Source organism: Lineus longissimus, chromosome 1 (genome assembly GCF_910592395.1).
Source record: "Lineus longissimus chromosome 1, tnLinLong1.2, whole genome shotgun sequence".
In the NCBI taxonomy this organism is placed as follows: Eukaryota; Metazoa; Nemertea; class Pilidiophora; order Heteronemertea; family Lineidae; genus Lineus; species Lineus longissimus.
Genome location: NC_088308.1, coordinates 10,188,883 through 10,333,061, shown reverse-complemented (window position 1 = coordinate 10,333,061; position 144,179 = coordinate 10,188,883). Strand labels below are relative to the sequence as shown.

At 40.4% G+C, this 144,179-nt stretch overlaps 3 protein-coding genes across 7 annotated transcripts in view; 2 read left to right on the top strand and 1 right to left on the bottom strand.

Moving 5' to 3' along the window:
- Positions 1–45,146: 45,146 nt before the first annotated feature.
- Positions 45,147–112,342, bottom strand: LOC135488106 (disks large homolog 5-like). Of its 5 annotated transcripts, XM_064772549.1 has the most exons (25): positions 111,745–112,342; positions 104,325–104,435; positions 78,056–78,136; positions 73,821–75,245; positions 71,667–71,883; positions 69,274–69,412; positions 65,928–66,055; positions 65,430–65,532; positions 63,965–64,141; positions 61,888–63,173; positions 61,120–61,402; positions 60,500–60,728; positions 59,782–59,887; positions 59,274–59,436; positions 58,638–58,740; positions 58,075–58,291; positions 57,288–57,474; positions 56,964–57,066; positions 56,157–56,373; positions 55,404–55,612; positions 54,655–54,696; positions 53,960–54,061; positions 52,968–53,205; positions 52,240–52,349; positions 45,147–50,721 (listed from the first exon to the last, which is right to left on the bottom strand). In XM_064772549.1, exons 1-25 carry the CDS (start codon positions 112,028–112,030, stop codon positions 50,618–50,620), a joined length of 6,366 nt encoding a protein of 2,121 aa, XP_064628619.1. In that variant the 5' UTR covers positions 112,031–112,342; the 3' UTR covers positions 45,147–50,617. The 5 variants fall into 5 exon arrangements, with proteins under 5 accessions (XP_064628619.1, XP_064628626.1, XP_064628637.1 ...); XM_064772556.1 differs by lacking the exon at positions 78,056–78,136; XM_064772567.1 differs by lacking the exons at positions 104,325–104,435; positions 111,745–112,342 and adding an exon at positions 95,553–96,327.
- A 753-nt stretch (positions 112,343–113,095) lies between these two features.
- Positions 113,096–126,294, top strand: LOC135488096 (alpha-L-fucosidase-like). Its single transcript, XM_064772537.1, has 9 exons — positions 113,096–113,144; positions 113,671–114,087; positions 114,669–114,775; positions 117,461–117,591; positions 118,659–118,792; positions 119,465–119,562; positions 119,939–120,071; positions 120,694–120,864; positions 122,866–126,294. The coding sequence occupies exons 2-9, from the start codon at positions 113,726–113,728 to the stop codon at positions 123,152–123,154; spliced, it is 1,425 nt and encodes a 474-aa protein (XP_064628607.1). The 5' UTR covers positions 113,096–113,144; positions 113,671–113,725; the 3' UTR covers positions 123,155–126,294.
- Positions 126,295–144,002: 17,708 nt separating this feature from the next.
- LOC135497049 (uncharacterized) overlaps positions 144,003–144,179 on the top strand; it is a 3,144-nt gene continuing 2,967 nt past the window's right edge. Inside the window, exon 1 of the mRNA XM_064786716.1 lies at positions 144,003–144,179. This exon is cut by the window's right edge and continues 121 nt beyond it. Within this exon, the coding sequence (XP_064642786.1) occupies positions 144,003–144,179 (177 nt within the window).

Genomic DNA, 144,179 nt, shown 5'->3' with positions numbered 1-144,179 from the left:
TCTGGATGAATTCCAAAGCACCAAATATCTATACGGTGAGCACAATGGCCCCTGGCCGTTTCATTTGCTGAACTTAAAATAAAGAAATTGTTAAAAATGGTGTACTTATATCTTGTTTAAAAAGAAGCATTTGTGCTAATGTCACCGAATGGTATGAACTACATGTTCATGTAGATTTAAGAGAAACAAGTCTTGATTCTAGATGTTTTGGTGCATTTTGGTATGAACATAGAAAGGAAGCAACAAAGTTGGATCTACAGGCATGAGAGTTTTCCGGTAATTTCCGGAAATCCGGTTATGAAGTATCCAAAAAGTTGGGTCCCGAGATTCGCGCAGATCTGCAATAAAAATTAGGGGGGGTGGGGGGTGGGGGGGGGGGGGGGGGGTAGAGGTGTTGACCTGAACTGAAGAGCCAGCCACAAAACTTTCCGCCCGGCATCAAAATTGTCCGCATTATTCCCGCCAAAGCCAGAGCTAAACCCATCGAATCACCACGCGCCTTGGCATTCCCAAAGGCAGGCCGCATAATGTATATCGCACGGTAGCCGTCAGTCTCTGAATCAACCGTGTGACTCGGCCTAGACAGTGCTGTACCGCCAATGGAACGCATGTGCAAGAGACTAAAATATTGATCGATGCCGTGTGCTGTCTAAAAGTAGCGCTGACCTCATCTTCACCGTACAAACAGCCAACGAACTGACGAAACTTGGGGAATCCCCTCACAGCGCAAGGCACTGTGGGATAGCCTCGCCTCATGATCGAAATGGCGCCATGAACACTTACAGCTAGTTGGGTGAATAATGGTGAATTTTAAAAAGAAACCACGCATGAAATCTTTCTGGGGAGGACCCCCACACAATAAACAGAGCAGAATAACTCTGTAATTTGCCAGAAATTACTTCCAATGCATTTGAAATTTGAACTTCTTCAGCAAGTAAGGCACCCCCTTGAACCCTCCCCATCAGAAAGATTTTCAGGTTGTGACCTCTCAGCTCACTCTCATGCCTGATCTAAGTGTTCATTTATACATGCTTCACTTTTTAAGATGAACTGACATTTTTTACGTTTGCAATTTGATACACATGTAATAAGTCACTGTGAAAATCGCTGATTTCGTAACACTTGCAAGCAGTCAGGCGTAATGTTGTCACCCAGAAAAATGACGTCATAGCTAGTATATCGAAGCAACTGTGGTCATTATTAGTCAATTGTTAAACACTGACATATCGCTCTTGTCGAAGAAATTCAAATTGTTCTTTCATTAAAGGCTCCTCTGTAATGTACTTCAAATATATTAAGGACAAGTGCGGCCAAAATCAAATGACATAAAATCATGGGGTGAGAGGAAGTATGTTTCCTTCACTAGCAGGCGCAGCATTCGGCTCGATACCACAATGTAGCCATGCTGTCATTTTTTCCCGGTGATGTCGTCATGCTTGGCGGCTTGCATGAATTACGAATTCTGCAATTTTGACAAAGACATTTAAAATATTGTTTATTATTAGCTCCGAAAGTCAGCAGAACTGGTAAAATAACTATTCAGAATGGTGTCTGTCACTCGATCCGTCAACATGGGGGCACGTTTTGTAAGTTTAGGAAGTCTGCATGCAAGTAGGTTTTGATATGAAATTGGAATAGTTTTGATTGATACTACCAGTTGGCGTTACCGAGCAAAAATCTGCGTTGACCTAGTTTGAACCTGATTTGAATTTCACGCTCTTGTATAACTCCGAAGGTATTGGGTTCTATCCCAATTTAAGGGCAAAAATTTATTTTTTTTCACTTTTATAATACATTTTCTTTTTCTTTTTTTAAATTTTAGCAGGTGGCCATCCCTTTGGCTATAGCTAGAGCAACTAAATGGTTGGTGTATCTAATAAGTCTCTGGACATTACATATCACCCAGGATTTCGATTCGACCTACTCTTCAAGGTCATAGCCCTGGCTCAATCTCATAAATTTCACCAGTTGTCTTTCGTTCACCACGTTTTAGACAGTCAGTCTGGATTTTATCATAACGTCGGTGGTCCTGCGTAGCTGCTGGAGATCTCCATATAACTGGTCATGGATTCGTGCTCCCTCTGGCCAGGTCTCCTTCCTCAGGTCTGCAAAATTTGAGCATCTTCCCAGTATGTGCTCAGCAGTCATGGGCTCTTGGTCGCATATGCAGCATATACACCAATTTCACCAGTGAGTGGCATGTTTTATCATTCTTTGGTATGCTTGATATAGGCATATCAATATGTTAACAAATTTGAGGTTGAAAGAGACCTGCCAGGTATTTTCCATGTTTTGTACATTGTACCTATGTATTTCAGCTGAGCGCCAGGCCCTTGGGCCTCTTGTTATTATCATATCAAATCACAAAACATTGTCATTGAAGATCTCAGTTCATCTTCAACCCTTCAGCCAACCGGCAGCTCAAGTTCTATTCTAAAAAAAGTTGATTGAATGACGGTTTTGGCTGGTTCAAAATGTGGAAACAGTCAAAATCGCATTTCAACCTTTACTTTTAAGTAGGTGTAGGTGTTTTAGAACAGAAATCAATATAGTGTTCCCACCAGACTATCTCTAAGAACGTTGTTAGGTGGTGTCGGCATGCACAGTTTGCTGTGTGGAAAGGGCGAATTTTTCATACCTTCAAAATCCAATCAAAAATTGCTGAATATTCATTATCATTATCAAACCACATGATGTTATGTTCATCTGATAAAAAACAAACTAGCTTCCAAAATGTATGCATGCATCTCACCACAAAGTTTATCAACTTTGTCAACTACAAACGCCCTCTCCGATATTTGTACTTTTTTGTCATTTTGAAAAGTTGGGTCATTGCTGGATCATTTCATTTCGACATTTTGGTTCATTACGTTACGTTCTGGGTTTCAGCTTAGTAACTAAATCTGTCCAATCTTTTTATATGCCCGCTCCGGAGCGTATTATGGTATGGCGCTCGGTGTCCGTCTGTCCGTCTGTCGGGCCGTCCGTCGGGCCGTTAACTTTTCATTGTCCACACGATTACTGAAATTCTACATCATGTATATTCACCAAACCTGGTTTGCAGGGCACTAGTATAGGCCCCAAGAAGCCTATTGATTTGGAGGTCAAAAGGTCAAAGGTCAAGGTCACGAAGACCTGTTTCCATTTTCCGCTTACCTTTCATTGTCCGCGCGATTACTGAAATTCTACATCATGTATAGTCACCAAACCTGGTTTGCAGGGCACTAGTATAAGCCCGAAAAGGCCTATTCATTTGGAGGTCCAAAGGTCAAGGTCACGAAGACCTGTTTCCATTTTCCGCTTACCTTTCATTGTCCGCGCAATTACTGAAATTCTATATCATGTATAGTCACTAAACCTGGTTTGCAGGGCACTAGTATAGGCCTGAAGAAGCCTATTGATTTGGAGGTCAAAAGGTCAAAGGTCAAGGTCACAAAGACATGTTTCCATTTTCCGCTTACCTGCTACTTCACACACTTTTCACCCTGACCAATCACCCTTTACTCTTATGGCGGGCGTATAATGTGCTCGCTCTGCGTAGCTCTTGTTAGGATGTTATTTCATTTCATTTCGTCCATTTCACGTTTCTTCAGTAATCCGACTCGCCATCTAAATCATTTGTAATTTGTAATTTCCATTGCACAAGGCTCTTCAGAAACCGCCGTTACCACTTGGATTGATGCACCATTGATAGTACCATTTATTTACATTTCCAGAAAAAGGCAACTCCAGTGCTTGTGAGTATGATCTCCTTTGGTTTGATTGAGATGTGTCAATTAGTCTGTTGATGTTAAACCAGCATATTGTCTCTCATTGCAGAACACACTAAAATGGATGTACCACAGCGTTTTGCTGTAAAAGTCAAGAAAACAGCCCGAAAGTCGGGTCCAAGATGCCGTGACATACCTGGGAAGCAACTCGCATGGAAGAAGCAGTGGGAAGCAAATCTGAGAGAAGTGGATGCTGAAGAGTCGGACCTCTCAAGTTTGGAGCAATCTGAGACTGCCATCCCGATACCACACCAAACATCAGATTTTCCGAATGGACTTGAAGCTGTGCGAGATCCAAACCCAGTATCAACTCCATCAGATAAGATTCTATTGTCACCCTCTAGTACGGTATCAACCTTTGAAACTGTGAAGTCAATTTCTGGTGCATACAGTAGTATTGTTGAAAAACGGTCATCACTGTCAGCATTGAACACTGTGCCTTTCATAACGAAAATGACAGCTGATTTATTAAGTGACGCAGAACAGATAGATGTTTCACCTTGCCATATCTCCCAAACTGCTTATAAATCCGTGCCTCTGCCCTTTCAAACAAGTGATAAAGGAGGTGAGGTCACACCTCTTCACACCTCAGAGATTTACAATGTTGGCAAATCGAACACACCACCTGTTTTGACACCTATTCATTCCTCCAAGATATACCCCGTGGCCAAAAGAGATACTCCGCCTGTTTTGACGCCGAACTCTACCTCGGGTAGTTGCATTGTGACCAAAGAGAACTCTCCGTCTTTTTGTGCAACAGTTGTCTCAACATCCAACTCTCTCCAAGTAGAAAGAGACCTGTTCTCCCATTTGAATGCTGACTGCCCTTCATCGCCACCCCCTGTTGAACGAAAACTAGTTTCTCACTTGAACACTGACTCGCCCTCATCGCCTATCACAGTTGAAACAAGTGTGTTTTCTCATATAAATTCTGATTCACCTGCAACTCCAGCCCCCTTTGAGAGAACTTCATCTTCTAGTTCTCAACTGCAGTATCTTCCGCCGGAAAGAAAACTTTTTTCCCATTTGAAAGATGATTCATCATTTCCACCAGAAAGAAAGCTTTTTTCTCGTTTGAAAGATGACTTGCAGTCACAACAAGTACCACTTTCTCCGGAAAGAAAACTTTTTGCACATTTGAATGTAGATTCGTCTGCATCGCCTGAAGAAAGTGACGGTGACAGGAGAGGTTTTCTATATTCATACACCCATGACTTGGCTGAATTAAAAAGGGTTCGGGTGGTCAGGGCGGAAAGTCCAGACATTCCAGATTCACCAGAAGTCAACAACACTCTCAGTGGATCTCTGGTATCAGTTGGTTCTTGTGAAGAAACTGAGGATGCCCCATTGGATAGTGACTTTCAAGCTCGGTTCAGTGAAGAGGAAAACTGCGAATCTCAGGTCTGTGGAAAGGAAATTTCTCAACGTGACAAGGGAGCGTCTGCACAGCTGGTCATGTGTGCAACTGGTGCTGGAAAAACACAAATTCATGACTCTTGTGATACTGCAGTAGTCAATTCAGGTATTGGGGCTACAAAAGAAACTCTCGAGGATTTGACTTTTAATCCCCGTTCTGATCAGACAGCACCTGTTTCAAAGGAAATTCCCTTGCTTGAGTCAAACAATCCGGTTGCCCCTGCTGCTTTGCACGAGAACATTGTCCCAAATACTTCCAGTACTTCTTCAGTTGCATCTGCACCTACCAGTAGTGTGAAGTCTCATCTTGTTTCGGTATCACATAAGGAAACAAACTCGTCACATTCCAGGGAATTTGAATCTACATCTGGTGGCATTGAGAATGTCTCCACTGGATCCACTGTGAGTCAAGCCAGAGATCCTAGGAAGAAAATACCTTCAAGAGCCCCTGTGTTGTTTTTCCATAATGGTCAAGTGAATGGAAGTCATCCTTCGCCACGCATGCCTCTAGGGAAAGAAACACCGGGAATGGATTCACAGCTGAGAAACCAAAGGGAACACAGTTTATACCCATCACACAATGGTTATTTTGATATCAACTCTGGGTACAATTCACATGGAACTACTTCAGGGCAATACAATGACTACTTTTCTAGTCTGCATAGTCAGTATTCAGGGATTCCTTCTTATTTCAATATGTGTGATGCCCAGGGCAATGTGTATGGATTCTACACTGGTTATGATGTTCAGGGTCACTTGACAGCCTATCCTGACCCTGCATACTATCACCCTCAAGTTGATCCTGCTAAAATGTTCTATTGTGACAGTTTAGGAAATATCTTGCAGGATCAGAGTGGTCCACCTCCAAAATCTTCTCAGTGGGAAGAATTGTCACTGGAAAAAGTTAACAACTGTCACACAGGAAAACCTCTGGACAGACACATATCGGTTAAAACTGTCAGGCCACCTCCCACACGTCCTACACAGTCTGCAAGTGCAGGAATCTCGGCAACTATCAGAAACATTGTTTCGTCGATTAGGTCGGCGTCTGAAAAAAACTTTGGTGTAGCCTGCGGCACTCAGTCTAACTCATCAACTAGTTCGAGTACTTGTGAATTAGATAATACTGCAAGGAAACCTGAAACAGTAACAGTGTCAAAAACAAGTTCTGGCGTCGCCAAGCATGCCAAGAGCAATGCAGTGGACAGACAGACTATGTATTGTCGAAGTTATACTCAGTCTAGTGATCAAGCAACACCTACCTGGCCTGCCAATTCGTCTAGGCCCAGACCTGATCCTTGCATAAAAAAATCTGGGTTGAAGCCACAGCAGAAGAGTCAAGTCATTGACTCCAATTCAAAATGCTTTGCTCAGAATGTATGTGAAGAGAAACAGGTTGCTGGAAACAAACACTCTGGAAGTGTTTCATCAGGGTCTGAACTTTTTGACAGTTTGAATAAAGAGACAGAGTTGCTCAGTGCTTTAGCAAATGTGCAGAACAAGATTCTGAATCAGATTGATCGTACTGCTAAAACTATGGCGAAGGCCAGTGTTGATCAACGTAAGAAAGCTGACTCTGAGTATGGCATAAGACAATCGCAGTATAAAATACCAAAGCGTTCTTCTGCTGATGCCCCGAAGCATAAAATTGGTGGGAATGAGGCTGCAAAACCTCTTAGTCAGAAATTAGAACACAACCTTGTTGAAAAGAAGTTGTTGGAGGAACTGCGTCAGAAGAAAAAGAAATTGGCTGAGGTTATGCAAGAAAAGGCAAAGCTTCAGGCAGGAGTAATTAAAATGGACAAGGGGAAGTACGCCCCTAAACTTCACGCAGGGAAGAAGTTCAGCGTGGGGCAGAAGTCCGATGCTGGAAAGTCTAAAATAGCTGGTGCCAAAATGAAGATGCCCTTGTCCTTTCAGCAGCTATTTGGTGATTCGTTAAATTACCAGGGTGGTACTGATCAGAAAGAGAAAAAGCCTGCTTCGATAACTAATCGACGTTCTAAATCAACTGACTCTATCGATAATGGAAAAGCGTCGTCTATTGGTAAACGCAGGAACACTACTGATTCTAGTAAAAGTGCAGACGTTCTGAGAGGAGGTGACACAAAGACATCGCCAATAATAATTAATGAAAGTTCGAACATATCGGGGAAGTCACAGGGAGAAAAAAAAGCTGGAGCTATAGTGGAACGACATAAAAGTTCTAATTCCACTAGTTCTGTTTCTACAGTGAGGTCATCGCATAGTCATAGTTCTAGTAAGAGCCATCGAGGTTCATCAAGTGATGTTAGTCTTCCTAATTCTAGCCACAAAGACAGTGATTGTGGTGTAAATTCTCAGTCGGATAAAACAAAACATAGACATCGGTCTTGGAATGGGAATCGTGGCCATGGAGTGAAGATCCATGGTCACAGCTCAAAACACAAACCAAAAGAGTCAATTCGGCCCGAACTTGCCAGTCAGGGCCAAAGCCATAGCCCCAAACCTGAACGTGCCAGTGAGGGAGCAAGCCATCCAACTCGAACTGATAGCATGCTAGAGAAGGTGAAACCACCTGGCTGTAAAGGCAAGAAGGATGAGAAGGTGCCAAAGAGTGCTGTTTCCCTCGATTCTTCCATGGGTATGTCCTTCGTTATCATACAGTTCGTTTTGCACCATTGAACATGTCCACGTATTTGTTTATTTTTCAAGTTTGTCTATGAACTATATACATTCTCGGGTAACGCCGAAGCCGAGCTCTCAGGAATATTTGTGATGTGCATTTGGATCTTCTACTGAATACACCCAATGCCCCAAGTACACGAATCAAAATCGAGGCATTCCCTGCGGACACTGTAGGGTACACTTGAGGTGAAAGTGTCCAGAGACCAGAGATCAGTATAACTCATCTTGATTCAATCACTGGCCTTCGCACTGTAACAGCAAGGCTCTCATTCTTTCCCGAGTGCTCGGCTCTGGCCTAACTCGGGAATGTATATTTTACTAGTCAGCTTAAAGGGAGAGTATAGGGAGGAGCTAATGAAGCTGAATGTGACCCACCATGGCAAGATGAATTGCATGTCGCTCCGAGCTTGACAGGTTAAGACGGACTGGTTGTTCATTTCGCTATTGTCTGCCTTTTGTGAAATCTGAGTATATCAGTTTCTTCTATTATGTCCTGGTGTCATTTTAGGCTCATCTTCTGTTCAACATGCGACTCATTTTGCCGTGGTGGGTCACAAATGATGGTCTTCAGGTGATGAATATGCACAATAAAAGGAATTGGGTCAAGTTTGATTTAGCACTCAAGCGTGAATTTTATCCCACGAGATATGAAATAGGAGAGACCCCAAGGGATTCATATATATAAAGGGGTGTGATCACACGCAAATCCCAATCCCTTTAATCATCCCTTCAAGAGCTTTTTTAGCACAACCTTTAAAAAAAGATTGTGCCCTAAATACTTTAAAAAGATGTGTGGAGTTTGATTCAGCTCTCCAAAGCCTACTGTTACCCTGCAATTTTCTTATGGGAAATCCTGGATCCTTGTGCTCAACTTCGAGCGAGTTAATCTGACCTACTGGGCTCCTGCATATAGACTCCCTTTAACATCTCTCTATCACATTACAGTTTTATCATATACCCTATGTGCACTGATCCGGCAGACAAGGCATCTGAAAAACAAAAAAATACACATTTAAACTTCACCAAAATCAAGGACAGTGTACACAAGACCGAATTTTATAAGATAACACTGAACTCGTCTCACCTGATATCATTGCGGAGTGTATTTTGAGAAAGATTTGTGAAAGATGCTCAAAAGAAATATCGCATGGCTGAGAGTGCAGTCAGTAGTTTGGTCAATTTATCTTTGCTTTACCAATACAATAAGGCCTTGTGAAAGCCAGTAATTGAGTCACGTTTGGACGTCTTTGTCCGGATATTTTATATTCTGGTACTGGTCTCTGGATTTCACTGGATTTTTTGGTCATTTTGAAGCTAATTGTTGTAGCTAGAGTAGACCAGCACTGGCCTGCTCCACTACAAGTGGGACAAGAATTGGCCTCGAATTGTGGCATTTCATTCTCAAGGCCAAAAGTAAACACTTTCATCACATCAAGAGTTTCCACGTGACGCCTTACATCACAAATCCCCAAACTCACAGTATTTGGTCGATTCGAAAATAACATATGACGTGCACGTCGTGAACACTGAACATTCCTCGAAATAGCGCTGTGATAGTCTTGCAATCCTCCAGAAAAAAACCGCTATCCAGAAAAAAACAGCTCCTCACAAGGTCATTATGGAGTAATTACATTACAGAGCTGGGGCCCTCGTGTGCGCAGAAGTTGCGCAGTTGGCTAAATTGCGTATAAGCATATTTTCATGGGTTATAGCTAGAGCAACAAAAAATTTATATTAAGTGCATGTAAGATACATCACATATCACACAGGTTTTTGATCTGACCTACTTTTCAACGTCACAGAGGTCAAACTCTTAAATTTCTCATAAAGGTGGCACATTCCTTTTCTGTTTTACGTAGGCTGTTGAAATTTTAGATGTCGTCACTTATAAGGCATCTCTACGTTTTGACAAAGTTTTAGGTCAATGTGACCTCTTTTTCTTGTATTTGAATTTAATTTTCAGATTCACTCTCCCAGAACCAGTTTCATTTTTCTTCCTGTTCATATCTTTTCAGAACCTAAAAAGGGGAAGACATTTAGCACCAACAAGAGAAGTGAAGACCATGTCAGTGAGACTGCTTGCAGTAAAAAGTTGGCAGACCAGTTAGATGGGCTTCAATCAGGACAGTCTAAAGCGAAAAAAATTGCTGCTCAAATCTCAAAACAGTCGGTTAAGCAGAAAGCGGCTAAGATGCGTGGTTTTGAATATCCTTCTGATCCTGTCAAGTATGGCAGTAATTTGGCAGAACATTTGTCTAGATTTATTGCTGAGGAAGTTTCTGCTGAAGAGCGTTATGCATGCGAACTTCACAAGACCATGACTGACTGTACTGTGCGTTTATGTAAGATGCCAACTCTAAAGACTCCAGTCAATCTAACACCTGAAGTTGTCAAATGTTGCTCTCCATGTGATTACAGCAGTTTGTTGATCTCTAAGCTTGATAAAATGTCCAAGGCCTCGTCGGATATCAAGGTTGAAGTATCGAGGAAACTGCTGAAGTCTGAACGTCTCAAAGATGGATTGAAGTCGCAGCAGGTTGGGCTTACTTCTATTGATGACGATGTTCCGCTTAATACTCTCCTGGAGAAAATCAGAACACCAAAGAAGAAGAAGAGGAGGAAGTTGTCTGTGGAATGCTTAGTGAAACCGACAGTGAAAGACTTAGCAAAGCAGGTCAAGGACCCATCACCAACAGATTGGAAGATTTCTGATGACAAGCTCAAGGAAAGCATCAGGAAACAGAAAGGTTCTCACATTTTGGATGAAACTGATACTGCTGTGAATGTGAATAGGGGACTGGTATTATCAAATGATGAGAAAGTATCAGCTGCTGTGGAGCTTAGGAAACCTAATGCTGACAAGGGGAGAGGCAGACCCGATTCTGACAAGACTTCCAAGAAGAGAAAAAAGCCTGATTCTGAAAGGACTTGCGAGAAGGGCAACAAACTTGTTTCTTACGGGACTTGCAAGGAAAGTGAAAAGCCTGCTTCTGATGGAACTTGCAATGAGAGTGAGAGCCATGACTCAGACATTACTTGTGAGGAGAGCAGAAAGCCTGATTCTGGCAGCACTTGCAAGAAGCGCAAAAAGCCTGATTCTGACATCATTTGCAAGGAGAGCAAGAAGCCTGATCCTCACAGCACTTGCGAGGAGACAGAAATGCCCGATTGTGACATTTGCAAGGAGAGTGAAAAGCCTGAATCTGGTAGATTTGAAGCTGGACTGATTGTTTTGAACGAGAGGTCAGAAATCAATGCTAAACAAGGGGTTTTGGCAACTAATAAGGATAGATCTACCAATGATGCAATTCTTGATGGAAATGGCAACGTAATTGGTCTCGAAGCATGTGGTATGTTAATGTGCAATATTAGGGAGGGCATTAAAGACATTGGTGTGGTCATCACAGATACTTGCTTGGACACAACAGGATCTTCTGATGTGTCTTTAGAAGCTTCTGGCTGCATGGAGATTATTTCGAGTGAAGATAATGCCAAGAAAAGAGATATCACAACGGCTGCTTGTGATAAAATGGTACCACTGACAATTTCACCCCACCGTTTGGTCACTCAGCCTGCTGTTGCAAATGGGTTAGACAGAGACCCTGGTGAGAAACCATCAGTTGAAGTGTTTGGAACACTGGGATTAGTGCCTCATGCTTGTGAAGAGAGTGGTGCTGGGAAGTGTGAAGGTCTGCTGCCTGATGATGTTCAAGTACCAGTGCCTGAGAAAGAACTTCTTAGAGACGTAGATGAGCCAAAAGCTAGAGCTATACGCACTGAATCTGAAATTTTTGTGGGACCCAAATCATGCTCTGTTTATAAAGGAGAAGCAGCCTCAAGTATGAAAGACTTAATTGGCAAGATGGTGTGTGAAATAGTCGGGGCTGCCAAAGAAAATCGCCGGGGAAAAAATAATCTCAGTCCTGTTATCAAGGAATCGATCAAACCAGAGTTTCAGACACCATCAGTTTCAAATGATTCCAGTGATGTAATGAATCATACCTCAAACACAGTGAACTCTTCCTCATCGGAAGATAGAACTATTCTTTATGGGGACAGCAGCTATGATTTTGAAAACTACTACGTGTGTGGGAGCCAGGGCATGTCTTCCGCGTTCCCTGAGGATGAGGATGAAGAAATCATCAAATTGCTTTCTCTAAAGAAAGCAGGTGGCTACTGTCAGCCAGAATCAGGATCAGAGATCATCGCTGATGATTTCACTCTTCAACCGACCCCGTCCACCAACCCAGCAAGCCCAAAGGACAGAGACACTGCTGAATTGCCTCTTGATAAAGAAGGCAGTTACTTGCCCGACTTTAAGAATGTCTCGTCTGTGCAATTTGATGGTGACTGTTTAGAGGGTTTTCCTGAACCAGAAGCAGTAATGACCCCCAACAGTTTTAAAGATGCTGTTGCAAACATTGTAGGATCTGCGAGAAAGAGGAGTGTTTCTTTTGCTCTGACGCAGGCACCTAGGAATTTAGCTGCATGGAAGATGGATAGGTTTCATTGGACCAGTTCTCCTGCTGACAAAACTACTCTTATGTCAAAGTTGGCCTTCCCTGCTCGCAAGAGTGATGAGCAGAAAAATGGTGAGGAAGCCATGAAATTTGGTGGTGCAAATGGAGCTGCAAGTGAATGTGATGGACACATCAAAGGCGATTCACTTGAATGCTCAGAATACAGAACAGTGAGTATGGCAGTTCGAACATCAGATTGTGGTATAGCAGATCATAGATCTGTAGTTGGTACGTTGAAGAAGGCTGTAGAAAGCTTTGAAGGTTGTGCCTGGAAGAAGTCATTTGAAAGCTTGGGAGATGATACTAGAAGTGCAACAGTTGAGATACTTGGAGTTGGTGTTACAGTAGATAAAAGCTTGGAGGTTGGTACCATGAGGAAGGCAGATGAAGCTTCAGGAGGTTGTGCTGGGACCACTGCCAAGATAATGATATCTGAAGACACTGCCATTCAAAGGAAATATTCTGTCGGGGTGACAAATGAAAACAGTGGGACACTTGTCACTGAGCCACTGACAACCTTACCAGAGGCAGTGGATGGGACTCGAGGTCCAGATTCCAACTTGGATGATATGCAATCAACTGCCAGTATCACTGCTCAGACTGATCCTGGAGATGTCATAGCTGCTGACCCTCCTCAACATAAAACTACTTCTGATGCTGCAACAAATTTACATACGTTGAAAATCCATGCGAGGTCTGTTGCACGCAATTCGCGGATTATGTTTGATACTGAGGCTGTGCAAAGGAATTTGCCTGCTGTAGTGGTTCCGTTCCTGAGCAGTCTCGAAAGTTACCAAGCCACACAAGAGGAGTTGAAGAAGTTGCAGTCCCTTGAGTTGCATAAGTCCACTTCAGATGAGAGTAAAGGGATTAACCTCGTTTATTATGATGACCTCATGAAAATCCTTGATGAATGTATGAAGGCACAAAATCCAAGAGGAAATAGAGATGTCTTGAAGGAGACGGACGAGTCAAAGGATTTGTGTAAAAAAGCTGCCTCCATGTCTGGAAATATTCATGGGTTTAGGCCTGAGACACTCTGTCCAGCTACGCAGAACAATCTATTGATAGAGACAGGGATGAACTCTGTTGCTGGTACTCAACCTGGTTCCCTGAAATGGGGATCCTCGTTGAATAGCACTAAACAGTCCACCAATACAAACAAGCCAATTGTGATTACCTCTGAGAGGAATCTTCAGTTGCCTTCTCCAGCGTCATTCTTATTGATATCTCAGCCTTCTGGAAGTTCGCTTTGTCCAGTTAATACTTGTCGAACAGCAGCTGTTTCTTGTGTTGGAGTCGAGTTATTAGGGAGAAAGACAAACAATTCAGCCAAGCAACTTGGCCCTGGAAAATTGAGGTTTGCACCTCACAAACACCAGTTACTTCAAACCAAGACCTCCCAGAAGCAGTCTGATGAGCAGCTTGCAGCTGAGCAACAGCTACATCCAGCTAAGACATCCCGGAAACAGTCAGTTGAGCAGCCTGCTGCTGAAGACCAGAGACATCCAGCAAAAACATCCCGGAAACAACCAGTTGAGCAGCCTGCTGCTGTGCAACAGATACATCCAGCTAAGACATCCCGGAAACAGTTAGTTGAGCAGCCTGCAGCTGAACAACAGCTACATCCAGCTTTTAAGACATCCCAGAAACAGTCATTTGAGCAACATGATGCTCATAGGAAAGCTTCTGTCCGTTCGAAATCTTGTTCAGTTGTCATACCAAAACCTGACTCACGAAAAACAGATTTTAGAAAGTGTGGTGGCCCCTTAAAAGAAAGAAAGGTTTCTGGTGTTCAAAGAATTGGAAAGCAGTATTTTACAGATGATGATGTGACACTTTTTAGAGAGAGGCTGAGTGAAACTTTAGGTGAGGTTGTCCACAATCTTCAAAAGAGGTTGTCTGCAACGGATTCTTCAAGTGCCCAGGATGTGTTCACTAACTCTGATCTTTCGATGCATCAAATTCAGAATGTTTGTAATCCCCCAGCGACTGTGATTGGTCAGAAAAGAAAGTGCAGAAAGACCCAAACATCTTGTGCTAGGACTCATATACCCCAGACGGAAACAATTGATAATTCACAAAAGCCAAACTCTGCTTGTTATCGGGAAGACCACCTGTATCAAGTCCGAGGAAGAATTGAGGAGGCCATGGACACTGCTTCAGATGTGACTATGGATGATGCACTTGAAAATGAAGAGTCAGTGAAGATAAAATCCAAAATTATGGGCATCCCCGTCTCTAGTCAGTCGGCCAAAGAAAAATTTCCCCATGCAGCAGGTTCTCCTGAAGCACTGACACCAGATGGGAATGTAGAGTTAGAACGACAGGATGTCCAAGTGAATGAGGTTCCAACACTTGGATCTTTGGCATCAAAGTTTTTGAATTCAGCTGGTGAGTTGTCGGGCTTCACCCAGTTTCATACATCTGTCGTTTCTGCCCCTACAAAAGAATCTGTGCCGGCATCTATATTGAGGGCAATCAATGCAGAGTCCGCCAAGATATTGGGACGCAGAAAAAGTGACACTGATGTAGCTCCACCAATGTCTGTTGCCAACCCTTGCATGTCTGCCCCACCACTCGATACTGTTGACTTCACAGCTGATGAAACTGACGGGAGGGTGTCCAGAAGGAGCGTAGAGAGACATTTCATGCAAGCATTCTTTCCTTTAGCCAAGGTTGACGAAATTGAACGAAGTGCTGAGGAAATTGTCAGAATCAAACAGGAGGGGGAAGACAAGCCTAAGGATAGGGAATACACAGAGATCAGAGCAGCAGAAGCTGTTCAACCAATTTCAGTTCTCCGATTGCAGGATTTGGTTCGAGAGCAGTTGATAGCAAGGAGGATTAGCTTTGATTCTGCTATGTTTGATCGAGTCAATGGAGGGAGAGGCATGCTTTCAAAGACAGTTAATAAACCAGAGACGAGGGTTGATGCCACTTCTAGTGAGCAGAACCTAACTACTTCTTTGGCTGTGGATCCTGCAGATGACTCGAAGAGGAAGGAAGTGTTTAATGACACTGTTGCAGAATTGGATATGAGCCATGGATTGGAATTTTCATTCCAGACAGATAAAGTAGCATTCATTATGCCAACACCAGTTGATCTGACACCTATCAAAGACACCTCTAGGGACAAACACCTGAGTGAAATGTATGCCTCATTTCCTCTTGTCTCAACTAGTACTGGAGAAGTGTTTCCTTCAGATTCTTCACACCAAGTCTCTGGCATTGAGATTTCCAGTAATGAGGAACACAGGCCCATGCCAGGTGAAGTTTCCTCATCGATTGATGGGGATGAACCTTCTAAAGAGACTGTTTTTGCTGAGGCTAATGAAACCTGTCCAACTCAACTTGAGAAAGATTCTTATGGTTCGATGGAAGCAGGCCTAATCACAAATCAGCAGCTTGAGATTGATGAAGGATATGAAGAGTCAGAGAAAAAAGAGAAAGAACTACCAAATAAGTTTGAAGATAGCTTGCATGTAAATACCACTATATCTTCAGAAGGGTGTTCATCTTCAACCCACTCTGGGCTGTTCATCGATACTGATTTGGATTCTTCCATCAGCACCACTGACAAGGCCCACTTTCCCAGCGAATGTGTCAGTCCCGTCAAAGATGCTTCAGAAACTGTTCCCCCAGAATGTGATAATAAGTTACAAGAAGCCCAACACAGTATCGATGGAGATGATCAGGAAGACAGTGTCAATGGAAATGTTGAGAATGACATTTTGAGTTGTGCCTGTCACCAAGTTGGGCTATCTGCTGAGGACTATGAATCTTGCAGTGAGGAAACACAAACTGCTGCAGATGTGCTTGAAGCTTGGGACGTATTTGAACAAGGTCAGGCTGTGGGAGTAACGGATACACACAAGGAGTCAAGTCAAGTTGGGGCAATAGTTTTGGAGGAACGGATCACTGAACATTGTCCAATCAGCATTACAGGGTTTGTAAACTCTAATGATTCCATTGGTCCAATGCTGCATCTTCCTGACACTGGTTTTCAGGCAACAGTGGAGAAGGTAAAAACGAAGCTGACAACTCAGCATCAAATACCAATGGTCAGTAATGTGGAAGAGAACTCAACTTTATCGGCTCTACAGCCCTCCCATGGAAACAAAAATGAGATGTCACCTTTGTCATCAGGGCAATCATTGGTTTCCACTATGGAAGAAAATTCAGCCTTTTTGACTCAAATGCAACCGAAAAGTCACAGGGATGATCATTTATCCAATCAACAGGCATTTATGAGCAAGGGGGAGGATTCATCTCTATCCAATCAGCAGCCACTTGTTAGAGATAAGGAGATGTGCTTGGCCTACACAAGTCAAGAGCTATTGGTAAGGGATTGTGACAATATTTCAACCAAAGACCAATCTCAAAAACAAGAGACACCTATCACAGACATCATGACATTCAGAGTCAAAGTCATAAATAGGGAACCTGACAAAATAGAGACAGGCCCTTCTGCTAAAGAGAATATTCTTCAGGAGGCTTCACCCTTGCTGCATGGAGTTGATGTATTTGTGCCATCTGTTGATGATATGCCACTCGACTTGAGCAAGAAAAGAGACCCAGTCGTTCCTAGATCTACATCCCATTTTATATTTCACCAGTCTGCAGTTGATCTTACAGTCAAGAAACCAGAACCATCAAAGAGGAAATGGCCTGTTTTAAGGGGTCTGTTAGATAATCCCAGTTTGCCTGATGAGCCTCTTGCTGCTGATAATCAACAAGCTGGAAGTCAAAATGCTTGTCAAGTCAACCGGGCTGATCTTGAAGTTATTGACATACCAGATTGTAGCCCTGCCAAGAAGTGTCGCACCATTTCCCGGGAACGTTCAACAGGTCCCTCACCTATTGACGATCATCTGAATCAAGTAATCTCACCTCGGCTGCCATTACCCTTGGAAACTTCTCACCTGAACACGAATAAACTGACCGAGATGTCTCCACAAGGGGAAAACACCTTGCCACCGCCGTCGGTACTTAGTATTCCAAGGGCGCCCTATGGCCAATGGAGGATCCAGTCTTCTGGGGAAGGATTGCTGTCTAAACAGGCGGGTTCGTATAGTGGACCACGAAGCTTGATCAGAGGAACATTTGGTGCTGCCCAGCTGTTTCGAAACATTGCCACACCTTCGCTAGGATTGTATTCGAATCCAAGTGATACAAGTCCAGAGTACATATCTGGTCACCTTAGGAATCAAGTCAGTCCACTACAGAATGCTACCTCTCAGGCGTTCCAAAACAGATTTTTGACCCAGAACTACATAGATGTTGTGAATCAGCAGTTCCTTGCCATGAAAGCTCAGAACGAGAAAGGAGTTGCCCCAGGACCCACAAGACATCAGAACTTGCGAAGTGATGTTATGCTGAACACCATGCCCCAAGGTGGTTCAAGTGATCAGATGAATAATCCGATGGTTGCAGCTCAGCTTAAATCGTCCAATCCTAGTCATGTTTTCTGTGGTCGTGTTGGCATGACAGCCAATGAGACAGGAGTAGATGTCAAGGCAAAACTTAGTTGCATGCTGCAAGCAAGAACTGCTGGGCCAGATCTTTACCTGAGGAATGCACAAAGTGGTGTTGGACTTGCAAGTGTAGGATTGAATCCGCACACAGGACCAACCCAACCTGGAGTATACATGCAGCCAAATCCCAGCGTGCCCTCCTCTGGCATTCATCGTAGTCCTAATTTTCAAGGAGTACGTCCAGAACTGAGGCAACAAGTGCCGTATGCTAGTCCAGATGGGCCAATTTTTCCTCATCAACAAGGTCCAATGCTAGGAATGGGATGGAATTCACCATTTCTATCAAATGCTGCTGGTTTTCCACAAGCATATCCTTATCTGTATGACACCAGACATCCAAGTAATGAGAGCATGCAGCAGAGATTCCAGAGTCCAAATTTGAATACAGCTATTCCAGGGGAAAGTCCCATTCTGCCAGGATCTGGTCAGAAAAAAAGTCCAGGACTTTCACCTGAAATTGGTATGCCAACGAATCTCACAATACAGGCCTGGGGAGCTCAGACTCGAAATATGCAAGGAATGAATCACCAACTTAGTCCGAATCAGATGACGCGGTTGGTAAGGTTTGGCAACCAGAGTGCTGGTTTTCCACAGTACGCATGTAGTCCTCAGCAATCAAGGATGCTCACACCACCTGCAACTTGGACACCTCCTGAAAGGACTCAACCGCTTGGAATACCAGCTGCTTCCATACGACACCATCTTGTGGCTGCACAGAACTACGACCTTCTGCACAAAGATCCCTCAGAATCTCTTGTACGAGGAGCCCTCACCATTCACCCGTCAGCACCAGCAGTCGAGTCACTCCAAGAGCAAAGAACTACAAGATTGGTTTCGCAGGTAATTATAAATCAACCATCTGTCTCATTAGTCCTTACTGAGGAAAAATTGCCCATTTGCTACGCCGTTCGTAATTACTGGTGGTCCAGGAAAATAGAAATGCTGTTGTACACAATGACACAGTGCAGTTATTCTGCTTACAAATTTGCTGAAACTTGGTATTTACAGTATTTGTATATATGTCTAGACGGCAGCATTGCTGAAATTTATATTTAAGACTTATTTACCTATTGGAAATTTTCAAATTTCAAGTTAACCAACGGCGTAGGCCTTCAATCATGGGGCATTTCATTTTTAAAATTTGTTCATGTGAATGCAATCATTTTTTTAACTGAATCACCTCATCTGGCAATCATAAAACATGGCGGCAATTCTTGACAGAGCTATGGACATTGGGACAAGAATAATCACTTTTAATATAAGAAAAATACAATTCATGAAGAACAATAGCGCAAGAAATCATGCCTCCTTAGCGGTGTTGTTGGATTGAGTGGTGTGTTTAAATTGACATATGTAAATGACATGGTTCTTTTTAGAGAAAGTATAAGCTAGGGAGTACATGTATCCTTTCAAAATGTGATCTGATGAATAGAAGAGCATTGACTGAAGTTGAGGAGTTCTTTTTATCCACAATGTCTTATGATAACTGATGTGCAAAAATTTATTTGATCACCAGGGCCCGATTGTTCCAAACACTAGCCTTAACTTCACTTAGTGTTGTCTCCTTTAGTAAGCCCATTAGATTTAAAGGGGTACGTCGTTCATAATTACTTGTGGTCCAGTTAAATAGAAATCCACCAATACACAATGCCGAGGTGCAGTTATTGTAAATACAAATTTGTTTAAATTTGGTATTCAAAGTATTTGTATATATATGTCTACACAACAGAAATGTTGAAATTTACATTTAGTAGCGTATTTCCTCAATTGGACAAATTTAAATTCGATTGAAAATTTTAAATGTTTAACGAACGGCGTAGGCCTTTAATGCCAAGTTCAGTTAATGCCAGCGTTTTATAAACAAAACTTGTTTTGAACAACAGAGTGAGGACCCGGTTTGTTTTGTCACTAATGCTGGCGTTAAACTTAACTTAAGTCTAAGGGCCTTAACTGAAGGATTTGAGGCCAAGTTTATGCCAGTGTTGGTGACTAAACCAGGCCCTGATCTTTGTTGAGATAGGTTCACTTAGCAGGTTATTGTTGAGGGAGTGGAGGTCAACCCCTTGGATGATTGACACGATGCTCAAGGCAATGTTCTCTATGTTTCAGATTCCTGGCAGTGATCAACATAAAAGGGATGTGACCTCAACTACGTTTGCTTCTCATTCTCCCTCTAAAGGTAAGATAGAAATGATTGATTTCATTCTTAGTTTAATTACAGGCGTTTCACTACCGGCCACCGGAAAATTTGGTAAAGTTGCATGAAGTGCACTTTGAGCAGGCCGATCCACCGTCATTGTGTTTATATCCTTCCTTCAACGCTGATAAAGTCCCCCCCTGATCAGTCGTCAGAAGGGCTGTGACTTTATCCGTAGTTTCCCTGCATTTCCTTCCTTTCCCACGCGTCCGTGTCGTGACAACTCTAACATTACACTCACTCGTGGTTGTCACACGAGACACGCGCTGAAAGCCATCATAATGGAAGACCAGGTGTTCAATGAGTAACGAGTTCCAGGGATGCTGACCTGACCCCAATGCACAGTGCATGGTGTATAGAAGAAGGGTAACCTGATCCTGAGGTTGGCACTATCAATTCAGGCCGTCATTCAATTACTTTGTGTCAAGCAATTTGATTGGCCACCCATTTCTGATGGTGCGTCCTGGCCCTTCGTGTCAGCAGTGAAAGGAGGAAACTTTAGGGCTGATATTCACCGCCGATAAGTCGGCATGGCTTTCAGGTGTTCTGAACAAAAGACACAGTTACAATGTGTAAATTTCATATGAATGTTGTTGATTGGTGTTTTCTCATTGTTTTTCAGCCGCTGTCTCTAAGCCTCCATCTCCCATGGCTACTTCAGGGTGTTCCACTGGACATCCAGTCTTCTCAGTGCCGTCACCATTAAAAGATGCACCCGTATCAGCTTCCTCGATGAAGGTTAACCAATCACCAGGGAAGCGTGGTGCTGTTGTACTTGTAGCACCAAGCCCAGATAAGCAACGCTTAGCTCAGATCAGGCCCGACTCAACAGCATCTTTGACTCCCGTTGGTGGATTAGAACATGGTGTTCATGGTAGGTATTCATGAAAATACAATATGGTTGTCACATTCGGTGAGGCCATCCTCAGCGACATTTCATGACCAATGTTATGTGAAAATCAGTAAGAGACAAAACATGGGAATTAACTGGCCCTGGGTACAATAGGGACAACTTTTCATAATGACAATTTGTGACCCGCTCTACCAAAACTAGGCGCTTGTCGCATCTGAACTTGACAGGTTGATACGAACTTGTTGTTCATTTCCCTATTGTAGACCTTTTGTGAAATGTGACCAAATCAGTTTGTAATAGATTTCACAAAAGGTCTACAATAGGGAAATGAACAACAAGTCCGTATCAACCTGTCGAGTTCTGATGCGACAAGCGCCTAGTTTTGGTAGAGCGAGTCACATTTGAAAGCATATTGGCAAAAGGAGTCATTCTTACCGCCAACATTAATAGTGCTTTCTATCAGAAAACTGTAATGTTTGTGTGCTACAAGTAGTGCTGTTGAACTCCAATGACTAGTCAACCCAGTAAGACCAACCTAGGGCATCTTGTTACCAGCAGGTCGCACCATTGAAATTAAAAATCCAGAGATATGCAATATTACACATTTCCAAAAAACTGCAATGCAAGATCTTAAAGCCACTTGACATGACAAGAACAGCTTTATTTTGTAAATCTAACTATTGCATTTTAAATTTTGAGTGTGATATTCTTTATCTTAAAGCTGACCTTGACCATCATCGGCAGTGGATCGATGATAAGGTATGAAGTAGGAGTTTTTATATTTGTTTGTATCTAAAATAGTAATGCGTTTGGATTTTTTTCTCATTCAGATGAGCTGCTAGCTTTGAAAAGACAACTAGAAGCAGAACGACAATCGAGAGAGAAGGTGCAGTTGGAACTTGAACAATACAAGAAACGTCGTCACAAGAAACGCAAACACCACACGGGAGAAGATGGGGTGGAGGCTGGCCAACGGAAACGTCACCGAAGCCAGGAGACTGATGTGGAGCCGAGGTAGGATAGCATAAACTGACCTTTATCTCATAGACTTTAGATTGGAACTTGAACTTTACAAGAAAAAAATGTCATCATAAGGCTCACAAGAAAGGCACCACATGGGAGATGAAAGGAGGGGGGAGTGAGCCAACAGAATTGACACTGCAACCAGGAGACTGATGTTGCAGGATATCATCAATTGAACCATTAGATTATGTAACAATTGCGAGGTTCTTTGAGAAACTATTAACTGCCAAATGTTTGCGAGTGCTTTTATAGTTGCTAAAATGGCAAATACAAAAATGACGAAAAGATAATTTTGATTTGAAAAGTTGAAAAGGAATTTCACAATAATTTTTCATTTTTCATTCTGAAATTTTCCCAAATCACAAAAATTGGGAGGCAACACAATTTGGAGATCGATAGTATGTTGTGTTGCTCTATTTGCGGCGAGTGCTGAAACAGGGTTTCTCTAGTTGAGGCCAATTGAGAATGTAGTTGTAATCTGGGAACAGAAAAAAACGACTCTTTGCCACATTAGTTTTCAATGAAAATCCTCTAAAAGAATTTTTTTGCTGTTGCTCAAAGGATTGTATGCTAGAGAGGAAACCCTTAAAAGGAAGACACCTATCAAGGTGAGTTTTTTAGCGCAGGTGGGACCAGAACACAGGGGGAGTGAGGCCGAGACATATGTAAAAAATGTAGAGCATCCTTTTACCAAAAAATGAGTGATCGGGGTAATTGGTTGGTTAACCGTGTGGGGCAAATAGTCACCCATTTTTCAGTCCAGCCTTGCAATAACCTTGGGGTATTTGCAAAAGATAAAATTCACCTGCCATAGGCCTCTGTATTTTCAATTCCATGTCTTTGCGATACTAAACTGAAGTCCTACTTCCTTAAGTTGCCAGAGGTACATTCATATGAGACACAATCGTCATCCCGTAAATTGCGTCAGAGGTGAGTAGGTCGCGCGTAATTTACACGAGATAAGCGCATCACTGGAGCATCATTGGTGCGTAACTCCCGCGTATGTTGCACCTCACTGACGTGAAGCAGGACAGATGTCATTTGTGATTTGGACTGTAGGGTATAATACCAGCTGCAGGGGGTCAGAATTGAAACGAATTGCTGACAAGAGGGAGAAGAGATTAGAGATCTTTGCACCAGCTGGAGAAAATTTGAGGTACAAAAATGCTCAAGGGCGCTATACACATGTGATTGATAGTGATGAGGATTAGAAAAAAACCATGATAGTATTTGTTAATCTCGTATGAAAAGTTGCATTTGGTAATTTTAAGTGGCACGATTATTTACATGTAGGCTGGTTTGATATATTTAAAGAGAAACGGATTATTTTGAAATACATGAAAATCCAGTTGTATGGAGTATGTGTCCATGTCATTGTGTTTTGGTTGTATTTTGATGAGAAAGCTTACAATCATTGAGCTCTCTTATGGTCTAATTATAGCCCGCTCTACAGAATTGGTATGTGCTACAAGTGACATGTTACAAGTATCCTGACCTATTGATAGTATTGATTAGATTGATAAGATTAGAACTGTATTCTCTACTTAAATTTTGTGATGCCATACATGTAGTTTAGATTAATGTGATTTGCATAATTCTGCCTACCGATACTGCTGTCAGTTGTCCAAAATAATGAGTCAAACAACACTATAACTTTCCACTGCCATACGAATTTTAATCAGCATTTTCTTAGTATTTCTGGGAATAAGTGTGGTATATAGTTGGTGTAAAGTAAGATTAGATCTGTGTATTCTCTACTAGAATTTTGTGATGCCATTTTTAGTTTCGATTAACTCTTTCATCCAGCAAGCCGTATATACACGGTCCGCCATGTTTGATTTCACAGCCGCAAACCGTATACTCACGGCTTTTCAAATTCAAATTTCCCGCACTGTCACATGATGCCTTCGCCTAAAGTACACTGTAATTGGATTGGTAGTTATCAGATGGCGCTGCAGTCTGTGCTATCGTCTGCTGATTTTGAAGATCTGATTTTCTGAAATTTACCTCGGTTATCAGATGGCGCTGCAATCTGTGCTATCGTCTGCCGATTTTGAAGATCTGATTTTCTGAAATTTACCTCGGTTATCAGATGGCGCTGCAATCTGTGCTATCATCTGCTGATTTTGAAGATCTGATTTTCTGAAATTTACCTCGGTTTTCAAAACAAACTGCTCGAAACGAGTTACTGGCTGAAAGAATTAATGCGATCAACTGATGCTGCTGCCCGTTGTTCCCAAAAAATTAGTCAATGAACAACATGATAACTGTCCACTGCCACATAAAAGAGTAAGATATCAACATTGGTGACCTATAGATAATATTGTGGATAAAGATTAGAAAAGTAAACGTATATTCTCTACTTAAATTTTGTGATGCCATTTTTAGTGAAGATTAATGTGATTTGCATAATCCTGCCCAACTGATACTGCTGCCAGTTGTCATAAATAATGAGTCAAACATCGCTATAACTTTCCACTGCCATATATTGGAGTACATATTTTGAGTGAGACATCAATGTTTATAGCATATGTGGGTTTCTGCTGGTATCTGATCCCATCAAAGTGAATATTTGCTCAGAGTCATGGGTTTTCCTGATTTGGATCAAGAGGGGTAAGATTTGTAATTGTTTTCAGACACAGAAGCCAAAACTATGATGCATAATAAACACCCCCCCCCCCCAAAGTTTTGTCAGACAATCTATTTTGTTATTTTGTACTTTTGTAATTATCCAAGCCAACTGATTAAATTCAGTTGATTTAAGAGCAGGGTGTTTGTCAAAAATTGGAATGACTGGACTTTATACGGTGCAGAATCTTTGTTAATTTTTCATAGATTTATTCAAAAATGTGCAGTGTACATGTAAACCGCCTTATTTTTGGGGCATTTCATTTTTGCCGAAAAAAGCATATAATTTTGATTCATAAAATTTTTTATAGTCTTTTTATTGGAAAGTGAAATTCTGTAATCCAGCAAAAAAATCATGAAATTATCGCTAAAATAAAGAGTCTTGAAAATTGGTGGTTTACAGTTAATGATAATGTAAAGTGGTCTGTTATCAGCCTTTTGTTGTTCGCGATAATTGGCTATTTTTCACACAGCAAAAACTAATTGCTCTGATTGGGTCAGTTCATTTCACCATTGGTATTTGGGTAGCAGATCTCTTAAATTGCTCATCTTGATTGTAGTTTAAAACTTTTTGTTTTGTTTCTTTTCCATATATCTTTTTCATGTTAACAAACAATCATTGAGCATTTCAAATTCTTTTTCTTGTTCTTGTATTATTGCCATTGCTATATTGCCATGAAATCATGTTATTTGTGTTTCCTTTTTAGCTCACCTCTTAGCAGAGGTGAGCTTATCCCATACCGTGGCGTCCGTCGTCCGTCGTCGTCGTCGTCGTCGTCGTCGTCGTCGTCGTCGTCGTCGTCGTCGTCGTCGTCGTCCGTCGTCCGTTAGCAGGGCACGTTTCGTAACTGTTAGAGCTATTGAGTTGAAACTTGGTACACATGTACCCTTATGTAATGACACCTTGGAGACCAAGTTTCGGTCCGATTCGTTTCATGGTTTGGCCACCAGGGGGCCAAACGTTAAAAGTGAAAATATGCAATATCTCCCTTAATAGTAGTCGGGAAATTTTGAAAAAAATATGGTAGGTACTTCTAGCAAAGGTGCATCATATATCCTCCGGGTTTTTGATTTGACCTCCTTTTCAAGGTCACAGAGGTCAAATGGTGGAAATTGGCCGTTAGGATGTAACGATGGCACGTTTCTAAACTGCAATGACTATTGATACCAAATTTGGTACACATTTACCCCTTAGTCAGGTGATCTCAGGGACCGAAGTTTGGTCCAATATGATTCATCACTTGACCACCAGGGGGCAAAATCCAAAAACCTTAAAAATGTGATTATTCCTTAACTTCTTCCGCGATTGCCACCAATTTGATATCATGGGTACATCTAACCACCATACAGTATATGTCACACAGGTTTTTAATTTGACCTTCTTGTCAAGGTCACAGAGGTCAAATGGCGTAAATTCGCCGTCAGGCCGTAACTATGGCACGTTTCTTAACTGCAATGACTATTGATCACAAATTAAGTACACATGTACCCCTTGGTCAGGTGATCTCAGGTACCGAAGTTTGGTGCGATCTGATTTGCCGTTTGGCCTCCAGGGAGGGGGCCAAATCCTAAATTCTTCAAAATGCCATTATTCCTAGTAATGACTTGCCCGATTGGCACCAATTTTATATCATAGGTACATCTAATTCTAACAACCATTCAATGTGTCACCCGGGTCTTCTTTGATTTGACCTACTTTTCAAGGTCACAGAGGTTGAATGTACTGTAAATTGGCCATTTTGGGGAAATTGTAATTGCTTGGACCTACATCAAACCTAACACTACATGACACAATACCATGCTCTTTATCCATCTTTCCTCCACATGAGGTGAGCACAATGGCCCTGGCCATTTCATTATTCAGAGCCTGGTTGTTCAAGACGAATTTGTCTTTAATGCTGGGATATCAGTGTCAGTTTACCCCTTAGGCCTAATGCCAAGTTTAAGTTAATGTCAGCACTATTAGTGACCAAACTTGTTTCGAACAATCGAGCTCAGGTGTGTCGAAATAATGGAGTGTGTACAAAAATTGTGTTAGTGCCACTGAAATTTGGGTATCAACTATTGAGAGACTACAGTCCAAATATGCATCCCTAAAATTGCATCAGTGGCTCGTCACTGTTAATTCCATGTAACATTGTATTAATGTATAAACAGAAAGGTCAAATCGGAAGTATGAATGTGTATATGGTTTTGTGATGTTCCGACTGCATTTATTTTCTTGTGATTTTGCTGATGCTTCAACAGTTTTGTTTCGCTGTGAACGCCAAAGTGTTGGAACTCGTGCTTCTAGATGGTAATTGAGTTAGGCCAAACAGAGAGAAGTAGTTGGTTTACTATTTTTGACCAATTTCAGTCTTAAAGTGAGCTGTTCATACTCGTCCTTCTTTAATATCTTACAGTGAATTGTATTTTGATTGTTGATCAATGTGCTGGTGTTCATGGGCTAATACTGTGCAGAGATAACAATTTTTGATCTCGTCTTTAACTTTTACATTGCTATTGTAACTTGTAACTTGTATGATGCTCCTATAATTGTTTGTGTCAGTACAACTGTTAACCCTTTTGCTGCGGCAGCCATTTTTTGCCTGCCGCCACCATGTGCTGGCAGCTGATATCATTAATAAACAGTGGAGCTTACTTTTATCGGAACGGTCGAAACTATTAAAAGTGTTGCCATCTATACTATTAGGATAAACTAATTATCCCAAGTGCATTTGGCGTATTTAGAGAGGGTGCGACCATGTCCTGGTCATTTTGTATTTTAGATGGGCATGACGTGCTATGCACTTATCCGCACGTTATGGGACCATGTACATGACGTGCTATGCATGTCACCCGCAGCGAAAGTGTTAATGAATGAGTTATTTGCAATAAGCATTTTGCAATTTCTCAAATCTAACTTACTTAGTTATGCCATCATTCTTGGTTACGCGGTATGTCTTTGGTTGTGGATCATTCCATCGTTAAGACCTTCCAGTAAAAGTCTGCCCAATACAGAGTCAAAGGACTTTTTCTTCAGAACTCATTTATTGAGTAGTCAAGGACCAACAATACATCAAATGTAATTTGTAATGTTGTCGCCAGGGCGTGGCATTTAGTATATTTGTATGTTCAGTATTTGGTTTCAATACTGAAATATATTAGAAAAAAAACATCATGGACCAAGACTATACTGCAATGGACAAAAAGTTATATCATGCTTTGGCTCATCAATCTTTTTAATCGTGTAATGACCCTTATGGCTCATGTAAGATAGAATCCCTTTCGATTTGTGTAGCCGTGAATCTTAATCATGGAATTGCCATTACAGTATTAAGATGAATAGATTTCAACTTTACTGCAGTTACCATTACATTTTGGCAGCACAGGCAATATTTAGACTGCACCCTGGAAAATCAATTCCCCTCCTTGCCTGTCCTGGGAAGGGAAATTTTATTTAATAAATTTAGAAAAACTTTGTTGTTATAGGTCTTTCAGCGAAATATTGTTGTGCTTATCAGGTAATAAGGTTCTTCTAGCATGATTGGCATCAAGAGAAAAATGCACTGCTGGTTTGTCCAATGGAAAGCGAACGCACTGTGTATTATGCATGGATTGATTTTGTGCGTGCACCACAGAGTAATGCACTGGTTAATTTACCTCGAAATTTAGTGCATATGATGACATATTGTCCATGTTACCAGATGGACACAGTTTATTTTAGAAAATTTACCAGCGAACGCATTTTTTTGGACGTTTTTCTTGTGAGGCAGCCATTCTCCCAGGCCTCAAGGAGCACTATCCAGGGCAGTCTGCTTGGTAAGTTGGAAGGGCTGATAGGATGCTCGGCAATTTGGAGCACTCATTCTCCAGGGTGGTCTATGGCAAATCAAAAATAAGCTAATTCGCCAACTTTGCTATGTGAACATTGCACGGTTTAAAAATGGGATATTTTGTGTACATGTATCTTTATCATCAAATTTGTCCAACTTTAGTGTCACAAACCAAAGTTGAATTGTTTGCAGTATTGCATTTTGAGGGCATGATAGAGCCTGCGTAATTTGCTATCTGGACAGTTTTTAGCTCCTAAATGCTACTACATTGTATATTCATTTGTTCTTGTTTGTGTGTCTTGCCGGTTTGGCCAGCCTGAAGGAAAAATGTCTTGTTTGTTAGTACGTGTTTATTGATATCATACTTCACTTGTGGTACTTGGTAAATAAGAGAAATTGGCTTTTTCTTTCCATTTTCTGCACATGATGATGTCAATTTCAAAATTTCATTTTTGTAGAAATACAAAATTGGCCTATTTTTTTAACATTTTGTTTGTTTATTTCTTTATCTGATGTCACTAAGGATGTGAGACTGAAACTATTATCTTCAACTGACTGGAGACTGAAAATCCACCCACTTCAGTACCTCTGTATGTTGAGGACACCCTTGGGACTGACATTTACTGTCCTTTAGAGGGATGTCCTGATTACATAGGTTAGAATTGAATGATAAGGGCAAATTTAAGAATGATGGAAGTGTCCCTTGATAGAGAGGGTGTCCTCCTGAGAAAGGTGTCCGCAAAAGGGGGTTCCACTGTACTTTCAAAATGGCCATATCTTGCCCCCTGGACACATATCTGCTGTAATAATCTACATTTGGCAATCATTACGTTTGCATCAATTTTTCAACTTGACGAAACACTTCTTATCTGTGGCAAACAAATTGAGAAAATTGAGCACCCTCCTTGGGGTATATATTATGATAAAGTGTGCAGCAGCTAAGGTAGTCGAATATCGTCCCATTGCCCCAAATCAGTCCTTTGCGTTTGTTTTCGGCCACCTGACCTTAAGAGTGTGTTGCCGCTGGAAATGGAAATGTTTCGGAGTCCGGTCTGTTCTATGTCTCCATGTATTTTGCTCATTAGATTTCTGCAGTACCGTCCTTGTCTGGGTTTGTACATGTCGGCTTGCGAGCCGATCAGGAAGGTGTGGGTTCAAAGCCCGGCTAGTGCCTATCTGCAGCTCTCAATGAGCATGAAATGGCTCAGTGTAGTGCAGTATTATGCGCTCCTCGGCTTCCAGAGAAAGGTTTCCGCAATAGGCTTGGGAATAAAATAATTTAGGAATGATGGGGTTAATCATGCAGGTTTGCAAATTGTTTATCAACCTTCCTCAGCGAGATGCATTTCCCTCAGGTTAAGGTTTTTCTCTATTAAGGTTTGGTATTCACGTAACCGAAGAATCAACCAAGGTTTATAGCGTTGACTTGCACAGTAACATGAGATGACCATTCCTTGATCGAAAACGATGCCGTTGAAATGTAATTGAGCTTCCTCAATTATCGTGGTTCCGGAATGAAATGACTGACCACTTTTATTTCGTAATTATTTCTGCAATTGTTGCAGTTCTTCCTCAATTTATCTGCCAGCGGTGGGATAACGCACTAAGTAATTCCAATGAGAACAATTTTTAGAACTGATTTTTCTTAATATATTCATGCATTTGTTTTCTCTTTCTATCTATCGCATTGGTTACGAAGTTTCCGAAAGCGAAAGTGACCGGAACACTACCACAAAATGGCGTCTTTTTATATTCACATAATCTTTTTTACTGCCTGATTTAAGACCGGTAAGACAGTACTTTACTATGAATTTATGAGCACTGTCTTTCGATCGGATATGTCTGTAGATAAAGACACATCCGTAGATATTGATTTGTGACAACTCTCTAGACGAATAAACGGACGGGATATCCTGAGAATACCATTGGGCATGAAACGCAAAGAGATACGTCATGTGTTAAATCGCGCTAGAATTAACCAGCCGTATAAAGAAGGACGTGAGACACGACTGATTTATCACAGACGTCCGTCGGTCCTAAAGTCTTTTCAGGGACGTCAGCACAAAAGTCTCATTGACGTTAGTATTGAAGTACCTTCAGAGATAAAGAACTGAAACTACCTGAGGACTGTTAAATTAGTGTGCGTTGACATTAGTGTGGGGGCAGGCTTGGTACGATTTGTATACGTAAGGACGCTAGTATCTGCTGACATACGTTGTTGAACACAGACGCCGAAATAAAAAAATTTATCCGGGACGATCCGGGAAACTCATCGTCTCGTTGCGATGATTGCTTACCCGCCCTTGTATCATCTGTCATAAAGCTTGGAAACAGTGAAACCTTGGAACCAGTGATAAACCTTGGAATCAGTCTTAAAAATGCATAAAAACATGAAATAATGCCATTGGGACCTAAGGTGGTTACGAATCAATATTTGGAGCTTATTTTTACATGATCAGATCGGAATTTGACGGTAGTTTAGAAATCAGTCGCATATCCGATTCAATGATCTATATTTTAGAACAACCCAGTCATACCTCGCCTCCAGTGTACATTACTGATTTCCCAAATATGGGCATGCACGTCACGACACGCCCACCACACACCCATAATATGGACCAATCAGCGCTCCGCTTACTACGCCACCACGCGGGGCCTATTTAGACTACGGAGCGGTGTGATCATGCAGGGTGATACAGAGAAGATTGACTACATCATGCAGTACCGGCTGGCACTTATCCGTACATCATCTTAAACATGACAAGAAACGTAAGAAGATTTTTTACCGAAGGTTTTAACCGGGTTTGGAGATGAAAAATGTGAACAAATTCCTTCACGGTGAGCGATTTCGTACATTTTCATGTACACATCGAGGAATGTAGAGATATTTTCGTGATGTCACCCTAAGTGGACACATTTTTTAGTGATTCCCGTGTGCATGTTTGTCCTATCTACCAAGCTTAATCAGAGCATTATATATACAAAATGATTCTTCTAATAAAAACGATTTATTTTAACTCACACAACGTAGTGAGTGTAATGGTTACGTGTATGTATAAAGTGTAAACAAAATTCATATATCCATCATGTCCATCGAATCTGAAAAAATTTGTGCAGACCCATGACAGTTCCGGTTCCGGTACAGTTTGTTGCATTCCATACGGGCCGCGCTTGGCGATCCTGCTTTCACGACGCACCGCAACCACAGTTACCATGATTCCCGTTGTTGACGCAATTATTTCATGACGTCATGAGCCATTGACCAATCACGAAGTAGATTTATTCACACCGGCGCCACTGTCTTGAAGTGTATCTAAAAATCGTCTGCTAGAACATACAGGACAACAACGTCGGCGGAGACAGTTGTGACATTTCATTGCAGACGAAGTAAACGTCCTCTTCTTCTCGATTTACGTACTTTACTTCAAAAAGTCAGTTTAAACACTACTGCACAAATATAGAGTGGTCTTAAAGTTCCATTTGGATAGAGATTTGACGGACTGATTTGGAAATTCATTCCAACCATGCAACTGTTTCAGAAATGAGAAAAAGCTCCAGGGTGTCATGACATGCATGATGTGTCTTGCCTCTGCATTTTTGTACTCAGACATGTCAGAGGGCTTTCAACTTTCATATCATTGAAGAAATAATTCATTCCAATCTACAAGTATATCAATCACATCATTTATTTAAAAATCGTCTGCTAGGACATACAGGACGACGTCGGTGGAGACAGTTGTGACATTTCAATTTTCATTGCATAGAGATTTGACGGACTGATTTGGAAATTCATTCCAACCATGCAACTGTTTCAGAAATGAGAAAAAGCTCCTGGGTGTCATGACATGCATTCAATTATTAACTCACCACAAAGAGCTGCTTCTGTCAGCAGATATGAGACAGCTACCAGGCGGGGACTATTTCTTTATGGGGCCTTATTGTTCAGCGTCTCCAAGGAATTCTATTTTTAGAGTCCAATGGGGGGGTTTTGGGGGGGCCTTCCCCCCCCCCCAATGTACTGACTTAAACCTGTCACTTTCAGAGAACGGGGGAGGGGGTTTGGGGGACTCATCCCCCAATGTACTTGACGTCTTGACGTCAGTTCCAACACCTCACACGGTTTAAGAGATCAAGCGAAGACTTTTGAGCCTTCACAACGGTCACACAAGCCAATTAAGCTGGTCGCATCTCATCGCATTGCCACGTCAAAAATATCAATTCTTTCCGCCTGAGATGTCTCGTAACCCGCCTAGGTCTTCCCACAGTGAGCTACTCACGGGAGTGGAGGGCATGGACATAAACAACCCGATTTCTTCAGGTTCAGAACGAGGGAACAGCACAGGAAATCCACCTGCAGTGCATCAGGTAAGTCTTTCCTCACTTGATTCCATCCCCGTCATTCAGGTCAATGACTTTTCGTCGTTAACCGCTCTTCCACCCTCCACAGCACTTTGCGCCCACCATTTATCTGAAGGACCCTTTAGGTCCTTTTCGGATCAGGCACTCACGTCAGGATCTCTCCCAACTTCACGGATGTTCCTGACTCCGATATCATCCTTGGAAAACTACAATTCCCAGGATCAATCACATACGCCGACCGTCACGTCGTCGTCCACCAAATTCTCGCCCCAAAGTGCTGTACTCAGGGACACCATCGAAATCAGATGGATCCATAGATTGCGCACTGTAGCTCCGCTGGGACTCAATGTCCTAGACTAGTATGTACTGTACACATACATTGCCACGTCTTTTAACAACTTTTCCCTATGTGTACTCTACAGGGTTCCCCCAGTATTACTCCAAAGACAGGGGCAGCATTACTTAAACCGTATCCCGACACACTCCATGTCACATCCTATCCACTCAGGACAGGCTATCCGTCAAGCTATTGACCCCTGGAACTAACATCGGGACCATTCCGGTCCCAGACTGTCCAACGTGTAAAATACTTACAGGTCAACTGGATATGCGGCCTTTTACTCCCCACAGCCGCACATCTAGGATAGGAACATTTTTCTATCAACAGTCCACGGCCCGCCTCTGCAGGGCCAACCCATCTTGATCAATATCGCCTTTATAAGTGTCTGATGAGCAACTCCTGCGAAACCGTTCACACCACCCCTGGCATAACCCACATGGCGCGCCTCCCCGCCATTCCGCGCAACTTTGCCGCCATGCTCCCTAGGAGCATGACGTTATGTCCGTCTCAAAGCCATGACGTCATAAAGGGGCCCAGCATCACGTCAACCACTGCGTCTTGACGTCAGTTCCAACACCTCACACGGTTTAAGAGATCAAGCGAAGACTTTTGAGCCTTCACAACGGTCACACAAGCCAATTAAGCTGGTCGCATCTCGTCGCATTGCCACGTCAAAAACATCCCCCAATGTACTGGCTAAATATGTCAGAAGGACGGGGGTTTGGGGGGCTCCCCCATGTCAAACAGTTGTGTGAGTTCACTAGAGATTGCTCTTTACATATTAGTATATGGAATACAAAACAATCACAAAACCTTTCTTTTGCTTTCATTGAAAAGAAATCATTAGATATTTGCAATTGCGGCCCGTCATGAATATAATTTGTTTTAACGACAACAACGCATTTCAAATGCATTCCATGATGACGTCATCCTCAACAAAAAGGTGGTTTCTGGAACTACTGGCAAATTGCTATCAATAAAGTCAGCTGGGACGAGATTGGCAGTTGGAAGGGTATAAATCGTGGAAGGAACGCACCCGATTTCACGCGGTACTTGCACAGTGATTCCACGGTTTAGTACTGACTATTCCAAGGTTTATCACTGGTTCCAAGCTTTCACTGATTCCAGGCTTTAATATGTAAAGTCAAGGACTTAGTGAGCCCCCCCTTTAGGTCGGGGGAGCACCCCCGAACCCCCCTACGATAGCGTAACGTTTTTACCCAGTACAATGGAGGGGAACCCCCCCCCCCCCCCCCCCCATGTTGGGACCATCCATAGTTCCTTCCGACACATTTTTGTTTTGGTAATGTAATACATTGTGATTGTCCTTATTCACGGTAAATGGGTTGTCCTCATGCATTCACTTTCGAAACGCATTTTAAAATAGATGTTACGTCCTGTTAATGGGGCACGTCATCATCGCGTACATTTGGGAAAAACTCCCTAACGAGACCGGAGCAGCCGGCTGAAAGTAGTTTAATTATTGGCCGCTAGGGTACAGAATGTACGTCGCTCACCCGAATTTTTCACGCAACTATAGCTAAATAGAGCTAGTTCTAGTTTGTGATTCAATTTGATACTTCAGATTTGGGCAGTACACCAATATAACTTAGTCGTCAGTGTGGTTTTAAGCTGGAAAAACGTATTTGTTTTTCTTAAAGTGCCTTTTTTGGACGGGTGTGTGCGATTGTTTTGTTTTTATGTCACGTGACCTCGACCATGTCGCCACAAAATTGAAATAAACCACCCTTTTCTGTCATTATTTAGGACGGATATTTCTCTAATAAAAATATTGATATAATTGGCCAATTTCTTAGGCATATGATGTAGCGAATTCCCATGAAGATTTTAATCAATTTGAATTTAATTTAAATTAATTTCAACCAATGGGATAGCAACCACCACCGGAAGATCGCGGAGAGAAATCGGTAAACTCAACGGAGTTAATTCAGAAAAATACAAAAAAAAATTGTTTGTAGGATATACAATAGTTACTCTCTTTATTTCTCATCATTCATTTACATTATGTACTCCCGCACACACGTGTATCTTAAGAGCCCCTCCTAAGAGGGGGGGGGCTTATCAACTACCGTCATAAACGCTGAATGCATTGCTTCTCATCAAAGAACGAATTAAATTAATCTGTCAAAGCTATGGCAAGCCAAAGCGGAATTTACTCAAGACTTTAGAATTACCATTCAAGAAGTTAAATATAAGTTCAAGAAGGAAATATATGTTCAAGACTAAAATATGTTCAACCTTGAATCAAATGTTTTCAACCTTGAATAAAATATGTTCAACCTTGAATAAAATATGTTCAACCTTGAATAAAATATGTCCAACCTTGAACAAACTATATTCAACCTTGAACAAAATATATTCAAGACTCACGTGACCATATTCAAGACGCACGTGACCACAAAATTGATGACGTAGAGCGTAGAATCTGTGGTACTTCCGATGCGTTCTGTTTCACGACAGGCATTGCGCATTTTGAACCTATAATTTGCCTGATATGTCTGTGAAACATGTATCGACTCTGACATTCACTCGGCATCCATGTCATGATGTGTAGGATTACAGTACATGTCAGGTGTAGGCGGCTAGGTACGTGAACAACCATGTGTCAAAACCTCGTGCGAACAATTCGAGCTCCGAAACGCAACACAAGTACCATGGGTTCGGGAAAGTCCGGACGCGGGTTCGGGAAAGTCCGTAAAGCATCAAAACATGAGCAACTACGTCATCAATTTTTGTGGTCACGTGCGTCTTGAATATGGTCACGTGAGTCTTGAATATATTTTGTTCAAGGTTGAATATATTTTGTTCAAGGTTGAATATATTTTGTTCAAGGTTGACAATATTTGATTCAAGGTTGACAATATTTGATTCAAGGTTGACAATATTTGATTCAGGATTGAACATATTTTGGTCTTGAACATATATTTAACTTCTTGAATAGTAATTCCACGGTCTTGAATAAATTCCGCTTTGGCTTGCCATACAAAGCATGTACTTCTTTAAAAAATTTAACTCTGTCTGGAGTCTTGAAAATAAATTTAGGAAGTGCGCGCGGCTGTACAGAAAAAGCGAGCTTTAGCGGCCCCTGGACATATTATGTATTTTTCCATGACCTAATGTAGTTTGACACCAACGTTTTTTTTTCATCGCCACTGCTAACGATAACAAAGCAGCTAAGTACCTGCGTCGGAGAAAATGGCCATGACGCCACATGATCTAGAAAACAAGGATGTGTTGTCGAAATGATATTGTCGCGCCAAGCTCCATCTGGATGCACAGTACTTCAGTTAACGAGTCATTTCCTTCACAAAAACTAGACCATTCTTGAAATAGATATTTATGGTATCATGACCACGGTATCAATTATGCGTATCTATATATTTGTAGTGAGTCTTTCAAATAAAGAGTCAGGTCACGGCAAGTTCCTTTGATCCCACATCTCTCTCGGGCAATTATTAACTAGAAGCCAGGATCAAGCCCTTTTTGATTCAGCTACAAACTGAGCTGAGGTGCAAAACAATGATGGAACGACCAAAATGCAACGAAAAATATTTACTGTGCACATGAGATACACATACGATTTATCGGGTTGCAATCGATGAGAACGATCTAAGAAATTAGGCTGCCAATATTGCCAAACATAACAATAATCAAACCAATTATTAATATCTTATTAATTTTGACCTACTACACCTAGTTTTATACCAGGTTTAATTTCGCGTTGGCGGTAAAAAACGGGAAAAAACCTGAAAAATTGCAAAAACGACCCGTTTTTTATGGTTGGATGTTCACATCTTTAGAAATCCCATTTTATGTCAATTTTTGAGTCACCTCATAAGAAACAATTTACAGTATAATATAGTGTGGTGTGGTGCGGTGCGGTGCGGTGTGGTATAGTATAGAATGTTTGTTTATTATTGTGTCCTCTGTTAATTACAGCCAGTCTTATCTAGGCTCACAAGACACTTTATCTGCATAGTGCTATAATGATTGGACCGAGAGTTTACTTTATACATTCTTCTATTGCAGTTTCTAATTGCCAGCGCATTGATGCCATAGTTGGCCACATACTTCGATACGTTTGAGTTGCTCATCATTTTTGTTATCTTCTCATTGTTGGCAAGTTCTTCAAAGTCAAATGTAAAATGTCATGTGGTTGATTTCAATTGGTACATTTTCATCCGCTGTGTATAATAGGCGGGGCAATGGTAGAGGAGGTGTATTTCATCTTCTACCTTCCCATTATCGCATTTAGGACACGTCCTTTGTTCTACCGGGGTTCCGTATCGCCAAAGTTCTAGGCAGATAGGAAAAGTTCCGTTGGGCAGTTTTACTATAGAGTTGATCGTTCAGCACGGTTTAACGGTTTCAATAGATAGTCCTCGGTGGAAAAATTATTCTTCAAGAGTTTGTATGTTCGTAGTTTTGGCACTTTTGCCACACTTTCCTTCCATGCTGTATCATAATGAATTAATAGTTCTTTTTTGATATCATTAATAATGCTTTTGACATTTGGCATAGTCATCACGCTTCTCGCTAGGTTCTGGAAGAAACATTCCATATTAACAGAGGAGAAAATAGTTTTCATTGATTTGCACCATGTATGTTTTCCGCTATTACTAAGTTTCCCACGTTTAGTTAGCCTATCCTCTGTCATATTTGCTAATCCAAACCATTAAATCTTACCATTTCGAGATGATGCCGAACACTGACTGGCGTCCAGCCCACCTTCGATGCTTGGGAGCGCTGAGAGCTTGCCTATCCCAAGGAAAGTACGCATAGCACAGAAATGAACTAAGTTTGTCTTTTGGTAACTCTTGAACCCCCAAACACCGGCTGCGTAAACCATTATTGGAATCACTCTAGCGTCATAAAGCTTAGAGAATGGCTTATATGAAAATCCTCCTGTGGAAAAATATTTCGCTACCAGACCAGGCCACCAAGTGCCAATACCGGCGTAAAATGTTAAAAAAAATTGTGTACCTTTTTACCTATTTATGCCATTTTGTGTACCTATTTTTCCAGTACCTTTATTTCTGGTACTTTTATATCCTGTACCTTTATTTCCTGTACCTTTATTTCCGTACCTTTTTTTCCTGTACCTTTTTTTCCTGTACCTTTATTACCTAGATTCCATTTCCATCTATACAGTATACAGTAGATGTTGACGTTGATTGCAACCTGATTAGGGATTTTTTATAACAAATGGCAAACAGATGAGAGTGCATGCAGCTTTATTGTGGTTTGATTATTGTTATGTTTGGCAATTAGCAGCTAATCAACATAATATCTGCCTAATTTCTCAGATCGTTTTCATCGATATAATTTATATTGTATGTATTTGTAACCCGATAAATCATATGTGTATACCTAATGTGCAGAGTAAATATTTTTCGTTGAATTTTGGTCGTTCCATCCATTGTTTTGCGGCTCAGCTCAGTTTGTAGCTGAATTAAAAGTGGCTTCATCCTGGCTTCCAGTTAATTGCCCGAGAGAGCTGTGTGATCAAAGGAAACTTGCCGTGACCTGACTCTTTAAGACTCTGGGTGTACCACGTGACCCGAGAGAGCTCTGTCCCAACGCGCTTTTTCCGAAACGGGCCGCGGCTTTGATGTTGATACGTTCCCTAGTTGCCTGACTCTTTATTTGAATGACTCTGATTTAACTAAATGTGTCCGCCATAGCGGTAAGTCGTGGACATTGTATAATCGGTTGCTACTTCCGTGTGGACCGTGTGAATTTCTAGCGAAGGTTGAATGCTGAGTATTTATTCGTCTCAATACGATTCGCGATTAAACTAGACATGATGTATCGTTGTTCTACCTGACGTATCGTGAATATTAGGATATTTCAAACAAATCAGTGATTAAAGATCAGATATTTGTTTTCACTTGCGGATTGTTTCCTAACCCTTGATCGCCATCAGGTCGATCTCACAGGTGGTTCATTCATTTTCGTGGAATAGCAATAGTCATTCATCTGAAGGACGCTCAACAAAATACCTCTGCGCGAGAATTCTTCTCATTGGACTTCAAATATTAACTCCGCACCACCAGACAATCTGCTGTACATAGAACTTGAATAGTTGTCTTCGTGGTGAGATTTTTGTTGGGCGAAGTTGGTACTTTCGTCATTAACAATCAGCAGAACTTAGAACTAAGAGTGCTTCTTTGTTTAGGGCCTACTTGTCGATTTTTGAAGTGTCATAAATAAACAGGACATTTCAAAAATCATATATTAGTCCGTTCCATCGGCTGTTATAAAACGCGGATTCCGCGGAAATCCGCGGAAAAATCTAACTTGGCTGCAGGGTGGCTACCTGAACCGCAGGTGAGAGTTTTTCATATTAATAGTGTGCATTGTTGTGCGCATGAAGTACTCCTGGTGACAAGGTCTTTGGGAATCCCCGTTATATGGTGCGCTGTATGCGCCGTAAATCACAAGCACCTTGTACAGTAGTTTGAAATAAACTTATACTCTAGGACGGGCCGCGAAGTAAGTTTTTGTGATTGCTAAAAATAGACTCCAATGTGCAGTCGCATACATGTATATGGTTGGTTAGGTTCGAGCTGCAAGGAGATTGTCCTAAAACATAGACCAGAATTCAGTTCGTCATCGACCTATATTTGAAGGAGGCATACCGTAACGTACATCAATCCGGGCATCAATCACACTTGAAAGCAGCCTCGTAATATGTTCCGTTAGGGAATCAGGAACCACGGTGGTGTCGAAGATAGGCCTAACATGCAAAGTTTATCAACACCAAGAAAAAAGAGGGAAGAGTCGATCGGAATGGCATGAATGGCGCTCCAGAGGATTAAAATATGACCGATGAAATATGCAGATAACTGGTAGTTCTTGCCTCCGATTTATGATTTATGTTGTTATTTGTATAATATAATTATCATTAAATATTATGCGCGTATTTACTGGCGGCTTTGTGATTTTTCCGCGGATTTCCGCGGAATCCGCGTTTTATAACAGCCGCCGTTCCATTGGAGCCGGGCTACTTGTTATATCCTAGGACAATTAAATGACGTAACGGATGAAATGTATTACAGAGAATCCAAGAAGACTGCTGTTGGTCTATAAAGGGTTAAAATTCGAACACTCCCAATTGCCTCACTCAAAGAGCAAACAGAATTGTGTGAAATCTACCCTACACACAAAATTTATTATTAAGTGATGCATGAACACTGTATATCTGACTTGTTTAAAGGTACTTCCTGAAATTTCGAAATTTTAACGCGGTTATCAAATTGTGTATTATTATTCTATCCGTTGTCACCTCTGGAAGAAAGTTTCTAATTTTTGATGACAGATATCGGTTCATGCGGTATATGGCATGGCAGGTAAGACCCATGGCCATACCGCTAGACATCGATGTAAACTTATACAATTGCCACAATCTACCGATCCATAATACACGCAACGCTATTGTGAGTTTGCATGTTACATGTATTTGTCTTGTTGCTGATGATAAAATTGTCACGCACCATTACGCTTTTATAATGCCGCGATAAATATCAGCGTAAAATTTCAACTAGTGCATGTAATCATTGGTACGATATACATGTAGTAATTCTGTCAATCAAATTTGCTTCAAATGAATGGCTTTGCCCTGTGAGGCATGGTTTCAGAGAAGAACGAATGTTATGTTTGTCATTAATAATTCAAATTTGTTATCAATCTGAAATCAAGATTCGTCAATATGACTTAACACACAATGTATACGATAATCCACTGTCACATCCAGTATGACATTAGGTAGGTTTCGCAACCCCTGCTCATCCGAAGTACGAAGTACGAAAGTTTGTGGTGTCGGCATCAAGTCCTACGTGTATTAGGGAGGTTTCGCAAAACCCTCGAAATGTCCAGGTGAACGCTTATCCCATTGTTCGACGTGTCTGTCAATACAATCAGTTTAATCTTTATTTGATAGACTCTGGTTTATCTAAGCAGCGTCATCGAGAAATAAAGCCATGGATGAAGCGGGATTATTGATAAATCGGTTTGTACCTCACGTTTAGCGGCTGTTATAAAACGCGGAAATCCGCGGAATCCGCGCGTTCCTGGTTCCGCTGGCCACCGTCAGATGTAGTGGTAGTCAGATGTAATGATAACTGTGTTTCGATCTATCGCTAGGCCGAGAGCTCCAACATACAATAATCAATGCCAGCCAACTGTAATTATATCATGTGCTAATATGCTTTTTACTACATTGTTCTACAGAGATAGCTAGTGTAAATGTATGGTATACATGAAGTTTAAAGTAAAAACTTTTCCTCGTTTTTTATGAATATTAGCCATTGGCGCCCTTCTGGAACATTCTTAGACTCTCGATGGTAGGTCTAGCTACTCGGACCGAAGATCACCCAGCGTAGTGTGTGATTCAGTTTACGTTTAATCCGACATAAAATGATAACCAGGCTTATTTAAATGTCCTTGTCAATTAACCATTCGCATGGTGGTATTTTATTTAATGAATATACCAACATGCGGTGGGGACTATAGGCAGCAGCAGTGGGGGCTAATTTAGCCATCTTTAGCCATCTTCAGGCGACGATTCATCCTTGGTAAAAAAAATTCAAAAACCGTAGTACAATGTATATGTGATTAATAGAATAACAGTCCTGTCTGTATTTCAGTCCACAGTGTCTGTTTATAGTACTTACCTTCCCTCAAAAAAATGTAATGAAATACAGTTATTACGGAACGATTTAGTTCTCTAAATTCGCGCTGCGTGCAGTGACCGTGCAGAGAGCGTGTGAACGACTACCACTACATCTGACGGTAGCCAGCGGAACCAGGTACGCGCGGATTCCGCGGATTTCCGTAGCCTGGTACCACTGGCCACCGTCAGACGACGCTGTATTGACGGGACGGTCCAGGCTAGGATTTCCGCGGAATCCGCGTTTTATAACAGCCGCACGTTTAGTTCTAGACATGGTGCAGCACATTCTGGTTAAATATCAGTTAGATATCATATATCATATATCAATCCTAGTTTTACAAGCTATCATAAGCCGTCAGGCATTGCTCCAATAAGGTCGTAGTTACTATTAAAGTGATGTATTTGCTGTTGGCTGTGGTGTTGAACTGATGATAGCCAGATACATTGTAGGAAAAATGATTATTTGCCTGCACAAAAGTTCAGCTTCGTGTCTTCAAAACAGGCCATTAGAAATAGGAATGAGCGGAATAAGCGGAATAAGCGCAATGAGCTGATTCTGGGCTTCAGTCATCTGGAAAAGCCAGTATTTGCCTCGATGGTCGTCGCCATGCCTGAACTCTGGAGACGAAAGGAGGTACGGTAATACAGCGCTGCGCACACTAAACTGTCCTTACAGACCAGTTTTCATGCCCTCATTGCGAGTCATGGCTTAACGACAGTAAAAAGCGATTTTTAAATAATCTTTGTGGCGTATAGAACAAATTAAAATTTAATGAATTCATTAAGTTCCATTTTGTATGAAATTATATCATATTTTGTTGAGAATCCGCTCATTCCGCTCATTCCGCTAATTCTACATGGCCTTCAAAACATGCGTTTGTCGGACAATGCGGCCCGCATAGTTTAATTTTGGGTGTGATGGTGGCCGCTTATTCTATTTCGCAATGTGCATGTTCCATGACATTCCAGAAACATGTTACGGTTGCCTATTTCATCATTTTCATAAATAAACGACCTATTCTAGGATAGGCTCTCTTTGTTGACTAATTACTACCACATGCCATCCTCCCAAACGCAAAGGAGGCCTTTGGGCCATGTAGAATTAGCGGAATGAGCGGAATAAGCGGAATGAGCCGAATCTGGGCTTCAATCGCCTGGAAAAGCCAGTACAAGTATTTGTCGCGATGATCGTCGCCATGCCTGAACTCTGAAGACGAAAGGAGGCACGGACTGAACTAAACTGTCCCTACAGACCAGTTTTCATGCCCTCATTGCGAGTCATGGCTTAACGACTGTAAAAAAGCGATTTTCAAATAATATTTGTGGCGTATCGAACAAATTAAAACATAATGAATTCATTAAGTTCCATTTTGTATGAAATTATATCATATTTTGTACAGAATCCGCTCATTCCGCTAATTCTACATGGCCGGCCTTTGTATCATTCGTAAAATACGCTCAAAATACATACCCAGCTGAAATTGGCATGATTCGGATGATATCTCGTGGACGGCTAGGTCCAAGTTCCACAAGGCTTTATATACAAGTAGCTATGTGGTGTATTTATCGAGGTATCTAATAAATGATCCAATGGCACATGCGTACAATCAAAAACGGATTAGTTAAAAAAAACCTCTCAACTTAAAAAAACAGAAATATAGCCTTTCTTTTGGCGGCTGTAGATCAGGCACCAGTCTACTGATTCAGACGATTCAGACGATTCTTGTACCACTGAGCTGCATTTGCTCTCTACTACCCAATGGCATTTACTTCTTTTTCTTCAGTTAAGAAATTCATCACCATGTTGCATTGTATGTACAGCTGTTTTTACAATCATGAGGTTTTGAAAGGAACCAGTTTTGGACCCACTTTGCACTGAAGGCCAATGTACAGACAAGGGCATTGGCCTACAAATTTATATGTTGAAGCATATGACAAATCTGTGGCGTTTCCAAGAATTATATTAGATAATCATGAAGTATGGCGACTTTACAACAGCCAGCATGACCACGAACAGCGATGTAAGAGCTTGGTGAAATGACATGTTAATCATATTACATGAGTTGTCCATTCGATGGTTTGCAAAGCATTATGCCACTTGTATAACTAATTAGGCCTACTAGTATTTTTTAAATCTCACAGCAAGTTCGTGGGAGGAGTTATGTGTGTTGGTTTAGTGGTACATGTATATATATTTGGGGTTTTATCATTTAATTGCAAAAGGCCTCATGTTCACTACAAAGGTGGAGGATGTTGTTCATCACATTATAATTTCGCTTAGTAACCATGTCATGATTGTAGAGACCATAGGTGTTGCATGTGGGCGCCTAACATAGGCCTAACAGTAGAAGAGACCATAATGTGTGCACTTTTTGATATAAATTGACCTTCACAAATTAAAAGGCATACTTGCAAAGAATTGTATATATGCAAATCAATCTATACACACTCTATTGGAATATTTTTGCACTTTGTACTCCTCATCACCATCACACTCACTCATGACAGGCAGTTTTGGCAAAAAAACAGATGTGCATATAATGTCTTCTGGTGATAGAATTTCTTAATTAATGTTTAAATTGCCCTGTTCGGCTGTAGAGGGAGAGCATTAGTGTCATTTTGAGACCCTAACCATTACAATCCTCCAAAAACTGCGACCGCTAGATAGGGGTTGAAAACTGGCAAAATTGAGGGAATCCTAGTTGGAGTTTTTTTAACTAATCCGTTTTTGGGGATGGGCAAGTGTGTTGATGCACATCATGTTGTTTTTCGGTATTTTGGCATCCAGTCCAACTGGTCCAGCCTCTTCCATGAATCAGTTTGTCTCGTCTTGAATTCTTTTAGGCATGTATTATTTGCATACCATTTACCACAAAACTTATTTTGCATAATTTTGTGGACAAGCAAAATGGTAATGCCTGCAAAAATCAGTGAGGTTACAGTACTTCCTTGGCAAGAAAGAAGTGGGGCATCTGAAACTTGGGCTGTACTTGCTTTCCAACGTTTCATTCACATGGCCCCCAAGGGAATACTAACAGCCCAAACTGCATGGACAGCAATTACAATTACACCCGTAAGATGGGGTGACATTGGCCCAAAGTCGGGCAAAATTATTCCATATGTTTTCCACCCAACAGCTTGAGCCAAACAAGCCTCTATTTCAACTTAATCACCGTACAAAATATGTCAAAAGATAATTGTGGGCTTAAATTTATCATAGTCTTGCCCAAATAAGATTTTGGGAGGTGGGGCAATTTTCACCCCTCAGGGCCAATTTTACCCCACTTTATGGTAACTGGAAGAAGTGAATGAAGCAAGACAAATGGTTCAATTAAAGTTGCCACTTTTATTGGCTAGACCTGACCAAATCACACACACATATTGGCAAAATATGCACATAGAAATGTCACAAGACATAGAGAATTATATACACAGTAACCCATACCTTGTGAAGGGCGACATCTTAAAGAAACATACACTACCTTCCTCAACAAATCAAAGAACCCTTCAACCTCTCTCAGATCTGGAGGTTTCAGGACTGGTTATAGTTTGATAAATCAACAACAGTTGAGGTTCTCACACGACTTTACACCTTTGATCCAGTCTACCCTTGATAAATCAACAACAGTTGAGGTTCTCATGCGACTTTACACTATTGATCCAGTCTACCCTTGATAAATCAACAACAGTTTAGGTTCTCACGCGACTTTACACTGTTGATCCAGTCTACCCTTGACAAATCAACAACAGTTGAGGTACTCGCGCGATTTGACACCTTTAATCCAGTCTACCCTTGATAAATCAACAACAGTTGACGTTCTCACGCGACTTTACACCTTTAATCCAGTCTACCCTGTATAAACCTTTCAATACAACTCTGCTGAGCTGCTCAACCCTTTACACAGGAAGAATTCTCAGAAGTGCCAGCCTGGCATACTCTTGAGACACTCCTCCTTTAAAGGCCTACACCATTCGCTGAAAATTGGAAATTTGTAACTGAACATGAACATTTCAAATGCACTGAATAAAGATTTCAACAATGCCGTTGTCTGGACAGATATACAATTACTATGAATGCCGAGTTTCAACAAATTTGTATGCATAATACCAAATATCCACCTGATAATATATGTTACTGTTCTACGGCATTGTGTATAACTGCATTTCTATTTTCCCTTGGTCAAAGCAGCATTTTGTTGGTGATAAAACTTGAAAAGCATGCCTGGCTTAATCGATTATTCCTGCTATAATTGTTATTGTATTAATTTGACATTCCACAGTCGGGTAGGTCTACACTTATGAAGAGAGTGCGGTTTCATCATGAAATGCTCATGGGACATTCTGCTCACGTGCATAAGTCAACGGTGAAAGGAAGAATTCAAGTACTAAAGTCTAGTACATTCATCAGAAAACCTCATCTTCGATTCTGGCATCAACAATAGGATTCTGCAGGAATCTTCCTATTGATCAATTTCATGACGAAATGGTGGATGGTTGTACAGACATTTGCAGTCACTGGTGGAAATTGACAAGGTGTCCTATTGTAACACAATGGTTTTCAGTTTTTGTGTTTTTGAGGTTGTGGTTTTACATGGTTTTTAGTTTTTAGCACTTTAGACGTTACATTCAACTAAATTCTAATATTGGTCAAATTTCCAAGCAAATTTATACCAAATACAACACGGGAAAATGTTTTGTAACAATAGCATAATGGTAAAATTCTGTTCAAATCTTGGTAAAAGTCAAGTAGATAAAAATTGATTGATAAATCTATGTCAAAATGATGCAGAGGAGAGACTTAGTAGAGACTTAGTGCTCTGCTGCAATGTTACATCATGGCTGACATTACGTCGTGCATTTGATCTATAACCCAGCAATAGCTACATCACGTAAACCCAGAATACCCAAATTCTATCTCCTAGATACAAAGCACGTTCTTTCCATGTTTACTGTATAAAATGTACGGTACATGTACGTGTATTCATATCATTCCCGTCTGCTTAGAATCATTGTGCGCACTCTGAAACTATCAAACTGCCAAATACAACTGATCAAACTTTTCTTGGGCTTTAAAATATCTGTTATAACTGAAGAATTCCTGTCATAGGTGGCCATTTATCTTTAATAAGAATGATGAAATTTTGATAAGACATATTCCAACCACGGTACTTCAACATTATATTTGTCAACCGGTTCTTCAAATTTTCGGCGTCGGTAGAAATGAGAGATACCATTACATTTACCTGTACAATATGTAGACTGTAAACCTCAAAATATTTCATCTCACTTTTTCCCATTCACACAAGCGTTCTTTCATGGACTTGACATTTACCCAACGACTTGGACTTTCTTAGACGAGTCACAGGCATTTTGACTAATCGTGTTGAATGGCATTGATATCCCATATCAGGCAAGTGGGTAACCACGGTTGGTAAAAGTATTGGTTTACATTTGTATTACAATAGAAACTAGGCCCCTCCATACAGTGTTAGAGGGGTACAATCGGATAAAAATAGTAAATGTGGGTCTTACACCCCTCAAAATGAACTAATCTTTTGTATGTTCCTTTTGTGTTATCATCTCCTCTCCAGTTAAGCACATATTTTTCTAAGGCAAACTGATACTTTTAGCCACCGTGGTAACTGGCCAACACTCCAAAAATACACAACAGTTATCACGAAATTTTCCCGATGCAAATACATGTGTTTACTTCGAGTCATCTACAGAAGTGCTTAACTTTTTGATGAGAATGTACAACAGATGAAAAACATTCGAGTTTGTCACAATATATACGAGTGTAAAAGTTACACATGAAACTTTGCCAACACAAAACTCACCAATACCAACTATTTACCATTAATTTCAACATAAATTACTGTATCTATGGTACAAACTAAGTCTTAAACAAACCCCTTTTGCCAAACCAACAGTGTCATCACGAACAAAACTATCAAGGGTAGTTTTCTTTCCTCCTAACGTGACCATAACCACCTTTTGTTACTACAGTGGAACCTCCCTCAGCGGACACCTCTCTATTAAGGACAACCTCTCTATTGAGGACACTAGTTTTGGTCCCAAATTGGTTGTTTTCATTCAATTTTACCTCTCTACACAGGACACCTCCCCACTAAAGACAGCTTTTGTCAGTCCCGAGGGTGTCCTTATTAGAGAGGATCTATTGCATTTTTTTCTTCAAAGATATCAAAGTAAAACTACATGTACCAGTCCTGTACTGTCAAAATTTCGAATTTTTGGACAATTCAGTTGAATTTTGAAACAAACTTGTAAAATTCCGACCAGCCGTAACTTCAACAATATATCATCCAAGACGTATCAATAAATTGTAGGTTTTAGTTTCGTTCTTGAGTTTGCCAGAGCGTTTGTGTTCAGAACACACTGGGCCTGCATTCAAGTTGCAAAATCCTGTCCTTGCCCAAGTGCTTTTTTTGAATGCACTAATTACAGAGAGGAAGGAAAAACGGAAAATGGTGAACAAAATTATGAATTATTCAAATTTAACCTCTAGAGATTCAAATCAGATTAAAATTACATTGTAAATTCAATGATGAGTCTACTTTTGCATGGTAGATTTTATGGACAAGGTTGTTCATAACTAAACGGTATAACTAACCAATTTGCGACACTGAAAAATGATCTCACTTAGTATTACATGTATGTATTTGTGATCCATCGAAAGATTACTTTCAATTTTTTAAATCAAATCTGATTTAATACAAGCACCAGGAAAAAACTCAGTTTCTATTTTGCCTCTAACTGGGTCTATAAATCTTACATTTTCAACAGTATGGTATGGTCTTAATAATCAGCAAAAGCTAATACATATAACATGTGAACCTTAACAGTTTTGACTCAAAATGAGTCTATCACGTTTTACAGCATGTCTTTTCGACGGACATGCTGTAAATGACATTTGTATTTGGGCATGACGGTGGAGTTCCATGGAACTTCCATATCAACAAAACATTTCTTCAATTTGGATTACTTGGTACAACAAAACATCAGCAAAACTCTGTTTCAACTATTTGTGATCCATTCGCCACATTCGTTACCCATCACAGCAAAACCTGGCACATGTTGCTCCGCGCTTGGCAGGTTGAGACGAGCTAGTTGTTCATTTCACTGTTGTCTACCTTTTGTTAAATCAGAGCACATCAATTTCTTCCATTTTCTCCTGGTGTCATTTAGGCTCATCTTCTGTGCAACATGCGTCTCGTTTTGCTGTGACAGGACGCAGTTGAGTTAGTCACACAACGCTTATGACAAAGATTGATTTTTGCAAGTGTTTGTGAAGTGGCTTTGGACATGGCTTAGGAATTTCAGGTAAGCCTACGGGTACATTCCGTTTAAGCGCAATATTTATTGCAGTCCGATAATTCTTGACTGATCCCGTTTATCACGGTCCTTCTGGAAACTATTTTATTTTGAAAAAAAACCATATCTCATGCCTTGGTTGTCCCTTTGATAACACTGATCTTGGACATGACACCTGTCCTTCAATTAAGTAATACTTCACAAACAAATGATAACATTATACAATTAGAAATTGTCAACTCAGCAATAACTTTCATGGTGGTCTCATACTCAGAAGAAAATAATCCCAATGGCCCGTAAGAATTTCAAACACCAGACGTAAACCCTTTTTACATGGACTGTGGCATGAAAGCTCTATAGACATCACACTCATGCCATAAAAAGCAGTGTATATTTATCCCAAAATGTGCAGATCCACTAAAAGTGAAGTGATCCACTACCAATGTATTGATCCATTACAGTTACCAGTGTTCTGACCCACAACAAGTGTATGGATTCTGGACACTGTACAGTTCCACTACCAGTTGACCAGCCCACAGCCAGTGCATGGATCCAGATGCACAGCCAGTAATATTATAAAGCAGGTGGTAATTCAGACTTTCTGTGAATTTAGTTCTGGTATGAAACATTCGTTTTAAGCTGGTGTACATGTACATAAAGCATATTCTCAAACCGTAATCAACGATGTAACTGCAGCGAAAATGAAGAGGGTGCTGACCAACAACCAGGTTAATACCAGACTCGGACTCAAACTCAGAGTGGGATATCAGTTATATCTTCAGGATGTTATGTAGTGCTACGTCCAGAGGGCATGACATCAACATCCACTGCTTGTCTCAAGATGTGAATAGCGTAAAGTAAATCAATCATATCAAGTATTTTCCGATAGAATTTCGATTTGAAAAGTTTTAGAATCTGTTAATTCCCTCCTACTCTCCATAAAAGGTATCGAAACATTGAAATTAACGAAGTGATACTGATATCACTAGTCTGAGAAGTTGGACATATTTGCAGAAATAAATATTGCAACCCAGACAATAAAGGCAGGTTTCATTTTTTTCCTACTTTTTACTGAAAAGCTTTACACATGCCCGCATATATTTTGCGAAACTACGAGAGCATAATGTATGGACATTGTTACATTTTGAGTTAAAGTCGAAGCAAAAGTTTTCCGGATCACAGTAGCCTCAAACTTAATGACATTGTTGTAACCTGGTTGTGTATCAGCGCCGCATCACAGATAAGTATTGGCGAAAGCTCCTTGCCATCCTTTAATCCGTCCTGGAGCAAGAAAATCAAGGGTCCACATATTGCACTCATAACATCGTCAGACATTCAACAAGCAAGCCATAAGCTGACACAATGACAACATCTCATTATTCCGATTGACTCCTACAAGCTAGACTAGTCCTATTTCTCAGCCTCATATGGCTGCTGAGCAAGAGACAGTTGCAGCAGGCACTTTTTACACTGATCCAGCGCTGACCCATATCGTCTTCTTCTGTTCAGTATCAATGGCCGATTTAATCTGCATACACATCAGGGCGAGGTTACCGCCGACAATCACAGCTGGAAGGAAAACAACAGCGTGATCACAGAAGCCATGGGATGTCAACGTTAAGTTATAAATAGTAAACATCTTTACCACACAACATTTAAGTACAGTGGAACCTCCCGTTGCAGACACCTCTCTATTAAGGACAACCTCTCTATTAAAGACACTAGTTTTGGTCCTAAATTTGTTGTTTCCATTCAATTTGACCTCTCTAATCAGGACACCTCTCTATTAAGGACAGCACTTGTCAGTCCTGAGGGTGTCCTTAATAGAGAGGTTCTACTTTACTAGGTACATGTGCTGCTATAGAGCAAAGAAATTCTCGGCCTCAAGATTGATTGGCAGAAATTCTATAGGAAAATAAAATATTCAAGATTTCTAGTTTGGCAAATTACTTTTTTTCGGATGTTTTGATAAAAAATAATTTGACACAGCAAAATATGTGTGTTGAACGGAATGTTCTCTATTTGAGACCAGCACATGTTTTCATTTCTAAGTTCTCAACTTGGGTATTTTCGTAAAACACTAAACACTTTTTAGTCGGTTTCGCCTGGCAATGTCCATACAGACGTTTCATAACTTAGATCAGAATCGAATTCTTTTTCAAACCCAACAAGCAACAAAAAAACTGAATGTTGTCAATAGCCTTATAGATAGATGTACAGGAGTAACTTAATGGCCCTGAAGAAGTATAATGCGTTTCTTTTATAAAAATTGTACTCCATGTTTTACTACGATAACTGTATATACATGTCTTTGTAGCTGTTCCTCATGGAGGTTTTATCAATAAATTATTATTATTAGACAGCTATAGCAGGCATGAGAGTGAGCTGAGAGGTCACAACCTGAAAATTTTTCTGATGGGGAGGGTTCAAGGGGGTGCCTTACTCGCTGAAGAAGTTCAAATTTCAAATGCATTGGGAGTAATTTCTGGCAAATTACAGAGTTATTCTGCTCTGTTTATTGTGTGGGGGTCCGCCCCAGAAAGATTTCATGCGTGGTTTCTTTTTAAAATTCACCATTATGAGGCGAGGCTATCCCACAGTGCCTTGCGCTGTGAGGGGATTCCCCAAGTTTCGTCAGTTCGTTGGCTGTTTGTACGGTGAAGATGAGGTCAGCGCTATTTTTAGACAGCACACGGCATCGATCAATATTTTAGTCTCTTGCACATGCGTTCCATTGGCGGTACAGCACTGTCTAGGCCGAGTCACACGGTTGATTCAGAGACTGACGGCTACAGCACGATATACATTTTGCGGCCTGCCTTTGGGAATGCCAAGGCGCGTGGTGATTCGATGGGTTTAGCTCTGGCTTTGGCGGGAATAATGCGGACAATTTTGATGCCGGGCGGAAAGTTTTGTGGCTGGCTCTTCAGTTCAGATCAACACCTCTACCCCCCCCCCCCCCCCCCCTAATTTTTATTGCAGATCTGCGCGAATCTCGGGACCCAACTTTTTGGATACTTCATAACCGGATTTCCAGAAATTACCGGAAAACTCTCATGCCTGTATAGTTTTTACTGAATTACATACCAGAGAATAAATGTCTGTAGTCTTGTTCTATTCGCTGGAATTGGTCAAAGTATTCCTTGGCCACTTTGTTGGAGAGTTTCTCTGGTAAGAAACGGGTATCTTTCACTTCGCTAAAATGAAATTAAAAATCAAGTTTTAAAAACGCAAATGTTCATTACAAGCACAAGTAAAGTATGAAAATGGAGTGAACACACTAAATGTTTGGGATATCCTTCGCTCTGTATTTATAGAAATTTGAAAGGATTGACAGTATTGACTGGTCGCATTCAAAATGAGTGCAGCTTTGAAACTCCACTAAGTTTCTGTGGATAATACTTATGGCGAAAGAGCAATACCAAGGAAAAGGGCCATAGAAAACCCTCATTATTATAATTCAATGTTCTCCACAGGGTTTTCTCCCTCATTATTAATTATTTAAGGGTTTTCCACAGGGTTTTCTCAAGGTAGGGCGGCACCCTTGATTTAAAAAAAGTTTTGCCAGAGTTCAACACAAGAAGGGATGGGGCCAGCAATTAAAGGTATGGTGACCCTATAGAAGCCCTTTACAAAATTCTGGAGCAAGGTAGGGTGGTAAGCCGCCAATGTAAGGTTGGCCACCCTGACAAATGGCCTTGTGGAGAACTCTGATAATTATGTATATCATGAGGACGTGTTATCACTGTGACCTATTCATGGATGTTTTCAAACACGTCAAAAGCCACAGCAGAGTTATGGGTGTACTAACTTACCGGATCTGCTTAGCAGACTTGTGTTTGCAGAAAAGGACGATTGGGTAGACTTGCGCTCGGTGTAACCTCTCTATGGCAGAAGGACAGACGTCCAGCATACAATGACGGTTCTTCTGCGCTGTCTCCTTCACAGCGACAGTTGTGATGCACTCGAAGTACGAATCCCTCCCCCGGAAGTCAACGAAAATGCCATCGGCCTGACCCTTATCCATCATGGACAAGCTGGAGGTCATTTGCTCTGAAACAAAAGGAATGAAGTTTAATTGCAAGAGACTGTTTTATAGTCAAATTGTCAACAGCTAAATTTTCACACCTCTTTTTTCGCCATTCATTAAAATTTCTAAAAAAGTTAAACGGTTAAAAGTTAAAAATGAAGAATTTTCTTTTTGACAGATTACAAAATTTCCTTTCATTTTGTTTTCAAAACTTATTGTTTGATATTTTTATCAGAATCGTCAGAGTGGTTCAATTGAGCGCTCCAAACTGTCGCTTATATCGCATCGCCATCGCCTCCAACAGGCGTGACAAGCACCACATCGTGGTCATCAACAACTCTGTCAGCAAAGCCACCCTTGATCATCGGCAATCAATTGTGCTCATGGTAATGGCACCTCTCACCTCACGACAGCGCATCTAAAATTAACCGGCTAGCGGATGCAGCTGGCTGTATGCTAAAAGTAGCCTCAACATAGGGGCGAGGTCTCAACAACTGACTGCCACGGATTCTGACTGAGCTCCTCTGAGTCTTGTGAAGTGATTTTCTGACAAGTGCAACCAAAACGTAGATTCAGCAAAACACCCACAACTTGTAACTAGATATACATGTAGATGGATATAATTGCATCTTTTTCCCTCTCTTTTTGTCTCTTTTATTCTTCCATGGTGATCACCTACAATATGTTATTCTCCAGTGATATCACGTGTGTGTTCAAGAGATGCCCCAACCACACCATTTTTTTCGTACTCGAGCTATCATTTCTTATCAAACCTACCATATTTACAGCGGCAGTATTTGTCTGGAGACTCAGATGTTAGCTTGTTTATAATGGCCTCAGCAAGTGGTCCCAAGATCAAAACTGGACGACACGTCACATCTGAAAGGAACCATTCATAGCATTTATAATATGTGATTTCTACATCTGTTTTGTAAACAAGGTCTCTACCAAATCAAGGGCGACACAAAGCATGTCATATGCTCCTGACTGTTTTCGTCTGGGCATGACGAAGTCTGTATTTTTTTAATGTCAGTCACCAAGTGAAACACAATTCTTGTTCTTGTTCCTGTTTTGACATCAGAAGAGCAATGGCTCCGGCAAGTACACTGGCCCTCTTCCTCCAGTATTTTAAGCAGCATGCGTGCTGTCCTGCTTTGGATAAGGCACCCAACACAATTCAAGATGGCTATTATAGCAGTCACAATCCTCAATGATCATAAAGGATACCAAATACGCACAAAACACAAAGAAACTGGGGATTTCTGCGACGCCATATGACGCTACAACTATCCACAATGCTAAAACTATCCTGGGAAATGCAAGGGCATCGTAGCGCTTAATTCAAAGCACCTATTTCCTCGTCTATGCATTTCCATGTGAAGGTAATGCACCTTTTTGATTGGGGGGGGGGGGGGGGGCACAAGTATCAACAACTATTTTAGGAAAAACTGCTTTGAAAATCATATACTTACAGTCAAGCTTTTCGACTCTTTGGTATGTGAGAAAGGTGCCATCTGAAAGTTAAATAGAAGCAACACTTTTACAAATTGACCAACAACAATTTTACTAGCATCCCGCGAAGTTTACTATTTATAGCTCACAAGGTCATTTGCATAAGATATTGATGACGTTTTAGTCACGTGACAGTCGGACATCGACACTTATTTCTACGCATTTGAGCTTATTTCAAAGTCAATAATCTTTGACCCGGCATTGTTTTTAGCATGAATGATACCATAGAGTCAGAGAGAGAAATATTCAGAACAATTATGTAATATTTCCAACACTCGGACATGTGCCAGATTGAATCTAACTGCCCTAGTTAGAAAGCCTGAAGCCAGTACAAAACCGCATGTTTGTCCGACATTGCCTGTAATTCAGCGTTGGGGAAATAGAGGGCAGCAGCTGCAGGGACGTAATCTTCGCGGAATGCTATTGGACATCAATATAACAACTCATTTTTAACACCACGTGCAAAGTGGTCAACAGATCTTTTCATAGAGTATGAAGGAATACCATACACAACTTCATGTAGGCCTTTAAAGATCCAGTGTTGACGTGATTAAGATGGTTAAGGAGCGCCTGTACAAAAGGCTTATTTACATGTAATAGTTCTGTGTATAACAGATGTGGCTTAACCGCCAACCGGTTTAGCATCAACATCGTATTATCCCAAGTAAAACAGCAAACAAAATGAAATATTGCAAAATTGCACTCTCACCATTGAGAACAGCCAGCGAATCACTGTTGATGGACGCATCGGAGAAGGATGACAATTCACGACTATCCTTCGAGTTGTTGCGCTGATGACGATTACGGCGACGGAAGAAACTCCTTCGAACGTATCCCGAGCCTCGTCTTGACCCCCTCATTTCTTCTTCCATCGCCGCTTCCGAAATGCTACGTCTCAGCTCAAATGCTTCCTCCATTCTAGAAAAAAAAACAGCCCAGTCAGAATAACGATTCGGACAACCAATCCAGGAATTTCTATGCCAGCTAAATGATTCAATAAGACAATGCAGGGATTTCTAAACACACTTATCCCCAGGCCTTTATAATATCAGGACTTCAGTGTTTCAAACAGGCAAGAGCTGATGAACTAATAGCCAAGGGCTATTTACCCTTTCCATGCGGCTGGCGAGATATTTTTGTTTGACGTATCCACTCCATCTTGCATCAGGTGAGGAAATCTCACCAAACTAATATGGTCAGCAACAGATGGCAGCACTGCAGTGATAGCATATTTACGATGTGGGGAAGATTTTCTCACTTGCCACACTTATAAGTAGTTAGGACTCTATCGGGTCAAAAGGAGAGTACACCTTGCCAGCCATGTACTCGACAGCTGCATGGATAGTAATGGTTTTTTTTAGTCTGGCCGTGATTGCCAAACAATCAAATCTGCAAGGCAAATCACAATATTTTCACCTTTATAAGAGCTCATTTCAAGCAACATTTCTGGATGAATACTCACCTCACTTTGCTCGGAACAGTGCCACATCTCAGCTTATTGCCTACCACGTCCACGACCCAAGCCTTCCACAGACCAATCTCTCCATTATAGACAGTATTCTCCACATAAAGGATATCATCCTTGCGGAAGCTCAACTCCCCCTCGACCTCAGCGAGCTTGTCAAACATGACTCGCACGTAGAATGAATCCCCTGGTTGGTCCTTGATTTTCAAATATTCTGAAAGGCAGTTTAGCATGGATAAGTACTCGATATAGAACTTGTGGTACATCCAAGTAATCTTGTACATGTAACTGGAACTGTTTCATCAGTAAAACCATGGTATTACATAAATCTGCCCCCTTGTGTATGTTAGGAAATTCAGTGCAGAGAAGACATGAGGTCGACCGAAATACCTCATCCTTCTATAACAATATGACATCATTTGCATGATCTCCCGCATCTGTCTTGTAAAAACAGTCATAGGATGTTTAGACAGCAGTCTGTCCATGTCCCGTGCCGACTTGATCACACCACAGTGAGAATCAGACATTGGGGCACACACATGTAATACAGTCAATCGCTAGTAGATCAACCAGTAGCCCAAAATTAGCACCACCAAGATGAAACTATGCACATGGTTCTAGGTCAACTTGATATCACTGGACCTTTTCATGGTCGCGGGTTTTCCTTTGACTGAAAAGGTCTGTGCATGCCAAAATCAGCAATTTAAAGACTCATGAAAACTCAATCCGGAGCATCTGCATGACTGGTATATTCAGGTACAACTCGATTCTGTTTGTTAATTCTCTTCCTTACAATGTACTTACTCTTGTAATTGTATTGCACCAACATTGTGATGGTCTCTGCTGGCCTTGACAGCTCGTATGCAGCCTGTTCGGCTGTGGACAACCTCAGATCAACACTGTTGAACTGAAATACAAGAGAAATGACACCATAAAATGCGATTACATTAGCCCAAAGTGGGGTGAAATTGGGTGAAATGTCTAGAATCATCAACAACAAAAATGGTATGTCGAAAGCACAGAATGGTCGAAATACATTTTGGATATAACTGGTGAGATCAACTGACACTACTGGTATGCGAATAAAAACAGGAAATAAATGTATCAAACAAATCCTTGAAAACGTACTTCTAGTATGTTGTCTCCAGCTCGGAGACCATTTGGTCCACCAGCAACGCTGTCCTTCTTGACATCATTCACAAAGATTCCCACCGCATTTCCCCCAACCAGGCCTATCCCGAGACTAGCAGTATCGGTCGATTTCTTCAGGAACACAAAACGTGGCTCGCAGCTCATGTACTTATCCATAGGAGGCCTGGAATCAAACAAGAATCAGAATAGTTCAGCTCACTGTACTGTTTTCAATGTGTCCCTTGGGGCCATCCACTTCATACCTACACAGAAATGTCAGGATTTTCAGGACTCCCATTAAAGTGGTAAAAATGTACAGGCAAATGTACAGTGACACCCACATCCCCCCCCCCCCCGTACATGTGTGTGAATGTACTAATGGATGGCCCCTAACTTGAGGAAGCCTGTGATAGAATTCAGCAAGGAGCACATACATGTACATGTTGTCCCTCGAAATTGGTCCGACATTAAATCTGCAGAGTGCAACTGTTGTACTGTTTCTGTCGTTAATACCAACCTGTCTTGTTTTAAGACTCACTTCAAGAAGTTTTATGACAACCTGGGAACAGCATGTAGCCAGGACAGTTTTAACAAAAGTCTTTCTTATATCTTTTAAAGTTTCAGGCAAATATTCTCAAACCTAGAAGCAGTATAACATCAAGAATGTTATGATCCATAGTGCCGCACATCTACTATTAAACTCAAGATAAACTTGTGTTTTCTGGTCATTTCCCGACAGAAGAACGGATCAAAAGAGATATTTTAAAATCCGAATTTCACTCACGTTAACATCTTCTTCAGAACAGCCTTGGGTGAATTAGTAGGTGTCGATGACGTGATTGTCTCCGTGCTAACCCTGTGCGAATTTTGACGTGATAGACGTGGAGAATTAGCAACCGATGCTGCTGGGAGTGTGTGGGCGTCCGACGCATCGTCATCATCCTCATCATCATCATCATGGCCATCTTCTTTGTCCTCATCATATTCAGAGGGGAAATAACCTGAAAAGTTGTAAATTCCATGATAAGAGATTCAATGTTTATTGTTCTCCTTATCCTTTAAGACCCTTCGTGTTTGCTCATGACTGCTGATATCATGTTCAAATCTATGGACAGCTGTAATTCAAGAGCACTTTATAGTAGGTTTGAGCTCAAAAGTTTGAGTAACCACCCAAAAAACGATTGCATTTTCGGAGGATCTTTAAGTTGAGATGTTTCGCACTTCCCAATTGGTAGGTGGAATTGTTCCACATTCCATTTGAAATCAACAAAGGAATGACAGTAATTCCTCCTAATAAGGAGGAAAGGTTGAACGTCAAGTTACACCGAGAGCTTGATGGAAACTTACTGTTGGGGTTGAACTGGACTAACATAGTGATACTATTGCCACATTGGCGCAGGATATGGGCAGCTTGTTTGTATGTGGCATTCCTCATATTCAGACCACACACCTGGAAATATCAACAGAAACAATAAATAATGTGTTATGATTAAAATAAGTTGAATGAAGAACTTCTCATTTCACACATTTTCCGATTGCATTATGACACAGGTCTCTTCCTGCATGTTACAACTGGGTTCTTTCACGACTGAACAACTCTCAGGCTCATCTACCCACAGTGCGGAATGTTCCTGTTTCAATCCTTGGCAATCGGGCATGCTACTTGTGAAAGAAGTCCATCACATGATTATGTAAGCAAAGAACTCCACCATGCTGCTGGGTGTCACCGAGGGCTACTCCAAGTAGAAAGCACAGAAACAGTCTAAGACTGTCCTTACCTTAAATAAGAATGAAATTAGATCTAAAACTGGTGTCACACAGTACAGAATGTCAGGGAACGTCGATGACGCAATGGGTAGAGCAGTGGACCGGCAATCCAAACATCAGTGGTTCGAATCACAGTCAAGGCAACTTTATCTTTCTGTACTAATTTCATTCTTTCTTTACATGAGCCAGCATCAGCAACCCGTATTCATCACTCACCTCAAGTAGTTGGTGTCCGACAGTAAGCCCTGCCTGTGATGCCAGGCTATTATCACTGACTGTCGAGACGAAGATGCCACCATTGTCGCCCTTCTCAATCTGTATACCCAGCGGCTCAGAACTTTTCTCCACATAAATGCTTCTACTTTCTCCGATGTTTGGTCTGCAAATAAACATTGAGTTTGAGTTCACAAATAATATCAGGGAAAAAAAAATTGTTAGGCATTGATTAGTATTTTGATGAAGACACACAATATCCACTTCAGTGAGATTCGTAGTGGCTACCTCTAACGAATTACAAGAAAAACAGTGTACCACAATACAAATGGATTTCATATATTTATCAATTATCCCTTTCCAAGGGCAAGTTTTTCTCTTCAGGGCTTCCTCCCAAAATGAATTCAAGCAGGACAACAGTGATTAAATTTACTTGTCAAATAAGAGAATATCCATCATGACCTTTGGAGGGGGACAGATCCACTCACGGATAAGACTTTGCTCAACTTACTTTCTTGGATGCACGACTCTTGGCAATGATCCCATTGAGCTTGGGTTATTATTAGCTTCAAACGAAGGAAGGAATGGGGACATGGGGCTACTTCGAGCTGATCCCACTGAAAAAAGTTTAGAAATGCATTAAACTGACAAATTGTCATAGAGTTGTTGAGTGCAAATACATGTAGGCAATGAAATAATCAGGGGCCATCATGCTCAACTGAGCAACCTTTGGTGGCGCTAAAAATGTAGAAGAAGATTTTTAAGGGTCGCTGAGAAATATGATCTTCCAGTGAACCTTGTGGTTGAAAGCATACACCATGTGCCAAACATTCCATGGAGGAAAGCTTGCGTGTAATCCTCCCAAATAAAGCTTTCAGTGGCAGTTCCATTCATGATGCCAGCTAAGACACCGTCCAAATCACGATAGACATCACTAAATTTGTGAAAGTTATGCACAATGTACATGCAACCTATACACAGACATTCAGGTTGGACGAATGCTCAAACCACAATCTATGGAACCGTCACATGAGATGCACACAACTTAAGCGCACCTTCGACACAAGAGGATCATTGTATGTTTCACCTATGTTACATGTAACACACAAAAAACCTTTACAGCCATATATGCATGCAACCAGGGCATAGGTTGTGCGCTGCCTACGTGAAGCAGATGGTATGTCAGTTGTGACAGGGACTGTTTCAATGATTATACAAAAATCACTTACTTTCATCAATAGAACTGGTTGAAATCTTTCCAACGGATGAGGTAACACTTTGGTTCGAGGGGATATGTATTCTCTCGTTATCGCGGTTGACCCTCTTCGGGAATGTGGAACAGCCATTCTGTACATCCTGAGGGTGATTACGACCATAGGCATTCCTCTGCTGTACCTTACCATAGGGGAACTCCTCGCTAGGGGTCGGTGTGTTGCAATCTGTTCCATTACTGCTACTCTATTAACAGAAAGGAAAGCAAGGTTCGATACCACGTGGTAAAGATTCATTTAGATGAAAACAACTGGCTACCATTATTGACGTTCACCCCCACCCCCCACCACCACGTGTACATGTAGCAATGGTGCTCCCAGCCTCAGGTTTGTGTGTCGTCAGGACCCCAAAAAAGTAGTTTGTTCTGATTGAACCGGTTTCACAGCACAGCGAGGCAAATGCCAACTCCAAAATTTCCATGATGTACACATACTACCAATAGCCAACGGTAATTGCATCACAATCATGTAACAATAACACAGCAACTCTACAAAGTGAAATGATGACTTTATCCCATGACATTGACAGAAATTCATGTTGAAAGATTGAAAGTGTTGTTTCCGGTGAGAGAACTTACATATTGAGATGGCACTGGTGACGCCGAGCTCGAATACCTCGAATCATTATGTAGATGGTAAGGTGTTCTATCCGTCTCCATCTCGGGGATTGAGCTGTTCAGGTATGCAGGTGGCGAGGTGTAGCCTGGCGGCGAGCTATACCCAGGTGGCGAGCTGTACCGGTGATTGATTGGATGTGGAGCGCCGGGCGGCAGGTTGATGGGCGACACCCTCTGACTATTCACCACGCACACCTGGATAGAGTTTCTTGAACGCATCGTCACTGTGTTGTCAACAGAATTACTGAAAATTGTAAGGAGGACAAGATTGAAATGATTTCAGATCGAATTCAGTATCAATTGCTGCCATTAAAACTTCACCAGCCATCACTATTAAAGTTGAGGGAGATGAGTGGCATTGCTATGATTGTGGAAATAGCAACGGGGTCATAATTGGGAGGTAATGGGTTGGACTAGCTGCTTCACCTCCTATATCCTAATGGAAGACAACCAACACTGTGTCCTAAATCAGTGTCCTCAATGGAGAGGGTGTCCGCTAAGGAAGGTGCCAATGCATTCCATAAATGTGACCCGTCACTGCAAAACCAGGTGCACATCGCCAATGGATGAGCCCAACTGACACCAGAGGTTTCACAAAAGGCAGACAACAGTGAAATGAACAACCAGTCTGTCTGCACCTGCCACGATCGGAGCCATAAGTGCCTGGTTTTGGTGTGACGAGTATTAACATGAAAGAGAAAAGAAAAACATGAAGCTTGAATCACTTACCTTGAACTATACGCCGGTGGCGGCGACCGGACAGTATTCGACATGGCACTTCTGCTCGGGTCAGACGGAGAGATCATTTGGTTACCGGAATGTGGCAATGGTCGAGGCGAATACGTAGGATAAACATTCAATGTGGTCGGCTTCTGAGGAAGCATGTCCGAGGGGTAATGGGTCCCAGGGTGACGCCGTTCATGCCTCTTAGACGGCGCCGACTTTGGACGTTTTCTATTATTCCTATTGTAACGATCGAAAAGATCTCTGTCCCGTGAATTCGATAATGAATTTTCTACACTACTAGTGTCCGGTGACGACACCATAGGGAAGTGTGATGCATTCTGGGAATGGTTTTGAAAGTTTGACTCTGACGCGCTCCTGTCTGGGAAGTTCTTCCCAGGTAATTGTTTATTTGGTTGTGACTGGTTAGGACTAGATAATAAATATGGACTGGATTTACTGGGGTTTGACTTCTTGAACGAGTTGTATTTGATACTGGCATCAGAACCCTGTGGACTATGGCGGATGGCAGCTGAGAAGGACGAGTCACCTCTCTCTGGTGGGAGAGGTGGCACCCGCTCGTACCTATTGGGCAACTCGGGAGGTATGTTCATCTGTTTTGCCATAGAGTCAGGAATGCCCGGGCGCTCCTTTCGTTTATACGGACTCGGTATCGAAACTGTTCCTTGCTGTGAATATTCCACAACACTCCCTCCGTGATACTTGGGCCACGTGCCACTGTCCTCCCTATCCTTACGATCAAGATCATTCCGATCGCTCGGCGATATCTTGGGACTACTAGTGTACGCCTGTAAAATGGAGTCCAATTCATTGATCACTTCCTCCTCTTCAACGCTAGACATTGTGTTGCGACTTTTCGTTTTCTCGTCCTTGTCATGTTTATGACGCGGTTTCCCGAAAATTTTCTCATAAGCACGATCTAGCAGATTGTCATGATGCGATATCATTCGGTCTTGCTTGTCATGACTCTTGGACTTGCGTGGCCTGGGACTATCAAGACTATCGGTCTGCGAACCACTTGACTTTAACGTTTTAAGATTATTGGACTCCTCGACTGGCCAGCAGTCAGACTTCATCGGGGAGTTATCACCAGAATATGGAGACTTAGGACTCACACAAGGACTGTCCACTAAATTATGGTTACTAGAGGCAGCACTTGATTGAGGTGTGGGGATGAATTTCTGGAGATTAAGCACTAACGATTCCCCGCTTTCGTCGATCATCTTCGAAATATCCTTTAGCGACTTTTTCTCTGTGGACCGACCATTTATCTGGAGATGATAAGTAGGAAGCTGATTAGAGTAAATATTGTACACAGTAGAACCTCTCTATTAAGGACACCCTTGGGACTGACAACAGCTGTCCTTAATAGGGAGGTGTCCTGATTAGAGAGGTAAAATTGAATGGAAACAATCAATTTGGGACCAAAACTAGTGTCTTCGATAGAGAGGTTGCCCTCAATAGATAGATGTTCACTAAGGGAGGTTCCACTGTAGTTGGTATCAATTATTACAACATGTATTGATTAACTGCACTGTAAGAGTTTCAAGGGAACCAGAATGTTGCTGAGTGCTGCCTTAATATCTGAGTGGACCTTGTACATTTCATTTAATTTCAAGAACAGCCCTCAGATGGCATACCATACATTCATGATTGTTCAAGTACTTTGTTGTATCTATGAATATGTGACCCGTCAAACAAGAATGGGTGGTGAGTCTTATATGGGGCATATGAAGGTATCTAAATGTTCGAGAACTATTCGCTGCTACAATTGTCTGCAGTTTTGTGAATTTGCATCTTTGGCGTGGTTTTAATCAAGCATCTTGAGATCACTGTATTAAACAGTACAGTGGAACCTCCCTTAGCAAGGACAACCTCTCTATTCTGGACACTAGTTTTGGTCCCAAAATGGTAGTTTCCATTCAATCTGACCACTCTAGTCAGGACACCTCCCCACTAAGGACAGCACTTGTCAGTCCCAAGGGTGTCCTTTATAGAGAGGTTCTACTGCACTTTAAAATAAATTCTCTTTTTGGATTCAATACTCCACCCTTACACTTACATTTAATACCCTGTCTCCGACTGCAATAGAGCCCTCTTTGGCGGCAGCGGAGCCGGGGATGATGCGGCTGACGTACAAGCCATGTTCGAAGAGAAGCCCAACACCCCTGCCGTCACCCAGAATCAGATGCACTGCCTGCATGCTCTTAATCGTGTTCAGCTTTCTCCTCCTCACAACCTAAAGAAAGAAAACGATCATGAGATAAAAACTAAGTAAAGTTTAACTCTTTCAGCCTGCAAGCTGTATATACACGGTCCGCCATGTTTGATTTCACAGCCGCAAACCGTACACTCACGGTCAAATTCAAATTTCCCGCACTGTCACTTATGATGCCTTCACCCTTAAAACACTTGTGGGGGGGGGGGGGGGGGGTGACTCAAGCAACATATGACAATGCATTGACGATCCATTCAATCGATTGTAGTTCGATTGGTTGTTATCAGATGGCGCTACAATCTGTGCTATCGTCTGTCGATTTTGAATGTCTGATTTTCAGAAATTCGCCTCGGTTTTCAGATCAAATCGCACGAAACGAGTTACGGGCTGAAAGAGTTAAGGATATTCTAATACTGGCATGGGAGGGAAATTCAATTCTAAAATCAAATTACCTTCAGGACAAACTAATTAACAAGCTTAAAATAGAACCCACCTTATTATCATTTCAGCAATGTAAGAAACCTTATTACAGATTATGTAATGTAAGAAGTAAGACCATACATCTCTTTCCAGATTAGCCCTGCAAGGTCAAGCTCTCTAATGGGGGATAAAGTGGCTCAATAATTGGGTCAGTCTCGGTTTATTTTGAAAACATGTCACTTTTAGGAACAGCACAACATGGTTATGGTTATCGTTTAAGGACGAAAGGCATTAGCCTGTTGGCTTGAGCATATAAAGGGTGAAACCACTACGGGCTACTGTCCACCCATGCAGGGTCTTTAGTTGTCATGGCATAGAAATAAGATACAACACGCCATGGCTTACTGTCCCATGCAAAGGAAGTAAAGAGCCTGGGTTTTTAGCCCGAATGGCCTGGGACTCGAACCTGAGACCTATAATAGATGGACATAATAACCTGTTGGTCATTGCAGGCTACCATTTTATTTCCTTCTAACAGAGATCCACCATCATGTGGGGTGATGATATGGTAGGGGACAGCTCACATGAATTTCGACTCACATTGGTCTCGAGTTGAACCTTTCACCAAAGCTGTAGATAGCTTTTAAACGACCAGTGGACCAGGGAACATCCTGGTGCATTGGTTAAAGTGTCATGGAACATGTACATGTCATGCTATGGACATCACTCTCAGGAAAAGAGTAAATTGAGCTCAAAGTGTAGCAGTGTATGAGCAAAAACTCCAAAGTGCCTAGTGTTGAACAGCTGTAATTCTTGTGATATTTGCAAAGCGCTTAGAGACACACCCAGGTATCAAATTTGAAGGGCTACACAAAAGCATGGCACTCACCATTGTGATAATTCCGCCAGCAGTTTTCACGGCTTGAATGGCTATCTTCTTTTCCACATTTGTAACATCCACGTTGTTAACTTTGATGAGTTGATCATGGACCCTGCAAATTAAGAATGAATTCATGAAGTGATCTTGAAAAATAACACCCTTTCAACTTGAGTAACAATAAAGTATCTGGCCAAGTTGTCAATTTCCTACACCCTAAAGCAGTGTTGTTGTTAAAGTTCCTCAAAACATCAGAGTGGTGTTCTACTAATTAGATGCCATATCAATTCAGCATGGATACTCAATTTTGTTGATAAGTTATGAGCAGCGTGTGTAGTTAAGCCACAAAAGAAATTGCACACTAAAAGATGGTCCTTTTTTCAGCAGTTTCACATTGGTGACGTGTTTAATGATCAGTTTGCTTGGCCTTATATCAGGCCAGCTAACAGTGCCCCTTAAAAATGACTTTCAATGATAACCTTTTTTAAACACATCAGTGGGTTGACTTACTTGAGCTTTCCATCAGCCCGACTGCCTTTCGTTACACTACAGACAAAGATGCTGTTGTCATTTGGTGACTGAGGATCGTCCTTCCCACCGCAGAGGTCGAAACCAAGGTCACTCTCACTACTGCCGCCCTGGAAAGAGAAAGCAACATCAGTGTCATAATACATTTCAAGTGTCAACTACATCCTGAAAACATGTCCAGAACTTTCCAGGGAGGATTGCGTATATTAAATTGCAGGGGTATTTCCAGTTGGTTGGAAGGGGTGTTTGCAGGGTTGCAGGGGTGTTGGCAGCCCCCCTGCTCAATAGTGAGGGCAGAAGCCCTGACAGAGGAGTTCAGACCATCCCGGACCTGCATCAACGACCAACTTAACAGTGACCAGGACAAATTAGTACAGACCATCTAAGATTATCGACAATGCAGAAAAAGACACAATTCAATGTACAAAACAGGGGTGAAAACTCTCATCTTTAAAGGTAAATATGTACATCAGAAGTTGATCATGGATCATGGATTGGATATTTCTCACCGCTGTCTTTTCTCAAACTCTTCAACTGGATGAAATGCTGGTATTCCACTCCTGTTACATAATTCGTCTCCTCAACTGCAGCTGAACTGAGCCACTAAAGCTTAGAGATATTTAACTTATAGATATGTCTTGCGAATAAAAGTAACCAGCCAGGACACGAACTAAGACAACTAGTTCATGCCAAACTGCAAAGGGAACAACTTAAGAACTAAATGACTTCAGTACGCACTGATCCAATGACTGTTTCAAAATTAGATGAAAATTCAGCTTGTTCCCATCACTTTTGAAGTTTTTGTTTCTAGTCATTTCAATGAGCACATGTAAACAGGAAGGGTTAAGATATTCATTATTTCTAATTGAAAAATTGAATAATCAGGATATAACCTGGCAAATTATCATCCAGCCCTCTGCCAATTAGAAACAATAACTGGTAACAGCAAGCTCATTAATGTTGTTCGCCCCAATTTCTCACCACTCGATACACTGAAGGTTAAAGCAATATCCTCTACGACATGTAATCAAATCTCCCTCAAATCCAGTTTTGTGGCCGGTAAAAGGGTCGATTTTTCTTCCAGTGCTTCAAAAACACCAGTACATCAAGCGAACTAATTAAATTCCTTAATGGAAATCACACAATAAACCAGCACAAATTGCATGCAAGTGCGAATCTTTGGTGTTTAAACTGAACTTTTGTACAAATTCAGCAGAAACTTCATACACATTTCAATAAGCTCATCATTCATCATGCGCATTACCGGTGTCATGGCCCTATTGGATTTTTGTAAGAGATATGGAGGCCACTGTAGGCTACAACTGTCCATCTATGTGGGATCTTTTACTTGTCCTGGCATCGCCTCCCAGGTGTAACAGACCACAGCTTTTAGTCGAATCCAACCAACCCTCGAATGTTCATATGTTGTGTTGTATTAAGAGGCAGGATTTTTAGTTCCTTCAAAGCCATACCGGTTTATCTATCATATAATCTGTGGGTCTCTGTAGTTGGAATTCGATCACTTTCATATTACCATTAATCATTTTATTAGTCTATATACATGTACTAGTGACTCTCAATCATACTAAATATAAAACAATTTGAACTGAATCCGACACATTTGAAAATTCACGGCACGGAAAACCAATACTGCTGGAATGAGATGGAGCACGATCAGTGAATCCTTCCCTAGTTTGTGCAGTGAATATTTCTGTTTGGCTTTGAAGGGAGATCTCGACATGCCGCAATCAAGCTCAAGATATCCCTGTCTAGAGCACTCAAAATAATTAACGATTGTGTGGGAAATCTGAGCACATGAAAGCAGCTATTGACATCCATGATTACTTTAAATAGAAATGAACTAGAAATGAAAATGAAAATCTTACGAAGAGGAATTCAAAATGAAAGACTTCTGTAGACAGTATTTATGCACGACTTATTAAACCTTCATGATAAACTAACAAATCTATCTCCATACTAAGAGCTGTTTAATTGCCTTCCCAACTTTGCCAGCCAAAAATATAGTCCAAATTAACATCTTTGAATAATAATTCTGTACTAAAGAAAATGCATTTTTTACCAATGATATCCATCATTATTTGCCCATACCACCATATTTTTACAAACAGAAGTTGTAGTTGATTTTTTATTGTACCGTACCATTCTCATGACATTGTCATTAAAGGTCATATATCAAGGTTTTTTGCCATTTTCTGCTGTAAGACGATTTCATTGCGAAATGATGCGCAGCGAGTGTGTTTTACAAATGTTATCTTTGTCGCTTTCATGTATGTACAAAGTATATCTTTTGCTTTGAGAGTTAATTTCAAAACTATTCAGCCCACAATATACATGCAATAGCAAGAATTTATAAATTTATTCTTGGTAATAGCATAGATCAATTTTCCCATGAACTGCAATTTTGCTAATAGGAAAACATCGAAAATCATTACAAAGTGTTCTTTATTGTTTAAATTACTTAGTTAATTGACAATAGGAAATAAATCAGAGAGAAAATACCGCCAAAAGTAATGAATTAACATGTATGTATAGCTTTATATTCGTTAAGAAAGAAGACAAATTGATTGCTCCGGATGGCCAAGGCAGATTATTGATTCTTCTTCTTCTTTGGCATTCAACCTGAGTAATTGATCAAATTAATAGATGTCTTTACATAAAAATCTAATCAGGGACTATTGAAACAGCCAGAAGAGCAGTGATTTTCTCTGCTCCATGAGGTTGCTCCCATGAGCATTTTCCATGTGCTTCAGTGATGTGCCATAATGTGGACTCATGGAGTAGGCCTATTATGATCATCCTCCCCAGCATTGTAATGGAACCAACATGACTTAACAGGAAACAGATGAGACTTACTATATACTGTGAACCCATAAATATTCACAGCTATTTTATATTTTGCACTTTCGTGGAATTGCAACTTTGGTGAACCTTTAAATTAGCATTTCAACAATCCTGCAACAGTATTAAACCTCAATTAGATTTTCCATTGAAATTTTTTCAAATGCCTGTAAACGCAGAAAAAAAAAGAAAGATAAAAGGCCTACAAACATATTTCCATGTTAAAGTATTCACAAAAAGACAACAAGGCTTTCTAGTGCATCATTTTGTCAAATCTGATTAATTTTGTAAAACAGTCACAAAGGAATTCAAAAGAGCTTTTAACGAAAATATGAGATCAATGAGAAATGAATCTGAACCGCCATGCTCTCGATGTGAAACTGCCGCATCTGAATTATTCAATAACACATGAAGAATTCATCTCCACTTGATCGCCATGGAAATGGAATAATCGCCGAGGGATACTTACGATATCGAATTCTAACGTTTCAGTTTCCCATTCTTGTAGGTCTGTGTCGATTGCAGAGTCGCGACTATGATTATGGCTGACGGTGTTGAAATGTGTCGGTTTCCTGTTCTGTGTCTCAATCAAAACTTCATATCTCTCCCTGGGAAATTAAGAAAATTATTAAGAATAAGAAATTGCGCTAAAAAACACTTTGCATTGAACAATTTGGTACTGTAAATCCCTTTATTTTCATGCCCATGGATTAAAACGAAAATGTACTTTTCAGAATTCGTTTCAATGAATACATGGACATCTATAAACATGAGAACTATGGTATGAGATCGGAACCTTTCTGTCTTTGCTAATATGCAAAAATAATAGGCTTGCGAAAAACAGGAATGTACAACAGTAATGGAAAGTTGAATTTCATTTTAAAATACATCATGAGGAACACATTTAGTGAAAACCTAAAGTAATGCATGCTACTTTTTAAAGTATTAAACCTTGGAATTTGGAATAGGGGTGGCAGAGGGGTTAAACATTTATCTTCAACATGAGTCATGGGGAAATTGACCATCAATTTCAATTTTCAACAATGAATGATTTAGAAATCAATCGACAATTTTGACTTTGAGACATCCTTATTACCGAATGCTGTTCAACAGCGCAATAGAAACAGCTCCATTTTTTTGTAACAACTTTAAATTGACTCCACAAAATGATTTCAAGCATTCCAACGAGCAAAAATTTGATTAGAAATCCAAGCCCCAGGGTTGAGTGAGAATTCTGTCAAGAGGAATCCCATAACAACCAATATCAAATATTGCCCAGAGTAATTCCTCCCTCTGCGAAAATCCCTAAGTGCGAAGAGAAATCTGCCTGATGTGGAAAACCTGGTGGTGATATTCTCATCATGCACAATATCTGTAATCGACTTAGCCAAGGGGAATGAGATTTGCCAAAGACCTTTATACCCTGATCATCAGGCCGAGGCAATTAACCCTGTAACCAAGCCCAGCATGAACTCATCAGTCATTCTCCCTGGTGAAGCTTTATATTTTATCTAGCACTGATGTCAACATGAATTGCCATCGCCACGACAATTTGCCCATTGGTTGTCACAAAATGTTAAGAATGTCAAACCTATATTGACGTGACCTGTCTTTCAAAAGCTCTCAATGAACACTGCATGATGGTGCTATGCTATACCACAAGAATATCAAGATTTTAGAAAGGAATCTTTTTCTTGTTACTCCCAATAAGCCTTTACAGAAACGTGCCATATTTACACTCAAATGTGAGATATCACATTTTTGAGGTTTTCACTTTTGGCCCCATGGTGGCCTAGTTGAGAATCAGATTTTTTTAGAAATTCAGTGTCAAAGGTCACTGGACCTGAGGCTCCTGTGTTGAAAGTTTCAAGTTCAAACATATAGCTTCAGAGGTTAAGAAACGTGCCACTGTTTTTGAAACAGGATAAAGATGCCGGATGACGCCACCGCCGCGAAATGCCGGACACTGTGGTATTGTATAGACTCCCGTACTTTTATAGTTTATTTCAAAATCAAATAATCATTTGTTATTAACAGTAATATTGAAATGATAGACACAGTTGGAAAATTTAATTTATTTGGATTATCCAAGCAATTAGTTGACCACCTGCATTTTGTATACAACATGTACAAAGCGAACTACATGTAAAATGGATCTGTTGTTATTGAACTGGTGGACACAGTAAGCAAAATGCACTTAGAAATTTCCACGTTGCACATGTCACAAAATTCTGCCTCCAAGAATCTCATTACGGTCACGTAATAATACTCAAAGCGAAAAACGAAAACTATTGTGACAAGATTATTGATCTGGTGACAAGGTCAGATGGAGTTGGAGCACTATGATCAATAAAAGAAGCCAACATCAGGTTTTCTATTATCGGGAAGACAAGCACTTTCACATGTTCAAGTAACACCAATTTCTAAAGGTGTACCACACACACGCAGACACCAACTGGTAACCAAACATGTAGAGTTTGTTGATGAAGATGTACCAAATATTTAAGTTTGCAGATGTTGTATACATCATCTTCAAGGCCTGGTTACTCAGAACAAGTTATTTTCACTAAGTTAGCATTACCTTTTTACTTGGTGTTCACTCTTTCAGGTCAGTCAACATCGCCACATCAAGTTGACCAAAGCATTATTGACAGAACTGTTTGGAACAACCGGGCCCATGTCATAACTCCATATTCCATCCTTTGTGCAAGGCGAGGAGCATGCCAATTAGTGATATTGAAAATGCGTTTTACTTCTGTTTTGCATCAAAATTTGCGTGAATGCACAATACGTTTTCAGTAAAAGCATTCAAAGTCTTTATCGATAACCACCAGAAGGATCAGAGTACGGGACCCAACTTACTTCATTTCCTTCAACTCTTTCACTGCATCATTCTTCGACTTCTTCAGTTCATCAGAATCCCGCAGTGCCTCGGCCAAGTCTGTCACCGCACGGTCGCGTTCACGTCGCAGCTTATCACATAGTGTTCGAATGCTTTCGCGCTCGAGAACGATTTTGTCTCTCTCGCTGAAGGCCCAGTCTCGCCTTCTCTTGGCCACCTCAGCTTCTTGAATGGCATCTGATGAGAAACAGAAATCAAATGTCGTCAAAGAACATCCTCAAGACAATACAAGTACGATGTGTTTTACCATTTAGCTTGTTTATAAAGGTTAATCAGTTGATGAAAGAAGTTTATATCAAGACAGGAAAAAATTAAGATCAACACATCCATGTGATAATATTACATACTGAGTACAATACAATATATGTATAACACTCATGTGACCAGTCACAGCAAAACCAGGCTCATGTCGATCAGAAGATGAGCCTAATTTTAAAATGACACCATGCAGGAGACAATGGAAGAAATTTCAGACGTCACAAATGGCAGACAACAGTCAAATGAACAACAAGTCCGTCTCAACCTGTTAAGCACAGGGCAACATACGCCCGGTTTAGCAGTGACAGGTGAGGTATACAGCGGAGCCAAAACATTTTTCAACAGCCTGCCAGTAATGAAACCGGGAACTATCTCAATGGTCACTTATGCAAAATGGCAAGGAAAGGCTGTCCATGAAACAGATTTTAACATCAGTTTATTTCCAAGCTTATTTTTATCATCAACAATCTCAGTCAGATGCTTTCAATAATTTGATATAATAGCCAAGCATGATGAGGGCAAAATCTGCAATCCTTGAAAATTATGCCGCTTTGTTATTAATATTTCATAATCACAAATATGAGTTTTTAAGTGACCACCATTTCCAGCATTGTGGCTTCCAACTGTCATCAACCTAAACACCAAATCTCACTTATAAGGTTCCACGGTTTCATTTTTTAAACTAGGATATCATTCTGCATCATGCCGTGATGGCTAGTCCCTTTCACCTTCAGAGGGTTCCCTTAAACCCATGCATCCTCAACATTGCCACCATTTTTGGGACACATTTTTAATAAATCAAGTGGGTTTGACCTCTGCCATGCCCTTCACATAAATACTTGTCTCCTTGAGTTTATATAAAGAATATGATACATCTCTGTAGGATCTCAAAAGGTTAACCTGTGTGAGCAGTTTTTGATATATACAGTGGAACCTCCCTTAGCGGACACTTCTCTATTAAGGACATCCTCTCTATTAAGGACACTAGTTTTTGTCCCAAGTTGGCTGTTTCCATTCAATTTGACCTCTCTAATCAGGACACCTCACTATTGAGGACAACATACGACAGTAGCAGGTGTATCCTTATCAGGGAGTTTCTGCTGTGTATGCAATAATCAGCTATGATGGAGACAGCTGTCGTTCTGATGGGTTCACAATTTACATAAGCAGATTGTTGTCCGATGTCAGTGATGACATTTCGCCCATCGATCTTATCATCTTTTTCACAAAACCGTAGTGCCAAGCAGCAACATACAGAGACAGAGTTATAGACTTCAGAGATGCTTGAAATGAGAGTGGCAAAGAGCAGGGACTGTAAGGTCAGCTTATTGTCGATATTCCATTTCCATTTTCTGAACTTGATGAGATTTATTTTATAGTAATTTGCTATTCTCCGAGAATACCTTACATTATTCAGCAGCCAATCACATCAAAGGGTTGAGTTGAAATGAGAGTGACAAAGAGCTTGGAATTAGAAAGGCAGCTCCCACAAATGATAGGGTAGCAACAGTCACCCAGATATAAAGTTATCAAAACAAAGCTCTTTTAATACAGGAGATGTTGACAGAGGACTTGACAATATTGGACACCTTCATTCTTGACAGTATATGCTATTCATGTACCCACAGCTCTTGCTAGTCTCTCCACCAGAAGCAACGAAGAACTAACTCAGATTGCACAAAATCACTACCTGTGCGAACTATCGTGTTGTAATTCGGGCCATATCAAAATGAAATAACCATAAAAAAATCTTCTGGCCGCCATAATGGATCTGGCTCTGAAAGCATTGCATCTCACCTACATTGTAGCTGTCTCCATCCTGAAATAAAGACAAGACTTATTCCTCTTCAACTCACCTGCAAGCTCTTGGTGCAGCTTCTCAATCTCCCTCCTCAGGGCCTCCGCTTCTTTATGTACATACTCCTTCTCCTCCGCTCGTTCCCTCTGGTGCTTCTGATACGACTCCCGTAAGATTTGATCCCGGTGCTCGATGGCCTCGTGGCGCTCCTTCCTCGCCACGTCGCGTTCTTGCGCGAGAATCTCGTAATCTTTCATGACTTCATCCCGCTCCTTTGCGACCTCTTCCTTCTCACAGATGATATCACCCCATTTCAGGCGGAGATCATTCCCCTCTTTGAGAGCACGATCTCTGTCATGTAACGAGGAGGCAATCTCACATCGCAGAGACTCCACCTCCTGCTGCAGTGCCTTCTTCTCCTTTTCAGTCCGCTCGCACCGTTTCACGGTGTCACCGAGCTTCTCCTGCAAATGTTCAATCTCTTTATGGACATTATCACGTTCGGACATAATCAAAGAATACTCCTGGACGGCGGCATTCCGCTCCTCGGTCAACCGTGTCAGGTCAGATGTAGCTTTCAAACGTAGCGCTACCATCTGATTAATTTCTTTTAGGTAGTCATCTTTTTGTTGAGTGACTCGATTAAGCGTCTCTTTGAGATCGTTTCGCTCTCTAAGAGCATTGTCCCAGTTTCTTATAAATGTAGTACACTGCTGCTTCAAACCATTGCGCTCAGCACACACATCCTCATACTGCTTCTTCATTAACATGTGTTGTTCCTGTATCATATCAAACTTGCTAATAGCAGCGCCATGACTTGCGCTTAGCTCCCCAAACTGTTTTCTAAGCGCATCATAGTCATTTTTCAACGAATCGTACTTATCTAAAGCAGTGTCATACATTTTATTCAAAACATCACTAGAACCATTTTCATTGATGAAATCTCGCTGTTGTTGACGAAGATTAGCCATTTCTTCTTTATCTTCCTCTCGAAGTTGTTGCACCCCAAGTACCTCCTGTTCGAGACGCGTCTTCTCCAACAGAAGGTCATTGAATTGTGACTTCAGCGAAAAAGCATCATTATTGCACTGATCCATCTTATCGGCCATTTGTTTATTCTTGTGGCGATAAAACTCTGCCTCCTTAACCGCCTGGTCGTACTTTTTCATTGTCTCGCCGTGTTGGCGTTTAAGGGACTGGATTTCTGACATGGCGTATTCACATTGTGAATTCAACCAGTCATAGTCCCTACTCGAATGTTTCTCACTATGCTTCATCTCCTCATGCATGACTAGTTTCTTATATCCGTCCATCTTGATTTTTAGGCGTTGGAGTTCGTCCCGCAGCACATCTCGGTCGCTCGTGACCAGTTTCAGCTCCGCTTTCAGGAGCTGGACGTTATTTTGTGACAACGATTCATATTCGTGGGGTGGAATGTGACGGGTGTACGTCCTTGGAGCGCCATGACCCCTCGGGTCCTCTTCTGCAAAGAGACAAGGCAAAAGTATCCATGAGTTTATGATTGAATAGGTCAAATTTGAATGATTGGCAGATATGGTACAACTCATGGGTAAAGCTAGAGAGTCTCAGGCTATCATAGAAATCAGTTGTCAAGTCATCAAGACCTAAAGCAATGTAAACCTAAAAGAAATGAATAAAATTTACACAAAATAAGAGCAAATTCATTGAGAGATTCCCACAGGGCTAAATTAGGTTGTTGCCTTTGGGAAGCAAGCTCATTTAAAACTTTTATTGAACTTTTCCTGGACAAACGTTAGTTGCCAATATTTATAACACTACAAAATCCACCAACACTTGATTGATTTCAGATTCAATCTTTTGAAATCTCAAATATGGTACAGTTGACATGTACAGTCCCAGTCACAACTGACATACTCTCCACTTTGCATAAGCTGCACACAACCTGCACTCCTTTGCCACGTAAAGACAAACACTGCTTACACACTGGTTGCGTAAATATCACCATGAAGGTTTTGCATGTGTCACACATAACATGAACATATAATCCAATTGTACAAAAGGTGCACATAAGTTATGCAGAGCTCTTGCAAAGGTTTTTAGATTGTGGTTGGAGCATTCTCGCAACCTATGGGCAGGTTGTGCCTACACGAGTTTATGAACATCAATTCGATTAAGGACTGAAGAATTAGATTCAAATTAGAACACAATTACTTAGTTAAAGAGAAAATATCTCGGAACATGTTTTAAAGAAGAAGTTTGATAACCTAATTAGATGCAAATTGAAACGTGCACGATTCCAATTGAGCGCAATCGATTAAAGATGCTGGCGACACTAGGTAATTCAATAGTGGAAAGTAATTCATGACCGATTTAACATCATTACAGGATACCCTTCTAACGATATTCCATTTGTAGAGGTCGAAGAAGGTCATAGCAAACCCCTTAGTTGCCATGGTTACTAGATGCAATATCGATATCTGCAACATTTTTTCTCAAGCGGAGGAAATTTAATTTGAGATGAGGTTACTAGTTTTATTTTTTTCAAAGATTTGAAAGTTAGTTTCCTGCTTTGCAATGTTCTCTTTAGTGCTTTTAGAAGGTATCATTCAAGAGTATAGTATGTTAAAGGAAGAACAACTTGACATTGGTATGGTGGTATGGTGTTCAGGGTTTCATACAGAGAGAGGGGGGACATACCCTCCCCCCAGTATTTGGGCATGCGGGAGGGTATATCCTCCCCCATCATCCTGATTTCAGCAAAATGAAGAACCCAAGAATTTCAGAATCTCAATGAACTTTTAAGGGGTTTTAATTTTTCTGAAAACCTCCAAGGGGTGAATACGTGTTAATGGCCGACAAAGATTTTCAAAACTTCAAAACCGCTTTTTTTCTATACGTGTGGTGCAGGTGGTGTTGAAATCTGCAATGGCCAGTTCTTGCTGGGTGCAGAATAAAATGACTGGTAGAATATGATTCCCCTCAACAAAACTTCCGATAAAAGCTGAAACCAAGTGCCTAGCAGGCAACTATCTTAACCTGAACTTGATAATGTCAATCCAGAAAGCCTCCTTCCCTTTTAGTAATCTTATCTCCTAGTGACAGGGAAGTTAATATCGCTTTAGGCAAAAAGAAACAGGTATCCAAGGTTACCTTTAATCCTCCTTTTGTTTTTTATGAGCAAATTTCCATTGCCAACAAGGTAGTTTATAGGTTCACTATACAGGCTATATACTTGTAGGAAACCTTTTTCCTCTCCTGAGATATTAGTTTTCAGAGCTGAATCACTTCCCTACAGCAAAAGCATTGGGATATTTTTTAATCATATGAAGATAGATGACAGTTAGGTCTTTGAAGGATAACGTTTAGGGAAATGATTGGGCTTGAACATGTTGAGCAGTGTAGAGCATGATTATCTTCCAATATATATTGATTTGACCTCCCAAAGAACAGAAGGGTCAATTAGCAACTGGAGATATAACACTTTCAAAAATATATAATGAACAAGCTTATGTATTTTTGTCATTCTTTAATGCATCATGCTATTACGGCTCAAAACATGCAGGGATGGGTAGTATAGTGGATGGTGGTACAACTTATACGAAAGCACTCCTACAATTGACAGATCAATTCAATCTAAGGGGCAACACTATTTTTACAGAGCTAATCAGTAAGGTGCATTCAGTTTATCAGTGACCCATGCATACTTAAATAGCTTGACCAGGAAATGATCAACAGTAGTCAATCTATATGGTGACGCACTACAAGTATATACAGCATCCGGACAGAAACTATCCTCAGAGGGAGTTGACTTGGAACCCAATATTGGACCCAAACAAAAATTTGAAAACTACCCAGGGATTGCTGTCAATTCAACGTCGATCTGGCATCGATCCTTGAACAGGGAGGATACACCGCTTGCATAGGTCGCTCGATTATGCTAAACAGTGAGGCCAGGAGAGAAGGGGAGGTTAAGAACTGCTAAAATAAATGAAATGATATTAAATCTACATGTAGAATGCTGTTAATAATAGGATGGCAATTCCTAGCGAAAGCAACTTGAAAAGAAACTACAAACTGAACACTGCAGTTAACGATGCAAGTTAATCTAATTCTAGTCAAAAGCATCTTAGAAGGAGGGTGACCACCAAAATATCAACATTCAACAGTTGATAGTTTTCCTTGACTTTGCTTCTCCGAATTAGGCCACTCATGGGTCAAATTTTTTTTTCATTCTGACAGCATGCCACCCCCCTTCTTCAAGAAGATTTAACTGCAAACTCTCGGCTTTCAGGCAGAAATGGATCAACTGACCTGACTCACTCATGTGTTGCAGGACGGTACTGCTGGAGCCAGACCCTGAGCTTGAATCAGTATTGCCCATGGTATCAGGCCCTGCAGGAAGAAGAGCAAGAAATGGGATGATGAGAAAAACACTTGTAAAACCGGCACAAGATCAAATGATGTCGGAGACAAAATGTGCCCATGACAATTCCAAGACTCTAAACATCCTTCCTCAAGTTGTGTCACAAGATGGCGTTGTCCCTGCTCTGAAAACTGAAGTAATCCAGTTAGTACTAGAAAGAGATAGGAAAAATGGGGAAACAATGGATCAGAGAAATGGTCGTTTGTTTTTATATGCATCCAGGCACGGCAGCAACACACTTCTACAGTTTGTGTTAAAGTTGTTGACACAAAGTCATCAGCTTACCTTGAAAGCCAGCTGTAAACAACAGCCATCCAGCATGTCACCAAATTCAAAGATAGAAATGTTAGTAAACACTGGATCTCAATTTGAGATAAGTGCCATTAACATATCTCTTGGTTGTTTTTTATATAAGAATCACCTGGGGGCAACGTTAATAGTATTATCCAAGTGAGGCTATCATTGGAGGCAGAAGATCTAAGAAGTGGAGAGGAGATTTGCTGAAGTTGAAATCTTCGCTAAAATCCAGTCATCTTTAGTATGTCAAACATGTCAGGCTTTGTATAAACATAGCTTCTTTTTAAGATCACTCTTTGAAATAGGAAAAGCAAAATGCACATCCTCCTATATCACTAGACTCCGGAAAGTTAATGACACTTTCTATTGATGATAATACCAATGATGTTATGATGAGAGAACCCAACAAATAGAACAAACCCTAAAGCATGGGTCATGTTTGTAGAAAAACAAAAGCATGATGTATGATACAGGATGCCTGTGTTACTTGCTATTATAAAGTTGATTAGCAAACGAGGTGGACAATTGAGAGGGATATGACCCAATTGGGAATAATCATATTTTATTAACAACAATTTCCCTGCTACAGTGTTTCTGGAATTGATTGATTTGATGGGAAGGAAATGGAACAAGTTTATATTTTTCTCTAAATGAGTAAGGACTGCATTATGTGTAATTCCGCTGAAGTATTCGTCACCAATTGTAACATAAAAGAGTGGGTGTGGTTGACATTTACACCATTATCACATTGATGACATATGGGAAAATAAAAACGGTAACAAGCCCATATCCTCTGTGTGCACCACTAAAATAGCAGGTCTTGTAAATTGCAATATTTGGAAAGACATTCAAAGACAAATGTTATATCTAGAATATCAACAATATCAATATTGGCATCATAATTCATAAATGAGACTGGCTGTCTTTAAAAAAATACAGAAAATCAGGACAATACTGAAAACGTCACAAATGCCCTTTGCCAGCAAGAACTTTGGCTTCTTATCAGCTTTGGAGTTTTTCTAAACAAATTTCTTTGTTTTGAATTTGTATCCAAAAAATCAGCGGGTCGAATTGGAATGAATCTGATACAGAGCATTCACTGACTGCACTGTGTGGAGATATTTAACTAGAATAACAACACGATTTGCCAAATAAGGGACTCCCCCCCAGTAATTTTAATGCAGTTTGTGCTAAAAGGTTTATCAGTGGTTGTTGAGAAATCTCTGAATAGGCTAGGATTCAGGCACTGCATGGTTGCTAAGACCATCAAAAGTGTACACCAACTGGGAAGTATTTTTTAGGCAACCACAAATTCTGTCTACAACCTTTTTTCCTAATTGAGCGAACATCAAAGGTTGTAACAGAAACCTCTCATTAGATGTCTCTGAAATGACATTCAAAGCTGGATAAGTCTCTAATTTCAAACCTAATAAATCTAGATTTTCAAACTTCATTTGTCAAGACAATCTGTAAGGAAAATAATACATTGCAATCCAGCTGCTTTGAAAAGGGAGTTGCAACATCACCGATAATTTGAGCTTTCCACAAATTATAGATTGCAGAGTTTATAGGGGAACTATACATACCATTACAAAATCCAATTAAAGAAGGAGTGTAAAATGAGCATGTAACTCTCTAGAATTTCAAGTATATACCAGGTGGTTTATTGTGAACACGATCATTCACTTATACTTAAATTCAAGCAACAGAGCTGTTGCTTTCAGTGCATAACACACTGATCCACCAAGTCGTTGACATCCCAAGACTGCTCGGTAAAACTGGATAATTGTAATCAAAGAAATAAAGTTCATGTGTGGCTATAATGAGGAATTTGAGTTTGACTTACATGACATTTAGCGCTTTCTGCTCTTTACAGCATCATCAAAATGTACTACAAAATGTGAGCTTACAGTATTATAAGTTTATATGTTACCAGATCAGAGCAAAACCAGGCACGTGTCTCTCTGAGCTTGGCAGGTTGATACGGACTGGTTGTTCATATCACTGTTGTCCGCCTTTTGTGAAATCCATGTCAAAATCCCTGGCTGTTGTCATGGGTGTACCCATGGTCTAGTGTCGTGATCTAGGCGATTTCTGTCGAACTTTCCGGCGAATTTTTGACGATTTTTGAGGAGGTTTTGGCGAATTTTGGCGAACTTGTAAAAATTCGCCGTAAATTCGCCGTAAATTCGCCAGAAATTCGCCGGTGAATTTCAGCGAATAATTTGGACAAGGCCCCTTAAAGCTCCAGTCAAAGAAAGCCTTTCGTCTAGGTATTTTCAAATGCAAGTCGATTTAAATGTAGGCTTGACATTTCGAAATGTCATTTGGCAGGTTGCCAGACAATCAAATGTCATGTGGCAGGGAAAGTGTTGATAACAAAAGAAATATACCAAAGATGTGCTCCTCATCATAGAAATAATAAAAGAATCAAAACCCAATATCTCAGAGTCATTTGTCAAGAGAGATGACAAGTGATATGATAGCAATCAGATGCTGTGAATTAAACGCGAAAGTCATTGATATGCCAGGCTCAGCCAACACAGAGATCATCAGAAATACGTCAACAGATGAAAGCCCTTCAAGAAAGAAGATCAATTGGATAGTAATCGAGACTGATTCATGCCAGGCAATGCCAGTAGCATTTTGTAGGGGGCTGCTGGAAATGAATGATCGAGAACTGCGGGATGGATGAGGGGAGGATCTGTGCACGTGTATGCAATATGGATTTCAATATGTTCAACCATTTACAGTGTATATGAGATTTCATTTTACGCAAAAATGTGTCTGTTGGTCAGTTCTGGAGGGGTCTGGGAATGAACGGCTGACTGAATGTGCGAAAGCTGGGATTTCCACTTTTATGGGTGGTCGTGATTTACAACTACTTATACTCATAGCACTAAAGCATTTTGAGCTTCTGAAAAACCATTTCCTGAATGTCTCAAACCCTTGATATGGGTCAAGATGCAAAACTGTTAAGGACTTTTAAAGTAAAGAGGTAGGCAGCAACATGAGTTGACCAAAATCTAGCATGGAATGACTGAGACCATCCATCCACAGACATCAGCCACATTTCATTTGATTATCGAGTCAGAAAAAACCAACTAATGTAGCTGCAAAGCCATTGGTTTTTTGGTAATTAAACAACTTAATGAACCAAACAGTGATGCATCATTAGGACGGCCGTGACATCAAGAGCAATTAGCATTTGATGACTTGTCAATACGCCATGAGTCATCCAATCTACTCTGATAAATTTACTGCCAGCGGTAACAACATTTCTAAAGATTCAAGAGCAGTGCGTTAGCTAGGATTGCGATATATTCACAAGTTGTGCAGCACGAGCTGCACTAGTTGATCCATGTGGCTTTTGATATAACAGTAATATTGGCACAAGTATTTTCTCGTTATCGTCCTAAATTTGTCTGTTGACGGTGCGACAAGTTGAGTAGTGCATGAACAGTCGACAACTACTGCAAAAGTTGCGGTCAGTGGCTGCTGTGCAGAATCAGAAAAGGCTTGGATTTTTCTCTAAAGATGGACAGGTTGAAATCCATTAATGAAATGGCCAGGGCCATTGTGCTCACCTCATGTGGAGGAAAGATGGATAAAGAGCATGGTCTTGTGTCATGTAGTGTTAGGTTTGATGTAGGTCCAAGCAATTACAATTTCCCCAAAATGGCCAATTTACAGTACATTCGACCTCTGTGACCTTGAAAAGTAGGTCAAATCAAAGAAGACCCGGGTGACACATTGAATGGTTGTTAGAATTAGATGTACCTATGATATAAAATTGGTGCCAATCGGGCAAGTCATTACTAGGAATAATGGCATTTTGAAGAATTTAGGATTTGGTCCCCTCCCTGGAGGCCAAACGGCAAATCAGATCGCACCAAACTTCGGTACCTGAGATCACCTGACCAAGGGGTACATGTGTACTTAATTTGTGATCAATAGTCATTGCAGTTAAGAAACGTGCCATAGTTACGGCCCGACGGCGAATTTACGCCATTTGACCTCTGTGACCTTGACAAGAAGGTCAAATTAAAAACCTGTGTGACATATACTGTATGGTGGTTAGATGTACCCATGATATCAAATTGGTGGCAATCGGGCAAGAAGTTAAGGAATAATCACATTTTTAAGGTTTTTGGATTTTGCCCCCTGGTGGTCAAGTGGTGAATCATATTGGACCAAACTTCCGTCCCTGAGATCACCTGACTAAGGGGTAAATGTGTACCAAATTTAGTATCAATAGTCATTGCAGTTTAGAAACGTGCCATCGTTACATCCTAACGGCCAATTTACACCATTTGACCTCTGTGACCTTGAAAAGGAGGTCAAATCAAAAACCCGGAGGATATATGATGCACCTTTGCTAGAAGTACCTACCATATTTTTTTCAAAATTTCCCGACTACTATTAAGGGAGATATTGCATATTTTCACTTTTAACGTTTGGCCCCCTGGTGGCCAAACCATGAAACGAATCGGACCGAAACTTGGTCTCCAAGGTGTCATTACATAAGGGTACATGTGTACCAAGTTTCAACTCAATAGCTCTAACAGTTACGAAACGTGCCCTGCTAACGGACGACGGACGACGACGACGACGACGACGACGACGACGACGGACGACGGACGCCATGGTATGGGATAAGCTCACCTCTGCTAAGAGGTGAGCTAAAGATACTGAATGAACAAGTCACTCATCAATATCATTGGAACACGTTATGGTATTAACAGATTGACTTGACTCAGTCCACCATCCCTTATGCCAGGAAGATGTTCCCTTTGGCACATATGCGAGTTCGGGTCCTCATTATCTCTATTAAAGTCAAACAGAAACCAGCCCCCTATACTGTGCATATTGGTCATAATTAGACCAATCACAGCAAAACCAGGCGCATGTCGCTCTGAACTTGGCAGGTTGAGACAGATCGTTTGTTCATTTCACTGCTGTCTTCCTTTTGTGAAATCGAAGTACATCAATTACTTATATTATCTCCTGATGTCAATTAGGCTCATCTTCTGTATGTGGGACATGGGCCTTAATTGTTTTGCTGTGACGGTGACAAATTTGATCCGCTAGCTCCTGCTGGTGCACCCTTTCATAGTTCATGTAAAGATATGCTTGGGGACTGAGAGGCAAATCCTGTGAACGTAAAACAGTCTAGCCTTTGAGTTTGGCAGTTCCAATTAAAGGAGGTCGATAAACCAATGTAAATCAATGCCCTCCCGGAGCACAACACTGATCAAGGAACCAGCGACTCAAGTTACAGCCTTTGAAGTAGGTCTTGGTCAACAGATAGGGAGTGGCTGTCTATGTGAACGCAAGGTCTTGGTTTGCCATCATTACGGCCCCGATAGTAAGGGAAAATGTCTCAACAGCTAGAGGAAGAGGCCATGCAGTGCTCTTTGGCATCAGAAGTTAAGTCCCCGCAATATTCCACTCTGCAGCAGCGCTGCTGTTTAATTTTTGCTTCTGGTGATTCCCGATTTTGATAACCTGGACACAACACGCATTTTTAAAAGACCCCTCAAAAAGTGCAAAATCAAAGCGCAATGTGTAAAATATCAAAACTGGAAAAAGTAGCATGGATCACAAAGTTGGAATCTAAGGAAACTAACCCGGCTGTGAATATTTCAGGAATTAGGGTGCGGGTATCACAAAAGACTACCAGTATTTATCTAAAAAAATTTTGACTGAAGTTGGAAAATTCTTACATTGTAATATAGTGCAGAAATAGCCCACAGATCTTCAGAGTGATATGATAAATCTTACTGATTGAATTGCCATAAGCTACAGCTCAAATTCGTTTGAACTATAATCATTGTCATTATAGTCCACGTCTGTCAGACTTATCAATGATTTCCTTTTACTGTACGAGCATGAAATTGACAATTTGAGGAAGGAATGTTGTCAAATATGTGCAATGATCTTATGACTAGTCATATCAAGAGATTGCAAGTTCCTACTTTAATAGTCAAGAGGAAGAACCTTATCCTATTTCCTTCTGTGTCCCTTTGCGCAGTGGGGAGACATTTTTGATAGTTGTTCTTCCATCAATTCCCAAACCTCGTGCCTTTAAAGGGTTGACCATAGGCACCACCATTTTGACTATAGAACTTGAAATCTTAAAGCAATTAGAACTCCTTAAAAATGAAGTGAATGTCCATTTCTAATCTGGGAGGCTGTACTCTGGAAAACACAGAGCAGACTCCCACCCTTGAAATTGGCATTCACTTCGTTTTGAACGAGTTCTGTAATTGGTTTAGGTTCAAGTTCTAGCCAAAATGGTGGTATTCATGGTCAACTCTTAATTTGAAGACGTGGGTCTTTGTCATGTGCAGAAAAAACCTGGTGAGCATTTCCCCAGACAGCCAACCTAACCAAACAGTAAATTAACTTGACGACAGGTGCCCTGAAGGTAAAATAACCCTTTGTTTAGTCTGTGTCAGAGGTTCTAATCATGGGTCATTGCTTCTGTTAAGCCTATCGCGCCCCCTATCACCAGGCTTAAATGCAGTGATGGCCCAGTTATCTCAGCTGATCACCAATCCAACACCTGTGTCCTCGCCAAGTTTAGGTTTTATAGCTCAATCGAGCTTGATCACTGTGTACAAGGGCTTCATAAGAAGAGCCTGCTGTACAGGCCACAGGGTGGACAAGTGCATATTTTAATGCCGACAGGTATAGCAGATTGAAATGAAATGTCCTGGCATCATTGTGTTCACCTGGGAATGATTTTATAGTGGTAGATGAAAAGAGACATGGAGGTTAAATTAACATTTTTATATGACAAAATGTGGCACTATCAATTTTGACCTCTGTGAACATTGATAACTAGGTCAAAATTAGGTCACAATTGACCTAAATTGCGTCAACCTGTACAAAATAAGGTTTTCAAAGATGGCTGCCTGGAGCCCAGAAAGTAGGTCAAATGGCAATGATTTTTTTGTGTGTCAAGCCATGTTGTCAGAAGACATCCACACACCAAGATTCAACTTTCTAGACTCAACAGTGAGCTAAAGTGCCACCATTGTTTATGGACGATGGACGACAGACGGACCGATGACGTTCGACGGACAAGACGTGACGACATAAGCTCACCCAGGGAGCTAAAAATACCAGATTTGTATTGAAACGCTCTGCATAACAATAGAATATGATCAATAGACTCTACTTCTGGGAAATATAGCTTTGGTTGTTTGCACACAGTGTCGATGGGGCTAATTTAGACATGTAAAGCTGGCAAAATGTGTGCACCACAACGAAATAGACACAGTAGTTGGTGGAAGTGCAAAAAAACACAGAAATTGGACTGGCAGAAATGTAATGTACTAAAGTGTAAGATTGGACGATAGGCCATTCAAGGCAACATCAGCTCTCAGCATTGAAAGAGTTAATCTTCATTTTGAAATAGAAAGCCCCACCCCTCTAACAGCGTTTACAGTGAACTCAAAGAGGCGTCATGCTTTAGAGTCAAAGGAAGCTCATATTAGTACAACACACTGAGTCGTAATGCCTACAGACCATTGAAGTCATCCAGTTACTAATAGCCAACATCCTTTATAGTGACCCATCTCGGTCGATACAGACTCCACAGGTTTGCGATTGATTAAAGAATTGACCGCCACTGCGCAAAGCTTTAGACCAAATCAATAGCGCATCTTGTTAGTGTACATGTATTGAGAATCCTCCAGAGTTGATACAAGGAGTCGGGATAGCTTTGAACCTACAAGCTGAAATTAACCCTTTAACCTCAAATTCGCAGCGCTTTCCAACTTCTCCTTGATTTGGCATGTCGCTGAATAGGCCTTCAATGTGGACTTTAAATTGAAGGATTTTCTGTCTCCCATACAAAATATAGACTTTTCATATGAGTTACACGATAATTTTTGTTCTATGTACTGTAACATCTTCGCTTTTGCAAAGGTAAAAAATATTGCATGACCTATGAAAAAATATTAGATTTTTAGTATCATTACACAATATGATGTCACTAAATAGTGTTTTCCGCGTGTCATAATGGGTCTCAAAAAAACATTGTGCTTCTAGCTTAAGCAAATGAAATAATATCATAACAGTATTAATACAAGGAAAGAAAAAAATACAAGAAACTATCAGATCCATCAGCACTCCTAAACTTTAAATATTCTTAGATGCCTCCAAAACAAGTGATTTTTATTGCTGCAACCTACAACAATATTTCGCATGAGACTAAAAATACCTCACCAGATAGGATCACCGCATGTGCCTGCAACAAGAATTGGTTGGAACTACTTCCTGCCAAATATCAAATTCAGCGAGTTCAAACAGCTTTACCAGATTAAATGAGTGATTTTGTTCTTCATCGCTCCTCACAGCAATAATTGTCACCAGTCATATCGATGAAAATCTCTTATTTGCACAGCACTTAACCTGATGCGTAGTATTGCAAGGGAGTGCCGTCAAGTCAGCTTTCAAAACAAGCCGGGACTTGTCATCTTATTCATAAGCAGCTCGAGAAGATGACACATTCCTTAGTACCTTCTTAGGGAGCATGTCAAAAGGATATTAAACCCTTAAAAAAAACCTGTTTGTCAGGGGGAACAGGGTTGACAAATATGTATTTATTTCATCCCCTCTTTGCTTTTTTGGCATAACCTAATAAAGTATTGTCGATGCTGGAGCAGGGGAGCAATGTGGAAGCCAATAGTGCTAATACTTGAGTGATTTTGGTAAATTCTTGGGTCCTGACATCAGAGATTTTGCATTTCTCAGAGGTTCACTGTCAACCAATGTGAAACCTTTAAACCTCGGTAAATTCTTGTCCAAAATGGCCATTTCTTGACTAAAGGTAGTGCCAAAACAGTAATGTTTGTCTTTTTAGGGGATGGGGTCCAGGGAGAAATTAAGAGTGTTTTTTGGCTTCCGGTATTATTTTGATATGCTCCCTCAGAATATATTGCCTAATGGACACAAAAGCGAGGAAAGATAATCTTCAGATGACACAGAAGTAGACAGGTTTTTTGTGATGACATCTGATCCAAGATACTGTTTTTTTAGGAGATATAAGAAATGACTGAATCCCTTTTGCAAGTTATCGATTAGAAACAAAGTGACGAAAACAAAAGGCTTTATTTCTCATCCGGGTTATACAATTTATAACAATGTCTAAGAAGTGCTGGAATTGTAGAGAGTATAAATGGAGTATAGATGTGTTCATAAAAGCCTAAAGAAAATGTCTTCGGACCTTATTGTGCTCGAATATCGTAAGTTTTGATGACATCTCTTCAAATTGACCATAAACCCTTTCAGTACATCTCTCCCCTTGATTAAAAGTCAAACAGTCTAAATATGAAGCTAGATACATGTTAGTGCAAAATAGACTAAAGGGTCATTCAAGTTGTGTACCGCTCTGCTGGTCAACGGTATTGAGGTTTAAAGTAAAAGTTTTGTTGTATTCATTTCAGAATTCAGAAAGCTTATAGTATGACAGTAATACAAATTTTGTTTTAAACCCAGAAAATGGTGTAAACAACATGTATGATACTAAACAATGTGCAGAGCTATGATTTTCACAAACAACAATATTTCATTGTTGTTTGTTTGTTGTTTATTCTATTCATTTTACTCAGTTTCTCATTCTTTTATTTGGAATTCACAGTATTGATCAAACAGGCTTTGAACTGCAAAATATCAAAGAGCACTTATGGATTTTGTTAAAGAAAATGTAGATTTATTATCCAGTATTTGAAATCCTGTAGCACGCTGTTACTGTATTTATACATTGTATAAAAATTTGGCGGATTTGAGTAGCCTGAAGCAGTTCAAGACCTTTGCCGAAAGAATCTCAATACCTAGTATAAATGGTGGCTAAGTTTTATGCAGCCAACTGTAACTGTTGGCAAAATTTTAAAACAGTTTATTACATCGTAACAGGTGAATATGTCTTTCATGTGTATAAATATATCATGTAAAATGACTACATGTAGGTACATGTGACATGATCTTGTGAAAGTTTGACATTTTGCAAATTTGCAAATTGTTGACCTTGACCCTGAGCTTTGATCAAACAGTGGGACACTGCATTCAAATGCCACCAGTGACCTTGACTATTGACCTTATAGCCTTTACCAATATACCTAAGTCAGCACATCAAGGGCAGCCTGAGGATTTCTGGTACACCACAATTGTGACTCGCTCTACCAAAACTAGGCGCTTGTCGCATCTGAACTTGACAGGTTGATACGGACTTGTTGTTTATTTCCCTATTGTAGACCTTTTGTGAAATCTATTACAAACTGATTTGGTCACATTTCACAAAAGGTCTACAATAGGGAAATGAACAACAAGTCCGTATCAACCTGGCAAGTTCAGATGCGACAAGCGCCTAGTTTTGGTAGAGCGGGTCACAATTGTGACCCGTCACAGCAAAATCAGGCGCATGTCGCTCTGAGCTTGGCAGGTTGAGACGGACTGTTTGTTCATTTCTCTATTGTCTGCCTTTTGTGAAATATGAGCACATCAATTTCTTCCATTATCTCCTGGTGTCATTTAGGCTCATCTTCTGTGCGACAGGCGTCTGGTTTTGCTGTGACGGGTCACAATTAGAAAGTCCACATACAACATATCAAGGAATACAAGACTATGGTCTGTAAACTCATATATCTTATAACCATCTCATTGGCGCTTCAAGATGGACTAAAGAACGATATTAGAGTTAAGCAAGGAAGCAAGCATGAATGATGAACGGAATGGCTGTTTGAAAGAAACACACTCATGACACTGTCAGAGTACATTTTCTTTTTCATTCTTTCTCAGCCAAAGGAGAAACTTGTCATAACTTTTCTTGGAGAATATTGGTAACGCCACGCCTTTGGAAAGTTACACTTTGCAGTTGAACTGCACAAGATAGCCAATACAAGGGTCAGAAAACCTGTGCCAAAGAAGAGAAAGAGAGAAACCTACATTGCATAATACGATACTCTGAGGAAATATTAGTATGTTCTCGTCACACATCGGTAGATGATTAGACGTTTCACTCCCCAACAAAGGCCAAAGCAACAGCAATCTGAGGCGGTATACTCACTTCAGGACCGGGAAGAAGGCGGCAGGATGGTGAAGTTTTGCTTGGTGATGTGAAACTTGAGATTATTTCAATAAAGCCAGCAAATGAAGCTGCTGGATAATTCTTGAGAAAGTGGAAAGCGCCTTTTTGGAGTTGGATCATGCTGACTATAAAGTAGAATAAGTGCGATATCTACCAGAAAGTATATTTGTGTTGGCACCAGCCAGTGGCGAAATGTCACAAGTCACAAAGAAGTATACAATTTATTTGAAAGCACCAGATAGCTGTAAATGCCATGTACTTGTCCAAACCTTTTAAACTCTTTGATCAAAAAGGTCTACAGCAATCAGGGCATTTTTCAAAAGTGGTCCTCACCAAAATTTAGCAACACCAAGCATTTTTAAAGATGCTGATTTTGAAGAAATCGGCAACCTATTTTCATCATCAAGTCGCTGAGACCAGTTTATACCTCACCATGAGTCCAAGTGGGGTCAAGATTGTGATGAAGCAAAAGTAGTGATCAGGTTGACCACATGAGATCACTTAAACCCAGAGTAGGCGGACGGATATGAAGAACCTGACCTCGTTGACAACCTCAAATTACTTTTCTGTTGCATGTGAGAGCATATGACAAGTAGCAGTGAGATTCCGATTGCTGTTGGTCTAAGGTCAACTTAATCAAGTGAGTGAGAGTACAAGACTGGGTATGCTTGGCTGTGTCCAGTTAAAAGGGACATGAATAAAGCAAATCAGCAAGAGAATATGTTTAAAGGGTACTGTCCAGTACTGCTGAAAGGGTGGATGTCGTCCTGGGTGCCGACAAGTGGTACCCAGGTTCGAGATCGACTGGACAATATTAAGCACCCTGGGTGCCATTACACTAGACAAACAGCACCCAGCTTCTTCTTCTACACTTTTTCTATACCTACAACCGAGGTTGGCCCCACACTCACGGAGGTCACATGTCACGATAACCATAAGAAAAATAAAAATAAAAATATGCAGCAAATCCATTCTTTCTGTCATCATACAATTTTTCATTCTCTGAATATATCCCTCCTACATACCTTTTCTGAATAAATCATCCGTAATGTGCTTTCAAAGACCTATAGGCCTAAACGCGTTTTTTTCTGTTTATCTGTTCTTTTTATTTCGCGCACTGCTAATGCCGCAAGTACCACGGCGCGAGATAAAACGAAATTGCAAGAAACGTCCTCGTCCCTAAGATCCGTACGCCAGTCAAAAAGAAGCTGGGTGCTGTTTGTCTAGTGTAATGGCACCCAGGATGCTTATTGTCCAGTCGATCTCGAACCTGGGTACCATTTGTCAGCACCCAGGACGACATCCACCCTTTCAGCTCCAGTGGTCAAGAGAAAACAGTCTATTTCATCGAATGCTACTTATAGATATTCCCACGTTTTCCCCACTAACCTTAAAATTGGTGTTGCCAAAACCTGCAACAGCTATAAACGACATGCGTGGTGTGGCGAAGGAGATGGGGAAAAAACTTATATCAATTGTGACATAAATGACAGGAGTATTGCTGTTTCGAGAGAAAAATTCATCAGAGAAGAGCAATCCCAACTGTATTGTTCAGCATCTAATCAATTTCTACCGATTACGAAACAGCAGTTATTGACAGATCTCTTCAGATGCATTTGGGGAGAAACTTCCAAATGTACCACTGTTTTTTTCTTCCACTGTTATTGACAGCTACCTTCAACTCTGCACAAAAGATGGTACGGTCGATACCTCAGGATATTTCTTGATGAAGAAGTAAAAGTAGTCATAACTCAGTGAGCATAGATTTCAAACTGTGTTTTAAAATATTTTAAAAGTAGCTTTTAGGTGCCAACCCATTACCAACACTATTATCTTCCATATGGACAAACATACTATACTGCAGGTATTATTAAGAAAATGTTCAGTTTTTCTGATATCATGCGTACAATGTAGGCCCACAAAGACATGCAGTCAACCTGTCAAAACCACGAACAGAATCTGCACAATACATATAATATCACTAATATTACATGTCTGATATTGTCAGCCCTTCTACCAATGGATGGAGAATATCAACTACTTTATTTGCTGTTTCAATCAAGCTGAAGAAAGCAATATGCCAAGGCAATCAAGCAAGAGAGAATAGCAATGACAATCTTTCCCTCATATTTGCCTTGTCTATTTCACCCTGATAAGACATTTCATGTATGACAAAGACAAAGTCACCTTTGCAGTCTTTAGTCAGTATGAACACGCAATGTTCAGCTCAGCATTTGACAAGGTAAAATTTTACCGAATAGTCATGTTGTGGAATTGATCCCTCACCCCACCAATCAAATCAAAATTGACCCATTCATGAAATGCTCTGGTGTTGCCAACTGATGTAATGTCATGACTTTTTGAGTGTTTATTCCTCTCACAAACATAATCATGCAGTAGTCATTTGATGTAATGAAAAGGTTTGCTGATCAATTATTAGACTATTACTTTAATTAAGCCAAAAGCTTTTCCTTTTCAAGAAAGGCAGTTTAATACTAAAACATACATGTGGGCTGTTGTTTTTATCACTTTAATTAAAAGATACAGTCAAGATGAACGAGATGACACCTCATGTAACTCTGAACTCCCAAAGATACAAAGAACATGTAGATACAGGGTATTTTGACATAATGTGAAATACAACATGTGCCAGGACGTGGTAGTGGGTTCTCCACCTCTTCGAGGGGTTTTAGTACAGCATAAACACCATTTCCTAAAGGCAGAACTCAATAAGTCAAATTATTATTGAGGCTTTTATTTTGCAACTCGCAGCCAAGAGGAGCTCATCTATCTATCTACTAAAAGCCCCCAATTGTCAGAATTTGGTGCCTATGTAGTGCTCATAAGATGCTGTACAGTATTGCTGCCAAAGTCGTGGGATTTATGAATTCTTGGCACTACAGTAGAACCTCTCTATTAAGGACACCTACGGGACTGACAAATGCTTTCCTTAATAGAGTGGTGTCCTGATTAGAGAGGTCACACTGAATGGAAAGAACCAATTTGGGACCAAAAATCGTGTTCTTAATAGAGAGGTGTCCACTAAAAGAGGTTCTACTGTATTCATCTCATTTCTATTTAGCAGCCTCCAGAGAGACTGCACTCAATCAAGCTTTTTGTGCGAACCAATCATGAATACGCAACTTTGAATGGATAGATTTCGTCACGGTGCAAGAATTAAGGAATATTTAATCCAGTGGCAATTTGAAAGTGACATGCAAAAGGAAATACGTGTCTGGTATTCATACAAGTCGTGGTTGATTCTATTATTATTCCTGTCATGGAAGAAATCGTCTGTGATCGAGACTCCCAGGAAACTCTTATACCGGTATATAGTGTCTTGAGCAGCGCTCCTTATCATATAAATATGACTTGACGTTCTAGCTGAGAATATTGTATTTCCATCAAGCTATAAAACCACTTGAGCTATCACTTGGGTATGAGACCAATACCACATCAAATTATATGAATTTCTGAAGTGTTTGAGAAAAAAGTGTCATCATATACAACTGATATAGCATAAGAACCTTCTAGTCAATCTGTTTGGTGATGTTCTGCATTACTGAAACCCATTAAAGGCCGGGATGGGAAGGGACGGCTACTTCTACCCAAGTAGATTAATCCTATAGTGCGAGACACCACTCATTTCATCAATGGATAGTATTGGCCCAAACCCTATAATATATTTGCAATCTTTCAATTACTGAGAACATCATAGCTATAACTGTGCTGGAGGCAGACAATTGTCGAGGAAAACATTCTATTCAACTTCTAGTAAGGCCTAATTTTTTATAGGAAGTTTGGGAAAGGACTGTAAATTTGCGGCATACTAATGGAAAGAAATTGTTGCTGTATGACCGAAAACCAAGTAGCAAATGTCAAGGTACTTCAAGAAAACCTGTTTGCAAGACCTCAGAGGATATATGATATCCATCCCCAAGCTGCACTTCCAGAAACTCTCAATTATAGACCACTATAGGCAATCATATTGATCATGAATTTTGAATAAGACTTGTTCCACCAATGTTAGTGTCGTGAAAAGCAACATCTCATTGCCATTAATGTTTCCATCCACATCCGATTTATACAATGGATTACTTCCGATAAAAGTTTCATAGTGATTGGGGCAATTAATTGCTTGGATTGAGTACTATTTGGATCCATTATCTGCAAGACTTGGTGCTAAAGAATGTCTCCAAATGAAAGTTTTAATATTTGCAACAAATTCAGTGCTTTGCATAAGTGGCCACATTACAATGTGGGCCAAAAATAAACTTTCTGTGCTACACAACGCCAATGAGCTAATGCATTTCACAAATTGATTCGCCTTTTTCCCCATCTCGATCCCAAATTGCTTCGACCCATGCTCTCCAGTTACTGGCAAAATAGAACCTAGGAAACAGGATGCCCTTTCCTGTGTTTCCCACTCAGGGAGGACATGTAGTGGTTTTCCTTTTTATCTTTTGCAAGGAGTCAATTTGCTGCAGAACAGAAAATACACCTGGTCTCATATGACATGTACAAAACTCATTGCCTTTTTTCCTTTGCAGGATTTCCTCAAAACTGACAACTTTATACCTATAACAAACAGAAACCAGATCAGTCACAAGTGCAATACTCTCCAAAGTGATCATCACCTGCAAGATACAATGTCCTTTCATTTCTTTGGCATAACAAAGAAAGTGATAAGGATACTGTGGTGTTCTATAGCAATTTTGTGACTACATCAATGCATCCCTAGCTGTTAAGCTTGATTGGACAAAAGCAGTAGACACTGCCTTTCCAATTCATATCAGCATATCAAAGCTTTCCTTTGGTTAAATGCCTCATAGGCTGGTTTGTGCTCAGCCTTTAAAATTTGTCGCAACTAATTTTTCTTTTCAATCATATGGAAACAAAAGATGACTTTTTTAAGGTATTTTGAATTTTTGGGAAGAGTATAGAATCAGCAGTTATTGGAATTACGTGTTATTACTGCTCTAAAAAGTTGAAAAAGGTAACCAGCCATAACTGAAGCATTGAAAGTTAGTTAATAATCGTACAGTCGATGAATGACAGCAATAACATACAGTTGTTTTATCAGTTCTCAATCGTATTCATCCATAAGAGAGAAATGGCAATTGGGAAAACTCTAGAATGCCAGAGTAAATATCGCATTCGAGGTTTTGCTCAGCCATAAAAGTCATGCATGTTTATTGAAAACACTTGTCTTTTTTATGGTTAGCATAGCAATGAAATGAAGACATTGAATAATGAATGCGTGATTATGCATTCCGTGACCAGATTTAATCGCAAACACTTAATAATGGAGTATTGAATTTGGGAAAGTGAATCATTTCAAAACAGCCAAAGACTTGGACTGTAGGAAGCCTATACAAACCATGGCATAACTACTACATCCAACAGATGAAGAAGCTAGACCTATACAAATTCATCGATTTCTGCTTTGCCTAGATAAGTACTGTTTCAGTTGGCATAAATGTACATTCCAGGCTTTATAAATGACAACAATGGCATAAGCACCTGCTGAGGCGGGCTGATGCATTTCATTTGAAATACTCAATAAAAAGTGAACATTGACAATGGATTAGTCTGACTTAAAAATTCTCATAGCACTGAGTTCTGAATGTCTTCATACATAGGCTGAGATGCTGGTATTCATGTGAAGAGTGGCAGGTTCTGCATAACAAAACAGCCAATTTTTTAATGGATATCTCTATTGCCAACACCATAAATAAGCAAAACTACATGAGAGTACTGGTGTATCAGACTATAGCCAGAAGGAAGAGTAAAACATTTGCCTGAAATCTTTTCAACATACAATACTCGGAAACGAATGACCTTGCTTTATAACAAGGGAGAGTGGTAACTAAAAAGCAAAAGGAAAAGAGTTCATTGCTGTAAAATTTCCAACATTTTACTAACAAAATTTGATTAGGAAGATCCATGTACGTATGTACATATTGTGAGAGTAAATCCCACACATTTACCTGATCGAATGCTCCATGACCTTCTGATGGCTTTCCCTGCTGGACCATGCCAGCTTGTCCTGGTCATCTGGCCGTAAATTGTCCGGTGGTAGGGAATAAGGTTGTTGACGTACGGCAAGGCTAGGCGCTCACAACTCATGGTCACATCGAAAAATTATGAAGGAGACATCAAGAAAGGTGATAATTTCCAAGATTATCCTTCACAGAATAAGAATCAGGAGGAGAAAACCATGTCTAATCCAATGAAAGGACGAAAGGAGGAGCACTGAAAAGCCATGGCTCTGAAAAGCAGACAAAGGCAGCCACTCCAGCTCTGGGAACTAGTCTCCGAAGAAATTCATACACCAAACTTTTTCTTCAAGTCGGCAAATTGAGTAATTTGACTTATCCGAGGCGCCGAAAGATGTATTCCATTGTGTTGCCTTCCCAAACTTCTCATCACAGCAAGAGTGCTTTTTTGGGGAAATATTCCTATTATCTTAGTCTTTGGCATCCCACTCCCAGGTGAGAATCAACCAGCCCTACTAGTTATTTCCTTCCCATGAAAGCGCAGACACAACACAGGATATCCATAGCAAATTTTATGGCAAGTCATCAAAATTCCAACATGTAACACACACTCGTGAAGAATAGCAATTTCAAAACCGGAATTTTAACAGGAACGTTCAAAAGTTGCTTCACCGGTGAAAATCATTATTGCAAAACATTACAGCCGCTGGAATCGGTGAAAAACTGCACGAATTCTTCGAGAAGGCTGCGCAGCCATCCATGTAGTTATTTACTCACAAGTTTGCAGCTTCCTGCACTGTGTAATGTAAAAGCAGCCTACATGGAAATGAAAAACAAGTTGGATATCTTGTCAAAGTTCCAAGAGTTCCAGCATAGAGTATAGGCACAAACAATTGCATGATAATGGTCTTTTTTTGTTGCACAGTTTATGGAACCTGCTGTCTGGTGATACATCTCCCATCTGTATATGTATTATTTTGCCTGCATAATCACCGCAATTGAATTAAGTAAAGTTTTAAACAGAGTCCCATGAAGGCAGAAAGTTCCAGGTTACCTAATGCAAATCACATGAAGTCTATTTCTAATACATCTTTATTATGATGAGTATGCTACTAGGAGAACAGGGAGATGCATTGTGTCACCATAACAACATCCGTCACGAAAAAACTGGCCATCCTGTTGGCACGAGCCTGTGCTTCACTGGAGCACAGATTAGCCTGATTTGAACCACATAATCGGGTTTCTGTCAGCCGATATATCATTCCCAGACAAGACAAATCCTTTCTTTGCACACTAACTCGAAGCCAGGTTGCTATACATGTATAGATGACAGCCAACCAAAAGACAACTACAAATCTGTCATGCCTTCATTCCACAGACTACTTGTAACTCAGGAACAAATCGAGTTGTTGGAATAGTGAATAGGAAATAGTGATGCATACAGAAACAAGGAATCCAAGGGAATACATGTAGTGTGTAAGTGCCATGAGGTCTATCCTCCAAACCTGCTTCACTCCACCAGCCAAACGACATGTATTTCTTTGTAGGGCTCGGTAATCAAGAACATCTCCGACAACTTCAAAGGTTTACACAGAAACTGATTATATCCTCAGAATCCTAATCTAGCGAAATGGAGCGAGACACAGAAATATCATCCCTCCATCAATGGAGGCAGTTCGCCCACAACTGTCTCCACTTCCTTGGAACTAACTGATCACATCCTCGAGTAAAGCTCATCTGTCAATCTCGTCGCATTCTTACAGCTTCTGTCACGAGCATACCAGTCATACTGGAGATATTGATTCGTCGAGCGCTGCAGGATGAGACGCGGCCAATAGGAAATGCACAAACGGAATGCTCAAGATGCAATTGTGAACCATTATACAATCAGTGTTATCATCATTGTCTTGCATTGCAGTGCACAGATATAAATCCTCTGCAATTCATCTTAGACTAATTTATCACTCGGGAGCACTCACTGTAATCCCAGATTTCCATTCCAGAAAAAAAACAACGCGCATTAGTCATCTGAACGATTGTGGCTGTTCTTTCGGCACTTTTTAAAAATTGAATCAAGTGAATATTGGATGACTACAAAATAGCCGGAAGAAAGGAAGTAGTAAGAAGTAAATGAAGTGCACCAGGGACATTGTGCTCAAATGGGGAGAATCAAAGTAAGTTATGACAATTCCTAACTGACGTTAATATCTCAAGAGTTTTCCATATTGTCTTTTAATTAGGTATGAAGACAGAGAACGTTGCCAAAGTCGGCCATCGTCGCCTTGTAATGTAGGTCAGTGCATTCATGACTCAAAAATCCTTTAAATCAACTGTTCTTTAGGGGAGTCTCCTAGCCTAATGGTTGACACTGCTGGCTATCACGCAATAGGGCCCGGGTTCGATCCCGGGAGAACCCAGGATTGTATTTCTGGATGAACCGGCGTGGCTTTCAAAGAAACTAAATTCCTGGCTCTTCACAGTCCTTTGAATTGGATTTAAAACCAAGGTTCCTTGTAATCTGGTGTCTATGCTAGCTAGCCTAAGGGCAAGCAAAGGACCCCACCAAGTGAGAAACATGAGCAGCTTGTGTGGACTCTACCTCTGGCGAAAGATGGAGTCACTAGGCCAAAAAAACCGATTGGCGCCTAACCATAAAGTGGCAAGCAAAAACACTCATCCCGCCTTGGACATGTTGGAGGAGGAATACTCCCTGGAGAATTATACTTCCCAGTGCATAGAGCGAATGCTGTGAAGAAGTACAATGTAGGAAGAAGAACTGTTCTTTAGAGGTGAGGGACAGTCCTGAAAAAGGAAACTCCTTGTACACTCGGGTATTTGGGGTTTTTAAAAAACAAGTAGGATAATTTAACAGGGATGGAGACTATGACTTACTGCAACATGATGATCTCCGCCAATGTCTTCTCAACAGTTCTTATGAAGGATGGAGAACTACAGTGTTTGTATATCAAGCTGAGTTAGATGCATTTTGATGTGACCAACTGTGCCGGGTGCCCCTCTGTGAAAACGCCAATCTTCACTTGATCTCTTAGAAGTGGTTCGGGTGTATGAACCAAAATTAGTACGATTGAAAAAAAAACCACCGTGAATTTTAGCAATGCACTTCTTCTTCAGCATTGCTCCAAAACATTCAGGTGGTTGTGATGAACCCAAATTCCATCACAGCAAAACACCTGTCCTCAACTCAAGTCAGCCTCTCATTCTCATCAATAATCTACAACAGCTAGCTCATCAGTCGAAGGCAGTGGAAACAACTGTCTGCAAGAAATAGTTGGGTGGTATTTTAGGTGAATTGGCAATTCTGATCAATCCCCCGAGTTGCAATCAGAAACCTAACCAACATGACAAGTCCCTAAAAACAAAGCCCCAATCAACGGGCAAAGATACAATCACTGTGATGATGATGGTGATGAAAACATGTTCAGCACAACAGCGAGATCTGCAATGATGTCGTATTTTCAGTTGTTGCTTACAAATGACGTCAAAATGACACACAGCATAGTCATGAAAGTGATAGGTGATCAGTCACAACCAAACCAGGCGCATGTCATTCTGAGCTTGGCAGGTTGAGACGGACTGGTTGTTTATTTCACTGTTGTCTGCCTTATGTGAAATTGGAACCCATTAAACATTTTTTCCATTATCTCTGGTGTCATTTTGGCTCATCTTACTGTGTCACATGCGCCTCTGACCCATGCTGCTGCTGATGATGATGATGATGATGATGGTGTATCTTATTCTTACATCATTCTTCTTTATAGAATGAAACATGTAAAAGTCTTGCTTACATGTAAAAGTCTTGCTTACATGTAAAAGTCTTGCTGACATGTAAAAGTCTTGCTTACATGTAAAATTCTTGCTTACATGTAAAAGTCTTGCTTTATACATAGATGAACTTGCACTGCAACTTGCAGCTTCCCATCCGTTTTATAATAAGACCAAGACTTTTCATTTTATACTGGATCTAACAGGTCATTTGTGCCAATTATCATAATCAGATCGACAAACCCACAAAACTGGAAGGTTCTATATGTGTTCTTGTTCGACTTAAAAATGCAAGGAATTACGATTTCACAACATCGGTTGTTCTGCACAGCACCAGTGAACCTAAACTCCTAGCTGCTAAGCTTTGGACATGTACACAGCCGTCACAGTCAGGCTGTATCTCAATTTTTCATCCAGTCCTACAAGACGTGAGTCGGTTGACGATCACTGCAACTCAATTTACCTCGCAACCACTGCCTGATCGCAATTGGCAAGGACAAATTGCTACTGATTTGGATGATTTTGTTATTTAGATTACTGACTTGAGAGTGCTCTGATTAGCAATGATTGGCAACCAGGAAATTGAACTTCGATGAGTTTGCAGAGACGATGAAAGCTTTCTTCTGGATTGGTTTTCAACCAATTCACTAGTTTGCTATTGCTCAGCCGCCAAATAGTTTATCAAGTGGAATTTTATCCCCGTTTCTGTTGCAGAAGAGACTATGAGTATCACTTCTCTGCACTTGATGATGGTCCGAGGACTTTCCTAGCAAACCTGGTACCCATACTTCCAGGTAGAGAGAATAATACAGTGGAACCTCCATTAGCGGACACCTCTCTATTAAGGACAACCTCTCAATTAAGTACACTAGGTTTGGTCCCAAATTGGTTGTTTCCATTCAATTTGACCTCTCTAGTCAGGACACCTCTCTATTAAGGACAGCACTTGTCAGTCCTGAGGGGTCCTTAATAGAGAGGTTCTACTGTATGTGTAGGGTTTGGTGTCTTGCTAGAGGATAGACATGGAGATAAAACAGAACTGATCCTTCTGACGAGCAGAGCTATTTATTTCATTGGGCGGAGAGAAGATTTTGATCTGGTTATCAAAGGTTTTACAATCACGAACTTATCTGCTGATGAGAACATCAGAATTGTGCATTTCAACCCTTGAAACTCCAAAATGAGCAGCTGAGAAAAAAGCAGGTGCTTCTGCCACGAGCTTTTTCAAATTTAGAAATATAGGTCAACAGTTTCAGAGCTGAAAGCATTTATCTTCCAACTCCTAGTCCTAAAACACCTTATCAAAAAGACTGACGAACATCATTTGAAACGCAAAGCCACTCACAAAAGCAAAAGACAAAGTGAACAGCCAACTATTAACTATAACAGCCTGAAATCCTCACATAAATCGGCCAGCCGACATGTCAGGTTGTCACAAAATGTGAAATGATACAATCCTGGGGGGGTCTTTGAAATGAAAATAGAATTAAAATCTACAAAGTTTCACAATCCCAGTAGCTTTCCCATTTTCAAACATCAAGCACATTTACATTAATTATGATCCCCTGTGAAGCTTTCTAGATTAGAAATAAAATGTTGCTGAAATCGATGTGTTGTTGGTTTCATAATGCATAAATCATGTTCTTTGATTGATGTACTATTCATAATGGATTATGAGTGAACCATGTTTTCAAATGGAGTATTTCACAAGCCGGCTGAAACTGAAAAGCCAGGTGAACAAAAAATCCAATGACATAAGAGGCCATCAATCAGCTCCTCTAAAGACATATTCCCCCTGGAGAATTTCCCAGATTGCCCATGAGCATCTTATCAGGGCCTCCCAACTTACTACCGAGCATCTTTTCAGGGCCTTCCAACTTACTGAGCAGACTGCCCTGGATAGTGCTCCTTGAGGCCTGGGAGAATGGCCACCTCACAAGAAAAACATCCAAAACGTGCCTTAATTGATAACTTTTCTAAAATAAACTGTGTCCATCTGATAACATCGACAATATGCACTAAATTTCAAGGTAAATTAACCAGCAGGTTTAATAATCTGTGGTGCACGCACAAAGTCCATCCAAGCATATTTTACAATTTGTTCGCTTTCCATTGGACAAACCAGCAGTGCATTTTTCTCTTGATGCAAATCATGCTTGAAGAACCTTATCGCCGATGAACAAAACAATATTTCATTGAAAGACCCGACAACGTGGTTTTTCCAACTTCATTAAATAAATTTTCCCTTCCATTCCAAGGACAGACAACTTGGGAAACTGGAAGGCCTGATATTAGATGCTCGGCAATTTGGGGAATTGATTCTCAAGGGTGCAGTTATAAGGTGATTTGGAAAACCTGGCTATTCAAAAAGGCAGAAATTGGTAGGAAACGAAACTTGAACCATTCATACAATTCATACTAATCAAGGGTTGCTTCACATCTGGACTACCTTGATCGTTTTTATGTTCTCACAGGGTTGGCGCTGGGATTAGCCAAAGGCAAAAATTGAGGAAATTTGTGAAATCGGCACCAAAATTTGTTTCCGCGGCTGAAGGAAAGTTTGAAAAAGAGAAGAATTTGACACATTTCTATCACATTTCCAGTAACTGAGGCTTATTACTACTTTGACCCAGCTCACACCCTGTCTCTGATGAGGACATAACTACAAAAGTAGACCCTCTTCCTTCTAGCTATACGGTAAAAATATACGTCACCATGAGTATTGTGCCAACTAATTTGCCTCTTCACTACTTAGTACTTGGAGTATAAGATTCTTACAGAGCGTATGTACATGTACACAGATAAATGCAACCTATACTGTGTTGACACACCTGGGTGAGGTGTTTCTATTTCACATAGGCCTAGACCTTATATATCTATACGTGTTTCTAAACCAGCTCCGACACAGTATTTCATACACAAATGATAATGGCAGAAATTTACACCAAGGTGTATGATGGCGCCACTTCTCAGTGTTTCACAACCTTCACAACCTTCATAACCACCACGTCTTGAGTGCCCCTTTCAAACAACTGAAGTCCTCCATGTCCACTGTTGACATTTTTTTATACATGTACATGATTTTACCACCACAAACATTTTTTAAGTACAAACTACACAGTAGGTATCATGGGATGTGACCAATCTTTACCTCACGTATCATGTGATGAGACCAATCTCTATCTCATTCATATAATGCATCATTCATAAAGTAACTAGACCTGAAAAATCCTGGCGATGACATGAAAATTTAATTGTTAACAGTCTCAGATGTTTACGGAACGTGGGAAGAGAAGGTCACTAGTAACCATGGAAACAAGATGCTCAACCAGAACAAGATGTTCTAAAGGAGATAATGGTAAAACGGAGGAAATCTACGAAAGCCCAGAAGGATCATTCAAACTTCAAACTTCAACGTTGAAGTTTGAAGTTTGAAGTTGCTCTGACAGGCTTGGAGGAATTATACTTCACGTATAATTCCTCCAAGTTCCAGGTCACTTCAAACTTCAAACTTCAGTAAATTTTTAGATAGTCATAAATTAGTATAGGGTCGACTGACAAACCTGCAGTAGGCCTGCCCTTATATTTCTTACCTTACTTTTTCATTCGACCAGCGTTAGTGGTGATAACTTCACAAAGTATGTGGGAATCCAACACACGACCTTCTGATCATGACGGCGTTGCCTGAACAATGATTGAAGTTTGAAGTAACTCCAAGTCACTTCAATGTTGAAGTTTGAATGATCCTTCTGGGCTTTCATAGAAATCCTTACAATGGTTTCTTTGATGTTTACCCGAACCGACCCATCAAGCGATATGTCACCAAAATTTTCCAGAAGGTTTTTTTCATTTTTTCATCACTTCTGAAAGGGGCTTTTGGATTTTTCTTGTTAGCTGTGAGTAGGATGTTACATCAAACAAACAGTAATGAGTAACATACTTTATGTTGAGGATGTGCCCTCACCATCACTTCAAACACGGCAAATTACTGATACATGAGAACTGATTTACTTGCTTGATACAGGAGTATAGACTCTGTTATGCAGACAATGCAACGGTTTGTTTGCAAATAATCAGGGCACTGATATTTTGCGAGAACAGACTTCACATACTCCACCTTGTGTTAACTGTAGGAACTGAGAATAACACCTAATACATGACTGCTGGAAGTAAGTTTCTTTTCCCAATTCTTTTAACTAATCAATCACAGATTCCCAATATGCAATTTTTAAAATATTTCCCAATCCTCGGACAATTAGTTCAAGATGACACTATTAGCTCTTTATTATACATGTACAGTGGGACCTCTCTATTAAGGACACCCATAGGACTGACAAGTGCTGTCCTTAATTAAGAGGTGTCCTGATTAGAGAGGTTAAATTCAATGGAAACAACCGACTTGGTACCAAAACTAGTGTCCTCAATAGAAAGATTGTCCGTAATAGAGAGGCGTCTGCTAGGGAGGTTACACAGTATCTATTTTTAAAATACAGACCTTTCTGACTTCAACGCTGAATTCTAACACTAAATCATGATTTAGCCCCTATATTGAGAATTGGGAATTTTAAAACTGATTTTGTTGAGGATGCCGTGGGGATAAGATTAGGGGAAGAGTAGCCAACTTCAGACGAATACAATCCCAAATGAACAAATAGATAATTATAGATGGCAGCACCAGTCAGACTTGTTGCAGGTTACATGTATGCTCGGAACTAAAATGAACACTAGTTGAATGAAGCCTAATACATAATATTGAAAATTGTTAATAAAAGAATTCTACACAACAGAATTTTAATAATAAACCAGCTGAGAGACCTGAGAGAAAAATATGTAGTTTCTTATTGTCCTTGGAAAAATGTCACGTTTTTTTAGAAAAACTGACCTGTACATCACAACAATCAACATTTGAAATATTTTCCTGAAAGAGAGGTAAACCAAAATGTCCGAGAGATAATGGACTTCATTTAAATGCACACTGACCTGTTTCCTGCGAGAGGCTCCTCAGGGCATCCTCTTCTGAATCTGAGGTCAGAGAGGTTGACATCGATGTGGACATGGAGGTAGCAGTTGACATGGAAGTGGTCAGAGAATCTGCAAAACAAATGAAGACAATGAAATGGCCAGGGCCATTGTGCTCACCTCATGTGGAGGAAAGATGGATAAAGAGCATGGTATTGTGTCATGTAGTGTTAGGTTTGATGTAGGTCCAAGCAATTACAATTTCCCCAAAATGGCCAATTTACAGTACATTCGACCTCTGTGACCTTGAAAAGTAGGTCAAATCAAAGAAGACCCGGGTGACACATTGAATGGTTGTTAGAATTAGATGTACCTATGATATAAAATTGGTGTCAATCGGGCAAGTCATTACTAGGAATAATGGCATTTTGAAGAATTTAGGATTTGGCCCCCTCCCGGGAGGCCAAACGGCAAATCAGATTGCACCAAACTTCGGTACCTGAGATCACCTGAGATCACCTGACCAAGGGGTACATGTGTACTTAATTTGTGATCAATAGTCATTGCAGTTAAGAAACGTGCCATAGTTACGGCCTGACGGCATTTGACCTCTGTGACCTTGACAAGAAGGTCAAATTAAAAACCTGTGTGACATATACTGTATGGTGGTTAGATGTACCCATGATATCAAATTGGTGGCAATCGGGCAAGAAGTTAAGGAATAATCACATTTTTAAGGTTTTTGGATTTTGCCCCCTGGTGGTCAAGTGGTGAATCATATTGGACCAAACTTCGGTCCCTGAGATCACCTGACTCAGGGGTAAATGTGTACCAAATTTGGTATCAATAGTCATTGCAGTTTAGAAACGTGCCATTGTTACATCCTAACGGCCAATTTACACCATTTGACCTCTGTGACCTTGAAAAGGAGGTCAAATCAAAAACCCGGAGGATATATGATGCACCTTTGCTAGAAGTACCTACCATATTTTTTTCAAAATTTCCCGACTACTATTAAGGGAGATATTGCATATTTTCACTTTTAACGTTTGGCCCCCTGGTGGCCAAACCATGAAACGAATCGGACCGAAACTTGGTCTCCAAGGTGTCATTACATAAGGGTACATGTGTACCAAGTTTCAACTCAATAGCTCTAACAGTTACGAAACGTGCCCTGCTAACGGACGACGGACGACGACGGACGACGACGACGACGACGACGACGACGACGACGACGGACGACGGACGCCACGGTATGGGATAAGCTCACCTCTGCTAAGAGGTGAGCTAAAAAGTTGCTGCTAAAAAACAAATATATTGTTTACCCAAGATTTTCCCCCAAGTGTAGAAATTTCAAATGCAGAGAATTGTACATGTACAAAATTTAATGTACATTTATTGGGGAATTCGAATTATATGATACTGATAATCCATCCACAGTTGATGGTCCTGAGAAAGTTCTAATACAATGAATCCAAGCCTGCATTTAGTTTCAACAGTTTGTTGGATCCTGCAAGGAACTTTTTGATGAGTTTTTAAATAAGCATGCCGATCTACTGTAGTTGTGCTTATATCCATCCGTCACCGCCGATAAATTCCCCCTCATCAGGCGTCAGAATGGCTGTTAGTGTTACTGTATCAATATTATTGGTAGTCTCCATGCATTCCCTTCTTTTTCTACAAGTCCATGTCGCGACAACACTAACATTACACTCGTGGTCGTCCCATGAGACACGCACTGAAAGCCATCGTAGTGGAGGACCAGGTGTTCAATGAGTAACGGTTCCAAGGATGCGGACCCGACACAAATCACTGTGCATGTTGTATAGAAGAAGGGTAACCTGATCCGGAGGTTGGCACTATCAATTCAGGCCGTCATTCAATTACTTTGTGTCCAGCAATTTCATTGGCCACCCATTTACGAGTGTGCGTCTGACGGACTTCCCGCCCTATTGGGTCAGCGGTGAAAAGAGGAGACTTTAGGATTGACATTCACTGTTGGTAAGTCGGCATGTTAACAAGTGATGGCCACCACTTATTTCTGCTGGCCTCTTAAAATACCACAAGAAACTCAAGTCACTCAGGTGCACAATATGTAATCACCGATGTAAATGCACTCCTAGTCCTAATCAAAAGGATGGGACTGGTTTGGGGTTCTACCTAAATCGCCCCCCCCCCCCCGAATCAGTGAATGCTAGGTCCAGATATGCTGTCATCTACCAGTAATCCTGCCTGACAGCAAGCAAGTACACTAGAGTAGTCTCAGTGTCCTCGAGCAACACTTAACTCTACATTGCTTCATCCTTCAATTGAGACGTAACACCGATGTTCCTTGTATGTGATGCCATATGCCAGGAAAAACAATTGGACATTAGCTAGAGTTGAACTCGGCCAGGTAGCGATAAGGAGTCTCTACTAAGCCAACAATAAACCCACCTGCAGTTGTTGCCTACCCTAAAATCACACCAAGAAATCGATCAGTCCTGATGGTGTCATACGCCTTGAAGAATGATCCTGGGGCAAGAATAAACACAGACGAAGAAATGTACATGTTGTACCTAAAACGAGTATCGTTCATGTACATGTAATACTATGCTACCAGATGCTCATTAAATGAACATGATGAAGGGTGGTAAAACGACTGATCTTGACAACTGACTCATCAGGTGATCCAAGGAGGAGTCGGTGTGTGACTCATCATAACATTGCATTGATCATTTTATGACTTTCAAAAGATGATGGATTATTGTCGACGATGGGTGGTGATCGATCATTTGGTTTTGGATCAGCAGCGTGAATGATGGGGGTCATTGAGCGGTGATGACAGATATTTTATTTCCACTGTGCCTTCATCATGCCACCAGAAAATATACCACACCTGAACATTTCAAAATTTCACGAAACCATTCAATCACATGCGCATGTTGTTCATGTGTTCATAAGCAATAATCCAAAATGGTTCCCTAGCAACATGAGAAAAACATCACAATTCAAAACATCTATTATGACATGGATCTTTGCCAATAACCTACATGTAGGAAGTAGGAGTCGAAGTCTTCAGTGAGCCAGTTATCCCAAGAAATGGAAAGTGAGTGCAACTGGCCGAGCCTCGAACGAACGACCTTCCAATCACAATTCTCACTCAATCCACTGTGCCACTGAACTTCCCATTACCATTGAGTCCACAAATAAAAGCACAATGATGTCATGATGATCACTAAAAGATAAGCGATTTTGTCACTGCGACCTGTAACGGAACAAGATTGCAATTCAATCAATTGGCGACCACAATCCCACCTCAATCGTCACTTGGTCGCGATTCCGTCGCAGGTCCCAGCGACAAAAATCTCTTGTTTGCACGAACTTTGTGTGTATAACAAATGTGCCTGGTAGTTACACGTCAATTCATTGTTATCATCAAATGTTCATGCTACCTGGAGGCCAAAGTCATAGGACTGATTATCCATACCCCAGACGTAAACACTCTTGTTTTCCAAGGCAGTCTAATACAATGTCATGTAGTACATCAGTCCAGTCTATCAGGTGATAATCACGGCAAATTATGAGACGTTCTTGTCAGAAACAACAAGCATAAATAGAACATATCTTACACGTAATCATGTAACAGTAACGTTCACTCCAGCATAAAAAATTCATGAAATATCACATTGTATCGACTTGACTTGACAATCATTATAATATTCACAACTGCTATTTCGATTATAAATGGACCAGACAAGTGGACCTCTACTATGGGCGGTTATTACCACAAAATGAAACGGCCAGGGGCCATTGTGCTCACCGTATACATCTTTTAGTAGGCAGGATCATGCTTAGTTTAGAGGTGAATATGGTGAACACAATCAGGCATGAAGACTTTTTTTAGATGTGTATTGATGTCAAGTAATAAGACAGGGCAGTATATATAAGTTTATGATCCAACCAATAATTGTCTATGACATCAACAAGATCAATATCGTGTGATTGCTAAGAGTCCCTGCAATAAAAAATAAATGGAAAAAAAGTCATTAATAAGCGAGATATTGCACGTCCTACTTTTTCAGTTTTGACCCCCTGGTGGCCAAATCAAGAATCAGATCAGGCCAAAATTCGGTGTCAGAGATTATCTGATGTAGGGGGTTACATGTACCAACTTTCAAGTTCATAGCTTCAGCAGTTAAGAAACGTGCCATAGTTACACTCTAATGGCCAATTTACGCCATTTGACCTCTGTGACCTAGAAAAGGAGGTCAAATCCAAAAATCGTAGGACATGTGGTGTATCCTTGCTAGAAGTCCCTGCCATAAAAATTTTATCGAAAAACAATTCACTCAAATAAGCAAGATATTGCACTTCTTCCTTTTTCCATTATGGCCCCCTGGTGGCCGAATAAAGAATCAGATCAGGCCAAAATTCGGCATCAAAGGTTATCTGACTGATGTAGGGGGTTATATGCACCAAGTTTCAAGTTCATAGCTTTACTGGTTAAGAAACGTGCCATAGTTTACACTCTAACGGCCAATTTACGCCATATGACCTCTGTGACCTTGAAAAGTAGATCAAATTGAAAACCCGTAACACATGTGATGTATTCTTCCTAAGAGTACCTGCCATAAAAATTTTATCGAAAACAAGTCACTTATAAGCGAGATATCACACTTTTTAGATATCCAGTTTTGGCCCCCTGGTGGCAAAGTTGAGAATCAGATCAAACTGAAATTCAGCACCAGAGGCTATGTGATATAGGGGGTTATATGTACTAAGTTTCAAGTTCATAGCTTTAGTGGTTAAGAAACGTGCCATAGTTTACACTCTAACGGCCAATTTACGCCATATGACCTCTGTGAACTTGAAAAGCAGGTCAAATTAAAAACCCGTATGATATAAGATGTATATTTGCTATGAGTACCGACAACAAAAGTTTCATCGAAAACAAGTCACTATAAGCGAGATATCACACTTTTTAGATATCGACATTTGGCCCCCTGGTGGGCAAGTTGAGAATCAGATCGGACCGAAATTCAGTGTCAGAGGTCACCTGACCTAGGGGGTGGTGTGTACAAAGTTTCAAGTTCATAGCCCCAGCGGTTAAGAAATGTGCCACTGTTTTTGAAATAGGATACGGCGACGGACGACGACGGACGACGGACACTGCGGTATTACATAGACTCCCCTACGGTGAGCCAAAAAGGACGAGCAGACGAAAACAAGTACAGACCATAACGAAGACGTTATGAAGTAAAACGAAGACATCACGTACTAAAACAAAGATGTTGAAAAGTGAAACGAAGACATTGAATCTTTAAAAACAAGGACATCCATACACCATGCTGAAGACCTACATGACATCGTATCGTTCAAACATGTCAAAATAAGGACATAAACACGACACAAAGACATTAACACAACACAAGGACGTCGACACGACGCGGAGACATCATACAACACGAAGACAACAGATGGCGCTCGCGTACCATATTTTTGTTATTGCTGTAAGCGAGCCGGCATAGGCCTAGCGGTCGTGGTTGTAGTGTTCCTAGCCTGCGGGCGAATTAACTCTGCCATGAGCCGAGTACTTTGCTCCAGCAGGCCGACTACAGCTCCTATTTTCCGTTTCTGATCCTCGTCGTCCATGTCTTGACTGTTCGCACTCATCCATACACATGCTGCGTCGCTTACAGCAATAACAAAAAAATATGATACGCGAGCGCCATCTGTTGTCTTCGTATTGTATGATGTCTCCGTGTCGTGTCGACGTCCTTGTGTTGTGTTAATGTCTTTGTGTCGTGTTGATGTCCTTATTTTGACATGTTTGAAAGATACGATGTCATGTAGGTCTTAAGCATGGTGTATGGATGTCCTTGTTTTAAAAGATACAATGTCTCCGTTTCACTTTTCAGCGTCTTTATTTTAGTACATGTCTTCGTTTTCTACATAATGTCTTCGTTATGGTCTGTACTTGTTTTCGTCTGCTCGTCCTTTTTTTGTGGTAATAACCGCCCTTGATACCCCTACATGTCATGACTGTCACAAGACCACACTCATAGGAGCACTGGCTGCTAGTGTGCTGTAAAAGCTGTGAAGTGTACAATTTCATCCTTATCACAGAACACCGAACAGCAAATGAACAAAGAAACAGCACCAGTTCATGTAGTGGTAGGCATGTCATGCCTACTGCAGATTATTATAAACAAACCCGATAATTTCATCAGAAACCTTTCAACACAAAACAATTAGTCCCAGACAACAGATCAATTTCATACGTACCACTGAGAATAATTTGCAAAATTTGTTTCAAACCCACAGCCTACAAAAGCCGTGTGGAATTGACAAAGCTTATAATACAGTGGAACCTCCATTAGCAGACGCCTCTCTAAGGACAACCTCTCTATTAAGGACACTAGTTTTGGTCCCAAATTGGTTTTTTCCATTCAATTTGACCTCTCCAATCAGGACAGCATTTGTCAGTCCCGATGGTGTCCTTAATAGAGAGGTTCTACTGTACATGTACATGGACACACTATAGATGGCAACAGTTTGTCATGTTGTGAATGTAAAATTACTCACTGGGCTCAATAATCAACAATCTTGACAATAGAGCTGACAGCTTTTCTTCTCTATCTAAATATCATCGATCCTCATAAGTTTTTCATGGTTTTTCAGAGAAATATCGGCTGGCATTGTACATTACAATATCAAAATACAAACCATGGCGATGATCTGCATACAATATGACATGCAATGCACCTAAAACCGAGTCGATTGCCACATCACAGTGAAAAAGTACATACTTCCTTTGTACTTCCTTGCAAATCTGAAAATGCCCCCTACTATTTTTAACATGAAAAGAATCGCAGCGATGTCTGATGAAATGAATCACCGGTGAAAATGTCAAATCCCAAAGTTTAGACCATACCCATGTCTCCAGACTGTAGACATTCAATCTAATTTACAGTGCTTGACATGGACTCAATATCTAGCTTCAATCCAATTATATATTATAGGCTTATAATAGGTCAATTTCAAACAGGTCTTGCATCCACATAGGAAGTGAAATTCAATTTCAACCATGCCATGCAATGTAGGCTACATATTTTTACACTTTTAGTGTTCTACCAGACAATGAATGGCTCGAGAGGCATAGTTTGGTATCTTCGACAGTGAAAACCTATTGCGAAGATGGTTTGTTTTCCTGACTGTACGGTAGTGTACCAGTGGTACAGGCGAATCTGGTAAAAGGCTGACTCACAGCTATTGATTGTAAACAAGGCTACAAGGGTGTGGTCGTAACTGGCAGATTTTTAAAAAGCACACTTTCTTTGAAAGCCGAGTCACGAGTGCCTGGGGCACAAGAGCTTGGATTTGCAGAACAAAATAGATTAAAGTGGAATGAACAAGCCTTGCTACAAATCACAACGACACAAACTGCATGGACACTCACCAGGTTTCTGACTTCCACTGAGAAACATGACAGTTAGAAGGTGTGGATACGTCGTCTCCAATGCCAAACATAACGTCTGAAATGCTTGCGTACCCTTCTTCGGCAAGATCTCGAGAAGTTTCTCAACTTTTCCACTTCGAGTGGGCTGTTGTTCGATCACAGCGATGTCCTCGGTGTTCAGGACTTCCGTTCCTTGCAGAATCGGATACAACCTCTCAACGTCAACGGCCTGGACAAATTTTGGCCGATGGACGTCCAACAGCTCCTTGTGCTTGTCCTCCATCATAAGTTCTGCCGACTTAGCTATATGAGCAGCGTCAAATATTTACTGTAATGCAATGCACATAATGCATACATCATGTACACAACCTATATAACATGGCAGCCATGAAAACACAACACAACCAAAAACAACCAAGCCCAGCGACTTGAAACACGCCTAAAGATTAGTTTCTAGGCACTTTGCAACAATTTGTCGCCATGGCTATAACATTAAAAGTGTATCTAACTACTGTCCACAATAATTTGTTTTTTCAGTCTTTATCGACGAAAATATTCACTATTTTCTACGAACTTCAAAAACTTCAATTTCACGGTCGCCATTATGGTGATGACTACAGCTGAAGGCTAGGTGGCAGCACCAGACGGTAGACTTGGGTGTGGGACCTCAGCCAATGCACTTATTGCTATTACGGGAAGTTGGACGGCATGCGGATACATGTATGGTCAGTGGGAATTTCGACCGGTATGTCACACTTGGCAAAGTGGGTTCTCACCTTCGTCTATTGTCTCCTATAGGACCTTAAGTCACATGATGGTCTCATCTCGTTTCTGTTGTCTTCCATAGGACCTGGGGTATTGTCTCACCTTTGCATCTGCTTTCCTCTATAAAGAACTTTGGGTAAGTCACTTGATTACCTCACCTTGCATTTTTTCTGCTGTCTCGCAAAGGACCTTGGCAGTTGGGTAAGTCACTTGATTTTCTCTGCGCCTTCCCTTGTATTGGGCGTCTCCGCGGGACCTTGAGTGGCTTATTCGATTGTTTCACTTGATTTTGTCTCCTCTCGCGTCCATTGTTAATTCCCAAGGCATTACATTCGTTCCTATTCATGCTTCCTTCCTTCCTCCGTTGCGCCCCTCGGGAGGAGGGACGAGGCCGGGGTATACTCTATTGTTGCATATAGGACCATCGCACGCTTGAATTTTCTCATCCCCCTTTCTATTGGCTTCTAATGCGACATTTTGAGTAAGTTTGATAACGAACTAGTGCCAGGATGAACACCTACTCGCCTTCTGCCCAATCAGTGTTGTGATCGGTGTCTTCACACGGCTCGGACAGAATAAAATTAGGTATCTTGTGATTATGTCCTGTGACTTCGTTTTTGGGTCAAAGAGGAAAAGTACGTAAATAAAATATTTCCCGATAACTGTTGCAGTATTTTTCAATTTCAAATCTTTCTCAATACCTGAGAAAACCATACGGCCCTCTGCCATTTTCTAGATTGGTGACATTAGATTCTTACTGTACTTTGGACTGGTAGCTGGATTTACACTACCGACCACACAGGGTGTGCCAAAAAAGTAGTACAGAATTAATAACTTGAATTGAACGAATAAAGGAAGGCATTGCAGAGTTTGTTTTAAATGGAATGGAAGCCTTAGGCCTACCCAATACAGTGTGGAGCTGGAGGCCAGTGGTTGAATTTTTCATTGGAATATTTTTGTTCTCTGGATGCTTTCACTCTCGCTCGAGTCGAAGTGCACCCTGCTCTGTCTGCAGAGAATGCCTCGCTCTCGATATGTGCACTGTACATTGATATCAGACGACAAACCCAAACTTCCAAATTTTCAGCAACTTAGTACTTGTAACTTGACTTACGAAAATATTTAGTCAAACCAAACATGCCTTCAATTCATACATTTCAGAATTGCTGAAATAGAGAATTACTCCCCAAGTATATTGTCAAGGATCTAGGACACAATGCCAAGACTCCTTCCAACCCTCTGTCTCATTGCCGTTGCATGCCTTGCTATCATCGACATCACAACAGCTGCAGGTCCCTATCAGCCGAACTGGGAGTCACTCGATAAACGCCCCCTCCCTGCGTGGTATGACGATGTCAAATTTGGCATCTTCATTCACTGGGGTGTATTCTCCGTACCGAGTTTTGGCAGCGAGTGGTTTTGGTGGTATTGGAAAGGGGTGAAGAGTAAGGCTGAAGTGGAATTCATGGAGAAGAACTATCCCCCAGGCTTCAGCTATGCGGACTTTGCCCCAATGTTCAGAGCAGAGTTCTACAATCCAGACCAGTGGGCCGATATACTTGCTGCTTCTGGAGCTAAGTAAGTACAGTTTAGGACTTCTACTACTGTAGACCACCAAATTTTCGCACCTTTTAATTTTGCGAGTCGTGAAAATTTCGGAAAATTTATTTTTATAATTTTATACCATTTCATGTTGTTTGCAACGTTTCTGTCCTTTTTCAAACAAAAAATATTTTTCCAATTTTGATTTTTGCAAATCGAGGTTGTCTGTGAAAGTAAACTGCCTGCAAAACTTTGGCGGTTGGCAGTATTCATCATAACAACATTGTGCAAGTTAAAATTTTTTGATTAATTTGACCTCTGCTTTGACAGAATGAAATGGAAGACACTGAAAAACATAAAAAATATCATGTGAGAGTTTTGCACTCGAAGAGATGAGTGACCACACCATGAATGATAACGATAATATCTTTAAAAAAATATGCCAGATCAAAAAGTGTTCAAGGTTAATTGATTATTCACGCATATTGCTATTTTTGATTGTTTTGTTTTGAATTTGACTTGGCGATTATCTCATTTTTTGTGGTCTTCTTGTGTTTCCGGGCTGCCTAGTAAAATTGCATCATTCTACCATGAACGGCTTTTCCTCATGATTTCAGATATATAGTCCTAACAAGCAAACATCATGAGGGCTTCACCAACTGGGGATCGAAGGTTTCGTGGAACTGGAACTCGGTTGACAATGGACCACATCGTGATCTTGTGGGTAAGTGAAAGATTAAGAGGTCACTCAAAGTTTTATTCCAACTATAAGATAGGTTGGCAGTGTGTACCAAATACCATTGTCGTAAGTCCATCAGTCTACAGCCAGGGTAGAGTCACGAAACCTAAAAAATTGCCCCAAAAATCCATTTAAATTCATCCAAAAGTCTGCATGTTTCACCTTGAACAAGTCACCTCAAGCTGCATACTGCATATGCCTACTTGGATGGGGTCGTTTCTTTTAGTATAATCCAATTTTACGATTTGTTCTATATTTCACTGCAGTATCGTTATATACAGAGGGGTGACCTGCTTTGTATATGTAATTTGTTGGTGACAGTCCGAATCGAACCCATGCGGACTTATCGGCGATGAATATCAGTCCTAAAGTCTCCTCCTTTCACCGCCGACACAAAGGGCTAGGAAATCCATCGTACGCAACATCATAAACGGGTGGCCAATCAATTTGCTTGACAAAAAGTAATTTGATAACGGCCTGAATTGATAGTGCCAACCTCAGGATCAGGTTACCCTTCTTCTATACAACATGCACTGTGCATTGGGGTCAGGTCAGCATCCCTGGAACCATTCACTCATTGAACACCTGGTCTTCAATTATGATGGCTTTCAGTGCGTGTCTCGTGCGACAACCACGAGTGAGTGTAATGTTAGTGTTGTCGCGACATGGACGCGCAGGAAAGGAAGGGAATGCAGGGAGACTACCGATAAAGTAACAGGCCTTCTGACGGCCGATCCGGGGTGTTATCGGCGCTGAAGGATGGATATACGCACAACGACAGTGGATCAGCATGAATCGAACCCAAAACCAAAACATTTGAGTGCCATTTTCTTTTGAAGTGGACCAGATACATGTGTATCAAGGAAGTGGATTATACAATAAGAAAACTGCACAAGTGGCTGATCCAAGTGTCCAGATGAGGATCAGACACGAGTGCAGTTTTCCAAAAATTTTCCCAGAAATACCCAGAAAATGAAGATAAAGAGGCAAGTTTGGAATTTTTGACCAGAATTCATCATGACATGAATCCGTCGTGGAAGATGTAACGTTTGAGTTGACGACGTCATGACCTCATGACGTCTTCGTGATTTTGCAACATGGCTGGATTGCAACGTAATAATAAATGAAATGGCCAGGGCCATTGTGCTCACCTCATGTGGAGGAAAGATGGATAAAGAGCATGGTATTGTGTCATGTAGTGTTAGGTTTGATGTAGGTCCAAGCAATTACAATTTCCCCAAAATGGCCAATTTACAGTACATTCGACCTCTGTGACCTTGAAAAGTAGGTCAAATCAAAGAAGACCCGGGTGACACATTGAATGGTTGTTAGAATTAGATGTACCTATGATATAAAATTGGTGCCAATCGGGCAAGTCATTACTAGGAATAATGGCATTTTGAAGAATTTAGGATTTGGCCCCCTCCCTGGAGGCCAAACGGCAAATCAGATCGCACCAAACTTCGGTACCTGAGATCACCTGACCAAGAGGTACATGTGTACTTAATTTGTGATCAATAGTCATTGCAGTTAAGAAACGTGCCATAGTTACGGCCTGACGGCGAATTTACGCTATTTGACCTCTGTGACCTTGACAAGAAGGTCAAATTAAAAACCTGTGTGACATATACTGTATGGTGGTTAGATGTACCCATGATATCAAATTGGTGGCAATCGGGCAAGAAGTTAAGGAATAATCACATTTTTAAGGTTTTTGGATTTTGCCCCCTGGTGGTCAAGTGGTGAATCATATTGGACCAAACTTTGGTCCCTGAGATCACCTGACTAAGGGGTAAATGTGTACCAAATTTGGTATCAATAGTCATTGCAGTTTAGAAACGTGCCATCGTTACATCCTAAAGGCCAATTTACACCATTTGACCTCTGTGACCTTGAAAAGAAGGTCAAATCAAAAACCCGGAGGATATATGATGCACCTTTGCTAGAAGTACCTACCATATTTTTTTCAAAATTTCCCGACAACTATTAAGGGAGATATTGCATATTTTCACTTTTAACGTTTGGCCCCCTGGTGGCCAAACAATGAAACGAATCGGACCGAAACTTGGTCTCCAAGGTGTCATTACATAAGGGTACATGTGTACCAAGTTTCAACTCAATAGCTCTAACAGTTACGAAACGTGCCCTGCTAACGGACGACGGACGACGACGACGACGACGACGACGGACGACGGACGCCACGGTATGGGATAAGCTCACCTCTGCTAAGAGGTGAGCTAAAAAGGACAACAGTAAAAATTACGCCAAAGCGGATGGTTTTTCAACCAACAGAGCACGGATTGGACGACAAATCATCTCAAGCATTCTTGTGCAATACAGATTTCTTTATTGGACCTTCATATTGCACGCCCAGGTCATGCGATAAATGTTTCACGCATCTTTCGCACATTTTTCTCAAATAAACTACGCAAAGTTATGAAGAGCAGTGGTGACTAAAAGCCGGCCCCGGTGCACTGTCCATAAATTTGGATGAATTTAAATTGATTTTTGAGGCATTGGGAGGTTTCGTGGTCTTTTCTGCCAGATCAATTCACGGGGTTTATGATGAAAGTATATCATGTCATCACTAATGCAAGGTATTCTTTTTGTGTAGATGGAATTGTCATGCGTCTTGTTTCACTCTTATAAATATATTTTTACGAATTCCAGGTGACCTGGCGGCTTCTATTCGGAAGAAGACGGACATACATTTTGGTTTGTACCATTCCCTCTTTGAGTGGTTCAACCCTGTTTACCTGGCTGACCAGAGTGCCAAGTTTAAAACCCAGGACTTCGTGAGGGTAAGCAGTCAAATTGTTGCAACCTACAAACAAGATATTGCCTAAAGATATAAAGTTACTGATTCCCATCACCCTGGAGAATGAGTTCTCCAAATTGCCGAGCATCTTATCAGGCCTTCCCACATACCGAGCAGACTGCCCTGGATAGTGCTTCTTGAGGCCTTGGAGATTGGCTGCCTCAAAAGAAAAACATCCAAAATGGACACTCGTTGGTAAATGTTTTGAAGTAATCTCTGTCCATCTGGTAACATAGACAATTATGTCATCATAATATGCACTAAATTTGGAGGTAAATTAACCAGCGGGTTACTCTGTGGTGCACACACAAATGAATCCATGCGTAATTCACAATTTGTTCACTTTCCATAGGACAAACCAGCAGAGTGCATTTTTGTCTTATTTGATGCAAATCATGCGAGAAGAACCTTATTACCAGATAAACGCAACAATATTTCGTTGAGAGACCCAAAAACACAGTTTTTCTAACTTTCTTAATTAATATTTCCTTTCCCAGGACAGGCAAGCTCGGCAAACTGGAAGGCCTGATATTAAGATGCTCGGCAATGTGGGGAATCGATTGTTCAGGGTGCCCATTGACTTCTTGAAAAAGCTGTTCAGAACAACACATGTCACAAAGTTTATCTCTGTCGCTGTCTAATGTCCTGCAGGTGACCATGTGCAGCTGAACCTCTCTTTGAGGGACACCCTATGGACTGCCAAATGCAGTCCTTAATAGAGAGATGTCCTGATTAGAGAGGTCAAATTGAATAGCAACAATCAACTATGCCAGAGATTGTACATTGTTAATGTTACATCATCTGTTTTTATCTTTGTCCTGTATGTTGTATGTGCATGAATAGTCAGTTTTCTAAGGCCACATCTTAGGAAAACAAATGTTTGTGTTTACCGTTGATTTGGCATCTGTACTTAAAGCTAAAAGTTTAGATAATTAACATAATTTTTCTCCTTTAAACAAATATTACAAAATCTTCAGGGTGTCCATTCAGTGTTTTAAAAAGGATACTTCAAATTTAATGGTAGTGAGACTTACTGATTTATTTTTTCAGACCAAGTGCATGCCCGAGCTCATTGAAATAGTGAATGCGTTTAAACCGGAGGTGATCTGGTCAGATGGTGATTGGGGGGCCCCGGACACCTACTGGAACAGCACAGAGTTCTTGGCTTGGTTGTACAATGAAAGGTATGGAAGCTGATATCCAGAATAAGTTAATCGCTGTTTTGACATAGTGCTCTACACTGACTTAGGTCTGTCTCAAAGCATTGACTGTCACTATTATCAGTCTCGACAAAATCCCTCCAGATTGTCATGGAGTCTCTGAAACGGTGCATCACTTACCTAAGCCTGTGGAGGACAAACTGGCGACCAGACATTAGTGCGAGACTGGGGTTCCGACTGCTCTGAATATGACTATTTAAAATTCTGACTATTTTAATTCGCTATTACCTAGTTGAGTATTGAGAATCATGAAAACCCAAGGGTGGTGCTATTGGCAAGTTGAAGATGTTTTTTTAATCCAAATTCGGCTGATCACACTTATTGGCTCGTAGCCAATAAGCATGAGACACCAGTTCAGTCAGTCATACTGCAATAGCAGAGTGGATGTCTGTCCTTCCTTCTGTTGTTTAGTCAATTACCAGTACAGCATAAATCCTGAACAGTCAATTACCAGTAGCATACAATCCTGATCAGTCAATTACCAGTATGGCATAAAATCCTGAACTCCTAGTGATACTACAAGATCTTTTAGAACTATTGCACCTTAAATTTTAAAACCATCTTTACAGTCACTGAAATAGAATTACATGTAGGCATACCAAGATGTAATCGTAATGGTATGTTTCCGTATTTCAGTCCCGTGAAAGATACTGTTGTGACAAATGACAGATGGGGTCAGGGTGTGATGTGCCATCACGGAGGCTACTATACTTGTTCAGACAGATACAACCCCGGTATGTAAACGTGTCACTTTCTCATTTCAGTACTTTTAAAGATACGGTTATTACAAATGATCGCTGGGGTAGTATAAATACGTCATGGTGGATTCTACAGTGGGCCTGATGGGTTCAACCCTGGTACGTCATGGATGGCAGTGCAGGAAAAATAGTCTATTCCCATTTCGCCCCTTCCCATTTTGCCCCCAATCTATTCCAATTTCACCACTTTCCATTCTGCCCCTTCCCAATTCCTCCCTTTCTTATTTCGCCAGAGCCCTAAAGGATGCCAACAACACATCTGCGAATCATACTTTAATGTAACATTTGTGATGTTTTCTTCTGAATTTAGGTGTGCTACTTCAATAACAATTGTTATCTACTTGGAATTTAGGTGTGCTTCAAAAACACAAGTGGGAAAATTGTATGACCATCGACCGTGGGTCTTGGGGATACAGGCGGAATGCTAAGCTATCAGACTATCTTACCATGGATGACCTTACTAAAGAACTTGTCGAGACAGTGAGGTAAGCTCAATCACTCAATGATCTTGCTTCCCTTACCTATTTTCAGGCTTGTATAATATTAGGTCACATATATCAATGAACAAGTTTTGTCAAAAACTCTGTCAATGTCTTTGATTCAGTTAAGATCAATTCAGTTATATCATTTGTGAAATTTCAACAGAAAAATCTTCAAGTTCCCTATCTGCTGTGATTGATGTCATTTTGAGATATATGCACTCACAGTTTTGAGATTCTTACAAACTGCAAAAGAAATTTTGCAGATGATTTATTTGTAAACAAGTAATGAATTGGGTCACTCAGCACAGAAATTTGGCAGACTGATTATGTCTATTCTTCTGAGATATTTTGGAGAACACTTTCTGTTCACAATTTGCCTGGCACAAAACTGATCTGACACCCACTGGTGAGTTAGTTGCTGCCAGACTTTGTGCGGCACAAAGCCTAACATGTCCGACAGTAAATTCTGGGTGTCAGGCACATAATAATTATTTTACCGTTTGGCAGACAATTCGCCCGACAGTGACACCAATAAAAACACCATTTAAGGATTGATTATCTTCCTCAGTGAATATCTGATTAGTAGTGATACCTAAATCCTGAACAAGAAGTTTTTTACTTTCAGTTGTGGTGGAAATCTTCTCATGAACATTGGGCCAACCCATGATGGTAGGATTGTGCCGATCTTCGAGGAGCGCCTGAGAGGAATGGGTGATTGGCTGAAAGTGAATGGTGATGCAATATATGGGACTAAGCCGTGGACCCATCAAAACGATACTCTTACTCCCGGCGTCTGGTGAGTTTCCATCACTTCATTTCTGGCCACTGTCCTTTGGACTTCCGTTCAGTGGGCAGACGCATTAACCACTAGGCCATCAAGATCAGTTATTATCAGTTAACCAAATGAAATACTCTTGTTATAAGGCGAGATGACTAGGTCTGGTGTCTGTCGTAATGTTTGTCACAGGGTTTTGATTTCGACTTGCACGTACTGTTATTATGAAATAGCAGGCAGTGCACTTTCTCAGAGACGAGGTCTCACCCAGTCAGGGTAAACTGGGACATGGGAGAGGCTGGCCTCCGTTGCCTCGTTTGGCATTCAGTCTTGGAGGGGGAAACTCAGATAGAAAATCTTGGAGTAGAGGGAAACCTTTAAGGTGGGAGTGTGCAGGCCCAAGTCCTGTGTATGGATCTCACCAATTCAATTCCCAGCTGTGGACGAATGACACGCCAGGGGTGGATGCATCTTGCCTGTTTGGAGTTGACTGGAACACTGATGGTGCAGTGTGCAGGCCCATCTTTTTGTAGAAATACCCTGACTCTCACTATTCCAATCCCCAGCTATGGGAAAATGGCATGCTGGAGACGGTAACATCTTGCCGGTTTTGTGAATGACTTGGGTGCTATGCAACTCATTAATAATGGACATCAATAACTACATGTACTAGAGAATGAACTGGACTGTCCGTCTGAATAGATTGAGAATGCAAAAAAAGTAGAAGAAGAACTGGGGCTGTGAACAACAATCAAATGGGGTTAAATTTGGCAGCACAGGCTGTGGGCCAGAAGTACAGGGAGTTTGAACTTTTAACCTGACTTAACCTGGGCTTTGGAGCTATTTGTATACTATAGGTTTGCTGTCCGTTTTCATAACTGTTGTAAAATCACGAGTCCTTCAAGACAATTATTTATACTGATGGTCCAGCTGTGACAGTCTGATCATTAAGGCTTGCAAATGTGTCATGCAGCAGCCTATCATGATTATTTATTGTCAATTTCGTTGTCGCCGCAGTTGTTACCATCGATCCAAGAGAAATGTTGTGAAAAAAAATGTATTCATGAGGCTCACAATGCAATCTCAACGCTGTGCTGTGCACTGGCTGGTTGGAAGAGTGTCACTTTTTAATGCATTTACTGGTGCTTTAGGCATCCAGTTATACCCGATGAGTCTGTTCAACAAAGTTAATGAAACTGGCTTGGCAGTTTTTTCAAGAGCCATATTTTGTATCAGTGCATGGCTATTTTTCCTTGGTTGGCTACTGGTAGAGTTAAAAAGAAAATTATTGGAGGTTCACAAAGACTTTCTTTGCTTCGGCAAGTCCAAAATTTTTGGCCTATATAACACTGCTGTGTCCGTCGTCATCTGTGTCCTGTTTCAAAACCAGTGGCACATTTCTTAACCGCTAAAGCTATGAGCTTGAAACTTTGTGCACACGACCCCCCCCCCCCCAGGCCAGGTGACCTCTGACAATGAATTTCGGTTCTATCTGATTCTTGACTTGGCAACCAAGGGGCCAGAAGTGGAAACCTAAAAAGTGTGATGTCTCTCTTATGAGTGACTTGTTTTCGATAAAATTTTTATGGTAGGTTCTCCTAGCAAGGATACATCACATATCAGACTTTGGTTTGACCTATATACCATACATGTAGCATGTTTCTTAACCAGGATAAATTCCTAACCACCAAATATCTAGACGGTGAGCACAATGGCCCCTGGCTGTTTCATTAATCTTGCATGGAGTTGACCGAGTTTTTCCCTCCATGAAATTTTTGGTCATGCATTGACATGCCTGTCATGCTGATTTTGGATCCTACAGTTACTGGTCATGCATTGGGAAAACAGTTTCTTCCAAAAACGTGCTTGAAATTAGCTGTAACATGGGATTCATAATACATGTACATCTGTTTGCATGTATGTCTACACAACAGCATTGTTGAAATTTATATTATCAGTGTGTATTAATCTAAAGTGTTAAATCAAAGTAATAGTCTTTCATGTTTTTTTCTCCATTTCCAGGTTCACTCAGAAGAAATCCTCAAACAGCTCGAACGCCTATGCAATCTTCCTTGACTGGCCCAAGAACAACACCCTAAATCTTGCCGTCCCCACAGCTACCCCAACAACGACAGTCAGCCTGCTTGGTTACAAGGGCCAGCCCATTAAATGGCAGAAGAGGTCTCCCAACGGAATTGTGGTCAAGTTCCCTTACATTCCGGTCAGCCAGATGCCTTGCGAGTGGGCCTGGACACTTAAACTTACCAACCTTGCTTCGTCTGATACTACTCTGTACTTCAACAAAAATTAGAATGTCTCTGTATAAATAAAAGTAGGGTATTTTTGTAAAATTGGGCTCAAAATATTTGAAAATGTTAACATTCCACAATTGAAAATATGTTGTCTGTTGGTTTTGATAATTTGATGAATCTTTACTTCTCTGAGTCATGATACTGTAGGAACTATTGCTTGCATGCTACATGTATTTCTTTAACAGCAACATTGAACCAAACTCATCTGGATCAATTCTGATTGATCCAAATTTTTCTGCCAAGTATATAACATGCACGAATGTGATCTGGTCTAATCTGGGAGAAAAAGTGTACTGTCTCTGGAGTAGGATCAATCTGGACTGATCAAGACCAAGGTCAATTTGGGTGTGGTCTTGTTTTCCATTTGATGGAGCCCTTAACGTCAGCTACAATGTACAACATGACATCACGTTTTGATGGTTCGTCCCGTCTGGAAGTGCCCCTTTAACCCTTCAATAGTACTCCATCGTTTTAATGGTTTTTCCATCTATTCCTTCAGAAAAATGCCTAAAAATGAGCAATTTCAACATGAAATGTTTAGTATTATTCGTCAGTAACCGGATAACTCAATGACTGAAAAGAAGTTCGACTCCGAAGATCAGCTCAAGTAGAACAATGTTTAGATTCAGCACTGTGACGTCAGATGTCACCCCTAAATCGCAGACATCCACAGGCGTTTGAAGGGAAAAGCTGCAGGCGTCCATGGTCGTGGGAGGGCTGAAGGGTTGAAGGATATAATGTGTTCTTTTTCTCCCAGTAGATTGCAGGGCAACAGTATAACTCATCACTTGCTTCTGCCTGCCTGGGCTTTAGTGCATAACCATGACTTTTTGCATATTTCACTTCGGGGGAATTGTCAACATTTGGGGAAGTTTCAACTTTCAGTTCTGTCTGGAAAATTAGTTATCGAAGGTCTTTTAAAACTACTTTTAGCATTCCCAAGTATTCGGAATTTCTGCTTTTGAAACTGAAATTCCTACTTGTGCGTGAGGTGATGTTATTGGAAAACCTGCTGAATGAGTTGTGCTGGTGCCGACTACAATTGCTCCTCTTCAGCTGGCTAATTCTCAAATGCATCAAATCAGCTGATTTAAGCCATTTTCAGGCATCAATCAATGTTGATTGAATTTACCAACCTTTTGTTTTCCAATCATGCTGTTGTAGGTGTTGCAACTTAGGTCTTCTTCGTACGGCAGAGGTTCGATTAATTGAACAATGTTTTTTAAATGGAAATAACCATGCATCTGGTAATGTTGAAACCACGCATTGATTTCAAACTGAGCTATTATTGTGGTGTACAACTGCGAGCTATTTGGTCTACCATAGAAGATGCCTGTCACAGACCAGCTCCAACGCCATCTAACGTTAAATTTCTTGGGACTATTGATTTGGAGTAGTTCCAATTATCTGGAACCTTTATGTTTTTGTTTAACATTCCAGCATGGTCTGTCACATTCAAAAGATACTTGGACTATTAAAATGTGTGAAGGAAGTGTGCGAAAGAGAGATTATTAAATCATGAACAAACTATCGCTATTAGAATGAATTTAACAAAATAATATATTCTTGATAGCATGTGCATTTATTTCTGTGTATAATGGGAAAGGTGTATATTAGGTATTAAGTGCGTAGATACTTAACTCTTTCAGTGCCCAAGGACGTACATGTACGTCCTAAATATTAAGGTATTTTAGTTCCTCCAGACGACACCAGATGTCCCCAGCTACTCAAATGTGGTTCATATGGTTTCTCTGGCCTGGGGCGTCCAAATTGAATAATTATTTCGACTGAGAGGGTGGGGTGGGGTTCGCCACCCCTCATTTTAGGTGAAAAATGGTGAAAATCGGCCAAAAATACCACTCCCTCAAAAAAATTTAGAACATAATCCTAGTATGCCCCTACTTATTACTGCTGTTTTATTGAACAGGAGGTAAAGACAAAGGTTTTGAAGAATTTTGATGAGTGTATCTCAATTATTTTTGTGAGATTTTGGGTAGTGACAATGCCAAAATGCCCAAATCCTGGGCACTGAAAGAGTTAAATTATAGAACTTTTTACGTTTCTGACAATCTCTCTGTTTAAGGCCTACGCCGTACATTAAAAATTTTGAAGTTGTAATTGAATTTTGAAATGTCCAATTGCGGAAATACATACTGTACTAAATTTCAATTAACTATACTACGGCATTGTGTATTCATGAATTTCTATTCAACTGGACCACAAGTATTACGAACGGCGTACCCCTTTAAACAGTGAAAAAAGTAGCAATTTCTTTTTTATGGAAGACTTAAAGATTGCTCCGAGTGAAAGAGTTCAAGTAAAAGACTTGAAAGATTCATTGCTTCAAGTGAAAGACCTGAAGGAGCATTGCTTTGAGTGAAAGACTTGAAGGATTTGCTGCTTCAAGTGAAAGACTAGGAGAATGCATTTCTTTAAGTAAAAGACCTGAAGGATGCATTGCTTTGAGTAAAAAGACTTGAAGGGTGCATTTCTTTAAGCGGAAGACTTTCAGGATGCTTCGGGTGACAGACTTGAAGCATTCTACAAGTAAAATATTTGAAAGATGCTTCGATTGAAGGACTTTATGGAGGCTTGGTGACACCTTCGAGTAACCAACCTTGGTTACTCTAAGGTATAAACACCTCTGTGCATCAATTAAGACACAAATCTTCTTGTTCTTACTCAATTATATTGCGCCTGTCAATGTACGTCTTGTAAGTCCCATCATGGGTAAGATTCTCTAATGACAGGACTGAAATGTTATGATGTAAGGCTATGACATCAGATATGACAGACAAAATGAACATCGGAGACCAAGTCGTCAAAACCATTCTGTAATGCAAGAACAAGATTTCGCTACTTGACTTCAACATTTTCGTAGTGACGTTGTGTCAGTAGCTTTAGAAGGGGAGTGCAAGATGTGCATTGAAACTTGCATGATTGATTGATTTACTTCGAGTGGGACAGAAAGAACTGCACAATTAAGCAAATTGTTTGTCGTCAAATGCTTAAAAGATAAAGGCATGGTATTGTGCAGTAATTTCTGATACTGTTCAGCATTGGTGGCATAAATGTATGGCTCCCTTTTCCCATAGCAGAATTGATTGCAGATGATTAACAATAAATATTTATAGACGAATATCTTTATTGAGTTTTTATTGGCCTCGAACGTTGTGGAGATTCCTTGTTTGAATTGGTTGGAAAAACCAACATCTCTAACCCCAGACAACTTTGAATACTGCAAACACTGAAATATTTATGTTCATATCATTTCGCGGTTTAGTGAAATTGAAACAAAGTTGTACCTTTAAATCAGTGTTTTGACCACTATTTCTGAATCATCTTTTTCACAACCATAAGTTTTCGCGGCTTTTTTTGTAAACGCAAAAATGATTGGCACACTAATATGACAGAAGCCCTCTACTGCCTGTTGTCTGGTCCATGCACAGTTAGGTATATACATATTTCTGCATCTTTTGATATTGTAGCCAGGATTTCCGGAGAAGTGGAGCATTTCCAGAGAGGTGGAGCATATCCAGAGAGGTGGAGCATATCCAGAGAGGTACATCATTGTTTTCCAGAGAGAACGAGGATAATTTGACACCAAATGTCAAAGGCCTTTCCTGATCCATTTTAATAATTGCTCCCAAAAGGGAGGTCCTTCTCGTCCTGTGCTGTCTGTTCTAGATATAAAAGTCGACGAAATCCAGGGTTTATTCAGAATATCTGTCCGCTTGAGAGATTCTGGAGTTTGTCTTAAGATGACAGTATCCTCAGTATGTCGAGGATGCAACACTGTAGCTTTGATCAATCGGCTGTGGTCAAAATCCAACCCAGGTTGTTTGAAACTATGTTGATGTGACTTTGCCTTCCATAATATTGTTAAGGCTGTAGTATAGCCAAATGGTGAGGTTGTGAATTTGTCTACCATAATTCTAAGGCTGCAGTATTGCCAAATGTTGAGGTTGTGACTTTGTCTTCTATAATTCTAAGGCTGTAGTATTGCCAAATATTGAGGTTGTGACTTTGTCTTCTATAATCCTAAGGCTGCAGTATTGCCAAATGTTGAGGTTGTGATTTTGTCTTCTATAATTCTAAGGCTGAGGTATTGCCAAATGTTGAGGTTGTGACTTTATCTTCTATAATTCTAAGGCTGTAGTATAACCAAATATTGAGGTTGTGAATTTGTCTACCGTAATTCTAAGGCTGCAGTATTGCCAAATGTTGAGGTTGTGACGTTGCCTTCTATAATTCTAAGGCTGCAGTATTGCCAAATGTTGAGGCTGTGACTTTGTCTTCTATAATTCTAAGGCTGTTGTATTGCCAAATGCTGAGGTTGTGACTTTGTCTTCTATCATTCTAAGGCTGTAGTATTGCCTAATGTTGAGGTTGTGACTTTGTCTTCTATAATTCTTAGGCTGTATAGTATTGCCTAATGTTGAGGTTGTGACTTTGTCTTCTATAATTCTAAGGCTGTAGTATTGCCTAATGTTGAGGTTGTGACTTTGTCTACCATAATTCTAAGGCTGCAGTATTGCCAAATGTTGAGGTTGTGACTTTGTCTTCTATAATTCTAAGGCTTTAGTATTGCCAAATGTTGAGGTTGTGACTTTGTGTTCTATAATTCTAAGGCTGTAGTATTGCCTAATGTTGAGGGTGTGACTTTGTCTTCTATAATTCTGAGGCTACCAATAATTCTCAGGTATAGCCAAACATTGAGGTTGTGAATTTGTCTACCATTATTCTAAGGCTGTAGTATAGCCAAATATTGAGGTTGTAAATTTGTCTACCATAATTCTAAGGCTGCAGTATTGCCAAATGTTGAGGTTGTGACTTTGTCTTCTATAATTCTAAGGCTGTAGTATTTCCAAATGTTGAGGTTGTGACTTTGTATTCTATAATTCTGAGGCTGAAGTATCGCCACATGTTGAAGCTGTGACTGTGTTTTCTAAACTTCTAAGGTTGTAGTATTGCCAACTATTAAGGTTGCGACTTGGTCTTCCATAATTATTAGGCTGTAGTATTGCTCAGTACATGTATTGAGGTTGTGACTTGGTTTTCATAATTATAAGGATATAATATCGCCAAATGTTGAGGTTGTCACTGTGTCGTCTAAACTTCTAATGCTTGCCAAATATTGACGTTGTGACTTTGTCTGCAATAATTCTAAGGCTGTATGTAGTATAGCCAAATATTGACTTTGTGACTTTATCTTCCATAATCCTAAGGCTGCAGTATTGCCAAATGTTGACCTTGTGACTTTATCTTCCATAATCCTAAGGCTGCAGTATTGCCAAATGTTGAGGTTGTGACTTTGTCTCCTATAATTCTAAGGCTACAGTATTGCCAATTTTTTGGGTTGTGACTTTGTCTTCCATATTCTAAGGCTACAATATTGCCAAATGTTGAGGTCGTAACTTTGTCTTCCATAGTTCTAAGGCTGTAATATTATTGCCAAATGTTGAGGTTGTGACTTGGTCTTCTATAAAGTCTGTATTGCCAAATGTGAGTATTCGTTTTCTAATGCCAAGACGTTTAAGATAATTAAAAACCTTTATCAATATATACACATCGTTTATTTCTTGGGATGGCACAACTAAAGAGGACATATAGTTCTGAAAGTGGGGAACCTTGGTAGTTTTATCATTTTCTCTGCAAGGGTCGCCACTCACGCATATTGATACTGGACTGCATCCTGAACTGACGAAGCTAGGCCATGAAAAGGGGGCTCCTGTTCGTCAGCAGCAAAATCCCCTCATACTTTTCAGAAATTGGTCAGAGATTCTTGGACGTTGCTGATTGGTCACTGTTGTTTGCCAGAAATCACCTTAAACTAATCATAGGGTTGTTCTATTTTCCTCGTACTACAAGCGTGAGTAGTTTCGATGTTCTGCTAAAATGAAGAGGCCTCTGTCGGGGATTTTAGGTAACTTAATCTGACCAGCCTGGCTCTTAGCCATAGTCTGCGCCGTTCGTTAAATATTTTGAATTTGTAATTGATACTAAATATAAATTTCAACATTGCTGTTGTGTAGACTGATATACAAATACTATGAATAGCAGGTTTAAACTAATTTAAATTTACAATAACTACACTACGGCATTGGATAGTGTACAGTGGATTTCTATTTAACTGGACCACAAGTAATTACGAACGGCGTATCCCTTAAAATCAATACTGTGAGCACTGTCATATGAATTTCAACTATCAAGCAAGCCATTTGGTAGTATTCCCAGTGCATTGATCATGTGACCAAATTGACCAATCCCACTGGTCAGGTGACCAATTGACGGCCGGTTTCATGATCTGCTTACAAAAAAAGTATTCAATTGACTATACAAAGTGGTTGATTAGTCACACTTGATATTGGTCCTGGCCTAACTAAGTTGGTCAACTTGACCAACTTATGTTGTGGTATCTTACTGTGAGATAGGACCTTCATTACCTGACTATAATATTTTAAGACATTTCGATCAGATGGATCTACCTATAATTTGAATAATTTGAATCATAGGCCTACATGTCGATACATTTTACCTGATATCAATGATAAAAATGCTGTGGAATTGCTGTATCAAAATACTAGATTAAATCACTTTCATCTGGAACTCCAGGCTACAAATGAAGAGCAGACGTATGCTGCCCAGCTCAGTAACCAGAGCATAACACATAAACTTGAGATTTCAGCTCTTGTCGCCATATCATCCCATTTTTCATGTATGTTGGTTTAACGTTTGATAAATATAATATCAGTTTAAACATAATTTGATACTACATGTATTATGAAATATTACAGATATTTGTCATGTAGTTTGCAGTGATTACCCCGGAGAATCAAAATCCTGAGTGCCAAATACAGGTTCCGAGTCATCTCGTATTCCTGATTCCGAGTCCCTCGATTGGGCGTCGAGGAAAACAGCGCTTCCTTCATTCAAAGACGAGAGAAAGTTTTTATTCAACTTGTGAATTCAGATCAGGGGATCTTGAAGAACCCGATAGTTGAAGTTTCACATTAAAGTTTCCATCTGGTAGGCTGCAATAAGTGAAAAGCTTTTGTTTTTCTTGCTTGCTTCGTGATCTTTTGCTTCGTCACGCCGTCATGGCACTTGAAATCAGTCGATATTATAGCATCAGAGTCTTTCAAATAAATTATATATGAAAGACAAGTTAAAATAAATTCATTTGAAAGACTCTGATAGCATGCAGGCCCAGTATCTCTCGATCCGAATGTACGAGTATATGTATTTTGCGTGTTGAACCCCCGGCCTTTTAATTGCAAAAAATGATAATTTCCCACTTTTTTGGTCACCGATCTTACTTTTTTAAGTTAAATTTTTAATGTTTTTTAAAGACGTTTTTAAGTTGAATTTTTAAGTGTTTTTTAAGACTATCTAACATAATTTCGAATACCTCTGTTTAGAATCATTTCTTCTTCATTGGAGAACCCATAATTTTTCAGCAAATATTTGGCTTTTTGAACCTGATGTTTGTGTAGACTGAAAATAATTTTGCACTTTTGCTGCGATTTTCGTCTCGACAAATTGGATTTATATTTGACCAATGCCAACATACTTCTGGAAAATTCCTAAAATGTGCCACTGGCAAAACAGGATCAATTTCCTCTTTCTCAATGACTTTGCTGTCTCTTTGCCAGTTCAACCAATCATAAAAAACTGTTTAGTACAACCAAGGTATTTTCCATGTGTTGCCATTGTGATCCACAACGATTCATTGAATTCCGCATTTTTTGAAGTTCATAAAACTTTGGGTTTTGTATTTTTCTCTCATATAGGCCTAATTCCTACTATAATTTGCACTGCAATCTTTACAATAATTTGCAACTCATCTTTGGATTGATTATTCTTAAAATATTACTAATAAGGTTTTCTAGTTTCACATCTTGAACAGTGTTTGTATTTAAAAGTTTGTATGAAGTTCATAAATATTTTTCTAACATTTTCGATTCTATCATTCCCATCTAAAACAATACCGACACAAGGAACATCCCACTGTTCGCGGTTTTTAACGAATACTTTTTCGTGAAGGTTATGAACATGGTTTAGGTGTTCTAAACTAAAATATTTTTCCTCCTTATGGTTTCTTTCTTGCATTCTTCCATAACAAACTTTCGGATCAGTTCTAAGATAAATTATAAACTTTGCGAGTTTACCTGTATCGCACATTTTATGATAGTACTCGGAATACTTACTCCCCAACTTCTGAAACTGCTTCCGAGTTAAATTCCCATCCCAAGGTTCAAAAGCAAAAAGATATGATGGGTTGAGAAAATACTTCTCTCCGAAATTATTGTTTTTTCAGAATCTGCGTGGTCATTATTTCTAAAAGACGTTTCCAACGCCATCAACTGAAAGTCTTCAGAATATTTTTACGCATTCTTGTACATAAGTTCCAGCATATTTTTCCCATTATAATTTATCCATTCGTTTATCGGCTCTGGGATAACGACTACATCTTGGTATTCTTTCATACTTTCAACTAACTTAGATTTTCCAGCAGAAATATTTCCCTCAATTATAATTCTTATTTTTCTCATTTTTTATTTCAATGTTTGTACATGTAGTTCCATTGTCTGTTGTTTTTAATTGTTTTTAGTCTTTTTTGTTACTCCATTTATTAGGTAATTTTTTATTAAACGGTCATGTTATTCGCTGTAGCCAGTGGTAGCTGGCGCTCCATACGGAACCGTTGAAATTCCATCGTTTATAATATATCTCTTATCGTCAAATGGATTTAAACTGCGTTTATTAACTTCCTCTACAAACATATTGTGCTTGTCAGATCTTAACACTCTCATATCATGATAGGCCTACCATGTTTTTCTATCAACCAACGAACTGTAGTATAGTCGTCATATGAAATACCAGTTTTTACCAAATGTTTACTTATTCCCTTTAACTTTTTTTACTCAGAGGTCTCAGTTTTATAGGCATACATTTTACTTTTCAAAGCAATGAATTCCTTCATTTCATTCCCGGCCAACTCATCCTTACAATATCCCGGGACTTTACTCTTATCATACAAAGGATGTTTTTTGGGGTAATTACTACAGTCGAAATGTTCCTTCAGAGTTGTATTAAAGGTCCTTTGTCAAATCGTCAGTATTTAACTTTAAGACAAAACTATGGGTTCAAAATAAAAATCGAAGAATTTTCAGAAATGCTCAATATCTTCTCTTCTGCTATTTCGGGTATTTCTTCAAAAAAAGTCACCTCAAAACAACTCCCATTTCCAGTAATGGAATAGATGCGCACGTAAGTGATGTTGATTACACGCATTATTTATTTTTGGAGGCGTGATAGGCGTAGGATTTTTGGTGAAATATCTGAGCTAGGTGTGTTTTCGTGATGTTCGTTTTTCGAGATTAAACTCCCTTCGGACGAGGAAAAGTCAGGAATATTTGAGATTTGGATGTGTCGGATTTTTAGATTAACGTTTTTGGTGAAGAAAATGGTTATGATGATTGATTTAGACGTTTTCAGCGGTTCAGCGCAAAATACATATACTTGTAGGCACCAGTAAACTATAACTATTTTGAGGTATGCCATGAGAGAGCCATTCTTCAAGGAAACTATCGAGGGACTCAGAACTCAGGAATACCAGATGACTCGGAATCTGGACTTGGTTCGAACTGCCCGGAGTTCAGGATTTTGATTCTCCAGGGTGGTGATATTCCCATCTTTTTAATGTTTTTCCTCCCAGTTTCCGCCAATTTCTGCTAAATGACCAAGCCCAATTTATTGTGGTTATTACGTGATGAAAAGATCGGGCCTAATATGTGTTGGTCACATTAGCATAATAGCATTCCGCAATGATGAGGTCACTGCAGCTGCTGCCCTCTATTTCCCCATCGCTGAATTACAGGCAATGTCGGACAAACATGCGGTTTCGTAATGGATTCAGGCTTTCTAACTAGGGCAGTTAGATTCAATCTGGCACATGTCCGAGTGTTTGAAATACTACATAATTGGTCTGAATATTTCTCTCTCTGACTCTATGGTATCATTCATGCTAAAAACAATGCAGGGTCAAAGATAATTGACTTTGAAATAAGCTCAAATGCGTAGAAATAAGTGTCGATGTCCGACTGTCACGTGACTAAAACGTCATCAATATCTTATGCAAATGACCTTGTGAGCTATAAATAGTAACTTCGCGGAATGCTATTGGCTATGAATTGAAGCAGAACAATGTCACCCGAGCCCGCTTGGTCCATGAATTATAAAGGGTTTTCGCCCCGCCTGCCATATGTCACAAATATTCCATCACGCCCGTAGCCCATCAACCTCAAGTCATTGTGGTGAACGGGCCGTGTGTCACCAATGACGCGATGCCTGGTCGCGGGGCGAAAGTTTATTCATTACAGACGAATGTGCAATGTAATATTTTCCGTTGCCGGCAAACGATTTTCGTTTTCAATTGTTGCAAAGGAACCTTTTTCGTTTTCACCTCGATTCAATATTCGTTTCAGCTTGATAATCGTTACAAAATCGTTGCACTATTGCAGAAACGAATTCCGAAACGATTAGAAAGCGAATTTTCGTTGCTAATTTGCAGATGTCACATGAATTACCAACGGCGTATCCCTTTAAATCAATACTGTAAGCACTGTCATATGAATTTCAACTATCAAGCAACCCATTTAGTAGTATTCCCAGTGCATTGGTCATGTGACCAAGTTGACCAATCCCACTGGTCAAGTGACCAATCAAGTAAGACAAATTGAACTGTGAGATAGGACCTTTAATGCCTGACTAATCTTTTAAGAAATTATGATCAGATGAATCTAGGCCTGCATGTATTTTGAATTATACATGTCAAAACATTTTTCCTGACATCAGTGATAATACCCAATTCTAGTTTCACCAAGTTGTCTCATGAGTTAGCTCATGACTTGAGGAAAGAAATTGACTCGAACACTTTCAAAAAGAACTTGAAAACTGTCCTATTCCAAGAACATTTTGGAGTGTGATGAGCGCTTTTGAACATTGTATGCAGTGGGAAAGGCGCTATATAAAAGTTAATTTCATTCATTCATCATTTCATTCATTCATTCATTCATTCATTCATTCATTCATTCATTCATTCATTCATTCATTCATTCATTCATTCATTCATTCATTCGAGTTGTCATACAGTTGGTATTAACGGGGACCAATAGTTCTACATAGTAGCGGATAGTTGAGCATGCGCAAGTTCCTACGACAGCACATTATAATCATAATTTGAGAAAAGGTTTTCTTTTCTCGAAAACTTTATCATTGTAAAGAGAATAATTCAAAAACTTGCAACACATCAATTAAGAGTATTACTGACAGGTAGGATTGTGGAGAGAACTGTGAGAAAAGCTCAAGAGATTATTAGGTTTAACATAAGTTGATACTTATGAAATATTACAAATATTTATGATGTATTTTGTATTGATATCTAATGTTTTTTTATTGTTTTCCGCTCAGTTTCTGCAAATTCATCTAAATCATCATCACCAATTTATTGTGTTTAATATTTGATAAAGAAATCAGGCCTAATTGGTTGGTTTCATTAGCATTAATGTGTCATGGCACGGATGTTTTGCTCTACATCCATGGTCATGGCAACTGATTGGCAATGAAATGAATCAGAACAATGTCACCTTAGCCCACTTGGTCTATAAATTATAAAGGGTTTTCGCCCGTGCCAGTCATATGTCACAAATATTCCATCACGCCCGTAGCCCATCAACCTCAAGTCATAATCAACTTTCTTCAGAATACTAACCGATATTTCCTCATCGTGCCAAATGTTATGTAATGGTGGTATTCGAAGAGATAAAACCGCTGATGTTTTTTTCTTCCCCAGTCGACAAATTGATAACAAGCGCTTGCCATTCCACCCCACAGAGTTACCACTATCACACGAAATGGGAGATTTCAGCACTGATAGCCATATCATCCCTCGAACTACCAAACTCTCTTCGAAATTGCTCCTCCTTGTAAACAGAAATATACATTTCACATTTCCAACAATAACATCATCAGTACTGGTAATGTGAACAAAGACATCAGAATTTCCCATTTTTTTCGGATCAGCATTGATGACTTTCAACTCTGTTCCGTTTTTCATCAAATGGCCAAATGTATTTACTTTGTCACGACTGTGTTTTATTATAACGATGTTGTAACGTCCGAATACACGAAGCTTCTTTCTATTTCGCCGTATGTGGTACATCACAAATGCTTCTTTTGCAGTGCCCTTGACTGTTATTTCATTTAAACAAAGCAACTCGTCATTTTTTCGTGGCAATTCTAAGGAATATGAGCCAGCATAATGCCCATTTTTAGCATTTACGATGCGGGTCGTTTTTGATCTGAATTTGAATACCGCTAAATTTCTCCGAAGAAATTTAACCTTACCGCGCAAAAAAAATTCTGTGGTGAACAGAATCTTCCTCTGATAATCATACCGTCGTCTTCTCCGGAAAATATAAACCACACTTTTGTTCTGTCTCTCCTCTAGTACATGAAAATTTGAGAATTCATCAAAAAGCACCTTGAGGCCGTTCAAGGCACCTTTCCCGGGCGATGACATCCAGAAACGCGATGAAAGGGACAATGTTTTGTATTGATGATACCGATGTCGCTTTCCCTTGATACAGTATCAGTTGAAGAGAAAGTATAAGTATGATCGAGTATATTGGAAACGTCGAACTAAGACTGAACAAAATCATGTGGTTAGTGAAATAAACCAGCAATTCATTCAAACCTGCTTCAACACATTTTATTAATACAATGTACATGGTATCAATTTGTCTTCAAATTTTACATTATAGAATAATTATATTTAGGCTTAAGGAATTGATACCAAATTGGAGGTATTGGTTGTTTCACCACAACCCCGAGGGTGGAGCTAAAATGTAGACCGAAATCGAGGCGTAGCCGAGGTTTTCGCCAACATTTTAGCTCCACCCGAGCGGTTTTTTTGGAAGACAAACAATACCGACATTGAGGATCAATTTCCATTCTAAAACCTCTCAACTTAGACAGCGAATAAAGTGGTTATGAATGCTTTTTGACAGCTTCTGTATTTGCATTTACACTGTAAAGTGCGGGTATTCTAAATCCTGGTGCACTATGCGCCAACGAAGCCTCGTTTTGTGATTTAACCTCAGTCTGTAGGGTTTGACGTTTTCGCGTTCATATTTGCCCCTTTTAAAAAAAGTGAATTTGGACCTGTAAATTGACTTTAAGGCCATGGCTGGGCGCACAGTTAATTGCACCCTCCATGAAATTCATTGCGTGAACCATATATGATTTTGGTTTAAGGAATTGAACCCGAGGCGGAGGACCTTGGTTGAGTTACAAAGACACTCGAGGGTGGAGCTAAAATTTCGTCCAAACCCTCGCCTATCGGCTCGGGTTTGGACTGTATTTTAGCTCCACCCTCGAGTGCCTTTGAAACTCAACCAAGGTCCGAAGCCGAGGGTTCAATTTCTATTCTAAAATACCACAAACTTAAAAAGATAGGCCACGAAAATAACTTGAATATGTGCGAATTTGGCAAATTCCATCCATCGCCGGCCCGGAGCGCCGGTAGCGCCGTTGTTTACATTATGTTACGGCAACGTTACAGAAAATGAGACATGTACATTTTGTACAGCGCGCATAGGAAGTCCGCATCGGCTCGCTCGAGTGATGCTAAAATCCGCGCAAATGGGCTATTTGGAGCGTTTTTCTCGGCAAATATGTGTAGTGCTCATTAAAAAACTTAGGGTGGTTGATGCTTCCTTGGCTGATTTGTGTTTGAAGCAGTGTTTTGAGAGCCTCAAACTTCTGAAGTGAGCTGAAATTCCATTGGGATGACAAGTGCATGGTTTCCACATTTTAGTGCAACCCGAGGGAACTTTGGTAGAGCATCTTGGTTGCGTGTCCAAAACACTCCACTCTCAGAACGAGGCTTATGCATTTTCCATTTAAAAGTTGACTTTACGGTACCAAGGTATTTTAGAATGGGTGTCCAATATAGATTTTACGTAAATGTAACTAAATCTATTTTTTACAATGATATTACAAATAACTTGTATGTTGGACGAACGTAAATTTCATATTGGCTAGCTCCAACATGAATTCTATGTTGGGTATCCCCAACGAATATTGTGTTGGAGAGTTTGTTTCTTCGAAATTGATTAAAAACAACATTACTACAACATATGTTTCAAAAGTTCTTTATTTTGAATGATATTTTGAAGGAATTGCCGGAATGACGTTCTTCCTTTGCAGTTTTGCTGCCATATAAAACGTTTCTCTACAATGTATCAAGGAACAAATATTTATTAACTGGGTTGGGAATGGACCGCACATTACAGTTAGATGCACTATGCTCCAATGAAACCTCGTTTTGAATTCAGCGGTTTGGGTCAGGCAACCATAACCGCTTGGGTTGGTGCAAAATCTAGAAGCATTTCAAAAGTATTTAAAACCACATCAGTCGACATTTAATTTTAGATGTTTTAGAATAGAAATTGATACACCTCACTGTCGGTATGCCTCGGTTTTGGTCTACATTTTATCTCTACCCTCGCGGTTTGATTGAGACAACCAATACCTCCTATTCGATATCAATGTCTTATACCACGACCTTTTCATCATTCACCACTTTCCATAAGCAGAAATCATGTCGGACTTCCTGTCAGGTGACAGGTTTTTTTACCAATCACCCCCCCCTTATGTGATCATGGTCGTGCTGTCTGTCCCGAACAAGATCGATAGCTCTCTTCTGATTGGTCAATACCAAAATGCTGCTTGAGGAAAGTGGCAAATGAGGTCAACGCTCTGGCACTCTGCTCTTCTGTTGCCTCGCATGAAGTATCTAGTTGGCACTGCAGGATGGCCCAGAATTATTTTCTCTTGCGCATTTGAAATCTACTGTGTATCCATTGTGTGTGGGTAAATATTTCTGGGCCACCCTGTAGCTTTCCGGTACCTCTCACTGTATTAGCTAAAAAGTATTTACCTTTTTTCTCATGATTATATCGATTAACCCATTTTTTAATTCAAACTGACAACACCGACCCAGAAATAAGCAAGCGTTAGTTTTGCCTTGGTTCTCAAACTTAAACCCGGCTACTAAATCGTGTTTTGCGCAGCTAATTGAGCAGTGAAGTCGTGACCTCGAGTCTAACCAGATACCGTTTTGTTGGTATATAAATCCGATCTTAGCGTCATTTGAAAGTGGCGCAAATATCACAGCGAAGTTCGTACTTCTTATTGAGCTAATGAAGCACATAATTGCCGTGGTGAAAAATGAATCAAGACTACGCAATACTGGAAGTTCAGTTGACAATGAATCGATCATCATTTTGTTGGTGTTTTTTCCACTTCAGTAGTTGAGGCTGTCACTAGGAGCCGCGAACCCTTAATGAGCATCTATAGCGGAGCTTCTAAAATCATTGGTCGATCGAATTCGAAAATAGTTACAAACGCCAGACTCAAGCACGAAATTACTATTATTTCTTTTAATTATTTTGATAGTCCTGTGCGCCTAGTACATGCTGTGAGACGATATTGTCAATTGCGTCACTCTGACATATGTTCTTGATCTAAACTTATTTTGCTTCACCGTAGAGAATTAATGTTTGCATGCGTAATACCCAGGTCAAAAACTGGCGTTAACTTGTCAAAAAATACGGCTGGCCTACGTTTTTTAGGTTATTGTTTGTGCCCGACCAATCCTGATATAACCAAATATCGTTGGAAACTCTCCCATATTCTTGGTGCCCATGCGGATACTTCGTTCCTTACCATTGTCGAGATGAACAAAACAGTCCTTACAATAAACGTCATAGCAAGAATCAGCTGTAGTTGCAGTATCTCGAGGCATATCAGTTAGGCTTCAACTGTAAACGTTGCTCGAGTGTTACGAAATTTCAGGCCCTTATCTCTCCCATTCAATCATACGGACAATCATACGTCTCCACCCAGTGATAGATTGATGAGCACTAATTTTAACATGTACCAACTTTGCCGTCAATGTTGTCGTTGAAAAAATCAAAGAGCTTTTCTGATGATTGCATACTTTTATCTGTTTACAGCCTCCCTTGAAAGGAGGGAACTTACAATCGACCCTGCCTGAAGTCACCTTGACAAAATGAAATGGAAACAAGGTGGACCAAATATCGCGACTAATAGTACTTCGTCAATATGACCCGCCACTGATCTTGATGCTGATAGCTATTGGGGTCCCTCTAACTCCAAAGTTAAGAAATACGCCCACCAACTCAACACTTCATCCTCAGCACTTCCGTATGTGTTAATCTGACTGTCCTAATCCTGTCCATCTCGGCGAATCTCCATTCTATCGCGATATTCACACAGGAAATACAATGGACTTCTGTCAAATCGTTTTGTTTAGCAGAATACACATACATTTCAACTTAATGGCATGCCTAAAGATATTTTTGTGCATTTAGGCCTATAGTGTTGAACTATAATGGATTTCATGGAATGTATAAAATGGAGGTATTGTCATGAAACTGAATCAGATATTGCTTTCGTCCGATCGATATCATCATGATCGATCTTGGACAATTGCATATATGTATGAAAAATGTGGGGGTGATTTGGCTGTGAACAAAACTCTCGTCCAAGACGTTATTTTTTAATCATCAAAGACTAACCTTTTAGCAAGATTTCTAGTTAAGGTTGGGGTTCACCTATACGGCAAGCACTTTTGACAAGCGGGATCCTCTTAACTAATGCCTACATGCAGATTTAATTCCCTTCGTCGCGCAATTATGTACTCTTTTCAAAAATGTATTTCAATGCCGTTTTCGGCTTTCATCGTCGGTCAATCAGAGATAGGCCCATTGCAGCCTCTTCATCCGGGATCTACTTGATTAGCATTCAAAATGGCTGTACCACTAGACCCTGGATACTCGTGTACGTCATTCTCTCGTCACAGCCAGAATATGGGGGTGACTTAATATGTAAAGAGCAAGCTCTAGTGAACTCACACAACTGTTTGACATGGGGGAGCCCCCCAAACCCCCGTCCTTCTGACATATTTAGCCAGTACATTGGGGGATGAGTACCCCAAACCCCCACCCCCGTTCTCTGAATGTGACAGGTTTTAGTCAGTACATTGGGGGGGGGGGGGGGGCCGCCCCGGTAGCTGTCTCATATCTGCTGACAGAAGCAGCTCTATGTGGCGAAATAATAATTGAATGCATGTCATGACACCCAGGATCTTTTTCTCATTTCTGAAACAGTTGCATGGTTGGAATGAATTTCCAAATCAGTCCGTCAAATCTATGCAATGAAAATTGAAATGTCACAACTGTCTCCACCGACGTTGTCCTGTATGTCCGAGGTCTGTTAGGGAGTTTTTCCCAAATGTACGTGATGATGACGTGCCCAATTAACAGGACGTAACATCTATTTTAAAATGCGTTTCCAAAGTGAATGCATGAGGACAACCCATTTGTGTCGTATATCACTGGAAACGCCTGATTCCCCTGATTCTGCAGGATGTTAAATCGGGCATTTTATTTCTTTAAATAAATCATAAGCGTCGCATTTGCTCCTAGCTCTGTTCACCATCCCAAATGGAAATATTGCCAATTGGGCCGGACAATCACGAAAAACCCCAAATATTATACATTTCTTCCTGAAAAATTCTTACAGAGACCATTCTCCCATGAAAGACAGTTGCTTACGCTACACAAAAATCAAAAAAAAATCGAGGGTCAACCATTGAACTTTTGAGATATGTTGAATTTTGCACAAATCAGCGAAAAAAGCACCAACTGGCACTGGACGGCATTTCAACACGGGGCCGACGCACATCCCAAGTTCAGTGTACACATACGTTGGCAACAACAGTATAAATGCGTAGTTTCTTGTTATTGAGTAGCGCTCTAGGTTTTAAAAACATGTCTTTGCCAAAACAACGGCTGAATCAACACTGACATACTGTAAGGACCGAGAAATCAATGATTTTAGGAACTACAGTGGGGGCTGCGCATGAATAAAAAAAACCACTCCCTAATGAGACCCTAGCAGAAATTTCTAAATACATGATGTCCCACACCTGCACTTGAGTGGCGCCGGTGTGAATAAATCTACTTGTGTGAATGGTCAATGGCTCATGACGTCATGAAATAATGGCGTCACGAGGAAGGAAACAATGGGAATCACGTCCAACGTGGTAACTGTGGGTGCGGTGCGTCGTGAATGCAGGATCGGCCAACGCGCGGCCCGTATGGAATGCGACAAACTGTACCGGAACCAGAATTGTCATGGGTCTGCACAATTTTTTTCAGATTCGATGGACATGATGGATATATGAATTTGAATACAGTTCAACATACGTAACCATTACACTCACTACGTTGTGTGAGTTATCATGTTTGACCTATGACCCGTCTATTCGGGCACTACGTGTCAGCACTGCTTCATCATCACCAAAACCGTTTGTAAGCGACCAAATGATTGTAAAATTGAGCAATTATCTCTGGATGAATACAGATAAAGAAGTATTATACTTAAATAAAAAATAAATCATCAAAAGGGGATTTCGAAATAATATTTTCACAGTGCTCGTGCGATTAGCATTTGTAACACGTGCTTCTTCCATTCTATTTTGCTCCGAGTGCCCGCATGGCCCGACTAAGTGACGCAATTTTCTTGTAGAGGCAATTAATTTTTTATATCAGCATTAGTTTCATATATTATCCGTGTCAATGAAGTTATATTATGCCGTCAATTGATTGGTGATCGCATTAGGGTAAATGGTCATGCAGACTGACAATGCCGCCCTTTTCACCGATTCAATATGTCATAAATATGCCAAGTTTCAAAACATTATTTACATCTTATTTGCATGTCAAAGGTTATTCGTTGACCAATCAATTATGTTTTAGCTCAACATGATACCAGGGGCAGTGCAAGTGACCACAGGAGCCCGTAATGACCCCTCGGTAAACGAGGTTGGGCCCATTGACCTGGTTTGAAATTGACCACAAGTTAACGCAAGTGACCATAGAATATCCGACTTCAGCTATAGGCAGGGGCGGGAATGACTTGAATTACAATAACAAGGTTGTAACTGGCGGTCGGCAGGCGTTATTTTCAGCTTTTTGTCACAAGTTTTTATCTTTTATAGATGAATATATTTGAAACATTATTTTGTAAAATATAGCCATCAGTGTATTCCAGATCCCAACGATTGCTTTTTTAAAATATTCGGACGGAAACAGGCAATATTCAGAAATGCCTTTTATGGCATTAATTGGTTTATACCAATTAAATGGAATGTATTTTTAGAACAAACGGATCGTTAGCACCTGCATGCACCATGCCTCGATCTGTGAGTCCAAACCAGAAACCGATATGTCGCATCGTGAAGTCTGCAGGATTGTTCAAAACTCAAATTATGACCTCTAATTAAAAGCTTATTAACTCTATTCTAATCGGTTTAGAAATTGATGTTTTTTTATGCAAATGGAAAGATAAAGCTTGGAACTAAAACATACATTGAAATAAATAGAAACCCTTTTGTGAATAATATATTATAGATATTTTTGTTGGAAGCGCACATCAGATGTGTCATAGGTGAACCCAACATGTATCATTTAATTTTTTCTGCTTTACAGTCCTGTAAATGTCTTACATGTATGTATATTGCTTCTCCTGAAAAGGAGGTTTCATTAAATAAATAAAAATATAAAGATTTCAAATAATAGGCATTAGTTATAATCAAATGTAGCTCACATCAAAACCAAGATGGATGGACCTTATCTGTTAAAATCTTGAGAACGAGTGCACGTGTTAACGCGATATCAGCAGAATTCAGCGACTCATTAAAGCCAACTTTGGTATTCAGGTACAAAACAATAGGCCCCAGTCATTAAAAGCAATATCGAAATGTAGTTCACTACATCATAATCAAAGACGGTAGTATGTAAACACTGAAACGTGTCAAAAGAAACAGGTCAAACGAAACGAGTCAAATAAATGGTCAAAACGTGAAATTGAAAATGCACTATGTGGATATGTCGTTTTTCAAGGCTTTGTTTTGTATTTTTACCGCATAAAAGCCACATAAATTCAAAGGTATCTAATTTGTACGTTTACAACAGGCGTTATATTGGACACAATATCGAGATGCCTTTATTTTTTCCCTCCTCCACCGCCCTTTTTTGCGTGCGGAACAAAAGCGTTCTGAAAGTCTTCTCCAAAAATGTCTTCTTCCGAGGTGTTCTGGTGCCCGTCTATAAACAAGTAACTGTTTTGCTTCTGCGTGGCACCTTCGTAAATTCTAACGAATGTCTCCGGCCTGCTCGGAAGAATGCGTCTATCGCCCGTCAACTTGTGCAATCCCTACAGAAAGTTCAAAACGCCTCGGCAAGTTTGATCACTTGTACTAAAAAGTCTGACCACATAACTGTTGTGATATGCGTCACGTGAGGACGCTTGGAGTTAGCCAAGATGGCCGTTCCGACACAATAAAGTTTACAGTAAGAATATCCATCGTTACCTTCACTATACCACTATTACAACATGGTGGCAGCGGTAAAGTTATCAATAACGAATTGTAGAACACAATAGTCAAGCCTCATACGAAGTTATTAGCACAGAACTACCGGTATAAGTCATCGGAAAGGCACGCACGGCCGCACGTCATAACGCCAACATACTGCACACTGTGCATCAACACTGCACAGGGAAGGCTTATCGTAATCACCAGAACATCGAAACGTAGAACTTTGTCTTTGAAAACATGCCCGGTAAAATTCCACAAATGGACTGGTCCAAACCGGACCAGTCAAATCATTTAAGTTGTTTAAACAGAATATGGAATTATTCTGTGAAGATGAAGGAATAACGGACAAGCCAAAGAAAGCGCTGAAGATTTTGCGGGGCATAGGTGACGAAGGCTTACGACGCCTAAATGCTAGTGGGTTGTCTGATCCAGATAAGAAAGATCCAGATAAACTCTGGGCGCTTTTTCAAGATCAACTACGCATAGCT

Coding starts and splice junctions, on each gene's coding strand:
- LOC135488106 (XM_064772549.1), bottom strand. CDS start 112,030: ATGATGGAGGACAAGCACAAGGAGCTGTTGGACGTCCATCGGCCAAAA. Junction 69,413..71,666: donor AAAGAGTTGAAGGAAATGAA/GTAAGTTGGGTC, acceptor TTAATTTCCCAG/GGAGAGATATGAAGTTTTGA. Junction 59,888..60,499: donor AACCAGTTCTATTGATGAAA/GTAAGTGATTTT, acceptor AACTTTTTTCAG/TGGGATCAGCTCGAAGTAGC.
- LOC135488096 (XM_064772537.1), top strand. CDS start 113,726: ATGCCAAGACTCCTTCCAACCCTCTGTCTCATTGCCGTTGCATGCCTT. Junction 120,072..120,693: donor GAACTTGTCGAGACAGTGAG/GTAAGCTCAATC, acceptor TTTTACTTTCAG/TTGTGGTGGAAATCTTCTCA. Junction 120,865..122,865: donor ACTCTTACTCCCGGCGTCTG/GTGAGTTTCCAT, acceptor CTCCATTTCCAG/GTTCACTCAGAAGAAATCCT.